The sequence below is a fragment of the Geotrypetes seraphini genome, chromosome 19 (assembly GCF_902459505.1).
Source record: "Geotrypetes seraphini chromosome 19, aGeoSer1.1, whole genome shotgun sequence".
NCBI lineage: Eukaryota > Metazoa > Chordata > Amphibia > Gymnophiona > Dermophiidae > Geotrypetes > Geotrypetes seraphini.
The window spans coordinates 28,973,136-29,077,064 of NC_047102.1; the positions used below are offsets into that span (position 1 = coordinate 28,973,136).

Below are 103,929 nucleotides of genomic sequence, written 5' to 3' on the forward strand. Positions count from 1 at the left end.
GTCACATACTAAGGGCTCCTTTTACAAAGGCGCGGTAGCGGTTTAACACGCGGAATACCATGCAATAAACCACCTGCCGCGCTAGTACCTAACGCCTCCATTGACGAGGCGTTAGGATTTTAGGCTGCCGCGGGGCTTAGCGCGTGATGAAATGTCCAACGCGCTAACCCCCGTAGCACGCCTTGACAAAAGGAGCGCTAGCGTTTTTAGCGCACGTGCAAGATTAGCGCGCTCTAGCCGAAAAACTACCGCCTGCTTAAAAGGAGGCGGTAGCGGCTAGCGCATGGGGCATTTTAACCGCTAGCGCACCTTTGTAAAAGGAGCCCCAAGTATTTTCCCGTAAAGGCAAAATGAGAAAAAAAAGCTAATTCACATATCCATTCTGCTGAGAGATTTCCTTTAATCAAGTTTCAAATGGATATAATTGAACCTGCCTTTTTAAATTTACATTTGATTAAAAACACATCTCTAAAAGAGGCCAAGTCAACCTCTCCTTTTTCCCTTCTTTTTATCTATTTAGTTTAACTAACCCCGACGGTCCCTTTTATCTGTGCTGAAATAGTTCTCTTTGTGTTCCAAAGCTTAAGTAGGTTTAATTTTGGATGTACTAAGGCACTGACACCCTTTCTCTTCCTCTTGGCTTTGGGGGACGTAGCGTTATAACCCAGAAAAGATCGTGTAAGACGGCAACGTGTGTGACCCATCGCCTAGCGGACTTTCTGAGTAGGTCAGGAGGGATTGGCAAGAACACCTTTGTGCCAACTGATGTGGGATCCACAGCCTTTGGCAGGCGAAGACGAAGCGTTCAGAATTAGGCTCTCAAATGGCCTTAGGAATATGGTAAACCAATATACCTAGATGCTAAATGTACATATTTTGATATTTGGTACACCCTTATAACAAAATGCTTTTTTTTAAAAAATGTATTGAAAGATTTGTTTGTAAGAAAAATGGAAGCTGAATTTCAGAAGACAAGTGTAGGAAAAGATTAGGACCTGTATTCCAAAACGGCCCTAAGGGAACTCTTAATGCATGGTTAATGCCTGGAAACAGACCACCACATAAGTGCCTTAAAAGATTTTGAGGTAGTTTGCCTGTTTCTATGCATTAAACAGCACATTACCAGATTTTTCTGTCAGGGGGTGTGGCACGGGTGGAAAGTAGGTGGGGAACCGTTAACCAATTAGCATATGATTCATACTGTATGCTAACTGGCTAACACACAGTTAATGTGGGAGGTGCCAAGTGCTCCTGCTCCCACACACTAATTGTCACCTTAATGTGGGACCGATATTGGAAAGTGCTGGTTCCACCCCCACTGAGTGCTGCATAAAATCTGCAGCTACTGTGGTAACTATGAATTTTACCATGAATTCTATGTTTGTGTTGTAAAGAAAACAGGCACTGAAGAATGTAACCATCACTTCTTGGGCAGGACGTTGCAGAGATGGGACCCAGTGGTTAAGAAGCCCCAGTTGTAGCACAGTCTGATTGCTGTCTCCCCCGAACAGATAGAAAATATGTTCTCTCAGGGTTTCCGCAGCTGACATCATGCTTGTTGCAGGTTTCCAGGTCTCGTTGCATCTTGTCAAATAGAACCGACATTTCAGCTATCACGCCGTGGCTTTCTTCAGAGTATGCCGTGAGGTCTGCTGCAGTTTCTCGTTATCTAGCAGGTCCTCAAATCTGATTGGTTGGGGGCTTGAGGTGACTGAGGTAGGAAAGTCCATTGGTCACCAATTTGAATTTTGGTAGGAAAATCAGTTGGGTTTCTTTTTCCCATAGGATGGAAAAGTCTCTGGTGAGTTTAAAGGATGCTCTCCCCGTGAAGCTGGGATATATGCGTCATCTGGAAATTCAGGGCTGCCATAATGGGGGGAGAGTGTGGCATAGTGGTTAAAGCTACAGCCTCAGCACCCTGAGGTGGTGGGTTCAAACCCACACGGCTCCCTCTGACCCTGGGCAAGTCACCTAATCCTCCCATTGCCCCAGGTACATTAGATAGATTGTGAGCCTACTGGGACAGAAACGAGAAATGCCTTTGTACCTGAATAAATTCATGTAAACTGTCCTGAGCTCCCCTGGGAAAACAGTATAGAAAATTGAATAAATAAATAACACTAAGAACATAAGAACTGCCATCTCCGGATCAGACCTTCAGTCCATCAAGTCCGGCGATCCGCACATGCAGAGGCCCTGCCAGGTGTACACCTATCGTAATTTATAGTCCACCATATCCTTATATGCCTCTCTTAAGGAGATATGCATCTAGTTTGCTCTTGAAGCCTAGGACGGTCGATTCCGCCATAATCTCCTCTGGGAGGGCATTCCAGGTGTCAACCACTCTCTGAGTGAAGCAGAACTTCCTGACATTAGTCCTGAACCTGTCCCCCCTTAGCTTCATTACATGTCCTCTAGTCCGTGTCAAATTGGACAATGTAAATAATCTTCTCTGCTCTATTTTGTCGATTCCTTTCAGTATTTTGAAGGTCTCGATCATATCCCCACGCAGTCTCCTTTTCTCAAGGGAGAACAATCCCAGTGTTTTAAGTCGATCCTCATATTCCAGTTTCTCTATACCCTTCACTAGTTTAGTTGCTCGTCTCTGCACCCTCTCCAGCAGTTTTATATCCTTCTTTAGGTAGGGAGACCAATGTTGGACGCAGTATTCCAAGTGTGGTCTGACCATTGCCCTATAAAGCGGCATTATAACTTTCTCCGATCTACTCGAGATTCCTTTCTTTATCATGCCCAACATTCTATTTGCCTTCTTTGCCGCTGCCGCGCATTGTGCCGACGGCTTCAGGGTCCTATCTATCAGTACACCCAGGTCCTTTTCTTGTTCACTCTTCCGATATTGGCCAACATTTATTTACTATGGCAGTCAAATTTTTAAACATGAAATTGTATAGCAAGCAAGTTCTTGACCTGGTTATATGAGGAAGGACTACTACATTTCACATTGTTGGAGCTGGTGATATAGGGTCCTCTTCCACCATGCATGGTATTTTTGAAGGCTAGACCAGGTAGTCCAACCTTGGTCCTTGAAAACAATTTGAAAACAATCCAGTCGGGTTGTCAGGACTTTGTATGCAAATACTGCATCTCATGCATATTCATTGTGGAAATCCTGAAAACTTGACCTGGTGAAGGATACAGGATTTTGTGAAGGCTGAGGTTGAACACCCCTAATCTAAGATGGCCCTGGAACCTGAGCAAACAGGTAGAGCATGGCTACTAGAATGTCGAGCATCCTCACATTACTATATCTTTCCTGGTAGTTCTACACTTCTTGAGATAGAGGATGTTTTTTCTTTAGGTCTATTCAATATTTTGTGTTTTTACTAATAACCCTCCTCTCTTTTATTACACCGCGATAGCGGTTATTAGCGCAGGGGCCACACTGAATGCTCCATGCTGCTCCCGATGCTTATAGAATTTCTAGGAGCATCGGGAGCAGTGCGAAGCATTCAGCGTGGTTCCCTGCGCTAATAACCGCTATCGCGGTTTAGTAAAGAAGGGGGGGGTGGGGAGTGAATTAAGGTGACAATATCTCTTGGGATTGGTTTTACACATACCATGACAGAAGTGAACCTTACTTATGAATCAAAATATGTTGATAATCTCAGTCCCTCGAATTTCTTAGCACTGCATTAATCCGAGTGCTCTTTCAATGGTGATTGCTCATTGCCACCTAAACTTAGGGGGAAAATGATCGACATAGGCTGTTGTTAAGCTGAGTTATTTCAGGTTTATTAAAACTTGATATATTGCCCTAGAGCAGGGATCTCAAAGTCCCTCCTTGAGGGCCGCAATCCAGTCGGGTTTTCAGGATTTCCCCAATGAAAGCAGTGCATGCACATAGATCTCATGCATATTCGTTGGGGAAATTTGAAAACCCGACTGGATTGCGGCCCTCAAGGAGGGACTTTGAGATCCCTGCCCTAGAGAGTTAACTTTCAGGGAATTTATGAGTGAAGTAATCCGACAGTGGTAGCCCAAATTGATAACTCCCCCTCACCCCAAAATATTAATTCCATATAAGACCCTTTTGTGGGCATCAGTTGGAGACGCTTTTTGAATACTCTGGTTTCAGCATTTTCCTGGTGCTTTGTCCGCTAAGGAATTTTCAATAAAATAGAACAAATCACTGGTTGAACAAAATCATTTCAAAAGAGTAGCCTTGGAATAGTCATGATGAAACCTTTCATTATGGTGAATGCTAGTTCAGGGGCTCCTTTTATGAAGGTGCGCTAGTGTTTTTAGTGCACGTATCGGATTAGCGTGCGGTAGCTGAAAAACTACCGCCTGCTCAAGAGGAGGCGATAGCGGTTAGTGCGTGCAGCATTTTAGCGTGCACTATTCCGCGTGTTAAGGCCCTGACGCGCCTTCGTAAAAGGATCCCTAGATCTTTTAAGAGCCTGATTCACTAGGCTTTTTCCTCCATGGATGCAGAATGGGGGGGAGGGGGGGAGAGACCTTAGAAAATCAGGCCTTTAATATTTATGTAATATCAATTAACCTTAATATCTGGAGGGTTTCTTACATTGGGGTCCTTTTATTAAGGTATGCTAACTGATTTAGTGCACGCTAACGATTAGAATATAATGGACGTCTTAGCATTTAGCTTTAATAAAAAGACCCCATTGTGAGTCCTCCTGAAAAATATATTTACAGAAAAAAACTAATTGATTCACATGAAAAAATATATTTAATGAATGTATGCAAGGAACATATTTAATGGCACTAATGGCTACATTTGGCTATTTTATTTCCTGTTTTCAGATTGCCATGAAAGTTAGATGTCAACAGCCTTCGATTTTCATTAACAGTGGACTTTCTTCTCAAAGAGCAAGGACTAAACCAAAGGCAAATTTGCATCCTTAACCCTAGTCGCAATTATTTTCTTTTGCTACAAAACCAAAACCAACAAGAAAAAAAAAAAAAAAAATTACAAAAGCGGAAAGAAATTCAAAGCAGTGCTTGCCACAAAAAAAGAAAAAAGCGTTAATATTATTCCAATTAAATCATGGTATATTCTTTTAATATGCAATTCTGTTTCAAATAAAATGTGACAGCATCTATTTATTTATCTTCTAGCTTATATGTGTAATGGGAACCATGCTAGTTACACCAAGGCAACACGGCTAAATCTCGGGGATTTCACTTAACCATTGCCTGTCAAGACTTCTCTGTAAAATATGGTGTGCTGTGCCTTTATGTAAGGACTCTTATGTAGCCACAAGCTTCCTCATCAGCTTCAATTTTATTTTGACATCATTTCTCTTTCTCTTTTTTTTTACTTTTTTACGTGTTCTCAATATAGTTTTAAAACATGCACTCATCTGGACTTATCTCATATCAGCTCACTAACAAAACCCTATGTCGACATGCATGTTTCACTATCTGCATCGGGGCTGGGTTTTTTTGTAACGAAAATAATACCAGATGCATTCCATTGTTCCAATAAATGTAAACTCTCAAAACCGACATCTTATATAACTGCAATAAAGCGCCTTCTTGGTTTTCACCATAACTTTTTACATGCTTCCGTTTAACAAAATGACGCTCTAACATTTAAACTCTCACCTGCTCTTTATTGATTTAGTAGTACATAAGAATATAAGAATTGCCGCTGCTGGGTCAGACCAATGGTCCATCCTGCCCAGCTCATGCGGCGGCCCCAAGGTCAAGACCAGTGCTCCAAATGAGTCCAGTCTCACCAGTTTAACATGAACTTGTCTAACTTTGTCTTGAATCCCTGGAGGGTGTTTCCCCTACGACAGACTCTAGAAGAGCGTTCCAGTTTTCCACCACTCTCTGGGTGAAGAAGAACTTCCTTACGTTTGTACGGAATCTATCCCCTTTTAACTTTAGAGAGTGCCCTCTTGTTCTCTCTACCTTGGAGAGGGTGAACAGTCTGTCTTTATCTACTTTGTCTTGAGTCCCTGGAGGGTGTTTTCCCCTATGACAGACTCCAGAAGAGCGTTCCAGTTTTCCACCACTCTCTGGGTGAAGAAGAACTTCCTTACGTTTGTACGGAATCTATCCCCTTTTAACTTTAGAGAGTGCCCTCTTGTTCTCTCTACCTTGGAGAGGGTGAACAGTCTGTCTTTATCTACTTTGTCTTGAGTCCCTGGAGGGTGTTTTCCCCTATGACAGACTCCAGAAGAGCATTCCAGTTTTCCACCACTCTCTGGGTGAAGAAGAACTTCCTTACGTTTGTACGGAATCTATCCCCTTTTAACTTTAGAGAGTGCCCTCTCGTTCTCTCTACCTTGGAGAGGGTGAACAACTTGTCTTTATCTACTAAGCCTTTTCCCTTCAGTATCTTGAATGTTTCTATCATGTCCCCTCGCAGTCTCCTCTTTTCAAGGGAGAAGAGGCCCAGTTTCTCCAGTCTCTCACTGTACGTAGTAGGGAGTTTAAACACTAGAGAGTCATTTTGTTAAACGGAAGCATGTAAAAAGTTATGGTGAAAACCAAGAAGGCGCTTTATTGCAGTTATATAAGATGTAGGGTTTGAGAGTTTATGTTTATTGGAACAATGGAATGCATATGGTATTATTCTTTTCGTTACAGAAAAACCCAGCCCCGACACAGATAGCGAAATGTGCCTTTACGTAAGACATTTGCCTAGCATGATTGTACATTACAAGATTTTAATATTGTATCAATTGTGAATTTACACAAAATTAAAAAAAAGTATTTTAGATACATTTGGGCTCAGACACTTTTCTTTTACATACGTTTTGGTTATAGTTTCGAATGTGCTTCAGGGCTACAGGTATGATGAAGTCCTGTCACATAACAGAAAGCAGACTGGCATAACCAGGTTATAAAAGTGCCACTCAAGGTGAAGGAAGGCTATTCGCTGAAGTGAGCATCAAAATCCCCTTTCCAGTTTCCTCTTTCTCCAGAGAAGAGTTGAAGAATTCTATATGTGCACTCTAATAATTTTATTTAGGAAGTTAGTAATTGTCAATATGTCTTTTGCTCAGCTAAAAGGGCTTCGTATTCAGGATAAAGCCAAATAAGCTGAACAAATTTGGACTTTTGCAGTGCAAAAAACAAAACAAACCCCCAAAACAAAACAAAAATCCCTACAAGCAGGAGACATACCAGAACAAAATGTTAAAGCTGGACATAGAGCCCAGGATTCTATACAGATTGTCCACATTGAGGATGGGTGTCACAGTGGTGTAGCGAGGGTGAGTGGCATCTAGGATGGAGACACTCCCTCCCTGCCGCATGTCCGCCCCAGACCCCCCATCCTTTATACCAGGGGTAGGGAACTCCGGTCCTCGAGAGCCGTATTCCAGTCGGATTTTCAGGATTTCCTCAATGAAATATGCATGAGATCTATTTGCATGCACTGCTTTCAATGCATAGTCATTGGGGAAATCCTGAAACCCAACTGGAATACGGCTCTCGAGGAACGGAGTTCCCTACCCTTGCTTTATACTCTGGGCTACTATCTTTTCTTATCTACTACTTCCCTATGGAGACATTTATATTTCCTTGTTAACCCTTAAACAGCCAGAACGATTAGCCTCCCCATCCCCTTTTACCACTTCAGCACGCGGTATGAGAATGAAATATTATTTTTTGGTTATATTATATTATGGTTTTTTTTTTTTTTTTAAGGGAATGAAAAGTGCAATTTTAAAATTTGATTGGTGTGTATAATGGGATTCATTTTATTAAAAAAAGGCACCATGAATGTAGGTAAATGACCAGAAAATTTCATAAATGTACATATGTGTGCAGGGCCAGCTCAGCCGATCGACCAGGTGAGGCCCTGGCCTAGGGCACTGATGAAAAGGGATGTCAAAATCCCAGACTACTACTGCTACTACTATTTATTATTTATAAAGCACTACCAGAGGCATACAGTGCTGTGTAGCAAACATGAAAGCGATGGTCCCTAGTCTAAAGAGCTTATAATCTAAGACAGACATAGGACAAAGGCTTATACATATTACTTACATGAGGAAATATAATGGCAACTGATAGGGGAGCTTTGCAAGTTGGGAAGCGACACTGAGGAGCTGCCAAATGAATACACTTGTAGGTCAGTAAAAAGAATTTGAACTCTATGTGGAGACAGACAAGGAGCCAGTGAAGCAAACTGAGGAGAGGAGTAATATGAGCATAACGACACTGGCATAATATGAGGTGCGCAGCAGAATTCTGAACAGATTGAAGGGGAGAGAGATGGCTTACTGCAGCGGTCTCAAACTCAAATCCTTTGCAGGGCCACATTTTGGATTTGTAGGTACTTGGAAGGCCTGAGAAAAAATAGTTAATGTCTTATTAAAGAAATAACAATTTTGCATGAGGTAAAACTCTTTATAGTTTATAAATCTTTCCTTTTGGCCATGTCTTAATAATGCTCTCATTTATAACTAAAGAGACATATGATCAAGAAACTGTTTTATTTTACTTTTATGATTGATAAACATAACGAGGACCTCAAAATAGGACCTGGCGGGCTACGAGTTTGAGACCACTGCTATAGGCTAAGGCTCTTTACACCTGCATTGTGATGTCATAGACTTTATGGTTATAGAAACATAATAGCATGATGGCAGATAAATGCCAAATGGCCCATCCGCAGCATCCGCTATCTCCTCCTCTCCCTATTGGCTAAGGCTTTTAAACATTTGCATCTCCTCTTCCTATAGGCCAGTGGTCTCAAACTGAAACCCTTTGCAGGTCCACATTTTGGATTTGTATGTATTTGGAGGGCCTCAGAAAAAATAGTTAATGTCTTATTAAAAAATGACAGTTTTGCATGAGTTTATAGTTTATAAATCTTTCCTTTTGGCCAAGTCTTAATAATAATATTGTAATTTATAGCTAAAGAGACATATGATCAAGAAACTGTTTGATTTTACTTTTGTAATTATGATAAATATACTGGGCCGTGAGTTTGAGACCACTGGCTTAGTGGAAGATCTGCGAGAAGCACGTTGCGGTAATCCTGGCGAGAGGTGAGTGTGTGCACGAGTGTTTTGGTAGTGTGCTCAGAAAGGAGAGGTCAGATTCAAGCAGCGTTGTAGAGAAAGAAACGACAAGTTTTGGCAGTCTGTTGCATATGTGAAGAGAAGGAAAGAAACAAAGTCAAGGATGACTCTGAGGTTTTGGGCCAATGAAACAAGATGGATGAGAGAGTTATCTACTCAGAAAGAGAATGGGGAAAAGGGAGAGGCAGGTTTAGGAGGAGAGATAAGGAGTTCAGTCTTGGCCATGTTTCTATGTTTCTATTGTGTCTGAATTCAAGAGGGCCTGGGATAGGCATGTGGGATCTCTCAGAGAGAGAAAGAGATAATGGTTACTGTGGATGGGCCATTTGGCCATTATCTGCCATCATGTTTCTATGAATGCCAGACAGGCAGGCTGATACTTGGGCCTGGATTTCCGTAGAAATCTCAGTGCATTGTAGAGATGGTACTGAAAGTCATGGAAGGAGATTAGGGCACCAAGGGAAGAAGTGTAGATGAAGAAAAGGAGAGGACCCATGACAGAGCCCTGATATATGCCAACCAATAGTGGAATGGCAGCGGAGGAGGATCCTCCAGAGTTAGCGCTAAAAGTATAGTGGGAAAGATAAGAGAAAAACCAAGAGATAGAATAGGCAGTATGATCTACAGTGTCAAAGGCTGCAAATAGATCAAGGAGGATGAGGATGGAGTAGAGCCATTTGGAATTGGCCAGGAGCAAGTCACTGGAGAGTTTAGCAAGGTCAGTTTCCATAGAACAAAGAGGGCAAAAACCCAATTGAAGCAGGTCAAGGATAGCTTGAGATGAAAGAAAGTCAAGACAGTGGTGGTGAACAGCACATTGAAGTAGCTTGGATAAGAAAAGGAGGAGGGAAATGAAGTGATAATTGGAGGGGTAGGTAGGGTCCAGTGATGCTTTGTTAAGAAGCAGCATAACTATGGCATGTTCAAAGTAGTTGGGCACAGTTGTAAAGGAAAGTGATAGGTTGAGGATATGGCAGATAGAGGCGATGATAGAAGGAGAGATAGGAATCAGTAGATGGGTGGGGCTGGAATTGGCATCTCTCCCTCTCTCTTCCCTCCCCTCTGAGGGTGGGGTAGGAGAGATGCTGATTTGAGATTCAGTATTTTAATGCCTTTTATCACTGGCGGGAGGGGGGGGGTAGACTTGAGATAGAGGGGGGAGTTATTAGATAATGGGCAGAGGTGGGGGGCACTGATGCAAAAGTTGGCTCAGGGTGCCATATTCCCTTGAGCCAGACCTGTATATGTGCACATAAATATGTATTATATATACTAATATTCTGTCTGCATGCTATTCTATACACTAACATGTAATAGCGATAGCATGTAGCTGAAGATGAGAGTACACATAGGCAGATAATGAGTGGGACATACAGATGTAAAGATGCAAATATTTACACCAGCTCTATGGAGGAGGAGGGGGGGGGGCTAGGAAGGAGGGAACTTGGGATGGGGCCATGAGATGATAGGAGAAGGATCATCCACCTGGGCAAACTGAAGCTGAGGATACAGAAATGGTAGCCGAGCTGAGAAGGGAATGCAAGAACCCAAACACCATAGTTATGGGAGATTTCAACTATCCTGGGATAGACTGGTGTCTTGGAAATTCAAAATGTGCAAGGGAAACAGAGTTCCTGGAAGCAGTCCAGGACTGCTTCATGGAACAACTTGTCGAGGCACCAACGAGAGGATCAGTGATTCTGGATCTGATCCTCAATGGACTGAAAGGACCCGCAAAGGATGTGGAGGTCATGGGACCACTAGGAACCAGTGAACACAACATGATTCAGTTCAAAGTGCAAGTAGGACTACCTATGGGAAAGAGAACCAAGGCAACAACATTTAACTTCAAGAAAGGGAACTATGATGCCATGAGACAAATGGTGAGAAAGAAGCTCAGAAACAGCTCCAAGGAAACTCAGACTGTGGAGCAAGCCTGGTCCCTATTCAAGGACACAGTAAAACAAGGCACAAAACCTATATATCCTAAGATTTAGGAAAGGTTCCAAGAAGAATCAGACGAAGGACCCTGCATGGATAACCAGTGAAGTAAAGAAAGTGATAGGAGACAAGAAAAAATCATTTCGGAAGTGGAAAAAAGACAAAACTGAAGGAAACTGGAGAGAGCACAGGAAGCATCAAAAAGAATGTCACTGAGTAGTCAGGAAAGCCAAGAAAGAGTATGAGGAGAGACTGGCCAAGGAAGCAAGAAATTTCAAACCATTTTTCCGATATGTGAAAGGGAAACAGCCAGCGAGGGAGGAGGTGGGGCCCCTGGATGAGGGTGACCGGAAGGGAGTGGTGAAAGAGGAAAAAGAGGTGGCTGGTAGGCTAAACAAGTTCTTCTCGTCAGTCTTTACAATAGAGGACACATCCAGTGTCCCAGAACCGGAAAAAATCTTCAGGGGAGATCAAGAGGGGAAATTATCATGCATGGAGGTAAGCCTCGAAAACGTTCTCAGGCAGATAGATAGATTAAGAACGGACAAATCTCCGGGCCCAGACGGGATCCACCCGAGAATACTGAAAGAGCTCAGACATGAAACAGCAGAGCTACTGCAGCATATTTGCAACCTGTCCTTGAGAACAGAGGTAATCCCGGAGGACTGGAAGATAGCGAATGTTACACTGATCTTCAAAAAAGGATCGAGAGGCGACCCGGGAAACTACAGACCGGTGAGCTTAACCTCTGTTCCGGGGAAGATGGCCGAATCACTGATCAGGGAAGGTATCAATGAGCATATAGAAAAAAATAATCTGATTAGATCGAGCCAGCATGGTTTCTGTAAAGGCAGATCATGCCAGACAAATCTACTGCATTTCTTTGAGGGGATAAGTAAGCAATTGGACCAAGGTGACCCAGTAGACATTATATATCTAGATTTCCAAAAAGCCTTCGACAAGGTGCCCCATGAACGCTTACTGAAGAAACTGTGGAGTCACAGGGTAGAAGGGGATGTGCACAGATGGATCAAAAATTGGCTGGCGGACAGGAAACAGAGGGTAGGAGTAAAGGGGCACTACTCTGACTGGATAGGGGTCACAAGTGGTGTTCCGCAAGGGTCAGTGCTGGGACCACTGCTGTTCAATATATTTATTAATGATCTAGAAACGGGGACAAAATGCGAAGTTATCAAGTTCGCGGATGACACAAAACTCTCCAGCAGGGTCAGAACTGTTGAGGAATGCAAAGAACTGCAGAGCGATCTGAACAAACTGAGTGAGTGGGCAAAAAAAATGGCAGATGAGCTTCAATGTGGAGAAATGTAAGGTCTTGCACATAGGGAAGGGGAACTCCATGTACAGCTATACGATGGGAGGGAGGGTACTCGGAGAAGGCAGTCAAGAAAAAGATCTGGGGGTATTGGTGGATAACACAATGAAGCCGGCGGCGCAATGTGCAGCGGCCACAAAAAAAGTGAACAGAATGTTGGGCATTATCAAAAAAGGTATCACTACCAGAACGAAGGAAGTTATCCTGCCACTGTATCGAGCAATGGTGTGCCCCACATCTGGAATACTGCATCCAATACTGGTCGCCATACCTCAGGAAGGACATGGCAATACTCGAGAGGGTCCAGAGGAGGGCAACGAGGATGATAAAAGGTATGGAAAACCTTTCATATGCCGAACGGTTAGACAGGCTGGGGCTCTTTACCCTGGAGAAGCGGAGACTGAGAGGGGACATGATAGAGACTTATAAAATCATGAAAGGCACAGAGAAGGTGGAGAGGGACAGATTCTTTAGACTAGCAGGGACAAATAAAACAAGAGGTCATTCAGAAAAACTGAGAGGAGACAGATTCATAACGAATGCAAGGAAGTTCTTCTTCACTCAGAGGGTGGTGGACGCCTGGAACGCGCTTCCCGGAGAGGTGATAAGACAGAGTACAATTCTGGGGTTCAAAAAGGGACTGGATGACTTCCTGGAAGCGTACAGATACAGCGAACAGGGTACAGCGAACAGGGTACAGATAGAGGTTTACCTTACAGGACATTGAGCGAATAGGGTATAGATATTTTAGGCTAGGTAGGGAACATTTTCAGGTCATGGACCTGGGGGGCCGCCGCGGGAGCGGACTGCCGGGCATGATGGACCCCTGGTCTGACCCGGCAGAGCAATGCTTATGTTCTTATGTTCTTATATCACTAGAAACTGGTACATGAGACCCATATCCTGATTATATGATCATACGTGTCAGTGCCTCAAATGTTGCGTCCTTGTAAAAGCTAGTTGGATGGGGTGCTTCTGCTTTAGAAGATGTAGAGATTTGTGAACCAAATAAAACATTGATGAGTACCTCCTCCACTCCCCAAGAAGGGATCCTGGGATGACCCTCTCCAAAATATTTACTTAGTGGCCTAGAATTTGAACTTACACCACTGGAATTGGACCAATCTGAAACAAAAATAGTTTGTGGATCACACAAATATCTAGGGAAGAAAACTGAATGGACTGTGAAGATGAGGAGGGATGATAGAAGGAGGCAAAGATAAGGAGGGACATTTCTGGCAGGACACTGGAGGCTGAACTTTCCTTGGTAGCAGATTTGACCCTGCTTAGTTTTCAAGATCTGTCTATAGAACAACCTTGGAAAAGTCACCGCTGTCAGATTGATATTTAATCTTAAGAGATTCGATCATGTCTCAGGTTACTATCAGAAACTTCATTGGTTGCAAATAGAATTGAGAATTATATTTAAATTTGGGTGTTATTGTTATAAAACTCTTCATGGTTTAATTCCAATTTACATCTCTGAGCATTTCCTCTTTGCAAATGGTAGACGCCTTGTTTGTGAAATTAGATTTTTTTGCTTTTCCGGTGGTTAGGGGTTGCCGATTTAAAAGATTTTTCAGCCGAAGTTTAGCTTACCAAGCTGTCCTTTGGGATAAGATCTTTGGAAAGTTGATCCCCAGTTCTCAATCTTACATTAACTTCAGGAAATTATTAAAAACTCATCTCTTTAAGAAGAAGTCTTAGAATCTCAACTGTTATATTTCCATTTTTTCTCCTTGAATTCTTTATATAGAATTGTCATTTCCCTGCGTATGCGCAATTCTCTTTTTTGTACACCGTGCTGAGCTGTGAGGTTGAAGCGGTATATAAGATTATTGTTATGTTATGTCATATAAACTTCAGTGACTTCTAATCACGGACCACTAGGGTGACCAGACAAAATGTTCTTGTAAGTAGACTGTTCTGTCAAAGTTCTTTTAGATCAAATTCACTGCAGTAGAAATTAGCAGGATTTTTATGAGTTTTATGTCCTTTATAACTATTTGGCTCTGTGAGCTAAGCTGAGCATGTTATAAATGAGAAACTTATTTTACGTCAATAAGCCTGTCTGATCATATTGAAAATAATGCACTTCTGATGAGTAATGGGTGTATTAGAGTTCCAAGGAGTTCTGTTGACGTCAGTCACCTGAAAAATGAAAGCCCACTCAACTTACCAATGACAGCAAAAACAAAGGAAATTTAGAGGTAGTCAGTTACACACAAGTGTGTATGTCTGTGTGAGAATCTGTTGTCTCTTGCAGTGGGTAGAACCTTCCCTCATCTTCTCAATGTAAACTTATGGCAGTACCAGTAATCAGGCCCTGTGATTTCTAATGGGAAAATTTTTCATGACTGCAACAATCATTCGGTATTGTAACCACTTAAATTTCACTTTTTGGTGGAATTCGACATGTCTCAGTTTTGTTGCCTCACTGGATTGGTTGCCTGGGTGATTGCTTATTTAGGTAGATATTACTAGGGGAGGAAGGTAAACAACATGGCCTTGGCTAACAAAGGATGAATATGTCCTTTCTTGAAATGCAATGACCTGTCTGGTCTCCAGACATTATATAGCAAATAACTGATAGCTCGACATTTGACAATGAAAACTTTTCTCAGACAGCGTTGTTGTGGAACAAAGAATGAATATTTTTCAATTGCAGCAGAATTCTAAGATGATGTAGTATTTTAGAGAACCAAATTCATTTCATTATCTGTATAAATGTAAAAAGACTAGCTAACTTCATGCTCCTTGATCTAGTCTTGTTCATAAATGACCTTTAACTATCAGGATTCGACATAAGTAGAATTTGTAGGCCTCAATTTTGCCCAGTGCTTCACTTTTGTGAGATTCTCAACATTATGTGCCAAAGAGTTCCTTGCAGCAGAAATAACACAGAAAAGCTGGATATGGGGAAGTCCCTGGACATCTTGTACCTGGACTTTAGTAAAGCTTTCGATAGCATCCCACACCGCAGGTTATTGAGCAAGATGAGCTTAATGGGATTAGGAGAAACATTAACTGTATGGGTCAAAGACTGGCTAAGCGGTAGACTTCAGAGGGTGGTGGTCAACGTCGAGAGTGATCAGTGGAGTGCCGCAGAGCTCGGTACTGGGCCCGATCCTATTTAACATATTCGTAAGAGACTTAACTCAGAGGCTTCAGGGTAAAATAACATTATTCGCCAATGACGCCAAACTATGCAACATAGTAGGCAAAAGCACATTGCCCGACAGTATGACGCAGGACCTACTCTTACTGGAACATTGGTCCTCAACTTGGCAACTAAGCTTCAATGCCAAAAAGTGCAAGGTCATGCATCTTGGCAGCAAAAATCCATGCAGAACTTACACCCTAAATGACGAGACCTTAGCTAGGACTGCAGCAGAACGAGACTTAGGAGTGATCATTAGCGAAGACATGAAAATGGCCAATCAAGTGGAGAAAGTTTCATCCAAGGCTAGACAAATAATGGGTTGTATCCGGAGAAGTTTCATCAGCCGGAAGCCCGAAGTCATAATGCCGTTCTACAGATCCATGGTGAGACCTCATCTGGAATATTGTGTACAATTCTGGAGGCCACATTACCAAAAAGATGTGCTGAGAGTTTAATCGGTTCAGTGAATGGCCACTAGGGCGGTCTCGGGACTCAAGGATCTCTTGTACGAGGAAAGGCTGAGTAAATTGCAGCTATACTCACTCGAGGAAGATAGAGAAAGAGGAGACATGATTGAGACGTTCAAATATATCACGGGCCGTATCGAGGTGGAAGATGATATCTTTTTCCTTAAAGGACCCACGGCCACAAGAGGGCATCCGCTGAAAATCAGGGGCGTGATATCTCATGGCGACACCAGGAAGTATTTCTTCACCGAAAGGGAGGTTGATCATTGGAATGAACTTCCACTGCAGGTGAATGAGGCCAGCAGTGTGCCAGATTTCAAGAGAAAATGCGATAGGCATGTGGGATCTCTTGGGGGAAGAAGTTGGGGGGTGGGTCATTAGAGTGGGCAGACTTAGTGGGCCGTGGCCCTTTTCTGCTGTCATTTTCTATGTTTCTATCCTGTCCTCCCCAAAGAGCTCAGAACGGGTTACATGTTAACATACATAATAGACAGTTAGGTTACAATTTGCCATAGTTAATAGAACAAGGTTTTTAATTCAAGTTTTTATCCTAACTCGACACATACTAGGGATCTAATAAAAGTGGAGGGGCATAATCAAAAGAAACGTCTAAGTCTGATTTGCACGTAGGGCGCTAGTTGCTCAAAGTCAGCAGCGGCAAAATATCCATTCTCGAAAAGTACGTCCAAAATGTTTTCAAAAATCGTCTACTTGTACGTCCAGGCGTTTAATCACCCAGACCACCACTATGTCTATCTTTATACCACGTTCTCGACCAAAACTTTGTCCAAGTCCCAAACGCCCAGAACAAGACCTTGTAGATGTGGGATGCCCAGATCCTCCTGCCGGAGCCGTCCCCCCCCCCCTGAATTTCCAAAGCAGTTGTGCCCAATTCCTCCCCAGCCCACCTGGATCCCATGGGAGTGGCCTAAGGGATCTGGCCAATTGGAGTCTTAGGCCACTCCCATCGCATCCCAAAATGCACTGGGAGAGAGGCCTAAGGATTCTGGTTGGCCCAGGCACCTAAAGAGGGACCCTAAGCACGTGGGTCAAAATAGCCAGTTTTACGTTGGGCACTAACTGGATATTTTCAGCGGTGCTAACTGCTTATATAGCACAGAACATGATCAGGTAGACCCTGAGCAGGCAGTTTAACTGCCCAGGAGCCATTTATGTCCAATAAAATCACTTTGAATATTGACCTGGCTGATGCCAAGTTACACTAGTTCTCTATAAGAGTAGTCACATGCATGTCTTTATAGAATAGACCCATTCCCTGCATAGCTATGACACTTAAATAGTGGCATAACATGACATGACATGCAGTGGCGTAGCAAGGGTGAGATGTGCCCAGGACAGTGGCGCCCCCATCCTTGCCCCCACACCGCGTGCACGCTCCCCTTCTCGTTCCCCGTACCTTTTTCACTTCTCTGACGTGAGCAGTGGTGCCTGCTCACCCTTTGACATCACTTTCTAGGCTTGGGACCCGGAAGTGACATCAGACAGAGCGCCGATGCCGACGCGGGCAGCAATGTTGCTCACGCTGGAGATGTAAAAAAGGTACGGGGAAGGCAAGGGGCACGTGCGGCAGGGTAGAAGCAAGGAGGCAGAGAGGATGAGGAGTGTTGGCGCCTCTAGCAAGATGGCGCCTGGGGCAGACCGCCCCCTCCCACTATGCCACTGAAAGCATGGAGCTGTAGCATGCAGCAGCCTGAGAACCTGGAGGAGCAGGGTTCAAGTCCTACCGCAGCTCCTTGTGACTCTAGGCAAATCACCTAACCCTCCATTGCCCCAGGCACAAAATAAGGACCTGTATATAACATAGTAGATGACGGCAGATAAAGACCCGAATGGTCCATCTAGTCTGCCCAACCCGATTCAATCTTCTTCTTAGTTATTTCTGAGCCAGAAACCCAAAGCTCTTCCCGGTACTATTCTTAGGTTCCAACTACTAAAATCTCCGTCAAAGCTCCCTCCAGCCCATCCACACCCTCCCAACCATTGAAGCCCTCCCCAGCCCATCCTCCCCAAAACGACCATTTGCAGACATAGACCGTGCAAGTCTGCCCAGTACTGGCCTTAGTTCTTCAATATTTACTATTATTTTCTGATTCTAGATCCTCTGTGTTCATACCACGCTTCTTTGAAAAATATAACATATAAGTAGCTTTGATTGTAACCACAGAAAGGCACTATATCAAATTCCATCCCCTTTTTTTGCATTTCCTGTGCTTTAACAGCAAAAATAATGTGCAGTAAGTGTGACATTTTTGGGGGAATGTGACCACCATGTCTCCTGCAGTTACCATACTGAAATGTTCTTTAATGTGCATTAAGGGAAGGGGGCGGGGACTTGTATATTGCCTTTTTGTGGCTTTGGCACTTCAAAGCAGTGAGCACTGGAGGATTGAGTGACTTGCCCAGGATCACAAAGAGCAGCACTGGGATTTGATCTCACGACCTTTGGGCACAGAGGCAGCAGCTCTACCAGTGAGCCCCACCTTCCCATTAAGGCTGTGTGTACTTACTACTGACTATATGATACCTATGCTAACCCCTGCTTGCAGTCCACACCCATGTTCTGCCCATAGACTATCCTGTTTCTGCTCCCTAACAGTTATCATGCTTGTGTGGTATCAGTGCATGATAACCGATGTGTTAGCTACTTAATGCTCTTTAGGAAAAGGGTCTCCTTCATGATCTGAATAACATATGAGTTGAAGTGGATTGGCAGAGAAACCACACTACTGTGCTCACAGAATGTCAGAAACTTTGCTGCAGAATTTTCCGGCTCTTTCTGCTGAATTTAGCCCCAAGTTGCCACAGGAAACTGGAAGCTGAGACTTAGATCCGCTCTTCCCACTTTGGTGTCTTGTTTTTTTCCGAGGAAGTTGGGGATGGGGAGGGGATGAAGTGTCTTAGGGAAGCCAACTTCTCACACCTCTTTTGAGCAATTTGTGAATCAACCTAGTGCATATTCTGGAAGATATTGGATCCAGTGAAGATGCACTGGACTGAGTTTGGTTCCTTGGACACAGTCAGGGCCAGCCCAATTTCTAGGCCGATTAGGCATATGGCTAAGATGGTACAATTTGGGGCACAGCCGTTGGCATGTCTGTTGACAACTCATGGTGACTAGCATTGGGTCAAAAAAGCATGTGCAGATGCTCAAGGTCCTGCACCAGCTGTAATGAGTCTTCTGTACACTCGTTGACCGCCATGCTGGTGCTTCCCCCAGAGGGGGTAAAGAAATGAAAGGGCAGTAGGTACACATCTTGGGGAAGGAGAAGGAAGATGCTGGACACCTCAGGGAAGGGAAAGAGAGATGCTAGACCTAGGGCTCCTTTTACAAAGGTGCGTTAGGGCCTTAACGTGCGGAATAGTGCACGCTAAAATGCTGCGCGCCTCCTTTTAAGCAGGCGGTAATTTTTCAGCTAGCACGCGCTAATCTTGTGCGTGCGCTAAAAACGCAAGCGCACCTTAGTAAAAGGAGCCCATAGTGTGGGGAGGGGAAGTCATTGAGCTACGCTTTGGCAGTGATGGGGGGGGGGGGAAACAGTGCTGAAAAAATCACCTTCAGCTGGTCCAGGATACAGTGACCTGAATATTGATTGCTTACTTATGGAGATGAGTGTTCCCTTAATTGAAACCATAAAGTGAGATTTTAAGATGCTGGCTTAGCCCTTTTCTCTAACTAATCTCTGATTTCCATCCAAGCAAGTCTGAAATTGCAAAAATTCTGGCAGAATGACTTCAGCCTTATGAAGTGGAGAAGTGGCATTACAGTGGCTGGCAAGGCGAGCCAGTCCCCATTCTGGAATTAAATATTCCTGGCCCAGGCACCACAAGTTGACGGGGGTGCTCTCAATTATTCATCGACAGAATATATATTTGGAATCCTTTTGAGTGATCTAATTTCCCATTTTTAGTAGGTTTCAAAAGCTCAGCCAGAGACATTCATCCGATTTCTCTTGGCTGGTTTGCCCAGTGACAGTAAATCACGCCGGGGCCTTATGTAAGCAGAGTGTCGGTGACAAAGCCATTTACATGAGGAAATCTCTCCGAGGAGCCTAGGAACTCTCGAAAGGTTAAATGGAGAAATATTTAGAGACCAAAGGCAAAAGCGGGAAAAGAATGCAGGGCTGTCCATGGCAGTAGGGCCGAATCTCAGAATGATCGTATCCATAACACATACATATTGTACAAAAATAGCAAACGCACTAAAGTTATCTTTAATTAATTCAATTAAACATGCCAGAGGATTTTTTTCATTAACCCCCTTCTTTACTAACGCATAGAGTGGGTTTTAGTGCCGGCAGCGGCGGTAACTGCTCCGACGCTCATATGAGCGTCGGAGCTGTTCCCCCCTCTGCCGGCACTAAAACCCGTAGTACACGTTAGTAAAGGTATTCTATTGAAGTAATGTGAATTACGGTACAACAAATAGATATCAACCATGCAATAGAGCAGCCACATCAAAATAATGATGGCCATACAGAACTGGGAATTGATATGATCAGAACACCCACTAGATTAGTACGTACAGTAAACTCCCGCGAATTCGCGGTTTGCGAATCGTGGACTAAGTAATTTGTGGTATTTTCTGACCGCCTCTTCCTGGTACTAAAGTCAGGATACATCAATCAGGAGCTGCTTTGACATGCTATCTGGCGTGTCAAAGCAGCTCCTGATTGGTGTGGCCTGACTATAGTAGCAAGAAGAAGCGGTCGTAAAATACTGAGAATGATTTTCAGCACCCGCCAACGCCCCAGCTGCCTTCTCCTGTCTCTCCTGCCTTCGATCAGCTCTTAAACCCCATACACAGTTTTTTGAAATTCACGGGTGTTCCTGGAATGGAATTGTCCAAACCTTTCTTAAAACCAGCTATACCATCTGCTCTCAAGCAGTTTGAAAAGTTGGTTCCTATGATCACCAGTGGCAAAAGAATGGTAATGAAACACAAAAGTAACTTGTAAAGGGCAGCAGTTTAAATTTACTTATTTTTAAAATTTCTATACCATCTAGCCCTAGGCGGTTTACATAAGATCAAACATAACATAATGCTTAAAACAATCGACAATCAGCTCAATAATGACAGGCCAGCATTGGGCTTGCATGAAGGCTTTAGGTCACCTGCATGGAGGGACCATAGGAATAGAAAAATAGTGACAAGTCATGGTGGAGTTTGTTTCATCTGCAAATTCCACATTAGCTGCTAAGCTTTACAGCTCCTTCTGTTTGTTCATAGATCCCTTGAAAGGTATTAACGTAGAACAAAATTATTTTCAGAGAAAGGAAAATGGTACAACCAGAAGGCATAATTTAAGGTTGAGGGGTTATAACCGTAGAAAGGTCTGTGCTGCAAAAGGGGCAGGACTGGAAATGCAACTTTCAGAAGCTAGAGGGAGCAGGAAGCACAGATGTCGTTTTGCTTTGGGAAGAATTTCAGTGTAGGGTCTGGTCATCAGATTATCAGCTTTTATTATACTGTGACTATTGTACTTGAATTTGATATTAATAAATTACACCATTTTAACTCTTGGAAGTCCAGGAATTGGTTCCACATTGGTTGTGGATGTTTGGATTTTCATGGTACCAAAGTCCATCGCCGTGTCAGGATCGTCCGTGTGGCGTTGACCATCCCACAGTGTCGTTTGTTTTCAAGGAAGCCCTTTTCTTTTTTTTTTTTTTTAAAGTCATGTTGGCTCCCCCGCCGACGGCCCCTGAACAAATATAAAAAAAATTACTTACAAAATTCTCCTATTGGTATTTAAGATTAAACTCGCTCACTCCCCATCATTCCTTGATAAATATCTCATTGCTTATGCCTCTCTTCGGGCACCGAGATCCGCTGATCAAAATCTATTGACTATTCCGTCCCTCAAAGAACTTTTCTACATTCAAAACTCTATCTTCTCCGACACAGCCCCTTCCCTCTGGAACGCAACGCCATCTCACCTTCGATCAGAAAACTTACTCGATAAATTCAAAACCAAACTAAAAAACTTTTATTTCAAGACGCCTACCAAAATTCTGAATAAGATCCTTTTTCTTCCATCTTTAATTGTTAACAACAACCGCTTTTAAGAAGCGACCCCCCTCCCCTATACGTTCTCTCACTTCCTCTTCTTACCTCCCTTTTATTTTTATTTTGGCTTCGATGTAATTTTGAATCTTCCCCTCCCCCAGTGCCTATTGTATCAATTTTGTCCGTATCTTTGTCTTTGTCTGGTTTTTACGTTAACCTATTTTACTTTTATTTTTATTATTACTCTTTCAAACTCTAATTTTAACATTGTAAACCGTCCAGATATTTGTTTGATGGTCGTTACATCAAACTTTAAATAAACTTGGAAACTTGGAACTGGTATAGGAAAGCCTAGTAGAGCTGCACAGAGATGTCTTAAATAGTCTGGGGGGTAGGCTAGTGAACCATAGAGAGGAGGACCCAGGCCCATAAGCCATTCTAACCATTACATTTATGGTAGAAAATGTGCGCCCACCAAAACCCCTCTAAATCCTACTCTACTGCCATATAGGTGCCACCTTCAGCCATAAGGGCTATTGGGTTTGTAGACAGGTGGGTATAATGGGTTTTGGGGGGCTCACCATAACCTATAAGGGAGTTCTGGTGAGATGTTTATCTGGCACCCTTTTTGTGACGTTCACAGCAGTGCCCTGTAAGGTGCCCCACTGCTCTGTTGCCATGTCCATTATAAGATTGGCCCCTCCCACGTCCAAATGGTCTTGTTCTGGCCATTTGGGACTTGGACAAAATTTTGGTCTGTAATGTGAGATAAAGATATATGTACTGGCAAGTCTCGATGTCCAGATAGATGTCCAGATAGATGATGTCTGGATGTCCAGATAGATGATTTTCGGAAAAAAATATTCTCGATGTACTTTTCAAAAATAGTCATTTTCCCACTGCTGAATTTGGGCGTCTGGCACCATACGCCCCAATTGGACTTAGTTGTATGTTTTGATATGCCCCTCCATGTGTCTGCCCTGTGCAGGTGCTTGCCATATCCCTCCATTTTCCACACTTACCCCACCTTTTTGCTCTTAAGCTGTGATAAGTGCCAGAACACCATACTGTAGTATATACCTGCTCCTTAATTATTCCACAGATAAAAAAAAAAAAAGAAATGTTTATTGTTCAGCTTACAAACTATTTGAGCCCAAGTTTCCCAGAAAAGCTCCGATATGTTTGTCATTCTGGAACTGTCCACCTAAAATATTCTTTTGAGTTATAATTTGCATACCTCAAAATTTCTCAGAATCAATATTTCAGGATCACCTTTAGTCAGCAACAGCAAGACACACGGATTGCCTGATTTTTATCTGAAGCTACTGTTTAATTAAGCTGTCCCTATCTGACAAAGCACAATTGTCTAACTCAGACTTCTCTCTGGGTTAGGTCTTATGTACAACACTTTTTACCATTACATACCATAAATAATACCCGAGTTTTGTTTAAAAATACTGTACAGTCAAACAAAGAAAGGCAAGGATAGTGTCTTTCCAACCGGTAAAAAAAATCCTTGATGGGATTTTTTAATTGTTTAATCAAAACGTTTTTACCAGTTGGAAAAACACTACCCTTGCTTTTCTTTGAGTTTCAAGTTCATAAAAAAATTTTTAAGCTTCATCAGGTTTCTAAGCGGTGTACAATATAAAATTAACATAAAAACAAATTAAAATTAGGGATACTAAACAATGCCAAAATAATTTAGTGAAACACATAAAACATATGGACTAACTTCCAACAATAGGAAAGAAAGGGAAGAACTACAATCGTGAAAGAAATAGCACAACAAAAAAGGGAAAACAATAGGTTAGGATAAAAAGAAATGACTGTTCTTTCTCAAAGGTGAGGTGTTCTTCTGTTTTGCCTGCTAGAAATAAGAACATAAGAAATGCCGCTGCTGGGTCAGACCAGTGGTCCATCCTACCCAGCAGTCTGCTCATGCGGCGGCCCTCAACTCAAACACTAGTGCTCTTAAATGAGTCCAGCCTCTCCTCCGTATGTTCCAGTTTAGCAGGAACTTGTCCAACTTTGTCTTGAATCCCTGGAGGGTGTTTTCCCCTATGACAGACTCCGGAAGAGCGTTCCAGTTTTCTACCACTCTCTGGGTGAAGAAGAACTTCCTTACGTTTGTACGGAATCTATCCCCTTTTAACTTTAGAGAGTGCCCTCTCGTTCTCCCTACCTTGGAACAACCTGTCCTTATCTACTAAGTCTATTCCCTTCAGTATCTTGAATGTTTCTATCATGTCCCCTCTCAGTCTCCTCTTTTCAAGGGAGAAGAGGCCCAGTTTCTCCAATCTCTCACTGTATGGCAACTCCTCCACACCCTTAACCATCTTAGTCGCTCTTCTCTGGACCCTTTCGAGTAGTACCGTGTCCGTCTTCAAGTACGGCAACCAGTGCTGGACTTAGTACTCCAGGTGAGGGCACACCATGGCCCAGTACAGCGGCATGATAACCTTCTCTGAACTGTTTGTGATCCCCTTCTTTATCATTCCTAGCATTCTGTTTGCCCTTTTCACCGCCACCGCGCATTGCGCAGATGGCTTCATCGACTTGTCGATCAAAACTCCCAAGTCTCTTTCCTGGGAGGTTTCTCTAAGTACCGCCCTGGACATCCTTTATTCGTACTTGAGATTTTTGTTACCGACATGCATCACTTTACACTTATCCAATTTGAACCTCATTTGCCTTGTCGTTGCCCATTTCTCGAGCTTGGTTATGTCACGTTGCAGATCTTCGCAATCCCCTCACGTACTCACTACTCTGAATAACTTCGTATCGTCCGCAAATTTAATCACCTCACTCATCGTACCGATGTCCAAGTCGTTTATAAAGATGTTGAAGAGCACGGGTCCAAGCACCGAGCCCTGTCCGTATATTGTCCATTTACCCCACTCTCTGTTTCCTATGCTCCAGCCAGCTTTTTAATCCACGTGAGTATTTCACCCTCAATTCCATGGCTCGCAATTTTCCGAAGTAGTCATTCATGTGGAACCTTGTCAAACGCCTTCTGAAAATCCACTTATACAATATGTGTCTGCCTGTTTACTCCCTCAAACAAGTACAGCAAATTCGTCAAACACAATCTGCCTTTGCTGAAACCGTGCTGAATGGTTTTCATCAGCCCTTGTCTGTCAACTATACAACATTCTGCATCTGTGTCAAAAAGATCTTTACTGATAGTTATAAGCATAGATTGGAGCAGTGGTCTCAAACTCGCAGCTCGGGACCATATGCGGCACGCTGGTTACTATTTTGAGGCCCTCGGTATGTTTATTAGAATCACAAAAGTTAAAAAAAAAAGTTTCTTGATCATATGTCTCTTTAGCTATAAATGACAATATTATTATTAAGACTTAGCCAAAAGAAAAGATTTATAAACTATAAAGAGTTTTACCTCATGCATAATTGTCATTTCTTTAATAAGACATTAACTATTTTTGCTGTGGCCCTCCAAGTACCTACAAATCCAAAATGTGGCCCTGCAAAGGGTTTCAGTTTGAGACCACTGGCCCATAGGAAGAGAGATGCAAATGTTAAAAGCCTTAGCCAATAGGAAGAGGAGGAGATAGTGGATGCTGTGGATGGCCATTGTGTTACTATATTTTTATAACCATAAAGTTCTATGACATCACAATGCAGGTATAAAGTGCCTTAGCCAATAGGGAGAGGAGGAGATAGTGGATGCTGTGGTTGGCCATTGTGTTACTATGTTTCTATAACCATAAAGTTCTATGACATCACAATGCAGGTGTAAAAAGCCTTAGCCTATAGCAGTGGTCTCAAACCCGCAGCTCGCCAGGTCCTATTTTGAGGCCCTCGGTATGTTTATCATAATCACAAAAGTAAAATAAAACCGTTTCTTGATCATATGTCTCTTTAGCTATAAATGACAATATTATTATTAAGACTTAGCCAAAAGAAAAGATTTATAAACTATAAAGAGTTTTACCTCATGCAAAATTGTCATTTCTTTAATAAGACATTAACTCTTTTTTTTTTTTTTTAGGTCGTACGAGTACCTACAAATCAAAAATGTGGCCCTGCAAAGGGATTGAGTTTGAGACCACTAGACGCCTCCCCAGATATTCTGGGTGGCAGTGCTGAACCATCTTCCACCCTCCAACATGACTTCCCTACCCTGGTTCCACCCAACTACGCAGAGAAACTACACCTATGTGACTAAGTCTGTATCTGGAATAATTGCCTAATGATAAAAAAAAATCTGCAAATGTGCTAACCTGTTAATAAACCGTCACTAATGTTAGCATACTCCAAGCCCAGAAAGCTTATTATGGTCTTTTTCAATTACATAATTTCACTGGGTGATTAAACCATTTCCCCCCTCTCTACAGTTGAGTCTTCCATTAGGTGAAAATAGCTCCTTTATTCCCATGAGATGATACAGGGGCAACACTACAATTTGCATTTCGAGATTAAAACCTTTGAAAGTAATATAATTCAGTACAATGTTTAAAAAAAAAAAAAACAACTCCAAAAACCCACCAGGAAGTTCTCGTCACCTGGTACTACATTTCGATTTGACTTCAAGAGCGAAAAGCAGCTCACATATTTTATTTATGTAGCAGGGAGATCACCAGACCATAGCCTGAAATCACCAGTGCTCGGTTAACAGCATTTCTGGTTATTTATTTATTTTAGTATGTATATACTGCCTATTAAAGTTATCTAAGCAGTTTACATTCAAGCATTTTTTCCCAATCTGTCCTGGTGGGCTCACAATCTATCTAACGGGTTTTACTTCCATTGAAAACATTGGAAGTAAGGAGGACAGATTAAGACATCTGGGTTTTGTTTCCATTGCTTCAATGGAAGGTAAACCTGGATATCCTTGAAGCAATGAAGGTAGAACCCAGATGTCTGAATCTGTCCTTCTTTTGCTGGAGCCATATGGTAACCCTAATCTAATGTACCGGGGGCAATGGAGGAATGAGTGACTTGCCCAGGTCACAAGGAGCAGTGTGGGATTTCAACCCACAACCTCAGAGTGCTGAGGCTCTAACCTCTAGGCCACTCCTTCCTCCAAATCCCAGTGGTTTCCTGTTGCAAAGGTCCAGTCCAGGAAATAGAACGCAGAAGCATCCAGAACAAAGCACTGAACAAAGTTAAGAGGAATCTTTGCAAATGGCAAGTGATAGGGTTGACGAGATCTGCTTTGTACAGAAGGTAATGATAAAGGAACCAGAGGTGTCAACATTTCAAAATGACTGTGAGTGCTTTCCGGATACAATGGATGATCAGTATTGGAGGTGCTCGGCATGCAATGGCATCCACAGAGTTGACTCTTATGAGAGGGGGAGACGGCTGTAGCTGTCTGTTTTCCTGCAGTATTTCCCTGTCTTTCCATCAATGGTAAAGAACCTTGGAAAAGGCTGGGGATACTCTATACACGATAAATTAAATTATGCTACTTTTTCCGAAGGAGGCTTCGCCCATGGCAAACCGATTTTAGAAACGTTTTAGGGTTGCAGGGAAAAGCAGCGAAATTAGTCACAGGCCAAAATTTCCAAAGATATTTTCTTCCGGAGGAGCTTGGAACAACACCACTAAAAGCCCTGCAGATTAAACACAGGTGGCTAGCCTTCTCTCCTTTTCCCTTCGGCGTCAGTGCTTAGAAAGTGAGCAGGAATTCATTTATAGCACTGCACACTGCTGTATATTTCTGAGAGGGGGAAAGGGTGGAGGGAGGCCGTTTTGTTTCCCTTATTCCTTTTCTGCACAATGGCACTCATTGTTTTCACGCTGCACAAAGACTAGAAGGGAAACTCTGTCCAAGCACGTATAGGAGGGGCCGCTGAAAAGTTCTCAGTCCAACCAACAAAGTCAGGGCAGTCTCCGTCGAGGGCTATAGACTTAGTCCAGTGATTTGCCACTTGTTTTCCTTTTTGACTGGCTGGTGGTCCTCCAGGATAGGGTTGGGAACCACTTCTCTAGGAATGACTATCGGAACATCGCAGAGCATTCAACGCGCTGGCCGGTGCTAAAAACCTCTAGCACGGTTTTGTAAAAGGGGGGCTATGTTTTTATCCTATCCATTTGTGTTTATTTCCTTGGAATTTTATTGTAATTTCAGGGATTTTTGTTTTGTTAATGTGTTGTTGTAACCTGTTTTTGCTCAGTGTTCTAAACTGGTTGTTGAAATCTAGGGTGAAAATAAAAATTTTGAGCACGAAGAATAAACTGTGGTTTAGTATAAATGAATTGGTTAATAGAATTATGCTAGCTAAGCATGCAACACAATTTTTCTACTGTCGTCATAAAGTTGCTGGATTAAACACCCAAAGATGGACCTGCGAAAGCAGGAAGTCTACGGTAAAGGTTGAGTAGAGAATGTATTATAGCTATTTTTTAAGTAACGGTGAGGTTTTCAAAATTTCACAATGAGCATGATTGAGAAGGAAGGGAAGGGCAATTTTCAAAAGCCTGGGTAAATGGGCCATCTGGAAGTTGCCAACCTTTTCCCATATTAAAATAGGGTTATGGCTCAACACTGATTTTACAAGGCTTCCTGGTGAACTTTTCATACTAGATTTATGGATGGGTCGATATTCTGTGCAGAGAATGATATGGGGACAAATTTGTCCCTATCCCCGCAGGAACTCAATTTCTCCGTCCCGTCCCCGTGAGTTATGTCGCTGTCCCTGTTCCTGCCCCATTCCTGAAAGCTCTGCTTTAACCGCACAGGCCTCAAACACTTATGATTTTCAAGTTGAATACAGAGCTTAGGCATTGGTGGAATGAGGCATTATGACATCACAATCTGAGCTCTAGAATGTTGCTACCTATGATTTTAAAGGGTTTGAGGCTGGTGCAGATGAGGACGGAGCTTGCAGGAATGGGGAGGAACAGGAAAAGAACTTGCGGAGATGGAACGGGAAAATGTTCACAGGAGCACTATGACCAACCAGATCTCTTTTGGTAAGAGTTGCACTGTTCTCCTGTAAGCTGAGTCCTGAACGGGAGTCCTCCACTTACAACCCTGCCAGTGGGGGATGCTGTTTCACTATCACATTTTCAGTTTCCTGGAATCCTGCAGGCCATGTCTGTCCCTCACTTTTGAAAATGTGTTAGTGAAACAGCACCCCCACTGGCAAGACAGTAAGTGGAGGACTCCGGCTCTGTTTAGAGGGAACAGAGGTTGTGAGCTTTTGAAAACATTTTAGTGCATTTTTTCTCCTTAAAAATATGAATGAAAAGAGTTATTAAATACATTTTGTTGATTATAACCCCTGGTTAAATTACAAAAGCAAAATGAGAAGAAATGCTCCTAGCAAGAGCAGTGCTTCATTTAAGTTTCAAACACAAACCCAAGGAAAAGGACCGGAGTTCCACAAACAAAATTGAGGTTCTGAAAGCACAAGGAAGAACACTAGTTTCTGGTAGTCCAGGAGGTTAAAAATGAAATGTTTATTTACAAAATTAAAATAATAAGATTGAAAACAAAAATCAAAATATATCAAGTACAAAATGTATGTGTCACTAATGTTTCAATGAAACCAAATACTGGATTTGCCGGCGTATAGGACGCACTTTTTCCCCCTCAAAATATGTTTAAAATATGGGGTGTGTCTTATGCACCGGTAATCAAAATTATGAGCTGAAATTTCAGTCTAAAAGTTCTGGTTTATATTAATACAGTACACCCCCATGACTTTGCGGTTTGCGAATCGCGGACTCAGTAATTTGAAGTATTTTCCGACTGCCTCTTCCTGGTACTAAAGTCAGTCTACACCAATCAGGAGCTGCTTTGACACGCTATCTGGCATGGTGGTCGGAAAATACCACAAATGATTTTCAGCACCCACTGGTGCCCTCTCTTGCCTCTCCTGCCTTCGATCAACTCCTACCCCACATTTGCGGTTTTTTAAAATTCACGGGTGTTCCTGGAACGGAACCCCCGCAAATTTTGTATACCATCACATTGTTTTGCTCTCTCTCGGATGCCTCGAGGTCTCACAAGTACGCACTGTACACGCGCGTCACGTTTTTTCTGCTCTCTCTTGGACGCTGCGAGGTCTGTATCAAGTTGTTTCTGGTTTTGAGGATGAAGATTAAAAGGTAAAAGTAAGAGTGTTCCCTAGTTATATTTTTTGTAGACATAAATAAAATTAGTAGTATAGAAAATCGTTATGGAAATTCATGAAAAAATGTAGAAAACTATTTTTTAAATTAAAAATGTATATAAAAAGGGAGTGCGTCCTATACGCTGACAAATACGGTATTTAATGCTCACAAAGTGAGGCTCGGATCCTAGACTTTGTGAGCACTGAAACATTAGTGACAGGTATCTGGATTTTGTAAATAAACATTTAATTTTTAACCTTCCGGACTACCAGAAACTAGTGTTCCTCATTGTAAGTTTCTACATGACATATCATGGCCTGGATTGCTCTGTAGTTTGCTAAAGATCAGTTGGAAATCTAAATTATAGCAGACAGATCCTGTCATAACCCTCGTCTGGAACAATATTAAAAGAATCAGACTCTAATTGTAATTCTGCACAAAAGGAAATGACTAGGTCTGAACCAAAAGGTAAATACCTACTTTTCAGTAGATTAAGGGTTTGTCGTGCATGCTCAGTAAACTCAGAAGAATACCAAATACCACTTGGTAATCACTGACTAAATATAACTTCGGCATACAGTTAAATATTTTTTTTTTTCTGAACCTTGGTTGCTTTTAAGGAATAACTTTAGGTGTGTTCAGATCTTAGTTCGTTTTGGGAAACATGAACCTTAATACATGTGCTATCGTTTAGTTCTTTGAAAGGCTGCAAGAATGCATCGGGGCTCTTTGAAACCCATCCCAGGGTCGAGAGAGAAGACTTTTATCTACAGGTGAGTATAGAATCTGGTGTTCATTTTATTCCTTCCTGTTCATATCATTCTATGAAAACCCCCTCCCCCCCAAAAAAAAAAAAACATGGACACACACAAACGGTTACCACATGGCTCAAGAAAAAGGCACCCAAATATATGTTCAGGATTAATTAATTGCCCCAAGTGCACTAAACTGCAAACAGATATAAACTAATGTGCACACAGGTGATTATAACACTTCTTAGTGCTCCGAGAACCGTTTTTAGCTTATGAGACCGCTGGGTAAGCAAAATTTTTAGCCCATGGCTGCTGTGAGCTCCCGTCGTAGTCTCGAGAGACTACGGGAACTCACGGCAGTCATTTCCTATTGGCGATCTGCATGGGGCAGGAGCGTAGGAAGATCGCTCCTGCCCCGAAAGCCTGCTAGACCACCAGGTAAGGCCAGGATGTTGGGGGAAGGAGGGAGGGAGGCGGGGGTGGGTCAGAGCCGGACGAGAAGTTATTCGGGGTTTTTCTCAATTCGCGGTCCTGCTCTGCCCCTATCCCCCGCGAATACCGAGGGAGAAGTGTAACATATTCTGTATTATATTAAATTCCGCTAAACAACAGCAATTTTCTTTAGCTCCAGAAATGATCTTAGCTGCTCCGGCTGAAAAAAAGATATACTTAACCTGAGCAAATTTTACTACGCACTTACAAGGGTATGCCAGTAAAAAGGTCGCCCCCAGGGCTTTGGGGATCCTTTTACGAAGCCGCATTAGCGGCTATATCGCACGCACCTTTTTAGCGCGCGCTAATCCCCACACTAGCCGAAAAACTACTGCCTGTTCAAGAGGAAGCAGCAGCGGCGGCTAGCGCGGCCGGCAAATTAGCGCACGTTATTATGTGCATTAAACCTCTAACGCGGCTTCATAAAAGGAGGCCTTGGTCTCCTGTCTCAAGGACAAAAATTGTTTCCTTTTTTCCTGGGTAACATTATTACATCCAGGAATCCCCATATCTTTTTACCATAAAACAGTTCTTTTGATAAGCGGAAATAAAGTTTCAGGATTTCCCCAATGAATATGCATGAGATCTATGTGCATGCACTGCTTTCAATGCATATTCATTGGGGAAATCCTGAAAACCCGACTGGATTCGGCCCTCAAGGAGGGACTTTGGGGACCCCTGCCCTAAACTGTACCACTAGTCTCTATTTTAAAAAAGTGTTTCCTTTAATTTACTTTTCACAGAAGTCAAACTTACCAGCTGTAATTCCTTACTTCTTCCTTACTTCCACTTTTGTGGAGAGGGATCACATCCTCCCTTCTCCAGTTCTCTGGTACCACTCCCGAATCTAGAAAAGCATTGAAAAAGTCAGCCAGTGGAGCCACCAGAACTTCCCTAAGTTCCTTTTGTACCCATCTGGCCCCATAGCTTTGCCCACCTTTAGTTTAGCTAGCTTCTCATGAACACAACCATCTGAAAATCGATTAGGTTCTACCACATAGAAACATGATGGCAGATAAAGGTCAAATGGCCCGTTCAGTCTGCCCATCCACAGTAACCATGATCTCTTCCTCTCACTAAGAGATCCCACATGCCTACCCTAGACTTTCTTGAATTCAGGCACAGTCTCTGTCTCCACCACCTCTTCTGGGAGACTGTTCCACACATCTACCACCCTTTCTGTAAAAAAGTATTTCCTTATATTACTCTGGAACCTATCACCTCTTAACTTCATCCTATGCCCTCTCATTCCAGAGCTTCCTTTCAAATGAAAGAAATTTGACTCATGCGCATTTACATCCCATATTTAAATCTCTCTGTCATATCTCCCCTCTCCCACTATTCCTCCAAAGTATACATATTGAGATCTTTAAGTCTGTCCCTATACACCTTATGACAAAGACCATGGTTTGTTTGCTCTGGATTGTTTTTTACTGCAGACAGTTGGACCTTTGGTCTTTCCTTTTGGTTTGGTTTGCTGTTCTACCATTAAAGACACATAAGAACATAAGAAGTTGCCTCCGCTGAGGCAGACCATAGGTCCATCCTGCTCAGCGGTCCGCTCCCGCGGCGGCCCATCAGGTCCATTGCCTGAGCAATGGTCTATACCTATCTGTACCCCCCAATCCCTTTTTCTTCTAGGAATCTATCCAAACCTTCTTTGAATCCATTTAGTGTTTTCTTGTCCACAACAGCCTCTGGAAGCCCGTTCCATGTATCTACCACCCTCTGAGTGAAAAAGTACTTCCTAGCGTTTGTTCTAAACCTGTCCCCTTTCAATTTCCCCCAATGCCCCCTTGTACTTGTGGCGCCCCTTAATTTGAAAAATCTGTCTCTGTCTACTTTTTCTATGCCCTTCAGGATCTTGAAGGTTTCTATCATGTCTCCTCTAAGTCTTCGCTTCTCCAGGGAGAAAAGTCCCAACTGCTTCAATCTGTCGGTATATGGGAGATTTTCCATTCCCTTTATCAGTTTGGTTGCTCTTCTTTGTACTCCCTCAAGTACCGCCATGTCCTTCTTGAGGTACGGCGACCAGTACTGGACACAGTACTCCAGATGCGGCCGTACCATTGCACGATACAGCGGCATGATAACTTCCTTCGTCCTGGTCGTAATACCCCTCTTAATGATACCCAGCATTCTGTTTGCTTTCCTAGAGGCTGTGGCGCATTGCGCCGATGCCTTCAGTGTTGCATCTACCATCACTCCCAGGTCTCTCTCCAGGTTACTAACCCCTAGTGGTGTTCCCCCCATTTTGTATGTGAACATCTGGTTCTTTTTCCCCACGTGCATGACCTTGCATTTTCCCACGTTGAAGCTCATCTGCCATTTTTCGGCCCACTTTTCCAGCTGCGTTAGATCTTTTTGGAGCTCCTCGCAGTCTTCCTTGGTTTGAGCCCTGCTGTATAGTTTGGTGTCATCTGCAAATTTAATGACTTCACACTTTGTTCCCGCCTCTAGGTCATTTATGTAGATATTGAACAAGAGCGGTCCCAGCACCGACCCCTGCGGAACTCCGCTCGTGACCCCTTTCCAGTCTGAGTAGTGACCCTTTACGCCAACCCTCTGTTTCCTGTTTGCCAGCCAGTTTTTGATCCATCGGTGGACCTCCCCTTGTACCCCGTGGTTCCATATCTTTTTAAGCAGTCTCTCGTGTGGCACCTTGTCGAAGGCTTTTTGGAAGTCAAGGTAAATGATGTCTATAGATTCCCCTTTATCCACCTGGCTGTTCACTCCCTCAAAGAAGTACAATAAGTTTGTGAGGCATGACCTACCCTTACAGAAGCCATGTTGACTTGGTTTTAGCTGCCCATTTTTTTCGATGTGCTCACAGATGCCGTCTTTAATCAGTGCCTCCATCATCTTTCCCGGAACTGAAGTCAGGCTCACCGGCCTGTAGTTTCCCGGGTCCCCCCTTGCGCCCTTCTTGAAGATGGGCGTGACATTTGCTATTTTCCAATCCTCCGGGATCTCTCCGGTTTTTAATGATAGGTTGCATATTTGTCGAAGTGGCTCCGCTATTTCGTCTTTTAGTTCCTTGAGTACCCTTGGGTGAATGCCATCCGGACCCGGCGATTTGTCGCTCTTTAGTCTGTCAATCTGCTTGAGTACATCCTCTTGGCTTACCTCTAAGTTGACCAGCTTATCGTCTTGGTCTCCTATTACAATCTCCTTGGGTTCCGGAATGTTGGTTATATTCTCCATCGTGAAGACTGACGTGAAGAACTCATTTAACCTGTCAGCTATCTCTTTCTCTTCTTTTACAACTCCCTTTCGGTCTCCATCGTCCAATGGTCCCACTTCTTCTCTCGCCGGTTTCTTCCCCTTGACGTATCTGAAGAACGACTTGAAGTTTGTTGCTTCCTTTGCTAGTCTCTCTTCGTATTCTCTTTTTGCTTTTCTAACCACACATGATTCTACTTTTAACCCCAGTTATTAGTAACTAGATCTCATTGCAAAAAGAACCTGTGCCAAAATAGGACATACATGTGGTAAAATAACACATCTTAATAGTGGCTCATATTGATAACTATGTCCCTAAAATTTAGATTTAAGCTAGCCTTTTGTGTAAACTCAGTTATGCATTCAGATTTAGCGGTCAGTGATGAAAATCCATGTTGATTACCTAAATGAAAAGCCTACCCCTAGAAAACCTTTGATAGGAGCCTTTTCTGATGGATTGAATTAGTGCATCTTGTAATCTGAGAAGCACATACTTGGATTGGGGCAAGTGTAATAAGAAGTATCTGTTGTAGAGAACATATAACTCCATTGTTGGTCAAGTTACAATGGCTTCCAGTGTCCTTGAGGATTCAGTTCAAGATCCTAGTGCTGTTGTTTAAGGCTGTTCAGCAATCATTGCCAAAAGCAATTTCTGATTTAATAGTACACAAATTGTAGATTTGGCAATAGACTTGAAGGAGGGAACTCCTAACAAACCTTGCGACTCAGCCCACAATGTACGAGAAGGTATAGACCAGAGGTAGGCAATTCCGGTCCTCGAGAGCCGGAGCCAGGTCAGGTTTTCAGGATATCCACAATAAATATGCATGGGATAGATCTGCATCTCAAGGAGGCAGTGCATGCAGATCCATCTCATACATATTCATTGTGGATATCCTGAAAACCTGACCTGGCTCCGGCTCTCAAGGACCGGAATTGCCTACCCCTGGTCTATACCTTCTCGTACATTGCGGTCTGAGTCGCAAGGTTTGTTAGGAGTTCCCTCCTTCAAGTCTATTGCCAAATCTACAATTTGTGCAAGGGTTTTTTAGTGTCGTAAGTCCATAAATGTGGAATGCACTACCTAAGCACAAAAGAACAGACTGTGGATGAGGCGTTTATTATGACAAGTCAGATAAAAGTGCAAATCCAAAATGAAATAATCTTCACTTCATGAATAACTGACGTGTAGTGTGATATGGACCCTGCAGGGTCCGTGTTTCAGCAAAAAGCCTTCTTCAGGGGTCCAGGTCAGTATTTGCTCAATGGTATAAAAGATAAAGAAATAAAACTTCTTCCGTGAAGACACTAAAATAAAATGAAGCACTTCTGCGAATGCGCTACCTAGCAATATCCGTCCAATTTCACTGTGTTTCTTTTTGGAAGCCCTTGAAGGCCTACGTTTTCAGGGAAGCTTTTGGAAATGTATGATGGGAAAACAATGTGTCAGTTGTTTTATAATATTGGTTCTGTTTTAAATTTGTATATAGTTTATTTTAATAGTTCTGTTTTGTTTGATGATTGATGTGTTGTGAGTTTATTAATTTATGTACAGTGGCGTAGTAAGGATGAGCAGTGGCGCCCCTTCCCTGCCCTCTTCCCCAACCCACCCCTGCTGCACACACGCACTCTTCCCTTTCCCCATACCTTTTTAACTTCTCTGGTGTGTGCAGCATGCCCATGTCAGTATCAGCTCACCCTCTGATATCACTTCTTAGGCGCGGGTCCTGGAAGTGATGTCAGAGCGAACACCGATGCCGATGTCAATGCGGACAGCAACCTCGCAACTGGGAAGTAAAAAAAAAAGTACCGGGGAAGGCAAAGGGTGCAGGTGCGCTGCAAGGAGGGGGGAGGGGGCAGATTGTCCCCCCACTTCCCCTTACTACACAACTGTTTAGGTATGTGTATTTTGTAAGCCACACAGATTTTGTGATCTGCGGGATGTAAATGCTTTAAATAAATGGGTAACTACCTGCGTTTTGGGGACAAATCTTTTGAAACTATTCTGGTACGTCCTACACACCCAGACCCTGTTGCTCCTTTCAGCGGTATTTCTATTTAAAAGAGATTTTGGGATACACAAAAAAGTTCAAGAAATTTCTGAATTTTTTTGACTGTTTATAACGAAAGTTGCTATTAGATAGACTCAGAATTGCTAACGGAAACACTGGGGTTAGAATCAAAACAGTAGCATTACAGACATAGTATGTTTCTACAATATAAATGTTTAAGTTTCGTACTTAAACGTGCAAGAAATGCTTAACGGCCATAGGAAACGGCTCCACACTCGCTCCAGAAATGCTTCTGAATCGCTGCACATGTTACTCTAGCTGGAAAAGTGTTTCACTAAAAGACACATCTGGACCTGAACCTTTCCTTAGTAATTTGTTTTCTTTCTGTTTCCACGTCAGACTCGGCGGTAGAGAGGCCTATTATAAATCTCAAACTTAAGCCTTATTACATTTCTCTTTTTTTGGGAATGAGGATAGTCTTAGCATGGCCTTTAATTACGGTTCCCACAATCTGACCACCATAGAATTCATGTTCTGACCACAGACATGTGAAAAAATTTCCACTGTGATGGCAGACAAAAATAGAATAACTCCAAGCTGTTTGGACCAGTGCCTAGCTGAAACTATGCAGCATTTTGACTGACAAGGGGATGTAGTCTTTACAGAAAGTGAATTTCGGAGGTTTCTTCCCAGTCCTTCAGTAACATTTGACCGAGCAGAAGGGAAGGAGCCCGGCTCATAGCAGTTTGGTTTACCGTCTGTCAGTTGCGGACTTTTCATCGTTCCCTGCAACTCACTTTTTGTTCTTAAAGGGATAAACATCTGTCTCCAGTCCACCGCTGCCACAAGCCTCGCAGAGTGGCTTATGAGCTGGTGAGTATTAAGCTAGTTCATGGGAATTTAAGAAACGAGATGGAGAGAGAATCCAGTTAGACAGGAGGAACACAGTGTATCTCCTCCAGATGTTTGCAAGCTGTATTTGATCAAAGACTAGGGACGCCTGCGGTGGGTGAGTTGTGAATGCTCCGGGACGTGGCTCTGTTTGGTGAGTTGCATTTGTGCACTTTGGAGGGGATGAAATGCTATTCGAGCAGTTCACACCCAGTTAAAACGCTGCCAACTACTCCCGTGTCTCCCAGCTCGGACGTTGAGAAGGACTGTAGTTCTCGGTATCTCTGCACGTCTCATCAGGTGCGTAGCTAGTGACAATTTGGCACTTTACTGAGGAAAGTATGAGCTATGCTTAAGGATTAAGGGCTAGATTCACAAAGCAAACCGATCGTGTACCGATCGGTTTGCGACTCCTTTGCGACCAGATTGCCCTCCTGCACTCTCCTGCGATCTGCTTCGAATCTGTGCATGCATATGAGGTGAAACGCATCAAAAGTAGGCAGGGACACGATTCACAACACAAATTTCACGATCCGACCGGGTTGGCCAATCAACTGAAGAAGCGACTATTGGGGACCAGTCGAAAACGTTTTTCCGACTCTGGAAGCCCTGCTCACCGCCCTGCTCTGCAATCTCTCCTGCCTGCTCTGCCCTGAATGCCGCCCTGCTCTGCCTCGATGACAAATACATATATCATCCCACCCTTTCTACATAGCCAATTGCACTCAACCATAATTAAATTAAAAGTATCTCCCCACCCACCCTGGACGCGTATGATCCTCCTTACAGAATTTTGTCAATGGCTCCCAAAACATCCTTAAATTTCCTATAATAGCACTGTTGTATGGCCATAATACATTCCATTTTAAAAGTGTGGCATAGAGATTCCCACTAGAGAGTTGCACGGGGACAGAAATCCCACCCATCCCCACCCGCCCCCGTCAGGATCCTCTCCATCCCCACCCATCCCCGCAAGGAATTCCCTCCATCCTCACCCGTCCCCATAAAAAGCAGCAATTACTTCTGATAGGATCATTAATTCCACAGTTTCTTTTGCTGTTTTCCTTGTGGAATCTCTTTGGTGGAACCCTTTTTTTGTTTTCTGTTCATGTAATTAACTTATAAACCCCCTCTTTTACTAAGGCTGACGTGTCCATTATATTATATGGACGAACCCTGCTTCCAAAGCCTTCCATCCCCGTGGGAGTCCCGTTGGCTAGAGAGGGGACCCCGTGGGAGTCCTGTGGGTTAGGGGGGATTCCCGTTGGACTCCCGCGGGACCCGTGGGATTCCCGCGATCCCCGTTCCCGTGCAGATCTCTAATTCCCACCAGAAACTATAATTTAATCGATCCCAGTTTTTCTGGTTCCGCAAAATAAGTTGGATGGCAACCCCTGTCATAATGACAAGAAGTTTATTATTATGTGAAGATATTTGGCTTTTAGCCCTCATTAATGTGCCAAAAAGCATAACTGAGATTTGATTTTGAGAGAGGAGCAAGAGATTGCTGTTTTGTGGGCATTTGATACCTGCATATTTCCCTTTTAAAAACGTTGGAGGGGACCGAATGAATTCCCTGCCTCTGCACCTGCCCCTTTCTGCTACAGGCAAGAGCATGAATGTCTGAAAGAGCGTTGCTCCCTATCTACCTGTGTTCATCCATTTCAGTGCATCGCGAACCGTGTGCCGCACAAAATTTCAGGTGTGCCGCGAGACTCGCGATGAGAGCCACATCCTGTAGGCAGTCAGCAGCTGCCAGCGCCTCTCCTCATCCCTGGCGTCTTTCCTTCTCCCCCACACACTGGCAGCTCAGGGCCCCATCTGGAGGGCATCCGCGCAGGCGCAGATGTCGACGCGATGACATCACACATGCAAGTGTCATTGCAGGGGACATCCATGCACTTCTGGGTGCTCTTGAGCTGCAACCGCCAGTTTAATGTGCCGCGGCTCGTAACGTTTGCGAGACACTGATCTATTGTTCTCAATTAGGGTAAGTTTGTACTAGGTCACATAGTGAGGCATAAAAAAATGTAACCCCGTATAGTTTTTGCAATTTTCTCAGCAACCGTTTTGAATTTCAGTGAGAAATTTTATGTCCTTATTTACGCTGGCTTTTACAAAGCTGCGGTAGAGGTTTCTACCGCGGGCCAGTGAGGTAAATGCTCTGACACTCATAGAATTCCTATAATAAATTTGTGTAAACCATTCTGAGCTCCCCTGGGAGAAAGGTATAGAATATTGAACAAATAAATAAACGTTGCCGCATTTACCTCGCCGGCCCGCAGTAGAAATCTCTGTGTGGCTTTCTAAAAGGAGCCCTTAGTCATCATACTTATGTATTACTATTAAACAGCTTTCATTCCTGACCTGGAGGTTACCTGATGATGGGAGCTACGCATGACCCAGCACTGAATACCTGGAGTTAGGTCAGCGCACGGCTGGAAGTGACTTACTAGCCACTCAGCACCCCCAATGTGCAAGACTCCACCCCATCGAGACTCCACTCCACATCTACATGTAGTCCACGTAAAAGTATAGAGCAGGGGTGTCCAACCTGCGGCCCAAGGCCCTGTGAAGTATTTTGTGTGGCCCCGGTCAAGGGCGATGCAGTGTTTTCCTCTGCAGCTCTCGCTTGTTTACTGTCTTGCCGGCTCCCTCCTCTGTCTTGCTGCAGTGTTTGCGCGGCACCAGAAACATTTTTTTCGGCCAATGCGGCCCAGGGCAGCCATAAGGTTGGACACCCCTGGTAAAGAGCTTCGTGGCGCTGCAAATATTTTTATGTGTGTAATTCTGGGGTCATTTTATAAAAGCCCTATTATGAGCACATAAAAGGTCTTTGCATGTGAGCAATCATTTACAAAATAAGGGAGGAATTTTGAAACCTGCTCACACTGGTGCAACGTTCCCACAGATTGATAGGTCAGTTACAACAATTTTGTAAAGTCCTAAAAACTTTATTCTTTACACAATACTTGAACAGTTTACCTAAAGATTCAATGAACTGATTGCTCTACAACACTTATTTTTTTCTTATGCTCTTGTTCGTTTTTTTTTTTGCTGGTCTTTAATTACTTGCAAACCGAGTCAAGCTCCGTTGGGAGATGACCCGGTATATAAATTGAAGCCTAGATTGGATTAGAAAAGTAGAAGTAGAAATTGTCTTGGGAAAAAGCACCTGCAGTCTTTTGTGCCTTGCTTTTTCTGCAGGTCATATTTTTTTTGGCCTAAATGGTATAAGTTTACTCGATCTGAGCAGAGGATTTCCTGGGGACGGCGCTGTGAAAAGGTTCAAAAATGATGCCAAAATGTTAGTGCTTAACAACTTCATCAAATGAACTTAGCACTAACTAGCTCCAGAAATCTTATCATGTCAATTCTACTATAAAGCTATATGATGTCCGTTCAAACTTCGCGGCTTCACATATAAAGATAAGAGGATACTTCTTCAGATGTAGATACAACTTTTGAATGGACCTTCAGAATGTAGCTGATCAATATGTTATAACCAGCTACCACACGTCTTATCAGTCCACTTTATTGTTTATTTCTACCAAATCTTTAAAATCAGCTCTTAGCTTCAAAAATTCCTCATAAATTTCATTCAAACTTCAATTATGTTTTCTTTCACTTCAATTTCAATTTTTCCATTTCAGTTCCATTTAAATTCATTTCATTTCATTGTCCATGTCATAAATTTGACCACAATTATTTAGCTACTTAGCTTTTGAGGTTGGCTTTTAGATTTCATCAATGCCACCTCTCCCGACATGCACGTTTCAAACAGAAATTGTCTTCAGGGTCAAGGGGAACTGGAAAAGGTAAACAATTCATAATTCAAAATCTCATATCAATCAGATGCTTCTTAACAAACACTTCAATATAAAAAACGCTGAAAATCACTCTGAATATTAAGACTGTCCCAGAAGAAGGTGAATCACAACGAAACAGTTGAAGGTGTATGAGCTTTTCATCATTAAAGAATTCATCCTATGCAGTTTACTGAAGCCCATATCATAATCAACACAGTCCAGCTTAGGAATAACAGTATTAAATTACATAAAACTTAATCTCTTACCCATCGAGGGAGCAGTGGACTGAAGGTCCATACAAAAATTTATATATATATATATATAAAAAAGTTGTATCTACATCTGAAGAAGTATCCTCTTATGCCGTGAAGTTTGAGCGGACATCATATAGCTCTGTAGTAGAAGGGAATAGACTTAGTAGATAAGGACAGGTTGTTCACCCTCTCCAAGGTAGGGAGAACGAGAGGGCACTCTCTAAAGTTGAAAGGGGATAGATTCCGTACAAACGTAAGGAAGTTCTTCTTCACCCAGAGAGTGGTAGAAAACTGGAACGCTCTTCTGGAGTCTGTCGTAGGGGAAAACACCCTTCAGGGATTCAAGACAAAGTTAGACAAGTTCCTACTGAACCGGAATATATGTAGGTAGGGATAGTCTCAGTCAGGGCGCTGGTCTTTGACCAAAGGGACGCCGCGTGAGCGGACTGCTGGCACGATGGACCACTGGTCTGACCTAACAGCGGCAATTCTTATGTTCTAGAATTGACATGATAAGATTTCTGGAGCTAATTAGTGCTAAATTCATTTGATTAAGCTGTGAAAAGGTTAACATTTACACAACGTAAGGGCAATTTTATAAACTGGACACCAGCACTGACACGCCCCTTTGTGCACTTAAAGGTACAACATATGAGCATTTACATGCATAAGTACTTGTGAACTTTAATGCGGTCGTTCAAATGGTTGCAGACCGATAAGTCTGCATGCCTTTTAGTGGTGGATTATCACAATGGCTTTGCGGTCTTTAGCGAGCCTTCTAGCAGTCTCCGACACTGCCATGCAAATGGGGTTTTGAATATTGAAATGATCACTCCTGTGGATTCTTAAAAATCACTGAATCATTCTCCATGAGCGGTGTTGGCTTTTGGTGACAAAAATCAGCGACTTGTCCGGGGGTGCCAGTCCATGAAAGCACTGTTATACGTGCATCTTGTGGCATGTGTTTTGACTGCGGCTAATGAAAAAACAAACAAACAAAAAATTGTCTATATATATTTTTTTAGTGGGAGTAGTAAAAGCATACTTCTTGAGTGCGTGTATTATAGCCCCTCTCAGCAGCGGGAGAGGTAGACATGAATTGCTTGTGTACTCTAACCCAAAAATACAAAGAAGAAAGGGCAATGAAGCTACTAAGTAGAAAATTTAAAACAAATTGGAGAAAATATTTGTTCAACTGTAATGAAACTCTGGAATTTGTTGCTAGAGAATTAGCTTGGCAGGGTTTAAAAAAAGATTTGGAACATTTTCTAAAAGATAAGCCCATAAGCCATTGTTGAGCAGGACTTGGGAAAATGCACTGCTTGTTTCTGTTTTATTCTTTTGGGATCTTGCCAGGGACTTGTGACCTGGAATGGCCACTGTTGAAACAGGAGACTGGGCTTAAAGGGCCTTTGGTCTGTCCCAATATGACAACTCTTATGTTCTTATGTAAGCCGATTTTATAAACACCCACTTAAGTATGTAAAATGCTGTTCTGTCTGTGAAATCACTTATTAAACAACTTCCGCAGTGAACACCATCATAGCAAACTGCCAGGTCCCAAGTACTTCTACAGCAGGAATTCATGGAAAGAATTTACTTAAATGTTATTCTAATGCCTCTAATCACATCTTGGGTAAAGTTTTGTCTAATACAGCAAGATCTAGTAAGGCAAAAATGCAAAATGTAGTGTTCAGCTCATCTGTGCCTTTATTTTTTCTGTAATTTTTCTGCAGGCCTGTTCAGTATTGTGAACCTGAATAGTAATGGAGATGGACTGGTTGTGTGATTTGCGGTTTGTTCTTAATTGCGGGGTTTTTTGTTGGGTTTTTTTTTTTCAACTGTACTTTTTGGTCACTTCTATTTCACCTTTTTTGTACACCTCTGTTTCAGCATGACTAAGGGGCCCTTTAACCAAATGGCCCAATCAGCATGCCCATTTGCAGCATCCACTATCTCCTCCTCTCCCTATAGGCTACGGCTCTTAGCACTTGCATTGTGAGGTCATAGAGCTTTATGGTTATAGAAGCAGAAACAATGACAGCAGATAAAAACCAAATGGCCCAATCAGCATGCCCATTTGCAGCCTCCACTATCTCCTCCTCTCCCTATAGGCTACGGCTCTTAGCACTTGCATTGTGAGGTCATAGAGCTTTATGGTTATAGAAGCAGAAACAATGACAGCAGATAAAAACCAAATGGCCCAATCAGCATGCCCATTTGCAGCATCCACTATCTCCTCCTCTCCCTATAGGCTACGGCTCTTTGCACTTGCATTGTGAGGTCATAGAGCTTTATGGTTATAGAAGCAGAAACAATGACAGCAGATAAAAACCAAATGGCCCAATCAGCATGCCCATTTGCAGCCTCCACTATCTCCTCCTGTCCCAAAGAGATCCCATGTGCCTGTCTCACGCTTTCTTGAATTCAGACACCGTCTTTGTCTCCAGCACCTCTACCGGGAGACTACTATTCTCTCTGTAAAGGAGTATTTCCTTAGATTACTCATGAGCCTATCACCTCTTAACTTCATTCTATGCCCACTCACTCTGGAGTTTCCTTTCAATTGAAAGAGACTTGCCTCTTGCATATTTATGCCACATAGGTATTTAAACATTTTTACCATATCTCCCCTCTCCCACCTTTTTTCCATATGCCTTATGCTATAGCTCACTGACCGTTTTAGTAGCTTTCCTCTGGACCGACTCCCTCCTGTTTATATCTTTTTGAAGGTGCTGTCTCCAGAATTGTACACAATATTCCAAATGAGGTCTCATCAGAGTTAGACGCGAGATCCTTGCCTAAGAGCTATATAAAAAAGTTAGGACAGATTTTTTTCTGGTGCCTAATTTGGAGTGCTATTTATGGAATCTGGCACTAATTAAAACACAGTTAATGTGGTAAGTGATCCTGTGTTAATGTCCCACAGAGCCCTCATGCCATTGGTTACATTAATGTATTATCTGCAATTAAAAAACAGAGGGAATACCCCCAAATGTTAAGTCTGGGCTTAGAGCATGGTAAAATCCTACTTTTTAATGAGTAAAGCCCGGGTTTCCGTGCATTTCAGTAAAAGGGTCCCTTGGCATCCATTCATTTTTTAAAATGGAACCTCACCAATTCCATCCCTCCTAACATGGTTCTTTTCCTTCCAACTTGCTTTGCATAAACAGACAATCTCAATGGTCCACAACCCAGAGTTTTAAAGAAACAGTTTGTGGAGAGATCCCTCATAAACTTTACTCCCACAGAGGACCAAATCCCCCTATTTGCTGCTTGGGAATCGCTAGAGTGGCTTTGTGACCGGACCCCAAAGTCAGCAAGTTTTATGCTGGAGCAGTATAGGGTAAGCCTGGCAGTATATGGCTGACATCATCAGAACAACAAAATAAGCCACAATATTTTCTGGTTTAAGTATGTGGTCTCTGGCTTAGAGTCTTCTCAGGAAAAGAAATGGACTGTAAAAATATACACATTCAGTGTTTGGCAGAAAACCTCTCATTTTCCTTCTGACTGTAAAACAACTTGGTCCAGTAAAAGGATACAAACTGGGTGGGAGGGAAAGCATTCAGTGGAAGGCATGCCTGTCCTTGGAGAAAAATGATCTTTTCTCTCTTTTAAAAGTGCAGATGTAGGCAGCTTGCAGAACTTCCTTGGAAGTAGCTCAGTAAAAACCCTGCAACCTATTATCAATGCCACACGATGGTAAGTAAAAACCAGAGAAAGTTATCCATTTTTTTTTCTCTCTTTAGCTACTAAGATCAATTTCCTAGTGCCCAGTGATGGACTACTTTAGATAAACCGAACTTGTGTGTGATTATGGAGCCATTCACTATGGCAGTGGTAGGGAACTCCGGTCCTTGAGAGCCGTATGCCAGTCGGGTTTTCAGGATTTCCCCAATGAATATGCATGAGATCTATTTGCATGCACTGCTTTCAATGCATATTCATTGGGGAAATCCTGAAAACCCGACTGGAATACGGCTCTCGAGGACCGGAGTTCCCTACCCCTGGTTTAGTAAAAGAGGGAGGGGGAAGTGTGTTGGCTTCTAGAGCAGGGGTAGGGAACTCCGGTCCTCGAGAGCCGTATTCCAGTCGGGTTTTCAGGATTTCTCCAATGAATATGCATTGAAAGCAGTGCATGCAAATAGATCTCGTGCATATTCATTGGGGAAATCCTGAAAACCCGACTGGAATACGGCTCTCGAGGACCGGAGTTCCCTACCCCTGCACTATGGGGTTCTTTTACTAAAGGCTCCTTTTGCTAAGCTGCGTTAGGGCATTAACACGCGAAATAGCATGCGCTGAATTGCTGCATGCGCTGGACCTTAACACCAGCATTGAGCTGGCTTATTTCTAGCCATGTAGCGCGCGGTAATATCCTGTGTGCGCTAAAAACGCTAGCGCACCTTAGTAAAAGGAGCCTTAAGCTGCGTTAAGAACTAATGTGCACTTACACGCTAATTCTACAGTACATATAGTGCTAAACATTGCATGCGCCAATTTGGGAGCGTGCCCAATTTGCATGCAATTTAATTGTCAAATGAGCCAATTAGCTCATGAAACAGTATGAAATTATGTTTGGAAGGTAATATGTTAATCTCCGAACAACAAACCAAACCACAAAGGAAAAACCTGAGGTCCAACTGTCTGCAGTAACCAACAATCCAGAACAAACAAACCAAAAAACTGCAGACTTGGTACACGATGCAGGCTGACTTTATTTATAACAAGTAAAACGTTGGTTAAAAACCTTTTACCAGGCAAGGGACCCAACAAGGTCCGTGCTTCGTATAATCTTCATCAGGGGTCCACTTTTGATAAAAGGAAAAGTTATCAAAAGGATAGCCTTGGACACATAGCAGTGAGGCACGCTGAGAAATCTAAAGCACTGGTAACACGCTGTGGACCCCTGATGAAGATTATACGAAACACGGACCGTGTTGGGTCCCTTGCCTGGTAAAAGGTTTTTAACCAATGTTTTACTTGTTATAAATAAAGTCAGCCTGCATCGTGTACCAAGTCTGCAGTTTTTAATATGTTAATCTCCCACATGAACATTGGGGCGACTATGTTATCTGTGGCGGGTGTCAAGCTGTGGAATACCCCGCCAGGAATTCTGCGTTTGTCTGCTGCTAGAACGAATTTTAACAAAATGTTAAAAAACTCAACTGTTTGGGAAGGCTTTTTTGAGTTGGAATTTTATATTCAAACTGGATTTGAAGATTTCTGATGTTTACCGACCTTTTTTTTTAACAACCGAATTAAGTATGTTTGTTTAACATTTTATGCTTGTTGCTATGGAAACCGTAAAGGTACTATACGGTACATACATTTTTAAATAAAATTATCAGCACTAATGGGCATGAATTTAAATTAGCAGTGTAAGGGCTCCTTTTATGAAGGTGCGTTAGCGGTCTAACACACGTAATAGCGCGCACTAAACCGCCGGCCGCGCTAGCCACTACAGCCTCCTCATGAGCAGGCGGTAGTTTTCTGGCTAGTGCGGGGGTTAGCATGTGATAGAAAGCCGCTACAGTGGCTTCGTAAAAGGAGTCCTAAGTGCTGAGCCATCCACAGGATTAGAATGGGCGGCTTGGCATTTAGCTCGTGCTGGCATCTGCATGTAAATTTTCGGTGTGGCTCCAAAAAGGGGGTGTGGCCATGGAAGGATCACGGACAGATCACGGGCTTTCCTGGAATCTGCACACAGTGTTACAGAATAAGGGAGATCTGTACCTAGTTTAGGCAAGAGAATTGAAGGGAGATAGGTTCAGAACAAATGCAAGGAAGTTTTTTTTCACACAAAGGGTCGTGGACACTTGGAATACGCTACCGGAGGAAGTGATCAGGCAGAGTACGGTACAGGGATTCAAACAGGGATTGGACGGATTTCTGAGGGATAAAGGGATCATGGGATACTGAGAGAGGTGCTGGGATGTAACACAAGTATAGAAAGCTAACCAGGTAATAAGTATAGAAACCAAATCAGGTCGTGCATGTGTAAGACCGGAGGGTTAGGACTCCGATGGGAAGATAGGACTTCAATGAGAAACCAAGGTGGCAAGGGAGCCCCTTCTGGTGATTCAGACAGGTCGTGACCTGTTTGGGCCGCCGCGGGAGCGGACTGCTGGGCAGGATGGACCTATGGTCTGACCCGGCGGAGGCACTGCTTATGTTCTTATGTTCTTAATTTGTACCAGGTTTCAGTTGACGTAAATCCTCTCACTCGAAAATTTTGTGCAGTTACTCACAGAGCTCGTCAGCGTCTCCAAAAACGAGCGACTAAATGAATAAGAATTGTTGGTGATTCTGGTTTCAACTCCACAGCACCTTTTCCTTTGATGCTTTGATTCGATTGACCACCGACGCAGGCGTTTGCACTGAAACACGCCTGTGACGGGTCAGTCAATACAGTGAAGTTCATTGTCCCATTTTGCAAGGCCTTTGGTGTTCTTCTTCTGTGGTGTGATGTACACTTTGGTTCCCTCTCTCCACTCCATTCCATGCCATGCACTTTGTACATGAATTAGCATGCAGTGACATAGTAAGGGGGAGGGGAGGCGGATTGCCCCAGGCGTCATCTTCGTGGAGGGTGGAGGTGCCTTTCCTCCTCTTCTCCCCCCACATACATCCTTAAGTCTTCCCTGGTTCAAGCAGCATCTTGCACCAGCCTCAGCTCCTTTCTGACATCACTTCCTTGTCACGGGACCAGGAAGTGATGTCAGAAGGTAGCCTTGGCTGGCACGAGCAATTCACATTTTAAGAGGCACATGGGTGGTGGGGACACTCAAGCAACGGAAAGAGTGGGGGGTGCTTAAGCAGCGGGAACAGTAGCGCTACCCTCCCTCACTATACCACTGTTGGCATGTACCAAGCTTCAAGCCACTGGTAATTGTTAGCATAGCTGTGTGTTAACAGCACACACTAATTCACGTAACAGGGTCCCTTGGTCTTCTGATCTAGTTACCTGTTCACACACTTCATCTAATACTCAAGTCCTCTGTTCTTATCTTTTACCCAATCATTCACCACTGTTCTACCACTGGCCTCTGTACCTGTCCCAAGTGTACTTTAATTATATTCATGGTACAGGCATCTGTCACTCTCTCAAAGTATTTCCTTATGTATAACTTGGAGGGAGCAGTAATGAAAAGTGTTTTTGTAATACAGACCTTGCAGGCTTTGCCCAAGCAAAAGTACACATAGTTTAGCTTTGACTAATGTCACATGAAATATTACTGTTTGTTCTGAGGGTGCTTTCCCAGAACCCCTGGTCTGCCCTGCCCCTGGGAATGCCTCTGCAAGTTTTTGGATAAACTTATGCATGTTGTTGAGAAATGTATGTAGGGCAGGGCAAAAAAAAAATGAAAAACCCCATTTTAATGAGTAAAACTGACTTTGATTATTGCTTTCAGAAAGCATAATGATGACAGTTTGCATCTCAGCAGTGCAGGGTTAAAATGTTAAACACCCTGCCATAATTCTCTTTAATGTGCATTTTCCCACTGGAAGAAAAAGTCTCTAGGGGCTTGTAATTGCCACAGTTCTTCCTAACCACTATTCTGTAAATAAGCACAACTTAAACACTGCGTGATTGTTGGAATTGTCCGGGTCTCGCCGCATCTGGGTAGGTAGAACTGACATTTCAGCCATCATTCTGTGGCTTTTTTCAGGGTGTGCTGTGAAGTCTGCAGTTTGTCTTTATATATAAGAACATAAGAATAGCCTTATTGGGTCCATCAATGGTCTCACGATGGCCAATGCAGGTCACTAGTACCTGGCCAAAACCCAAAGAGTAGCAATATTCCATGCTACCAATCCAGGGCAAGCAACGGCTTCCCCCGTGTCTTTCTCAATAACAGACTATGGACTTTTCTTCCAGAACCTTGTCCAAACCATTTTTAAAACCGGCTACACTATCTGCTCTTCCTCTGACAACGCGTTTCAGAGCTCAACTATTCTGAGTGAAAAAATTTTTTCCTCCTATTGGTGTTAAAAGTATTTCCGTGTAACTTCATCAAGTGTCCCCTAGGCTTTGTAATTTTTGACGGAGCGAAAAATCAATCCACTTGTACCCTGATTGGCTGAGGCTTGAGCAACAGAGTTTCCTACCTCGATCGCTTCAAGCCCCGGCCAATCAGATTTGAGGTCCCACTATAAAGATAAACTGCAGACCTCACAGCACACCCTGAAGAAAGCCACAGCGTGATGATGGAAACAGTGTTTCTGTAGTCTACTAGAGAGAGATGCGGGGACAAAGATTCATCCCTGCCCCTTCACTGTCCCCACATTTTCATCCATGTCCCCTCACCTTTCTCGCAGTTTCAAGTTTATTAGGTATTTACATACCACCTATCAAGGTTATCTAAGTGGTATTACAATCAGGTACTCAAGCATTTTCCCTATCTGTCCCGGTGGGCTCACAATCTATCTAACGTTTTCCAACCCCGTCCCCTCCCCATCCCCACAGTCTTAATTTTCTTCCTTGCATCTCTCTGCTCAAAGCAGAAAGATGATTTTATGCAATTTTACGGGCTTAAGGCATCACAAAATAAACATTTTAAAGCCTATAGCGGGCTTTTTTCCAACTTTTGTTGGGCTTAAAAGAACATCAATAAAAGTACAACTTGTGAGGCATGTCGGGTTCCGCTTTGCACACAGAAATCCAAATAGCTTAATACTAGTGATATTATAGTCCAGACAATACTTTTAGCTCTAATTTAGGCAATAAGAATAAGGAATACGAGTATACAATGTCAGGTGCAACTCTGGGGAAGAGTGAACAAGAAAAGGACCTGGGTGTACTGATAGATAGGACCCTGAAGCCGTCGGCACAATGCGCGGCAGCGGCAAAGAAGGCAAATAGAATGTTGGGCATGATAAAGAAAGGAATCTCGAGTAGATCGGAGAAAGTTATAATGCCGCTTTATAGGGCAATGGTCAGACCACACTTGGAATACTGCGTCCAACATTGGTCTCCCTACCTAAAGAAGGATATAAAACTGCTGGAGAGGGTGCAGAGACGAGCAACAAAACTGGTGAAGGGTATGGAGAAACTGGAATACGAGGATAGACTTATAACACTAGGATTGTTCTCCCTTGAGAAAAGGAGACTGCGTGGGGATATGATCGAGACCTTCAAAATACTGAAAGGAATCGACAAAATAGAGCAGAGAAGATTATTTACACTGTCCAATTTGACACGGACTAGAGGACATGTAATGAAGCTAAGGGGGGGCAAGTTCAGGACTAATATCAGGAAGTTCTGCTTCACTCAGAGAGTAGTTGACACCTGGAATGCCCTCCCAGAGGAGATTATTGCGGAATCGACCGTCCTAGGCTTCAAGAGCAAACTAGATGCATATCTCCTTAAGAGAGGCATATAAAGATATGGTGGACTATAAATTACGCCAGGTGTACACCTGGCAGGGCCTCCGCGTGTGCGGATCGCCGGACTTGATGGACCGAAGGTCTGATCCGGAGATGGCAGTTCTTATGTTCTTATGTTCTTATGTAATTATTCATGCGCAAAAACATGGAATTTTAATTCTTATTAATTCTAGTTTTTTTTTGTCAATAATGAAAATTTTAGCTTTTATTCAGTCCTATCCCAAAACTTGTAGCTCTTATTCATTTCACAATATCGCAACAAATAAAGCAAGAAGCGTTTTTGGTTTTTTTTGTGTGTGAGTATAACAGACAACTGCAAACGTATCAAGTTTCAAGTTTTATTTACCCCCCCCCCTCTTTTACAAAGGTGCGCTATGCTTTTTAGCGTGCGGTAAATATTAGCGCCCACTAATTACGCGCTAAACGCTAATGCGTGCATGTTATCTTATGGATGCATTAGCAGTTAGCGCACATGTTGATTTAGCACGTGCTAAATGTGCACTATAACGCTTAACGCACCTTTGTAAAAGAGGGCCAAAGTCTCGATATACTGCTTGATATTCCCTCAGCGGTTTACATAATACAATTTTCCAAAATTAAAGAAAATTAAAAAAGTGATTAGATGCACACGATTAAAATATTTTAAAAGGACAACTGCACGAGACATAAAAGGGAGAAGGGTAGGATACATTGCCTACAATAAAAAAATAATGGGGAGGATAAAACATAAGGACATACGGGTTAGGTATGATTAAGCTCTGGGTCTCCATCTCATACAGTCTTTAGAAAGGAAGGCTTTGAGGTTAGACTTGAATTTATCAGAGTTGGTTTCCTGCCTCAAATTTATTAGGAGAGAATTCCAAAGCGAAGGCGCTACCACTGAAAAATCGTTTTGCAGGTTGTGTCATAGAGAGACTTGAAAGAAGATATTGTTGTGAAGATCTAAGCGTTCTTGAGGTTATGCGTGGAATCAAAAGTTTGGTTTGTACTTTGAATGCGGGAAATAGGATTTTGAATGTAATTCTATGGGAAATGGGCAACGAATGGGCTTTTTTTTCAGAAGCGGTGTTACGTGGTCAACTATTTTTTTAGCATTGAAGATAATTTTTATAGCAGTATTTTGAATTATTTGAAGTCTCCTGATTTCTTTTTGTGTAATTCCCTGAAAGAGTGAATTACAGTAGTCTAAATTGGAAATGACTAATAAATGAACAAGAATAATAATGGATTTGGAATCTAAAAGTGATGTGAGAGAACAGATCATTTTAAGTTTAAAGTAACATTTTTGAACTACAGAACTGATGTGTACGTTAAAGGACAGTTTATTGTCCAAAACTACACATAAGGCCACTGGCTGGCTGGCTGGCATTCCACTGTCCCTCTCTACATGCTCTGCCATCTCTCTCTCTCTCTCTTATTCTCTCCCTCCACTGTGACATGATCCCTTCCTTCCTCACCCTCCATTCCATGACCCTGCCCTCCCTTCCCCCCTGTGCCATGATCCCTCCATGTGCCCTACCTTTGTAGACTGCTGCTGTGGGAATACCAGCTCTCCCACACTCTACCTTTAGATCTAGTGGTTTAGTGGCCTCTTTAGGGGTGAAAAAAAAACAACTCTTTCCTGCCCCTGCTACTGGTGCAGCTGCTTCCAGCGCACCAAGTCTTGGCAGCCATCTTGAATATCTTTCAGAGTAACTATGGAATTACGGTAGGAACAATTACCATGTCACTCGATACTACCTGTCAGTCCAAAGGAAACAGCAGAGGGGGGCCAGGTCTTCAAACGAACCACCCTTTAATAGCAATCAATACAGTCTATGCAAGAAATCATATAAGCAAACATAGGACTTGACACAGGCCTTGTTTTGGCGAGTAAGCCTGTATCAGGAGTCCAGGGTATTAATATGCAGTTAGTCAATGGCCATAAAGTACACTTCTCCCTCCATATTCGCGGGGGTTAGGGGCAGAGCTGGCCTGCGAATAATGAAAATTTGTGAATAACTTTTGGGCCAAATCTGACCCATCCCGCCTCCCAGACCTTACCTGGTGGTCTAGTGGTGACACAGAGCAGGAGCGAACTTCCTATATTCCTGCTTCATGCAGAGCCATCATCGAAAATGGCTGCTGTGAGTTCCCATTGTAGTCTTGTGAGACCATGGGAACTCACAGCAGTCATTTTTGATGACGGCTCTGCACGGGGAAGGAGTGTAGGAAGATCGCTTCTGCCCCGCATCACCTCTAGACCACCAGGTAAGGTCTGGGGAGGTCAGGGATGGGGAGATTCACAAGGGGGGGTCCTAGGCCCCAAAACCATGAATAATCAAATTTGCAAGTAATGAAACCGCGAATCCGAAGGGAGAGCTGTAATGCCAAATCACAAAATATACTAATTGTTGCTGCTATGTAGAAAGGTAACAAATGTGAAAAGCAAATCTTCTACCTACCAAAATGCAGTGAGACCCAAACAACTGCATCAATCATGATACCAGCCATGGAAACCTAAAAGAACACTTAAACGGTGCATATTTACAAAGGGGGTAGTCACATGGGCGAAGCATGACCAGGACTCGCCCTTAAACCAAAACCAGAGGTGCAGTCCAACAAAATGAACACAGAGGAATAAAAAAAGTTGGATAAAACACACAGTCCAGTGCAATGTGGTGAAAATCATTTTTGTTCAGACAACCCTGATGTGGCCACTTTGCAAATTTTGCCTGCATCAGGAACTTGCTGTAGCCTTATTCAATCTTCAAAGAGTACAATTGCATCTGATAGGTATATCCCGATAATAATCCATTTAAGCAGATTGTTCTCAAAACCATAGGCAAATGAAATTCCATGTCACTGAAGCTTAACAAGGGAAAGAAGGCACAGATGTTTCTTTATAAACTAGCTCCTACCAGGAGCTTTGTTATTGACTTGGTCTTCATATGTGGATGTTCTTTTGAATATTGACCAAAGTTCAGTCATAACGTTTAAATAATCAAGTCCCATGTTTCAACTGTGAATGTTTATTCTAGTAACTGCATGCAGTAACTTCATGCTCCGTATGCAACTTGAAACGTGTAAGATCTATTTTAATGATAAATTGAGACAGACGGAAGATGTGCGTCTCAATTCTTGTAATGGATCAAACATGTTGTACATCTTTTCCTTAGCAGTGCAGACATTCCGAAAGTGAAAGAAACCTAGGGGTCCTTTTATACAACTGTGGTAAGCATTAATGCGTGCTTACTGCAGGCTAAAATCCAATACTGCGGGGCGCATTCAGGTGTCTTGTGGTAGTATTGGCATCTGCGTCTGCTTTTCATGTTCTATAATTTTTCTTTTTTACTGCTTGGGGCATAGAGTAGGCATGCCTAGCGCTAATCTGTTAGTGCAGCTACATCCCTGCACGCTAACTGGTTAATATGTGGTTAGCAATTGAGTCCTTAGTACCTATACAATAGGTATAATTAAGGGGTCATATGCTAATGGCAACACACTAATGCAGTGTCTCTCAAACTTTTTTAGCTTGGGTCTTAGGCACATGGGCTGGGTTGGGCTCCCTCCTGCCGGTATTGTCGGGGTATGGGGGTGGGGGTGGATCGCGATCGCCCCCCCAAACTGCTGCGAACCGCAGCAGGAGAGATTAGGCATCTCTCCTGCCGCAGTTTGCGGCAGTTCAGGAGAAGGATTGCAATCACGGCAAGGGAGATGAAGCATCTCTCCTGCCATGATTGTTGTGGGGGGGGGGGGGAGGGGGAATTCTATAATCAGTGTCGTTTTTGACAAACACCGGTTACAGAATCCAGTTTTTAGACCAAGGACTGGCCCCTCCTTCGCCTAAAAGGTCTTGTTTTGGGCATTTGGGACATGGGCTATTTTTTGGTTGATAATGTGTTCTAAGGTTAGACATAGTGGTGGTCTGGGCGATTAAACTGCTGAATGTAGAGGTAGGCCATTCTCAAAATAATCCTCATTTTGGATGTTTTTCTGAGAATGGACATTTTCCCTGCTGCTACTTTCAGCATTTAGGGCCTTAGGTCAAAAGGGGACTTAGATGTATTTTTTGATTATGCCCCTCCACGGCTGCTAAGTCTGTACTTTCACTTAAGTTTTGTCCTGTATATACTGTGAATGTACTCTTGGAATCTGTTCTGGGCTCCTTTGGGAAGACGTATTAAATGAAAGAATAAACGTCATCTACTCTAGTGTATACTTAGGAAGGGAATTTTAAAAAAATAAAGTAAAATTCTGGAATCTCTCGTGGCCCATCCGGAATCTCTTCGGGGCACATCACTGTGCCCTGGCACATAATTTGAGAGACCCTCGTTAATGGGAAGATTAGCGTGAGGCCATTATCACACCAAGGGAAATTATGGCCATTTTACAGCTGTGCTAAAAGTGGTCTCAGCACGTGGGAAACCCACGTGCTAATCATAACACAGGCCACTTTTTAGTGTGTCGTTGTAAAAGGGCCTCTTAGTTTGCAATTAAATGCAGGGCGGCTATTTTCTGGACATAAGATTTCACTAACCAGACATTGAAGAGCTTTTTTGTCCGTTGTAATATTTTGCTCATGCTTCTTCCGATTGCCAGGAAAGCCATTTGCTACCTCATTTAATCCTGCCTAGAGTGTGGCCATTACCTGCGAGAACTGCTCTTTGGAATCTCCCAGGGAGGATCTGTAACACAGCTTAATACATAAGCTATCTCTTTACACCAGGCCGCAAATAAACAGATCTCAGGAAGTGCTGCTCATTTTCCAGTCACCGTGGTTCTCTTTTCATTGTCTCGTTATATCCTAACGGTTCATCCTTCTGCCTGGATTTCTAAAATGGATCTGAACAAATGGACTTCTGTGACTTCTGTGCATTCCTTTATTTTTGTGTAAACCTTTCCTTCTGTTTTATTATTTATCGGTAGAGTTGAAATGTGATCAGGTTGGCAGAGCACCGAGCCTGGTAAGAGAGCGAGTTCTTGTTTTTAATAGCTGGTTGTGGGATCAGGCTAAGTGCTTCGATAGTTAACTGAAAGATGTTTGTAAGCAGTAGATATTTGCTCCATAAAGAATTTGAGTATTCTATTTCATCTTCGTTGTTTCAGGATTCTCTCTTAAGGTTTGTGATTCTTATGCAATCCTGTTGATTTGCTTATCATACTTCACCTCATATTTGTGCTATATTTTGCTGTTTAGGATGCCATTATAGTGGAAATAAAGGCATGCTTAAAAAAAAACTTCCCTAATGGCATTTAAACCTACTCCAAGTGATGCATGTCATTTACTGGCTTGTCTAGATTTGAGGTCTCAACCAGTAAAACAGGGCTGCCATATTTCCCAATCAGAAAATCCAGACCCCCCCCCCAGACCCACCCTCAGGCCTGTCCAGTTTTGCCCAACCCCCTCTAAGCCCTCGGACTTCCTCCCTGCCCGATGCGATTTGAGGGAGCTTTTCAAAACCCAAACACAGTGCCGGATTTTGAAAAGCTGTCTGGACCACCGGACATGCCCTCAAAAGAAGGACATATCCAGGAAAACCTGGTAACCCTAAGTATAGAGGGTTTGCCCTAAATACCGGCGCCTAACTATGCCAACTTTTTGGTAGGCTCCTTGGAGTAGGCGCCTACCTGAAAGCGGTAGGCACTTATTAACCAACTAATTTCCATTTAAGCCAGTTATGAGATGCTGATTACTTGTTATCAGTGCTGATTAAGCTTTTTAAATAATTATTCCCCCACCCCTTTTTTACAAAACTGCAGCGTGGTTTTAGCGCCGACTGTGACGGTAACAGCTCCATTGCTAATAGAATTCCTATGAGCATCAGACCTGTTACCACTGCGGCCTGCATTAAAAACCACGCTACGTTTGTGTAAAAGGGGAGGGGGCAAGATCTGGGTGCCTAACTTTAGGCATTTAAAAAAAAAAAAATAGAATCTGGGCCTTAGTGCTTCAATATTGTGTTTTCAATTGCTAGAGACAGGCAGGTTCTCTGGAGTATTGCAGAGCTTGCCTGTCCCTCACTAGTGAAATAATAGTGAAACAGCGCCCCCTTCTGTCAGGGCTGTAGGTGGAGGACTCCCGCTCAGCTTAGAGCAGGGGTGTCAAAGTCCCTCCTCGAGGGCCGCAATCCAGTCAGGTTTTTAGGATTTCCCCAGTGAATATGCATGAACTCTATTAGCATACAATGCATGCATGCAAATGGATCTCATGCATATTCATTGGGGAAATCCTGAAAACCCGACTGGATTGCGGCCCTCGAGGAGGGACTTTGACACCCCTTGGTTAGAGGGAGCAGTGATTGCTAGTTTTGAACATGTGCTCACAGTTGATCCGACCAGATTAAAAAAAACAAAATGGCAGGGCCGACGCAATACCATCCAGCTGGCAAACCTATACTTTATACGTACCTAACTTTGTGGCTTCAGTTTCAAGCTATTTGCTTGCAGATCCATAGGCTGCCAATTCAAAATGGTCCAGACATGACAAATCTTGACATTTCTTCCTTGGGGAATCTTCCGAGTTAAATCAGTTTGCAGTTAATACTTCTGCATTTAATATAATTTAGATTGCGAGTCCACTGGGACAGAGAGGGTATTCATTTGGTCTGTAAAGTCTCCCTCATTGTATTAATATTATAAACCGCTTAATACTTATGTGCATACGGTATATTAAATATAATAAATCAAATCAGTATGGAGGGCAGCATAGTTCCTTTAAGGTTTCCCATATTCTTTTGGACCTAGAAGCTACAGTAGATTCTTTGGAGGCTGATACCAGACAAACAGCTGCCTTGCAAATGTCACATCCATGAATATGCCGCTTAGAAATCTGAAAAAGGCTTCTTCTAGATGCCTGGAGCTAGGAAATGTAACAATGTGTACTTGTTCCAGATTCAACATGCTACAATATACATTTTGGTTCTATAACTGCAGGCACAGTGCGTTGTATTGCGATGCTGGTTAACAAGGAAAATGCTTTTCAATGAATCATAAAATATTAAATGGTAGGATTTAGGGAGATTTGGATTTAGTACATAGTTGAGCACAGTTTCTTATTAATTGTTGAACATAAAAAAAAAAGGAAAAGAAAGCAGTGAGGGGTTGATCCAGTGGCTCATGTGAAAGCGCTGTGTAGGTCACTGGTTTTGTTCCTGTGCGGAGTTCTGGTTCTCTAGGGCAGTGATTCCCAACCCTGTCCTGGAGGAACACCAGGCCAATCGGGTTTTCAGGCTAGCCCTAATGAATATGCATGAGAGAGATTTGCATATGATGGAAGTGATAGGCATGCAAATTTTCTTCATGCATATTCATTAGGGCTAGCCTGAAAACCCAATTGGCCTGGTGTTCCTCCAGGACAGGGTTGGGAACCACTGCTCTAGGGAAGTATTTCTCAACCTTTTCAAGCCAAGCACCCCCTAGGCCTAACAATTACCAACCGAGTACCCCGCCTAAACTCCGCCCCTGACCCACACACACTCCGCCCCTGACTCGCATCTCCATAATAATAGTACTAATTATAATGCAATTTCTTCCATCCATTTTTCATATACACACAATATAATCTTATTAATACATAATGGTAACCACATAATTATAAAAACACAAAGCACACCAAAGAGGTCAAGGTAGATGACTTTAAAATATGCAATGTCACCTCAGTAACTATAGAAAAATAGACAAATATAGTACAAAATATAGACAGCAGATATAAATTCTCAAAACTGACACATTTTGATCGCTAAATTGAAAATAAAATCATTTTTCCTACCTTTGTTTGGTGATTTCATGAGTCTCTGGTTGCACTTCCTTCTGACTGTGCATCCAATATTTCTTTCTTTCTGCTTCCTGCATGCTTCCTCTCCTTCAGATATCATTCCATTCCCCAACCAACATCTCTCTCTGTCCCCTCCAGGAGTCCAATTTTTCTTCCTCTCTCATTCCCCAGATCATGTGTAGCATTTTTCACCTCTGCCCTTCAGCTTCATGCCCATTTATCCTATCACCCCTCTCCAACATCATGCCACATCTCTCCCTCCATCACAATGTCCCAACATTCATCCCCCTTACATCCCCTTCAATCTATCCCTCTGTTCCCTTTCCACCACCTTATCCAACATTTCTCCCTCTCATCCTTCTATTCCCCATGCATCTCTACCTCACTCCTCTCTCTCTCTCTATGTTCAATTTTCCTCTTCCTTTCCACATGTGCACCATCTCTTTCCCTCTCACTCACACACTCAGGCCCAATAATTGTCCCTTTCTATTCCCTCCCTCCTAAGTCTCAAGTTAGTGCCACCTTCCTCCCTCCCTTGTGTCCCAGGTTCATGCCCCCTCCCTTCCTTCTGTGTCCCAAGTTTGTTCCCCCTCCCCCTCACTGCCTTCCAGCCTTTGTCCCATCCCCTTCCTTCCTCCCCTGAAGCCAACCTGTGCTGAAGCCACTGACGATTCCTCCCTGCCACCCAACACACTACATCCACCCCTCGGTCCGCCACCGCTGCACCCACCACTGCCACCCAATACGCTCCAACCAATAAGTCCCCTGCCGCAACTCCAGGTGAGGAAGGGCCAGGCGGATGCAGTGAATGCACATCGCCAGCCCCCAACATCAATTCTGACGTTGGAGAGAAGGTTCTAGGCCAGCCAAAACCCAAAGAGTAGTAACATTCTATGCTACCAATCCAGGACAAGCAGAGGCTTCCCCCATGTCTTTCTCAATAACAGACTATGGACTTTTCCTCCAGGAACTTGTCCAAACCTTTCTTAAAATCAGCTACAATATCCGCTCTTACCACAACCTCTGCCAATGCGTTCCAGAGCTTAACTATTCTCTGAGTGAGAAAAAAAAAGTAAAAGCCAGATGTCTCAATCCATCCTCCTTTTTCTGGAGCCATAGAGTAACCCTACTCCCATCATTGATCTCCAACCTTTTTCATATAAAGGGCCACAGTGTTAGGGTAACCAGATGTCCGGATATACCTGGACATGTCCTCTTTTTAGAGAACATGTCCAGTTGTCCAGAAAGCTTTTCAAAACCCGATACTTCCAGCTCAGGACCGCATCGGGAGGGCATCTGCGCAATGCGGTGACATCACAAGTACATCGTGTGATGTCATTGTGTGATGTCATTGCATCACACCTGCCCATGCACAGATGCCCTCCCAACTTGACTCTGAGCAAGACAACAGGTTGAGGGGGACAGGGCTGGGGGCAAAGCTGGGGCGGAATGTGGCGTGACTTGAACAGAAAGGGGCTGGGCTGGGTAGAACTGGGTGGGCCTGGAGGTGGGGCCATGGGTCCGGATTTTACAGTAGTAAAATCTGGTAACCCTATGCAGTGCGAATAACCTTCAAAATTCATGCATCATTCACCGTATACTTTACGGAAACTCCGCGGCTCCTCTCATCCAGCTCTTCTCCAAGGCATGGTCTACTTCCCGCAGAACCTTCAACAGAATACTTCTAAATCTCCCTTCCACAAAAAAAAATCTGCAATACAAACGTGTTTTCCACTCCATGCTCACCTTTCTAGGCGTAAAAACTTGGAATGACCTTACTGAAATGACCAGGACGGAACCTAACCACATCAAATTCCGGAAGAAACTGAAAACTCATCTATTTGACACCTAATCACTTGTATCCTCTTCTCCTCCTGTATCTTCCTGCCCTCCATTGTCCTCCCTACCCTCTTCTAACCCCTTCTTCTGTAATGTCGCCAAGAGCTTGTATAGGTATGTGCGACGCACAAAAGGAAGAAATAAATAAATAGGAGAAAGCTCTGAGGGCCACCAAAAGATTTCAAGCTTACACATACTACGAATTTTGTAAACAGCCTTGACCTGTTTGTTCAGGCTGGACATCAAACATTAAAAATTAATACAAATATTGAGTCTACAATATATTTTTTAAAAAATCACTTTATTTTGAATTGTCAACAGTAGCAAATAGACACCCCCCTCCCCCCCCCTGCTTTTACGGTGCACCCGGAGTGCTAAATGCTCCAATACTCGCAGAATTACTATGAGCACTGGAGCAACATCAGAGCATTTAGAGATCTGGACCGTGGTAGAAACCTTTACCTCAGCTTAGTAAAAAGAGGGGGGGGGGGGGGGGAGGGGGGAGGGGGGAATTAATGAAACACCTGTGCAACACACTTAGGAGATTCTTTATAGTTATTATATCAAATGGTTCACCTCCTTGATCTATCTCCTTCAATTTATGGGTTTATGGATTAGGAAAATCGCTAGTAAATGCATTGTGGCACCTCCTTGCCAAATTTCTAATGCAGTGGACATGCCTTCCCTTCCCTCCCCCCCCCCCATATTTTGACCCTTGTTTAAAGTGGACTATTAGACTCAAGAGATATCTATTCATTCCTTAATTGTTATCTGTGGCAGAACAGAAGCTTTTGATTGAGGTTATGCAATAATCCTTTGCATTTCTTCCAAGTATGCATTTTGTCTGCAGATATGGAAACATGGAAAATAAAATATAATTAAAATAGCCACATATAAATATGACAAAGAAGAAATAGAAATCTGCAAATGACAAGAAATTCCAGTAATACTTCTTATGTCATTCTGTTGTTTCTAAGAGAAAAGACTCAAATACTTTTGATCAATTTGTTTCATTGTAGTGCATATTCTTTGCAGACAGAACTTCCTGAAACAAATGAATCACTGCCCCTCGCTGCCAATTTACCCTACCTCCCCAATTTCTATAAAAGACCCCAATGTAGGTGCCCCCAGTCCCATTTTCATCTTACTTAGAAACATTGAACCATGATGGCAGATAAAGGTCAAATGGCCCAGCCAGTCTGCCTATCCACAGCATCCTCTATCTCCTCCTCTCTCTAAGAGATCCCACGTGCCTATCTCACGCTTTCTTGAATTCAGACACAGTCTTTGTTTCCACCACCTCTACTGGGAGACTATTCCATGCATCTACCACCCTTTCTGTCAAAAAGTATTTCCTGAGATTACTCCTGAGCCTATCACCTCTTAACTTCATTCTATGCCCCCTCACATTCCAGAGCTTCCTTTCAAATGAAAGAGACTCTCCTTATGTGCATTTATGCCAAGCAGGTATTTAAACATCTCTATCATATCTCCTCTCTCCCATCTTTCTTCCAAAGTATACCTATTGAGATCCTTAAGTCTGTCCCCATGTGTCTTATGACCATCAACCATTTTAGTAGCTTTCCACTGTACCGACTCCATCGTGTTTATATCTTTTTGAAGGTGCAGTCTCCAAAATTGTACACAATATTCTAAATGAGGTCTCATCAGAGTCCTATACAGGGCATCAATGCTTCCTTTTTCTTACCAGCCATACCTCTCCCTATGCATCCTATGCCTAACATCTTTCTAGCTTTTGCCATCATCATCTTTTGACCCGTTTGGCCTTCTTAAGATCATCACATACTATCACACCCAAGTCCCACTCCTCTTTCACGCACAAAGGTTCTTCACCCCCTAACCTGTACCGTTCCCTCGGGTTTTTGCAGCTCAAATGCATGACCTTGCATTTCTTAGCATTAAATTTTAGCTGCCAAATTTTGGGCCATTCTTCAAGCTTCGCTAGGTCTTTCTTCGTGTTATTCACACCATCTAGATGTAGGACAACCCGAACAATTGTCCAAAAGCTATTCAGACTTAAGACATATCTAACATAGCTGGTTAGCACCAATATTAACTGGCTAAGTTGAGCAGCCAGAAAGACCCACATATATAGCAGATCAAGGGGTCCCTTTTACAAAGTCACAGTAGTGATTTTTCCGTGGCAAATGCACTGAAGCCCATGGGGGGGGGGGGGGAATTATTACTGTGGCTTTGTAAAAGGAGCCCTATATTTGGCTTGATATGTTGTCTTGATATGTCTGTTACACGTGACAATCGGAGGGAAACAAGATTCTATGTATGTCATTTGGAAACCGCACAGTTATATGCAGTATGTAAATTTTTAAATAAATAATAAACTTAGCTGGCCAGTCAATGAATATCAGCTTAATTTGCTATGTTTTTAGTGGCCAAAAACCCTCTGGCCCGGCATTGTATATCTGGATTTGCTGCCAACTGCGGCAGATAGCCAGGCCCTATTTCTCTACCTGAAGCAACGCGACATGCCCAAGGTCACAAGGTGTGTCGGTGGGAGAAGAGTGATTTGAACTCTAATTTTGCTGGTTCACAGCTTGCTGCTGCAACAACTAGGCCACTCAACTGCTTAAGGCTGTGCGAGCACTGTGTATCGGTGAAACAATCAAAATCAATAATCAAAGGCGACAAGTGGGGGGCGGGCCAAGATGGCGGCGATGTGAGGAGCCGTGAGAGATGCTTTGAAATCTTCTCCGAGCCTGCTTTTCGTAATTAAAAATAATACCTTTATTCGTGATGCCTCATACGAAGAGGAAAGGGGTGGACAGGGTCACTTCCTCGCCGGCCCTGGCGTCCACCCCGATACAGCAGACTATGGACCGTTTCTTTTCGGCTCTCCCTGCGGCTGTATGTTCCGGAGTGGAGAGCTCGGCGCTGGGCGGCGATTTGAGGGAGTCGCTTGCCCTTTCAGGCACTGAAATATCTTTGTCTCCTCTGGGTTCCCTCATGCATCCATGCCCGGCGACCGCCGAGACGCTGAGGCGAGAGACACGCGATCCTGGAAGTGGAGACGCAGGGTCTCCCAGCGAGGGCACAACATCTACGGCTGGACAGCTGATGGAAGCAAGCAAGAGAGGGGAGTCTCTATCCTCTCCGACGGAGGTTTCCATGCACATCATCTGGCATTTGCTTCAGCGGATGGAGGGGAAAATGGAAAAATCAACTGAAGAGGTAACTAAAATAATTGAGAAACTGGACTTACTAACTGGAACAGTTGAAGCTATGAGATTAGACTTTACAGTCCAAGCTAAGCAGATGCAGGAGGAAATACAGCATTTCCAACAGTTTAGGGTGGCTTCAATCAAAGATAGTTCCTCTATTCATATGAAATTAGAGCAATTTGAAAATTTTAATAGACATTTGAATAGACGTATCTTAAATTTCCCACAAATTCCGGGTGTGTTGCCTCTTGACTTATTGAAAAGATACTCGATTGAAAATTTAAAAGTTTCTCCAAATTGTATTCCTCCAATAAATAAAATTTATTATTTACCAAATAAGAAGATGCCTGGAAGAGAAGAAGGTGAAAATGAGATTGAAAGAGAGAAAAGAGGGGAAAAAAATGGGATAGATTTTGCAAATGTGACTGCTCTTCACGAACAAACAATAACAGCTGACCCTGATAGAGCAACGCTCTTAGTATCATTTGTATTTGAGCAAGATGTAAATATGATTATGAAATTGTTCTTTAAAAACTCTCAAAAACTATTTGGGGAACAGAAAATATGGATATATCCTGATGTCGCAAAGACCACTCAAGAACGGAGGAAAGAATTTCTCTCTATGTGTCAAGAGACTATTAATTTGGGAGCAACGTTTCTCTTAGCGTACCCCTGCAAATGCTTGGTTAGATATTTAGGAGTTAAATACACATTTTTTTCTCCAACTCATCTGAAGGAATTCTTGGATGTTAAGAAGATCATCAAGGATTGAGGGATAATGGAGGTAGAGGGCGCTTAGATACATTAAGCCTATTTGTTTAATTAAATGCCTCTTTAATTTTCTCTCATTATTTCTTACTGCTTGACCACCCCCCCTATTATGGGGATAAAGTATATAATTGTAAGAATGAAGTAGTATAACTTTTGGTTTGTTTTTCCTCCCTGTGTTTGATGGAACAAGATATATTCTTGTAAAATTTGATGTATAATTAGAAATAAATAAATAAAATAAAATAAAAAAAATAATCAAAGTCGCCCCGTGATACAAAACACACACTACACAAATAATATATATAGTGTAGCGATTATTTATAAAATTTTATTTTGGAAAATAAACCCTCCAAGACCTTAGGCCTCTTTTACTTAGGTGCGCTAACCGACTAGCGCACGCTAATGAAATTAGCGCATGCTAAACACTAATGCATGCATGTTAGTCTATGGACGGATTAGCGCATGCAAATCGGTTAACGCACCTTAGTAAAAGAGGGGGGTTAATGAAAATCCTGTATTTTGAAGAATTTCACTGTAGCAGGTCAAATCTAATCTAGTATTTTTGTGTCGCACAAACCTATACGGGCTGTAGGCGACTTGCAAAAGAAGAAAGGAAGCTTGGTCAGGAGGGGGCGGGGGAAGGAGAGCCTAGTCATAGTACGTAAGAGAACGTGTGCGCGGGTGGTCTTCTAGAGTTTGATCGTGAAAAAGTAGAGTTTTCAGTTTCTTCCAGAAAAGGGAGTGGTTGGATTCTGTTCAAACACAGGTTGAAAACAACAACAACAACAAAAAAAAAACCTCCAAAGAACTGCCTTTTTTCTTCATTGACTTCATACTCTATGTCGAAAAATACTTTTGCATCAACTGATTCAAACACATCCCCAGACGCCAAAGAGATGAAAACAGCACTTATCTTTTGCTTCCGATTTACTCCCTCGTCAGAGCTTTATCAAGGGTCAAGTGCTGTGGTGTTTATCCCAGTGATGTGTTAGGGCCATATCTAGTTAGGTTTGTGTGTGCGTTTCACCCTTCCCAGGGAATCGCATACACCCCACACAAAACTCTAAATCTATATAAAACAAGGCTACACTTCTAACAGCACAGCTGGCTACTATTCTGATACAGACGACTGTCTATTTTTAGGCTCTTCATATAGGCTAAACAATTATGGATTCCTGAATATTGGCATAACCTACCTACCTTGTTATAGACTTTTATTTTTGTCATGTTGGCCACTTTGCTATGTCACACAATGGAACATAAATACTGCACTTCCCTGGTTCTAAGAATAATTTACTGTAAAAAGCTATCATTTACTTTCAGAGCAGAAAGGGATCATTAGCCAAATGGATGAGAGCAAGTCGCGGCCTTAGAACGCTAAAGGGTCTGAAATGGAAATTTCTAAATGGGGCTATCAATACCACATACTGAATTAAGATTGCGGGCACTTAAAAACTTCAAGTAGTCTTATAAATCGCAGACTCCTTCAGCTGAAAGGGAAGCCGGAATTTACATAGCACATTTTCCATATCACAAAGTTTTTATCCCTACTGCACTTGAATTATACTTACCGTTAGTAAATATAGTTGATACATGTCTTTTGCTTCTTGTCATTTTAATCCCTGTTCTGGTCTTGGCAAAGAGAAATCAATTATTGCACTTTGCTAGTGGTTAATGTCTAGGGATCAGCTGCTGTTTGCGATGTCATGGGACGTGTTGTTGCAGGACGTTAAAACCTAAATTAAGAAGAAAAAAGATGAAAGTGTGGGGTCCTTTTACCAAACCAAAAAAAGAAGTGGGGAAGGGAAACAGTCAACTAACTTCAGGGACAATCAATTTATTGAAACTATATACTGTATTTCCCCCAACAATAGGCCACGGCTTATACATAGATTTTACAAACCTGTGTATTGGGTGCGGCTTGCTTAAATGGGATGGCCTATTTAAAGACATGAAAACTCATTTGCTAAAACTATAATTCAGTACAGAAAAAGACAGCATACCCAAATGATTCATCCACATCCCCCCTCCACTTTTTTTTAAAATCATCCCCCCGTACTTTTTTAGTTTCAAACAATTTTTTATTGATGCAATCCAAAAACACAGCCAAAAAGCAAGAACAGTCATCGATGAAAGCAAAGAAGAATGCAGCATAGACAAAATAACAGATACTGGCCAGAATCAAGATTTTTGCTGTTACCCCCGTCCCCCCCCCCCCCCAAAGTTAATGTAATAAAAAGTGGTAAAGCAGAACAATACAATAAAGAGAGACCAGTGCAAGAAATACAGCAGTTCTACAAGCGATCAAATAGCAAGAATGATCAACAACATAATAACACAAGAACCCCCCCCCCCGAAACCCCCCCCAAGGTACAAGGGAAGTTGAGCGGGAAAGATAAGATCCTCCTTAAATACCTCCCTCGCTGGACGGCTGCCGACTGCCTCCTTCAATCTCACGGCAAGGCAGGAGCGATCTTTTTGGCATCCAGCTTGGCCCCGCGCCGCTTCCCGAATGGCTGCTGTCAGTTTCTCATGAGTCCCGGGGCAGAGGAAAATCTGGCAACCCTAACCTAGTTTCCAGGATTTCCGTTCACTGCATGCGTCCACCACAGTTAAGTTAAGTTGAGGGCTATTCGGTTTGGTTATCTCTGCTCCTTTTTATTGTTCTAAAAAGAGTACTGCCACTCGGGTTTAGCATTTAAACTTCTAGGCTCTAAAGCAGGGGTGTCAAAGTCCCTCCTGGAGGGCCGCAATCCAGTCGGGTTTTCAGGATTTCCCCAATGAATATGCATGAGATCTATTAGCATACAATGAAAGCAGTGTATGCAAATAGATCTCATGCATATTCATTGGGGAAATCCTGAAAAACCCGACTGGGTTGCGGCCTTCGAGGAGGAACTTTGACACCCCTGCTCTAAAGTTTGTAAGTAAAATATTCATTTTTGCTTCAATTGCAATCATTTAAAGTCCACACAGTTGCTTATGTGCATTTCTACTTACAAAAACGCTTGTTGCACCCCACACAAGTAGAAAAATATTTTTTAAAAATTCACATGAGAATTTGAAAACCTTCATTTGAACCAAGTATTTTCTGGTTGTGCACAGTCCTACTGCTTACTACATGAGTAGATTTAATAGCATCTTGCATGAGGACTGGGTTAGGAATTAAGAATACTCTGCAAATAGATAGGTGACCACCTAACTCCATCACCCTAAACTGGATTTCATGGAGAGCCTCAGTCCCGTGGCCAAGTCTCTGCAGCAGACACATTGGCCTCCGAACAGGCCGACACCAAGAAAACCAGAGAGAGAGAGAGCAGCAGGCCTGCTGTCGCGACCACTGTCACATGTATAGGAACAGCGTTTGAACTCCAGAAGCCCTAGACCTCTATACGCCATGTCAGGGTTTATTGGATTCGTCTGCTGGGCCATTTTCATTAGACTCAGGTCCCTGAAAACAGCTCTTTTGTATTCAGCTGCATCACTTTGTTAGGAAAAGCTGTGTGACTTTTCACACCAATAGAATTTTGCTTCTCATTAACTTCTGAAGGTTTCGGCTCCCTTTTGTACCTCTTTCCCTCCTCCCCCCGCAGATTCTCAAAAGACTCCGAGTCTATTACAGAATATGAAAGTGCTCCTGGTTGTTTCTTCCTGGAAGCAATCAATCTTATTGTTTCCTGCCTTAGTATGTTCTCATGCCCTTTCCATATCGACAGGCCAGCGTTAATATGAAGCTGATTTCAAGTTTTATAACTAATGCTCCAAAAGGCAATAGAATGCTGTGCGTCTGTCTTTACGGAGGAGGATACTGCAAAAATACCAGAGGCAATGAAAGTGTTTAATGGAGTAATGGAAGACAGCCTCACCACAGTTGAAGTGGAGTTGGACCAGATATACTACCAGATCGACAAACTTAAAAGTGACAAATCCCCTGGACCGGATGGAATTCATCCGAGAGTATTAAAGGAATTGAAGGTTGAAATCGGAGAGCTATTGCAGAAACTTGCCAATCTGACAATCAGAACTGGACAGATACCAGAAGACTGGAAGATAGCGAATGTCACGCCAATTTTCAAAAAAGGATCGAGAGGGGAACCGGGCAACTACAGACCTGTGAGTCTTACGTCTGTCCCTGGAAAGATGGTTGAAGCACTGATCAAGGATAGCATAGTCCGGCACCTAGATACACACGACTTGATGAAACCCAGTCAACATGGGTTCAGGAAAGGGAAATCATGTTTAACGAATTTGCTTCAATTTTTTGAGACCGTGAACAAGCAAATTGATAGTGGAATGCCGGTGGACATAATTTATTTGGACTTCCAGAAAGCATTCGACAAAGTTCCGCATGAAAGACTTCTCAGGAAACTACAAAGCCATGGAATAGAGGGAGATATACAAAGGTGGATAGGCAAATGGCTGGAAAACAGGAAGCAGAGAGTGGGCATAAATGGGAAGTTCTCAGACTGGGAGAAAGTGACTAGTGGTGTGCCCCAGGGCTCGGTACTTGGGCCGATTCTATTTAATATATATATCAATGACCTGGAAGGCGGAATATCCAGTGAGATCATTAAGTTTGCAGACGACACAAAGCTATGCCGGGAAATCAGATCGCAGGAAGATAGCGAGGAACTCCAGAGCGACTTGTATCAGCTAGAGAAATGGGCAGAGCAATGGCAGATGAAGTTCAACGTGGAGAAATGCAAAGTAATGCATTTAGGTAGTAAGAATAAGGAACACGAGTATAGAATGTCAGGAGCAACTCTGGGTAAGAGCGAACAAGAAAAGGACCTGGGTGTACTGATAGATAGGACCCTGAAGCCGTCGGCACAATGTGCGGCAGCGGCAAAGAAAGCAAACAGAATGTTGGGCATGATAAAGAAAGGAATCACGAGTAGATCGGAGAAAGTCATAATGCCGCTTTATAGAGCAATGGTCAGACCACACTTGGAATACTGTGTACAACATTGGTCTCCCAACCTAAAGAAGGATATAAAACTGCTGGAGAGGGTGCAGAGACGAGCAACGAAACTAATAAGAGGTATGGAGAAATTGGAATACGAGGAACGACTCAAGAAACTGGGATTGTTCTCCCTTGAGAAGAGGAGGCTGCGAGGGGACATGATAGAGACGTTCAAAATACTGAAAGACATCGATAAAATAGAGCAGAAAAACAAATTATTTACATTGTCCAATGTGACACGGACAAGAGGACATGGTTTGAAGCTAAGGGGTGACAGGTCCAGGACAAATGTCAGGAAGTTCTGCTATACGCAGCGAGTGGTGGACGCATGGAATGCTCTTCCACAGGAGGTTATTAAGGAATCCACTGTGCTAGGATTCAAAGGCAAATTAGATGCACATCTCCTTATGAGAGGCATAGAGGGATATGGGTGATTAGAACAATCAGGTGTATACCTGACTGGGCCTCCGCGTGTGCGGATCGCCGGACTCGATGGACCATGGGTCTGATCCGGAGATGGCAATTCTTATGTTCTTATGTTATGTTCTTATGTACCCCTTAGAAACTAAAACCATTATCTTTCATCTCCAAGCTAGTTTTTTTTTATTTTTATTTATAAAGTTTTACATTATATTTCAAGCAGATCATATTGTACAGAAAGTGTAATCAAGGAAACATAATATTTAAATTTACTTTCAATCCTGAAAATAAATCAAACTTATAAAAGGAAACACAATTTAACTTAATCACACACTAGTCCTCAAACTTTGGATCCAAGACTTGAAGATAAGAGTAGTTTAAATTAAACATAACCAGCAAATGAAATCACTCAATCTACTGTTGAAAGAAAGCTAATTATTACTTAGGTAGAGGTGTTTCTTCATTCTCAAGGCGCTTCAGAGAAAGGAAACCAGTCAAGTGAGTCGGTTCTACAAACACATATTTTAAGGAACAGTATCTAATAACACATTTGCAAGGGTATCTAAGAAAGAAAAGACCCCCTATCTGAGTCACACCAGGTTTCAACATTAGAAATTCCCTTCTTCTCTTCTGAGTCTCTCTCGAGACATCAGGAAATATCTGAATATGGAAACCCATTCCCAAAGCTTCAGAAGCCATAAACGTGATGGAGCAATGGATGACAAACTTTAGGCTCAAACTTAATTCAGAAAAAACGACATTCTTCGTTGCTTCACCACATCCGCTTGACACCAAATCACCACTATGTATCAATAAACTTAGTTACCCTATCCAGCCCACCATAAAGATACTAGGTGTAACTCTGGATCAATGCCTAACCATGAAAGACCAGGTGGACTCCTTAATCAGAAAGGGATTCTTTACTCTCTGGAAACTCAGATCCATTAAAACTTATTTCGATACATCGGCATTCAGAACCCTGGTCCAATCCCTCGTGCTAAGTCTACTTGACTACTGTAACATCGCCTATTTGGCAATTTCCCAAAAGAATATGCAACGTTTACAATTGATGCAAAATGCAGCAGTCAGACTGATCTTTGGGCTAAAGAAATTTGACCACGTGACACCCTACTACCGGCAGTTGCATTGGCTGCCGATGGAGGCACGCGTAAAGTTTAAATTCGCCTGCTTCTGCTTTAAAGCACTACACGGACTTGTCCCTAAATACATACCTAACCTTTTCTCCTTCTCAGCCAACAGACACAAGAGTAGCTCACATCCCAACTTCGTTTCCCCCCCCCCAGTGAGAGGTTGCAAACTGAAAAAAACCCATAAACACCTTCTCTCACACCAGGCAGCATCGTGGGGTAAAACCTAGAACAATTGCTTTCGCCCACTACTTACGAGGAATTTAGGAAACGTCTAAAAACACACCTGTTCCTAAAGCATCTAGACAACCGATCCACTCATCTCTCTCTCCCCTCTATAGCGATTAACTTGTCCTATTGATCACTTTCTCCTCAACAATGGATTTCCAGTCCTATTAATTCTCTTTCCTCCACCCCTCTTAAAGTCAATCAATTTGTACCTTTGCTTAATCTTTTGTAAACCGCATAGAACTTCACGGTACTACGGTATATAAACTGTTATTATTATTATTATAAACTGAATAAAGTAAATATTGGGATGAAGGATACTGGATAGGGCTGAGCTCTGTTAGTACTTATAATTAATTTGATTTGGTCACATACTAGGGTATTCCTATTGTTTTGCTGTTTGATGAATGGTTCTGGTTTCTTATTGCACTCTGATATGTTGGTTGGTTGGCTAAGATATGCTTTTTGTTTCAGATTTTGACCTGCGGAAAAACATGAACGCTCGTTAAAATAAACATGGCTTTTCATGGTGGCAGCTGCTTCACTCCCAGTCCGTTGTCTTTCCAGCGGTAAGTGCTGTTACATTTAGGGTCCCTTTTATAGAGCCACAGTAGTGATTTCCATTGTGGCAGAAAGATGGAGAGGGAATTGGAAAATATATACTGAAATGAAGGAGGCAAGACAGAGGGGCAACCAAACCCGAGAATAAATAAGAACACTCAATTAGATATTCAGAACATTACTACAAGAAGACCAAAAGGGCTCCCAGACCGTCTGAAGCAGGAGGCCCTTGACAGAGTCCATATCAGTAATGTCCAGGCGTTCCATCTTTAATTGGTGAATCAGTATACGCCATACAGAAACGGTGGGGGAAGCAGAATCTAGCCAGTGGAGCAGCATTAGTTTCTTGGCAAGCAAGAGAGCACGCCGCATGAAACCCCGCAGGCCGGCAGGGATCGGACGCATCAATAAAGAGAGTGAGAAAAGAAGTCTGGGATGTGGAGTGCACTTAGTCTTCCAAAAACGCAGGGTCTTAGGGCAAGTGTAGGAAGGCTTTTTTTTAACAACCGGTTAAAGCGCTACTCTTTTTGAAACGAGGTCCCCTCTTTTGCAATAATAAATTAAGGCAGTGCCCGTTACTGTTCGATTCTTCATCTTTTTCACCTCTAATAACGCGAAGAGGGGATTTCTAGTTTTGCAATTAAATATTGAAAATCCAAATGCTAGCCTGCAGATATGACGTCATGTTTGGGGCTTTATGGGATTGGTAAGCCATTCGCTCCCCAGAGCGGCATGAAGCATTGTAACCTCTCCCTTTTGTGAAACAAGGCCTTTGGCCAAAGCCTCTTATCGAGACTGAGAAAAGAGGAATTCTTTTTTGATTGCTCTGATAAATCTGGGATTACAAACTTTGATTGATATTTCCTGTTACTCTTTGATGGTGAAGCAGCTGCGAGAAGATAAGCTAAGTCACAACTTTTTGACCTTGAAGTTATCTATATAGAGACATAAAGATCTGTTCCTCTCTTTCTAAGGGGACCTTGACTCTTTGTGCTTGATTTGTGACTTGTGGTCTGCTTTTGGAAATCTTTTTGGTAAGCGTTTTTTAACCCGAGAAGTGTTTTTCTCCGAAGTTGGAAGTTTTTTTTTCTTCCGCTACCGGGCCGATGAGAAAAATTTAAACTCATTAAAGGAGACTTTGTCCCTCACTGTAGAGCTTACGTTCCTTATGGAAGTTTGAGGGCCATTTTGTTAAGATAGCTGTGATTATTTATAGCCACGTTTCACAGATCTTTATGGACATAATTTATAGTTAAGCTCCACATTTGCTTTCTTACATCCCTTCTTCATGGCTGTTCTTAGGCACTTTTTAAGCCTGCAATTAGTGAAAGTATTTTAGAGTAGGAGGTTAGGTTAATAAGTAAATCACAATTTTACTTATTTTTCAAGGTCCATGTGTAAATCTCATGTCTTGTTTTGTATCATGAAATAATAATAATACTGAGCCAAGTTATTTACTATTCAGAGAGAAACTGAAAGCCTGATTTATGACCAAATAATTACAAACATTGTTTAAGATGGTTTTTCAGTCCTATTAGAGAGTATGTGGTGCAGTGGTTGGAGCTACAGCCTCAGCACTCTGGGGTTGTGGGTTCAAATCCCACGCTGCTCCTTGTGACCCTGGGCAAATCACTCAGTCCTCCACAGCCCCAGGTACGTTAAATAGATTGTGAGCCCACCGGGATGGATAGGGAAAATGCTAGAGTACCTGATTGTAAAACCGCTTAGATAACCTTGATAGATGGTATATAAAATCCTAATAAACTAAACTAAACTATTATGAGTTCTGCATCTTGGTATTCAATGGGGTGGGTCTGGAAACCATTAGTGTTTATATGTTTATGGTACGATTGAAGTTGAACCATTTTATCTTTAACTGGGTGTAATGCATTGTATATATTTCTACTAATTTACTGTTTGCTTGTCTGTGCCATGGTTTAGGAATTTTATGGGTTTGATGCGGTAATGTGTGTGTGAGAACCATGAACTAAGTTTCAGCACATAATATTCTAATGCACCCACTAAAATGTGTTTACTCCCAGTGCAGTAAACTAATGGCATGCAAATTACAGCTGCATCAAAAAAAAAAAAGTGTGCATTGACAGAAAACATGGCACATACTGCCATAGTAATCTGCAACTGTTTGCTACATTGGGAATAAAACCTTCCTGTCAGCGTGCGAGGGTTAGGTCATTCGCCGACAGGAAAGGAGACATTTAAAAACAAGCCAGGTAAGACTCCACCTGCAAAAAATACCGATGGCCTAGTGAACTAGTGGCCTAGTCCAGATCCTATAACTCCCTGGACATGTCTTTTTTCACTCAGAGAATGGTTAAGCTCTGGAATGCATTGCCAGAGGTTGTGGTAAGAGAAGATAGCGTAACTGGTTTTAAGAAAGGTCTAGACAAGTTCCTGGAGGAAAAGTCCATAGTCTGTTATTGAGAAAGACATGGAGGAAGCCACGGCTTGCCCTGGATCGGTAGCATGGAATATTGCTACTCCTTGGGTTATGGCCAGGTACTAGTGACCTGGATTGGACACTGTGAGAACGGGCTACTGAGCTTGATGGACCATTGGTCTGACCCAGTAAGGCTATTCTTATGCTTTTACATGAGCCAAGTATAGGACAATCAAGCCATTGTAACATCAGTGCTGAGGTTGGCTCTGAGGCACTGTGGAATGAGGCATTATGACATCACAATCTCAGCTCTGGAATGTTGCTCTCATTGAGGTTTCGGAATCGTGCTATTCTTTGAGATGCTGGAATGTTGCTACTCTTTGGGTTTTGGCCTGGTACTAGAGACCTGGATTGGCCACCGTGAGAATGGGCTACTGGGCTTGATAGACCATTGGGCTGACCCAGTAAGGCTATTCTTATATCCTTATGATCTGACATCCTAAGTAAGGATAACCTCTGGCTCAAGACCCTAGCACAGGGAGGCCTTTGACCAAAGAGCCTCCATGCTACTGGGCCCCTTGGTCTGAGGAGGCTTCCAGTGGTGTCTTTTCATCAATACTGGCCATCTTGAAAAATGAGGGTTCTCAGAGCTCATCAAGACAAAGCATTTGGGTCATCTTTCCTTATTGGTTACATCATATTAAAAACCATGTCTATTCACACTGCTCTTTGGATAATCAATGGTATTAAATATATGTAAATATCACTAACTATTGGATCTCTATGGATAACAACAACATTCAGTTGCCATCTTCTCATTCTATAAAATGGCATCTAAATTTAGGCACTGGCTTGCACACAACAAATTTATAGACTATTAGCACTTCTATGTTCATAAATTCTAGCTAAGTGCTTAGCATAGCTCTATATGATGAGCAAAACTTGCTTAGGAGGGAATTCAGGAAATGGCGCCAAATAGGCTAAAAATAGGTGCCAAATAGGCGCCTAAGTTAGGCATAAGAACAAAGGAATAGTCCAATAGTTCATCAAGCCCAATAGCCCGTCCTCACGGTGGCCAATCCAGGTCACTAGTACCTGTCAAAAACCCAAAGAGTAGCAACATTTTAGAATCTCAAAGAGTAGCAACATTCTAGAACCCCAAAAAGTAGCAACATTCCATGCAACATTCCATTCCAGGGCAAGCAGCGGCTTCCCCATGTCATAATTGAAAAATAATAATAATTATTTGAGTGATATGCGCAATTCTATATACGATAGGCGCCTTTAATCTTTAAAAGGACTTAGGGCTCCTTTTAATAAGCTGCGCTAGTGGTTTTTACAATGCCGCGCATGCTAGACACTAAGACTCCATTGAGCTGGCATTAGTTTTTCCGCGTAGCACGGGGGTTAGCGCGCGCTATAAACGCTACTGCAGCTTAGTAAAAGGAGCCCTAAGTCCTTTTAACGATTCAGCCCACAAGTACTTAAGAACAGAACCCCATAAATACCATTCTATTCTTTTTTTTCCTCTATCGGAGAATGCACCTTATTCAAGTGGATTCTGTGCAGCGCTGGATGGAGGACTTAAAATGGATGACCGAATGCGAATGCATGTGTATTCTGCAGTCCAAACCAATCAGCATTGAGGAAGACGCCCAGAGCGAACTCATCCTTTCATCCCAGCACGGCGCATGCGATAACCTGCAAATTTTGTTAAGGAGAGCATGGATTATAAGTATGGAGCTGACTAAGATTGTTCAGAAGGTAGAAAGGAGCAGGTGGCAGAAAGTTCACAGCATGGCCGTGAGAGCCAATTACAACGTCTGCTCAATGATCAATGAATACAATGCGTTCACCAGAAATCCATCGGAAGAGATGAACCAGGTAGATCTCAGCTCACCCTTGGTCACTTTTGTGCCTCTAACTTAAACATTGATTTCACAATGCAGAATGGGACCGATTAGCCCTGGATTGGTCTCCAACTTGGAAGGTATTACCAAGTTATCTTTTTAAAAAAAATTATTTATTGATTTTCCAACCATCAATAGTGCAAGACACAATATATATTACATTACATTACATTACATTAGGGACTTCTAGTCCGCCTATACCTTGCAGTTCAAGGCGGATTACAAAAGAGCTAACTGGACATTTCCAGTGAAGTTACAATAGTATTGGTTTTTTGTTTTATCGGTTACAAGGGAGGAGAGGTAGCTGGGTTAATTCCGGAAGAACTTGCAAATTGGATATTAAATTGACTGTACGTTACTGTGTGATATAACAAATAGATTACAGTTAGAGTACAAATAAGATTACGTTACATTTCAGGGATCTGAATACTTGGTTGGTGTTTTGGGGAGGAAGAGATTATTTAAGTGGAGGTTTTGGGGGAGAATTTATCTAGGAGGAGGGGGAAGGGTTGGGTTATGATATCTGGATAAATTTTTTGAAAAGTAGGGTTTTGATATATAACATATGTTATGTTAATAAAAGCACATTCAACTTACAAATGTACATAAGCAATCATCCCCCCCCCATACAATGCTTAATCAATAAAACACAGAAACATAGATTTTCCCAATAACCTTACCCTATTCAAATTAATGTCCTCCCACCTTCCACCCACCGAATACTTAAAGGTCAAAATTAGGATAGAAATAGCCCCCCCTTCCCTGAATGTGCATGAAAATTAACGAAAATCGACTCATAATCAAAGACCTACTCTATTGAAGTAATATAAGATGTCAAAGGCCCCCAAACTAATTTAAATTAGTTATTGTGCCCCAAACTATCGGCATTCAATTTTTCATACCTATAGCTGGAGCGCAGATTTGCCCACCAAAAAGGAAAATTTAAGCGGTCATAATTCTTCCAATTACGGGTAACCATCTGCATGGCTATCCCGGTCATGATTAGGAAAAGATGGCATTTATATCGATCCATAGGGAGCTTACGAAGTTATCCTTAACGGCCGAAGCCTGTACTGAATTTGTTTTTCCATTTTTCCCACTGAATTTTCCAAAGCCATTAATCTTGTGTCTTGTTCAGCAAGTTTAACCGAAGCACCTTCAGTAAACTCGCTGAAACTTTGTACATTTTCATGCAATGTTTTGTCCAAATTTTGGGACCGATTCCTATCTACACACAAACTAATTCGTGAATGAGCCATTAGCAATCAATAATTGATGTTAATTGGCACTCATTTGGGTTCACGCACGGATCTGCCCTCTGCCCTATTTATAAAACGCGCACCTAAATTTTACAGCATCAATGCTCAATAAACAACGGCTCTCTTATCAATAGTAATAATTGGACTTAAGAACATAAGAACAAAAGCAATGCCTCCGCTGGGTCAGACCTGAGGTCCATCTTGCCCAGCAGTCCGCTCACGCGGCGGCCCAACAGGTCCAGGACCTGAGCAGTAATCCTCTATTTATACCCTTCTATTCCCTTTTCCAGCAGGAAATTGTCCAATCCTTTCTTAAACCCTAGTACCGTACTCTGCCTTATTACGCTCTCTGGAAGTGCATTCCAGGTGTCCACCACACATTGGGTAAAGAAGAACTTCCTGGCATTTGTATTGAATCTGTCCCCTTTCAACTTTTCTGAATGCCCTCTTGTTCTTTTATTTTTCGAAAGTTTGAAGAATCTGTCCCTCTCCACTCTCTCTATGCCCTTCATGATCTTGTAAGTCTCTATCACATCCCCTCTAAGTCTCCTCTTCTCCAGGGAAAAGAGTCCAAGTTTCTCCAATCTCTCTCAGCATATGAAAGGTTTTCCATCCCTTTTATCAGACGTGTTGCTCTCCTCTGAACCCACTCGAGTAACGCCATGTATTTCTTAAGGTACGGCGACCAAAACTGGACGCAGTATTCCAGGTGTGGGCGCACCATCGCCCGATACAGCGGCAGGATAACTTCTTTCGTCCTGGTTGTCCCTTCTTGATTATACCTAGCATTCTATTCGCTCTCTTAGCAGCTGCTGCGCACTGTGCCGTCGGCTTCATTGTCCACCCTTACCCCCAAGTCCCTCTTCAATATATAGATGAACCACTCCAAAAGAACCTGTCCAATATATAGAAGTCTTTGGCAGCCCTTTTTAAATACGTTATCTCCTACAGAATGAAGTCATGTTTTGATTGATTGGTATTGATTTAAGTTTTTGTTTGGGTTTTTTTTGTAGCAGTCTTGGGAGAAGGGGAGGGAAGATGGTAAGATAAAGAAGGGAGGTTGGTTATATTTTGGTACTGTATTGTTACTAAAAGACTTATCATCGTTTAAAAAAAACCTTAAAAACTTACCTTTTCAATGATGCATTCGATCTTTTACTTTCCATTCAATAATCTTTTTTCTTTTTCATCTAATAATATATGAAGCCAATTTGGCACCAAATTTACCCTCCCTTTTGTTCATTCCATTAATGGTTTTCTTTCTTGCTCAATTAACATTGTAACTCTGCCCCTTTTTCCCTAACGACTCACGTTAGTTTTACCCCATACTGTCATTGTCACTTTGTACGTCAGTACCAGATATTTATTTGTATATTTCTTTTATTATATTGTACATCGCTTAGTATATTAAATAAGCGATTCATTAAATACGAATAAAACTTGAAACTATTCACAATGATTATATTGTTATAATATCTGTATTGTTACAATGTTTGTAGTTACATTTGAAAACTAATAAACAAGATGATTAAACGGTCTTTTAATTTATATAGGCCTCAATAGTGCAGCCCAGGAACCAACTTATCACTAGGTGTATAGGCACTCATTTCTTCATAGGTCTCTAAAATAGTTTGTTATTTTCTTATTTTATTCCACAATAATTAGGGTTACGAGACGTCCAGATTTCCCCGGACGGCTTTTCAAAATCCGGCCCTTTGTCCGGGTTTTGAAAAGCTTCTGGCAACGAGCGCCACTGGGACGGCATTCGTGCATGCGCGGCGATGTCACACGCCTGCGTGCGACATCATTGCATCACACCAGCGCAGGTGCGAATGCTGTCCGACGTCGCTCGTTGCTCGTGTAGGTCGAGGGGTGTGTGGGGGGCGGGGTGGGGCCACGGATCCGGTTTTTCCATTTGGAAAATCTGGTAACCCTACCAATAATGAAACTCTCTTCTATATTCTTTCAGGACATTTTTTTCACTCAAACATTTAGCTTAAATGCACTTAGCTTTATGCAGGTGGATTTTTGACTAGAGGAGTTACGTGGTCAAAGAGATGAGCGGGTTAACTAGGGGGACGATTCCTTGAGAAAGCCTGTTGGTGAAACATGTAAGAAGGTGTCCCCGCCAGCATAAAACTAAGGGGTCCTTTTACTAAGGCGTGCTAGCCATTTTAGCGTATCCCATTATATTCTATGTAGCGTTAGCATTTAGCGTACGCTACAACGGCTAGTGCACCTTACCCCCCCTCTTCTACGACACTGCGCTAGCAGTTTCTAGCGCGGGGAGCCACGTTGAATGGCCCGCGCTGCTCCCGACACTCATAGATTTCCTATGAGCGTCGGGAGCAGCGCGGGCCATTCAGCGCGGCTCTCTGCGCTAGAAACTGCTAGCGCAGTGTCGTAGAAGAGGGGGGGTTAGTAAAAGGACCCCTAAGTGCATTTAAGCTAAATGTTTGAGTGATGAAAATGTTATGAAAGTTTACAGAGGCGAGTTTCGTAATTGGGGAATAAAGTAAGAAAAGAACAAAATATTTTGGAGACCAGGGAAGAAGCGAGTGCTTATACACCCGGTGAGAAGTTGCTTCCTGGGCTGCACGACTGAGATCTATATAAATTAAAAGAGACTTTTATATATTGGACAAGTTCTTTTGGAGTGGTTCAATATGCAGCTCAAAAGGGGGGCGTGGCCGTGAGAGGGGGAAGTTATCAACATGAGCTACCCAGCTCTCCTCCTATCTCGAGAGATTCTCCATTCTTCATCCCTACCAACATGGCTTCAGACCCTGCTTTAGCACTGAATCCCTCCTACTTTCCCTAATTTCAAAGGTACAACAACTACACTCACGTAACAAATTCGCTGTCCTACTACAATTCGATCTTTCCGCTGCTTTTGATGTCGTCCATCACGACATACTACTTTACCAACTTTCCGAGATTGGAATCGACTCCACCGTCCTAATGTGGTTCTCAAACTTCTTACACTCCCGTTCCTACACCGTCAACACAAATGGTACCATGTCCACTCCTTGGACTCCATCTTGCGGTGTCCCTCAAGGATCACCCCTTTCCCCTATTCTCTTTAACATCTACATGTCCTCCCTGAAACTCTTTCAACTATCCCCCCTGGAAACAATCTACACTTATGCAGATGACATCCTTGTCCTCCTTGAGACTGACCAGAACCTCACCAACCTCCACGAAAACATTACAGCTTGCATAATGAGACTCCGTGCCTGGTCCTTCTCGGTACAGATGAAACTAAACGAATCTAAAACAAAACTACTCTGGCTCGGCCCAAAATTCGAACACCTGCCCACACTTTTCACACTACCCAAAGGCGATACACTACAGCTTGAGTTCTCATGCAAGGTCCTTGGTATCACTATCGATTCCTCTCTCTCCCTCAATGACCACCTCAACTCCTTGGCCAAATCATGCTTTTTCAGCCTTCACATTCTGAGGAAAGCTAGATCCTACTTCAGCCAACAACACTTTTCCATCCTTGTCCAATCCATCATCCTCTCCAAACTAGATTACTGCAACGCCATCTACTTAAATCTATAAAAAAAAAGTATTCTAAGATTCCAGCTAATCCAGAATACTGCAGCCAAACTGATCTTCTCAAAACGCAAGTCTGACCATGCCTCCCCACTCCTTGCCAAACTTCATTGGCTCCCAATAATCTTCAGAATCCATTTCAAATGTTCCTGCCTGGCTTTCAAGATCATTCACGGAATCTTGCCTCCTCTTATCCCACTGTCTTTCAACTCCTCCAGTCCCGACTCCTCCAGAACTGCCCAAAGGCTTAAACTAGCCTTCCCCTCTCCACGCGGTATCCACTATTCAGGCAAACTGGGAAAATCCCTTCTCTTCAAAATCACAGGTCTTTGGAACGACTTCACCACCCCGCTGCGGAACCTGAGCTCCCTTCAGTTATTCCGCAAACAACTGAAAGCCTGGCTTTTCAGCAAATTGTAGCTCTATCCTTCCCCCCTTTCTCTCCCCCCTTCTACACATAAGTTCATGTAATCCTTTTTCTTCTTCTCTACCCACTATTTTAAGTTCTTGTAAACCGTGTCGAGCTCCATTCTCATGGAGATGATGCGGTATATAAACTTAAGGTTTAGATTAGATTAGATTAGATTAGAGCTACTGTTACGTTGGATTATTTTACCACAAATGGTGCTATTTAGCACAGGGTTGTTCACCCTCTCCAAGGTGGAGAGAATGAGAGGGCACTCTCTAAATTTAAAAGGGGATAGATTCCGTACAAACGTAAGGAAGTTGTTCTTCACCCAGAGAATGGTGGAAAACTGGAACGCTCTTCCAGAGTCTGTCATAGGGGAAAACACCCTCCAGGGATTCAAGACAAAGTTAGACAAGTTCCTGCTGAACCAGAGCGTACGCAGGTAGGGCTAGTCTCAGTTAAGGTACTGGTCTTCGACTAGAGGGCCGACGCATGAGCAGACTGCTGGGCACGATGGACCACAGGTCTGACCCAGCAGCGGCAATTCTTATGTTCTTAGGGGCCTGTGTCATGTAATGAGAACCTAAGCTATAATAACCTGACTTGTGTTAAAATAACCCAACCTGTGGTATGTGTTTACTGCGCTTTAGCAAAATAAAAAAAAATTAACAAAGTCGCACAGTAACTAGCACGTGAAAATTCTTGCTCATTAAAATGTTTTAAGTCTTTACATGGCCTTTTACCTAGTTATTTTCTTGACCACTTTGAATTTGTTAATAGAAAACACCCTGCACGGGGCTCGCGGGTATTTGACTTTCCCTCTATTATGGGATGTGTTTACAAATGATTCTTTGGCAGAATTCTATCCTATCAGGCCGCTATATGAGATAAACACTTTGGGAATTTTAAATCACATTCCAACACCTATCTGGCATTTAGAAAATTGTTACAAACATACGGCCTCAAAAAATATGACCACGTTAGCCCCTATTACACTAAACTTCACTGGCTGCCAGTGGAGGCAAGAATCATCTTTAAATTCGCTTGCTTCTGCTTCAAAACCTTAGCAGGCTCTTCACCATTTACTTATCTGAGCACCTTGAAATTGCTGGCCCCTCTCGTACTCGAAATACCTACCTGTTTTCCTTTCCCTCCCTGAAGGGTTGCCTCTACAAGAAATTCCTCGATAGATCCCTAGCATTCCAAGCGGGCAAATGGAACAAATGCCTCTCAACTCTCATCTCCAATTCCCCCCCCCCTACCAAACATTCAGGAAGTTAATCAAACCCTACCTTTTTGACAAATTCCTCTGATCTATCCACCCTCTTCCCTGCCTCGTCCTCTGATCTTGACTCACCCCAGACTCTTCACCGCCGTATGTAACACTGCTATTTGTAACACCGCTGTATGTAACTCACAGCAAATGTAACCTAGCTGAAATAACAACTTCACCGTAAATTTATCGTCTAAAATGTAAATGTAACATCACTGAAAATGTAACTTCGCTGTAAATGTACAGTCTCTTCATTTGTTAACCGCATAGAACTTCCATGGTAATGCAGTATACAAGAATAAAGTTATTATTATTATTATTATTATTAATGGATCGTTAAGTCCCTGTGAATGTCCAGTATCTTTACTCTGTAAACTGCACAGAACTGAGAAGTAGCGGCAGTATGCAAGCATATAATAATAATAATAATAACAACAATTTATTTACATACCGCAAAGCCGTGAAGTTCTATGTGGTTTACATTTACAAATACATTGTTTAAAATACAAAAGAATTGATGAAAATTAGAAAGTTAAAACCAATAAGTAAAAAAACCCTAAAAGATCTGATTATTGCATAATAAAAATTTTACAAACTAACTACCTAAATATTTCAAAAACCGATGTGTTTTTAAATGTTTTCTAAATTCCCCATAAATTTCAGTAATCCTAAGCAGTTGATCTAATTCTTTGCCCCATGCTGCTGCCCGGTATGAAAGAAGATGCTGATGATGGTTTTAAAGTTTACATCAAAATTCAAACGTGAGCTTCTTTTATGTCTATTAGTTGTAAAAGACAAAAAAGCTCATTTAAGTATTTGGGAGTCAAACCAAATAAAGCCTTAAAGCAAAAGCAACCGAGTTTGAATTTCACACGCGCCTCCACTGGTAACCAATGCAACGCCCGGTAAAGGGATGTCACGTGGTCGTATATTATATTCACAGCTCATCTTGAGGGAGGACGAAGTAAGAACTTTTGCCGCTACTCAGTGGCCTAGCGAGGGTGAGAGATGTCCCTCCCCATGCCTCTTCTCTGCCCTCTGGTCCTTCTCCGCTGCTTACGCGTGCCCCTTCCCTTCCCCATACCTCTAACTTTCCCAGTGCGAGCAGCATCACCAACATGCTGCCCGTGTCGGCGCAGGCTCTCCTTCCGATGTCACGTCCGAGACGCAGGACCCGGAAATGACAGAGGGAGTGCAGCGTTCAGTCACTGTGCTCTTTAACTTTGCTTAAATATATGCACACGTTTACCCACATAATTTCCTCAGTTGTCAGACTCTGGATCCCGGTGAGTGGCGCCTCGGGAAGGATAGATCTCATGGCCACGCGGTTCAACATCAAGGCATAGCAGTTCTTCAGTTGATGCAGGGATTGTCAGGCAGAGGGGCTGGATGCTCTGATGCAGGATTGGCCAACAAACGGCCTGCTGTATGTCTTTCCTCTCTGGCCACTAGTGGGCAGAGTTCTTCTTCGCATTGCGCAACACACAGGCCATATGATCCTGGTGGCTCCGGATTGGTCTAGGCGCCCATCGTACATGATCTGGTTTGTCTGCTCGTGGCAGACTCCCTTGCCACTGCCCCTCTTGAGCGATCTGCTGACTCAGGGTCACATTTCCATGTTCGATTCTGGTTCCTTCTGTCTTATGGCTTGGCTCTTATTCAGATAAAGTGGTCTCTACCCTTTTGAGATCTCACCAGTTTTCGACATCTAGGGCTTATGTGCGCATTTGGCACCTCTTGGTGTTCTGTTCAGGCAGTCATTCCCCTGCATGCATCCCTGCTGCACACCTTGGCGTTTTTGCAGGACAGCCTGGAGCACGTCCTTGCCTGGTCCTCTCTGAGGGTTTAGGTGGCAGCACTGTCCTCCTTTAGAGATCTTTTGCGCGGTTGACGGCTGCACACAGATGCCTCGAATTTGAAAATGTTCGGTGTGAATTTTCAAGCACACACATATCTTTGTAGTTCGGAACTTTATCGGCAATGTGCCCTTTGTCCCGAAACTGATCTTTCTGTCAAGTAAAACAGGATAGTTATTACTTCTGTGTCTGAGTCTGTATCTAATTTTCCCATCACGTCTATCTACATACTCTCCATTGCTTTTACACAAAGACCAGCAATATCTTTCACGCTTGAAGTTTGAAAGGTCAGCTACATCATTTTCAGGCCCAGGCATTTAAACTGCTGTCTACTCCACTCACTGACACTTATCTTCATAATGGTTACTTCTGATGTAAGTAAATTATGAAACTGATAATGTTTTCTCTAGTTGCAAAACATAATATAGCTCCCAATTATATAGTGTGCTTGAGAAATGAACAAAATTATCTGCCAAAATTATCACCAAAGAGGTTTCATTTGCTTGTAATATTGAGTTGTCTTTCTTATTTATTTAAGTCTTAAATTTGATTAATATCTATACAATTAACAGCTCATGATGGAATACAATAAATAGTACCCATCCCTGCTCCATAAAACTTACCAATCACCAATCAACGTAGCAGTAAGACCCTGATTCTATAAACAGTGCCTAATTCATAGGTGTTGTTACATATGTTTGTCAATCATCCACTAGTGGCCATTTATAGAATTACACCTAGTGGTGCCTAAGTGGTCTTAGACACTAGTAGACATTGAATCCTACGCCTAAGTCAAAACACACACCAGATCAGCCCCAAATCTGTTCCCTAAGCAACCCTACTTGCTGGTAGGTGCCTCGTTTTAGACGCCTACTTCGAAGTGCTAATTAATTTTCTAAATGGATTTGTAATTGTTTTTTTAATGGTGCTTTCAATTATCAGCACCGATTAAGAAAATTAAGTTAGGCTCCTTGATTGACTAGATATACTGATCTAGTCACCTAGCTCGGCTAGGTAACCGGTATAAGTGCTAACTTTAGACATCTTATGTAGGATCAGGGCCTAAATGACCAAGATCAGCCCCCTTTGCTGAATTGCTTGGATTAAAAGCTAAGATTTAGCAAAGGAGAGGTAATTCGATTCAAGCCTAATATTCTGAGAGAAAGAATTCCAAAGTACTGATCCAAAGAACCTAAGAGCTTTCCATTTGGTACCCAATAACCTAGCTTCTAAAAGCTTGGGCATCTTTACTGATCAACTTTCACTGCAGGTTATTTAAATATTGGGGCCCTATTTGTTTTGATGACCTAAAACTAGGACTCCAGTTTTGAACACCTCTGTACGATTAACTATAAACCAGCGCATCCTTCAGAGTGGGTGCGATATGATCTTAAGCTTTGCTCCTCTTTGAATAATGTATTCTGATAAAACTGTGGTTTCTTCAAATGCTTCTGAGGAAGGCATTGACGGAGGGAATTGCAGTAGCTCCAGCTGCTTTACGATGGACAAGTAGATCAATGCAAAATCCTTTTGTTCCAAAACTGGACATAACTGTCCAGTAGGCAGAACCCTGTCAAAGACTGCTCTCCAGCAGCCAGCACCTGGAGCTTCATAGATAAGGTGGAGTTTAGCAACCAGCCAGACTCCAGATTCCCTCTTTCTGCAGCAGCTCCATCCTTGACATTTATGAGCTGATTCTCAGAGCTTCATTTTCCTACTAACCCAAAACACTTCACATTTTTGATAGGTTCAATTTGAATCAAAAAACTCAACCAAGAACTCAGTCACTCAAGGCAAGAATTCAAGTTATTCATAGCTTATGTCTGCTCTTTTCTGACCCGGCCTAGACGATGCTGAATATCATCAGCCAAAAAGATGGCAGTCCACCAAAATCCTGAATCATCTGAAAGAGATTCTTAAGACAATTCTCAGCTGACTGTAATTATTCACAGACATAGGAGCCAGCTCTGTGAGTGCTGTAGGTGCTTGAGCGCCCCCAATATTGAGAAAATGCCTTCATTTTATCCATGTATGGCAATGTGTGATGGGTTCAGCACCCTAATCATTATGAAAAAATGACTCCTATGTTCAGAGAAATATTATCTATTGGTTGCTTTAATATGTCTCTTTGGTGCAAGGCAATTGAGATATGTTTTCTCACAATACTGGGGTTCTTTCTACTTCGGGACAAACTCCACAGGTACTTCTTTACCCACAAAATTTGTACCAGATTTTAGAGAGAATGTAGGAATGACCTTAAGCGCCATTAGGCTCCTCGGTACACCTGATCCATGTCAAAAATAGGTGCCATTAATATAGATCTTCAAAACCCTGGTCTACATTACTGGCGCCTATGTTTAATGGTAGCTGCAATTCTGGTAACAAATCCAGCCCAAAAAGTCTATTCCTTGCTAATCACTCCCATAGATAAGCAGTAGCTTTCCAAGTCTAATGCGATGGACCATGAACCAGGTTCAATACCCAGTTCAGCTCCTTGTGACTTTGGTAAGGCACTTAACCTTCCATTACTCCAGGTATAAAAATTTAGATTGTGAGTCCAGTATGAACAGAAAAGGTACCTGTATATATGTATATGTAAAGTGCTTTGATCACTTACCACTGAAAGACGGTACATATATATATAATCCCTTCTTCTTTCCTCTACCTAGATAATTATGGATTGGATTTCTGCTTTTTGATATACCGTGGCAAATCTGAGCCTCCCATACATACAGTACATCAGCAATAAAACAAAATCACATTTAAAAAATCCCTAACACTATAAATCCCAGGAATTTGCTTCCCTAATGGCCTACAACTCCAGCCCCAACCACCTCACCTAGCTGCCAAGGGCAGCTATACTTAGAAAGTATTAAACGACCGGGAACTAGGGCCGATTAAAATTTTTCATTGCATGATTAATTGCATAAAATGCCCCCTCGCATTTCCTCCTGTACAGTGTAAAATATTCTGTAGATAGCAGATGTAAATCCTCAAATCTGACATATTTCAACTACTAAACTAGAATAATTTATCTTACCTTTGATTTTCTGCATTTATTCTCACCCCATGTTCACCATCCGTCTGCTTTCCTATTGGTCCTTTCAAGTATCTCTCCTCCATGTCTCTGTACCTGTCTTTTTCCCTCCCTCATTCCACATTCTGCATCTGCCTTCTCAGTGACCTTCCCTTCCCCTAAATTCAGCATTTCTGCTTCTCTGTGTCCCTTTCTTGACCTGTCCTTCTTTTTTGTCCCGAGTCCTTATCCCTTTTTCTTCCCTTATTTCTTCTCTGTTCAGTACTGCTCTTTTGTGTCCCTAAGCTCCCTCCATGCCCAGCATCTCTTCTCTGTCCCCCTGTTCCTCCGCTCTCTCTTCCGTTCCTCCCATAGCCCTTACCCTGGAGCCAATATCCCCCACCCACCTCCAGTCTACTACCTTTCCCTCTTGGATCCAATGTCCTTCACACTCTCTCCCTCCCGGATCCAGTGTCTTTACCTCTCTTCCTCTTGTCCTGTCTCAGTCTCTCTTTCTCCCTTCCTTCTACTCCACTCTCCCACTGATCCATCATCTCTCCCTCTTCCTCCAACTCCTGGGACCTCTTGAATCTCTCCATCCTTGAGTTCAGCAGTGCTCTTCCTCCCTCCTCCCCCCCCCTTTCCTGGTTCCAGCATCTATTTTATTTTCTTTCCCCTTCCCTTCCAGGTTCCATTGTTCATTCGGGTGGGACAGACGATAAGCTTAATAGCCGTGTCTATAATAATAATAATTAAAAAAACCTTTATTTTCTATACCGCCATACCATGAGTTCTAGGTGGTTTACATCAAGTAAAGCTGGGCAATCAGCGAATCACATTATACATCACATAAAAGATCTCACATACAATGTTAAAATAATTAAGATATAAATTTATCAAACAGGTAGGTTTTTAATGCTTTTCTAAAAAGAAGATAAGATTGAGCTTGAGGAATTAGGTGTTCATTTTACTAGCCTGGAATGCTAAAGATTGATCAAAAAATCTTGTGTAGCAACAAGCTTTAGGTGATAGAAATGCAAACCCAATAAGATTTGCGTGTATTCACGTTTGTTCTATGAAATTCAAAATGAGGGACAAGATAAGCTGGAGCTAGACCAAATAGTACTTTAAAGCAAGTACAGCTAAATTTAAATAAAACTCTTGCATCAAAGGGCAACCAGTGAAGTTGTCTATAATAAGAACTAACGTGGTCATATGTTTTCAGACCGAAGATCAAACGAACCGCTGAGTTTTGTATTATCCTTAATCTATTAAGGACTTTCTTGTGGGATCCTAAATAAATTATATTACAATAATCCAGGACAGACAGAATTGATGATTGAACCAAAAGTCTGAATGACGAAATATTTCTTAATCGTGCGCAGTTTCCAGAGGACAGTAAAGCATTTCTTTTATCATTAGATCTGTCTAAAGTAAGATGACGATCTAACACAACACTTAATAGTTTAATAGTATTAGAATCGGGAAATTGTGTCCATTAAGTTGAAGTACCTTTTCCTTGATATTATCATTTGGACAGTCTAGAAAAATTTTCATTTTTTTAGGGTTAAGTTTAAGTTTAAAATTAATGGTCCATTTCTCTATTTGTGCCAGAATTACTGAAATCTGATTTTTTTTTTATCTGCCTTTTGCTGGCCTACATTGTACATGTCTCCCACTGACCTAGGGCGGTGCATATGGCTGCCTAGGTCCTCCTAAGGCTACTTCTGGGGCAAACCATGCCCATGCCTAGTCTTGGGTGAGCTTAGGTGGGCTTGCGGGCCTCCCTAGGCTCCTGGAGGCACCGCCAGTGTAGGCGGCCTACTTTGGGAGCTTTTTTTTTTAAAAAAAACGTGCGTCCCGATTAGCTGGTTAGACAGCGGTAGGACGCCTAACGCTGCCTACAATCGGGACGCCGTTTACAAAAGCCAGCCATTAGTGCGCAAGTTTATTCATACACATATCTGTTTGAATCTAGAAAATGTGGAAATGACGCATGCCACAGGTTCAAAGTAAAAGCACAGTTCTTGCATTTTGTTTTTGAAATAAGAGCCCTCGCTCTGCAAGTCTGTTTGATATGATGCATTTCCTGATTTTTCTGCAGCTCGAGAAACTTCTAATGGAGAAATGTTCTGAGCTGACAGGGATTACTGAAAGGTAAGTTGAATCATAGCAGCCTTGCTTTGCAATTGCTTTCTTTTCATCATTTGCTGTGACAGTGGAGTTTTGACAAGCTTCTCTTTTATTCTGGAAGACAGAGGTCATCAAGAGGAATGGCTTTTAAAAATCAATCCTTAAACTTTGCAAGAATTTATCAAGATTGACAAATATGGCAGAGTTCTGATAACTGTATTGATTCTGGAGAATTTTCCTAAGATGATCTTATACATGGCGTTTTCAAGTCTGGCTAGCTTACTTTTAAACAATCTCTGGATAACTATTGGGTTCTTTTAACAAAACATAAGAATACTGGGTCAGACTGATGGTCCATCTAATCCAGGTCTCAAGTATCTGGCAGAACCCCAAAGAGTAGCAACATTCCATTCTACCAATCCAAGGGAAGCAGTGGCTTCCCCATGTCTGTCTCAATAGCAGACTATGGACCTTTCCTCCAGGAACTTGTCCAAACCTTTCTTAAAGAGAAGATTCACAAGATTTACTAAATTCACACTGGCCAGAGATCTGTCAAACCTGTGCCATGCGCAGATGCTCTCCCGACGTGGCTCTGAGCATAAGAAAAGGTTGGGGGGCAGGGCTGGTGCAGAACAGGGCGTGACTTGGGTTGAACAGGGCGGGGCCATGAGTCCAGTATCTCTATGGATATGCACCAGGCACACCCCTCTCCTTACTTTTGGTTTAATAGCATGACTTATCTGTGAATAAAATGTGAATTCCAATTGCTCTGAGCATTGGTTAGTTATTTTTCTGTGCTGCTGTTGCAGTAAGATTTTTGCATTGTGAGCTTTGGCTCCTGGGCTTTGAGTGTCAACCTCTATGTATGTAAGAGCCTGCACACTGTAGAAAATTTCTTCCCTTCTCATGTCTACTTTTAGCTGGTTAAAGGGTGAGCAGTTTCCAAACAGCATCTTTACCCAAGTACTTGGATTTTGAAATCGATATACAGGTTTAATTAATCTGATATACCGCTATGGGGCTCATTTTCAAACAAGATAGATGGCCATAAGACAGCATAGTCTTACAAAGGTCTCTCTCACGAGCTGTACCTGCATTGGAAGCCTCTCTGACGTCACGTCAGAAAGAAGGCTTCTGACGCAGGCGTGGATCATGAGAGAAGCCGCTGCGGCAGCTTTAAACTCAAAAATAACTTTGGCAAGGGAACTGTAAGGGAGCTGGCCAGAAACAAACTGAAATGCTGCTGCACAGGGAAGTGGAGAAGGAGGGAATTCTGCTGCACAGGGAAGTGGGGTGGAGGGAGGGAAATGCTGCTGCTGCTGCTGCACAGGGAAATGGAGGGGGGGGAAATGCTGCTGGTGAGAAAAAGTGGCTGGAAGCTGAAAGGGAAAAGATGAGAGAAGGGGGCTGGGAGAGGGTAAAAATAGGTTTGGAGCTGGGGCTGAAAATGGGGGACATGTGAGGGAAGGAGGCTTTACTAGCACCCGTTAATGTAACGGGCTTAAACACTAATACAATATAAGCAAGATATAGTGACATCTGTACCAGGGACTTTTAATGTGAAATTCACTACAGTACTTCTTAGATGAGCACCTCTGCTATGCTCAGCTGTCTGAACAGTTTGCTAAGAATGCAGGTTGCTAGCACATCTGAAAAACTGGCTTTTGGACTTTTTTCATATGGACATCTTTATATTTGAGAATGGCCAAAAATGATAGACGTACTAAGGACCAAAACGTCTACATAGGTCATTAAAAAAAAAAAAAGAGAAAGATGTCTGAGAATGGACATTTTCTCTACAGAATTTCTGGACATCTTTTCCAAAATGTCCAAACTCAGACTTGGAGGTTCTACCAAAAATGCCCTCTATATTACAATCATAATAAAAATCACATACTAGAAAAGAATGCCATGAAACTAGATAGTAAAGACCACACAAATCCCACCCAAACACACAAAACCCAAGATTCCTCCATTTAAAAAAAGAACACCTTTCTAAACATCCACTTTCAGAAGTGAGCCTGGAAAAGCTTTGCTGGAATAGATGTGCCTTAAGCTGTTTCCGAAAACAAGTTAAAGAACACTCCTCCCACAAATAGACAGGCGAAGCATTCCAAAGGATTGGAGTTTGATAAAAATATAGCCTTCGTTGGTCTCCTCATTTACACTAGAGAATGACATAGTGATAAATTTTTCCCAGTTCCGTCCCCGCAAATTTTGTCGCTGTCCCTGTCTCATTCCTGTAAGCTCTGCCTTAATCATAAGAACATAAGAATTGCTGCTGCTGGGTCCATCGTGTCCAGCAGTCCGCTCCCATGGTGGCCTCTAGGTCAAAGACCAGTGCCTTAACCGAGACTAGCTTTAAATGCGTATGTTTTGGTTTAGCAGGAACTTGTCTAACTTTGTCTTGAATCCCTGGAGGGTGTTTTCCCTTATAAAAGCCAGTTTTCCACCACTCTCTGGATGAAGAAGAACTTCCTTACGTTTGTACGGAGTCTATCCCCTTTTAACTTTAGAGAGTACCCTCTCGATGCATTTAGGCAGAAAAAATAAAGATCACAAGTATAGTATGTCAGGTGTAACTCTGGGAAAGACTGAACAGGAAAAGGACCTGGGTGTACTGATAGACAGGACCCTGAAACCGTCGGCGCTATGTGTGGCGGCGGCGGTGAAAGCAAATAGAATGCTAGGCATAATAAAGAAGGGAATTATGAGTAGATCAGAGAAAGTTATAATACCGCTCTACAGAGCCATGGTCAGACCGCACCTGGAATACCGCGTCCAGCATTGGTCTCCATACCTAAAGAAGGATATAAAACTGCTAGAGAGGGTGCAGAGACGAGTAACGAAGCTAGTGAAAGGTATGGAGAACCTGGACTATGAGGAACGACTTAGGAGACTGGGGTTGTTCTCCCTTGAGAAGAGGAGACTGCGAGGGGATCTGATCGAGACTTTCAAAATACTGAAAGGATTCGACAAAATGGAGCAGGGAAAGCAGTTATTTACAATGTCCAATGTGACACGGACAAGAGGACATAGACTGAAGCTGAGGGGGGACAGGTCCAGGACGAATATCAGGAAGTTCTGTTTCACGCAGCGAGTGGTGGACACCTGGAATGCTCTCCCAGAGGAAGTAATTGCAGAATCCACCGTTATAGGATTTAAGGGTAAAGTAGATGCACATCTCCTTAAGAGTGGCATAGAGTGATACGGGTATGGGTAAATTAGATGCATATCTCCCTTGAGAAGCATACAGTGATATGGGGACTAAAACTATGCCAGGGTACACCTGGCGGGGCCTCCGCTTGTGCGGATCGCCGGACTTGATGGACCCAGGGTCTGATTCGGAGATGGCAATTCTTATGTTCTTATGTTCTCTCTACCTTGGAAAGGGTGAACAACCTGTCTTTATCTACTAAGTCTATTCCCTTCAGTATTTTGAATGTTTCTATCATGTCAAGTTTCAAGTTTTATTATTTTAAATATACCAACCATCAGCATGTATCTGGCCGGTTTACAATGCTAAAAAAAATAAAATAACAGGGAAAATAATAATTAAATATTGGGGAGGTGTGAATATTAAAAAGACAATTGACAAGTACTTACATGGACTTGAGGGTAATAAGGGGGAAAGGAGGGTAAATAAGTACATTATTAAAAACAAAATTTAAAAGAAAAGGAAGGAGGGGGATATTACATCAGGAATGAGATCGCTTCGGAGAAGCGGTTGAGATGATTTTGCTAGCTGTAAAATAGAGGATATTTAGAAAATGTGGTATGCATCTTGAAATAAGAATGTCTTTAGTTTAGTCTTAAATTTGTCGAGAAAATTTTCATGATGGAGTTGAGGTGGCATGGAGCAACTACAGAGAAGTTAGTTTTCCTAGTGTAGTAGAATTCCTTGATGGAAGGGACGGCCAGCAAATTCTGATCTGCTGATCTTAGGGTCCGAGAAGGGCAGAGAGGGATGATAAGTTTGTCGAGAAAAGATGGAAGACACGAGAGTTTGATTTTGAAGACCAGCATTAAGGTTTTGTAAGTGATACGGTGCGTGATTGTTAACCAGTGGGCTTCTTTCAGAAGAGGAGTAACGTGTCCCCTCTCAGTCTCCTCTTTTCAAGGGAGAAGAGGCCTAATTTCTCTAATCTCTCACTGTATGGCAACTCCTCTAGCCCCTTAACCATTTTAGTCGCTCTCCTCTGGACCCTTGAACGCTTATGATTTTAAAGCATTTGAGGCTTGTGCAGATGAGGACAGAGCTTGCAGGAATGGGGCAGGGACAGGAAAAGAACTCACCGGGATGGGACGGGAAAATGAGTTCCCGCGGGGAAGGGGAAAAATTTGTCCCTGTGTCATTCTCTAATTTACACCTGTGTTGAAGAACTGCTGTGCAATGACTTGCTTTAGAAAAAGGCTTGTGTAAGTTGTATTATAACTATTTCGACATTACTTCTATCTTTTCTCTTGCTTGATATCACTTTTTTTTTTTTTTTTCATTTTCAGGTGTTTGTATCTTGAAGACGAACAGATATTATCATCAATGAAATCATGCATTAATGAAACGTTAAATTCTGTTGGACATTATTTTGGCGAGTTGATAGAAGCGGCTTTAACACATGAAATACAGGTGAATAAATACAGAATTCTAATATCGATTGTGTTCATCCAGGAAAATCAGATAAACAAAGCATCTGTGTTATAGTTTTCCAAATGCCAGGGTCGGATATTTTTTAAAAATCATTTCAGCTTTATAAGAGTGGTTCCGTGTCATTATAATTTTTGTAACCTTGTAAACTTTTAAATTAACAAATTGAAATAGTAGATGATTGCAGATAAGGACTAATTGACCCACTCAGTCTGCCCAGTCGTCATTGCCTACGTTCCACAAGTTAAAGATTTCTCAGAGCTGACTGACTCCTGGACATCATGTCCTCCACTGGTGTCCTTAACAATGAAGTCTGTTCAAAGAGCATACAATTTGTATTTAATGTAATTAAAAATGGAACAACTTCTAGCTTTTATTGGTGTTTCAAATCCTTCTTATCTCCAAATCTGAAAAGTACTAATTCATAAAACTGAAACCTTATATGCTATATGTTCACCACTTAACTTATAGCGGCCAAATATATAAGAGATTTTTGTAAGGACCTTCAGAGTGTAGCCAGGCATTCCATACTACTGGCTGCTAGAGTCTTCGTCGTTCCAAGCCTTTATTGAAACTTTTTCTCTAATAGCTTGTTAGCTTCAATTTTTCTCATTTATTTTGTATTTCTTAACTTGTTTTCTTACCCGTTTTATACACTGAATTACAGCTCCCTCAATTGTTCCCCTTGACCCTGAAGAAAGTTTCTTTTGAAACATGCATATTCGGAGAGGTGGCGTATATGAAATTTGAGAATCCTCTATAAGCTAAGTAGTTTACACTAATTTTATGGATAAAGTAAGAAAACAAGTTAAGAAATACAAAATAAATGAGAAAAATTGAAGTTAACAAGCTATTAGAGAAAAAGTTTCAATAAAGGCTTGGACTGACGAAGACTCTAGCAGCCAGTAGTATGGAATGCCTGGATACACTCTGAAGGTCCTTACAAAAATCTCTTATATATTTGGCCGCTATAAGTTAAGTGGTGAACATATAGCTCTATATAAAGTATGATAAGATTTCAGTTTTATAAATTAGTACTTTTCATATTTGGATTTACGGCTCAGTGCTAATTGAATGGCAAAAAAATGAGCATTTTCAAATCCTTCTTAGACATATGCATAGGGTAAATGTTCAGCTTAGCTGGGATCTACTTGATGAGGCAAAAAAAAAAAACAAAAAACCCAACAACAAACAAACAAACCCAAAACCCAAAGAGTTTTCTTGCTATTTTCTCAGCAATCGTTTGGAATTTCAAATTGAATTTTTACAGCTTTATTTGTTCTTGCTATCTACGTTTATGTACCAAGTGGCATGAGATTATCTTTAAACACAATCAAATTACAGACTTTATAGTGTGACTACTTGGCAATTTTTGCACATTCAAAAATATTTGCACTGTAATACTACCATTATTTGAAGAAGAAGAAAAAAAAAGGGGGGGTACCGGCTTACTGTTAATGGTGTCGGAAGATTTCATTTTTTTTTTTTTTTTAAATTTGTATTTGATAATAATTTACAGATAATTTCTTTAAAAACATTTCAGACCAGAACGGCACTAGAGCGCACTGTGGGTATAACCCCAAAACATCATCTGTATTCCCCAAAATTTATATTTTCCATTTCAAAGATGTTGAAGAATCAACGTCACTTATTCTCATATTAGTATCAACAAAATGTAATAAATAGATTCTCATCAAAAATATAAAAACCAGAAAAAAACTCACTGGAATAAGCGACATTGATTCTTAAATGTTTTACGTTTCCTACTACAAACAACACCTTTGAAATTGAAAATATAAATTTTGGGGAATACAGATGATGTTTTGGGGGCTCTAGGGTGCACATTCTCGCGGGATATAACAAGGGCTCCTTTTACAAAAGTGCGCTAGCGTTTTTAAACGCAGGCACCGGATTAGCGCGCACTAGCTGAAAAAAATCTAACGCCTGCTCAAAAGGAGGCGGTAGCGGCTATCGTGCGCTTTTCCGCGTGTTAAGGCTCTAGCGCGGCTTTGTAAAAGGAGCCCCTAATAATTGATTGCAAAGGTTGTTCCCCAAAAACTGATCATTCACCTCAAATTTAAAAAAAAAAACTTTAAAGTCTTTTAAATTGCTTAGGGTTCTGTGTGTGTTTCTGGAAAACAGGAGCAGGTCCCTTGTACGTTTTTAATCATACTTCCCCATGTACCATTTTAATCATACCCTCCCTTGTACCTTTTTAATCATACCCCCCCTTGTACCTTTTTATTCATACCCCCCTTGTACCTTTTTAATCATACCCCCCCCTTGTACCTTATTAATCATACCCCCCTTATACCTTTTTAATCATGCACCCCCTTCTACCTTTTTAATCATACCCTCCCTTGTACCATTTTAATCATACTCTCCCTTGTACCTTATTAATCATACCCTCCCTTGTACCTTTTTAATCATACTCCCCCATGTACCATTTTAATCATACCTTCCTTGTACCTTATTAATCATACCCTCCCTTGTACCTTTTTAATCATACTCCCCCATGTACCATTTTAATCATACCTTCCTTGTATCTTATTAATCATACCCCCTTTGTACCTTTTTAATCATACCCCCACTTGTACCATTTTAATCATACCCTCCCTTGTACCTTTTTAATCATACCCTCCTTGTACCTTATTATTCATGTACACCCTTGTATCTTTTTAATCATATCCTCCCTTGTAACTTTTTAATCATACCCCACTTGTACCTTTTTAATCATACTCCCCTTGTACCTTATTAATCATACCCTCCTTGTACCTATTTAATCATACTCCTCCTTGTACCTTTTTAATCATACCCTCCCTTATACCATTTTAATGATACCCTCCCTTGTACCTTATTAATCATACCCCACTTGTACCTTTTTAATCATACTCCCCTTGTACCTTATTAATCATACCCTCCTTGTACCTATTTAATCATACTCCCCCTTGTACCTTTTTAATCATACCCTCCCTTATACCATTTTAAAGATACCCCCCATTTTACCTTTTTAATCATACCCCCCCTTCTATCTTTTTAATCATACACCCTTGTACCTTTTTAATCATACTCTCACTTGTACCATTTTAATCATGCACACCTTTGTACCTTATTAATCTTACCCCCATTTGTACCTTTTTAATTATACCCTCCCTTGTACCTTATTAATCATACCCCCTTGTACCTTTTTAATCATGCACCCCCTTGTACCTTTTTAATCATACCCTCCCTTGTACCATTTTAATCATACCCTCCCTTGTACCTTTAGAGGACTTGAGCATTTTAGTTAATATATGATTTAATGTTATTGGAATGTTTCTTGCTTTATCTAGAATTGCTAATTTGCTTTCTGTACAAGGTATTCTTGATTATATGATTTGAAAATCAATAAATATATTTAAACATAATCAATCCCCCTTCTATCTTTTTAATCATACCCCCTTGTACCTTTTTAATTATGCACTCCCTTGTACCTTTTTAATCATGTTCTCCCTTGTAACTTTTTAATCATACCCCCTTGTACCTTTTTAATCATAACCTCCCTTGTACCTTATTAATCATACCCCCTTTGTACCTTTTTAATCATGCACCTCCTTGTACCTTATTAATCATACCCTCCCTTGTCCCTTTTTAATCATGCACCCCCTTGTACCTTTTTAATCATACCCCCCTTGTACCTTATTAATCATGCACCCCCTTGTATCTTTTTAATCATATTCTCCCTTGTACCTTTTTAATTATACCCCCCCTTGTACCTTTTTAATCATATTCCCCTTTGTACCTTTTTAATCATACCCCCCTTGTACCTTTTTAATCATGCACTCCCTTGTACCTTATTAATCATGCACTCCCTTGTACCTTTTTAATCATACCCCCTTGTACCTTTTTAAACGTACCTTCCCTTGTACCTTCTTAATCATACCCCCTTTCTACCTTTTTAATCATACCCTCCCTTGTACCTTTTTAATCATGTACCCCCTTGTACCTTTTTTAACATACATTCCCTTGTACCTTCTTAATCATACCCCCTTTCTACCTTTTTAATCATACCCCCTTGTACCTTTTTAATCATACTCTCCCTTGTACCTTTTTAATCATACCCCTTTCTACCTTTTTAATCATACCCCCCTTGTACCTTTTTAATCATACCCTCCCTTGTACCTTTTTAAACATACCTTCCCTTGTACCTTTTTAATCATACCCCCCTTGTACCTTTTTAATCATATCCTCCTTGTACCTTATTAATCATATCCCCCCTTGTACCTTTTTAATCATACCCTCCCTTTAACCTTTTTAATCATGCACCCCCTTGTACCTTTTTAATCATACCCCCCTTGTACATTATTAACCATGCACCCCCGTGTATCTTTTTAATCATATCCTCCCTTGTACCTTTTTAATCATACCCCCTTGTACCTTTTTAATCATACTCTCCCTTGAACCTTTTTAATCATACCCCCTTCTACCTTTTTAATAATACCCCCTTGTACATTTTTAATCATACACCCCTGGTACCTTTTTAATCATGCACCCCCTTGTACCTTTTTAATCTTACCCCCCCTTGTACCTTTTTAATCATGCTACCCCTTGTACCTTATTAATCATACCCCCTTTGTACCTTTTTAATCATACCCTCTTTTGTACCTTTTTAATCATAACCCCCTTGCACCTTATTAATCATGCACCCCCTTGTATCTTTTTAATCATATCCTCCCTTGTACCTTTTTAATCATACCCCCCCTTGTACCTTTTTAATCATACCTCCACTTGTACCTTTTTAATCAATCCCCCTTCTATCTTTTTAATCATACCCCCTTGTACCTTATTAATCATATCCCCCTTGTACCTTTTTAATCATACCCCCCCTTGTACCATTGTAATCATACCCCCTTGTACCTTTTTAATCATACCCCCCTTGTACCATTTTAATCATACACCACTTTGTACATTTTTAATCATGCAACCCCTTGTACCTTTTTAATCATACCTCCACTTGTACCTTTTTAATCAAATCCCCCTTCTACCTTTTTAATCATAGCCCCCTGTACCTTATTAATCATATCCCCCCTTGTACTTTTTTAATCATACTACCCCTTGTACCTCTTTAATCATACCCCTTTTAACCCTAACCACTTGTATCTTTTTAATCATGCACCCTCTTGTACCTTATTAATCATACCCTCCTTGTACCTTTTTAATCATACCCCCCTTGTACCTTATTAATCATGTACCCCCTTGTATCTTTTTAATCATATCCTCCCTTGTACCTTTTTAATCATACCCCCTTGTACCTTTTTAATCATACCCCCTTCTACCTTTTTAATAATACCCCCTTGTACATTTTTAATCATACCCCCTTGTACCTTTTTAATCATGCACCCCCTTGTACCTTATTAATCATACCCCCTTCTATCTTTTTAATCATACCCCTTCTGCCTTTTTAATCATACCCCTTTGTACCTTTTTAATCATACCCCCTTCTGCCTTTTTAATCATACCCCCGTTGTACCTTTTTAATCATACCCCCCTTGTACCTTTTAATCATACTCCCCCTTGTACCTTTTTAATCATACCCTCCCTTTTACCTTTATTAATCATGCTCCCCATGTACCTTATTAATCATACCCCCTTTGTACCTTTTTAATCATACCCTCTTTTGTACCTTTTTAATCATGCACCCCCTTGTACCTTTTTAATCATAACCCCCTTGCACCTTTTTAATCAATCCCCCTTCTATCTTTTTAATCATATTCTCCCTTGTACCTTTTTAATCATACCCCCCCTTGTATCTTTTTAATCATACCTCCACTTGTACCTTTTTAATCATTCCCCTTTCTATCTTTTTAATCATACCCCCTTGTACCTTATTAATCAAACCCCCTTTGTACCTTTTTAATCATACCCTCCCTTGTACCTTTTTAATCATGCACTCCCTTGTACCTTTTTAATCATACCCCTTTGTAACTTTTTAATCATATTCTCACTTGTAACTTTTTAATCATACCCCATTGTACCATTTTAATCATACCCCCCCCTTGTACCGTTTTAATCATACTCCACTTTGTACCTTTTTAATCATGCACCCCTTGTACCTTTTTAATCATACCCCCCCTTGTACCTTTTTAATCATACCTCCACTTGTACCTTTTTAATCAAATCCCCCTTCTACCTTTTTAATCTTAACCCCTTGTACCTTATTAATCATATCCCCCCTTGTACCTTTTTAATCATACTACCCCTTGTACCTTTTTAATCATACCTCTTTTAACCCTAACCACTTGTATCTTTTTAATCATACACCCCCTTCTTCCTTTTTAATCATACCCTCCCTTGAACCTTTTTAATCATGCACCCCCTTGTACCTTTTTAATCATACCCCCCTTGTACCTTATTAATCATGCACCCCCTTGTATCTTTTTAATCATATCCTCCCTTGTACCTTTTTAATCATACTCCCCTTGTACCTTTTTAATCATACCCCCTTGTACCTTTTTAATCATACTCTCCCTTGTACCTTTTTAATCATACCCCCTAGTACTTTTTTAATCATACCCCCTTGTACATTTTTAATCATACCCCCTATGTACCTTTTTAATCATACTCCCTTCTGCCTTTTTAATCATACCCCCTTGTACCTTTTTAATCATACCTCCACTTGTACCTTTTTAATCGATCCCCCTTCTATCTTTTTAATCATACCCCCTTGTACCTTTTTAATTATGCACTCCCTTGTACCTTTTTAATCATGTTCTCCCTTGTAACTTTTTAATCATACCCCCTTGTACCTTTTTAATCATAACCTCCCTTGTACCTTATTAATCATACCCCCTTTGTACCTTTTTAATCATGCACCTCCTTGTACCTTATTAATCATACCCTCCCTTGTCCCTTTTTAATCATGCACCCCCTTGTACCTTTTTAATCATACCCCCCTTGTACCTTATTAATCATGCACCCCCTTGTATCTTTTTAATCATATCCTCCCTTGTACCTTTTTAATCATACCTCCACTTGTACCTTTTCAATCAAATCCCCCTTCTACCTTTTTAATCATACCCTCCCCCTTTTACCTTTTTAATCATACCCCCACTTCTACCTTTTTAATCATACCCCCCTTGTACCTTATTAATCATACCCCCCCTTGTACCTTTTTAATCATACTCCCCCTTGTACCTTTTTAATCATGCACCCCCTTGTACCTTATTAATCATACCCTCCCTTGTACCTTATTAATCATGCACCCCCTTGTACCTTTTTAATCATACCCCCTTGTACCTTATTAATCATGCACCCCCTTGTATCTTTTTAATCATATCCTCCCTTGTACCTTTTTAATCATACCCCCCTTGTACCTTTTTAATCATACCCTCTTGTACCTTTTTAATCATACTCTCCCCTGTACCTTTTTAATCATATCCTCCTTGTACCTTATTAATCATACCCCCCCTTGTACTTTTTTAATCATACCCCCCTTGTACCTTTTTAATCATACCCTCCCTAGTACCTTTTTAATCATACCCCCTTTGTACCTTTTTAATCATACCCTCCCTTATACCTTTTTAATCATGCACTCCCTTGTACCTTTTTAATCATACTCCCTTGTACCTTTTTAATCATACTCTCCATTGTACCTTTTTAATCATACCCCCTTCTACCTTTTTAATCATGCACCCCCTTTTATCTTTTTAATCATATCCTCACTTGTACCTTTTTAATCATACCCCCCTTGTACCTTTTTATTCATACCCTCCCTTGTACCTTATTAATCATGCACAACCTTGAACCTTTTTAATCATAACCCCTTGTACCTTTTTAATCATACCCTCCCTAGTACCTTTTTAATCATACCCCCTTTGTACCTTTTTAATCATACACTCCCTTGTACCTTTTTAATCATGCACCCCCTTGTACCTTTTTAATCATACCTCCACTTGTTCCTTTTTAATCAAATCCCCCTTGTACCTTTTTAATCATAACCCCCTTGTACCTTTTTATTCATACCCCCCTTGTTCCTTTTTAATCATACCCTCCCTTGTACCATATTAATCATGCACCCCCTTGTACCTTTTTAATTATACCCTCCCTTGTACCTTTTTAATCATGCACCCCCTTGTACCTTTTTAATCATGCACCCCCTTGTATCTTTTTAATCATACCCTCCCTTGTACCTTTTTAATCATGCACCCCCTTGTACCTTTTTAATTATACCCCCCCTTGTACCTTTTTAATCATATTCCCCTTTGTACCTTTTTAATCATACCCCCCTTGTACCTTTTTAATCATGCACTCCCTTGTACCTTATTAATCATGCACTCCCTTGTACCTTTTTAATCATACCCCCTTGTACCTTTTTAAACGTACCTTCCCTTGTACCTTCTTAATCATACCCCCTTTCTACCTTTTTAATCATACCCTCCCTTGTACCTTTTTAATCATGTACCCCCTTGTACCTTTTTTAACATACATTCCCTTGTACCTTCTTAATCATACCCCCTTTCTACCTTTTTAATCATACCCCCTTGTACCTTTTTAATCATACTCTCCCTTGTACCTTTTTAATCATACCCCTTTCTACCTTTTTAATCATACCCCCCTTGTACCTTTTTAATCATACCCTCCCTTGTACCTTTTTAAACATACCTTCCCTTGTACCTTTTTAATCATACCCCCCTTGTACCTTTTTAATCATACCCTCCCTTTAACCTTTTTAATCATGCACCCCCTTCTACCTTTTTAATCATACCCCCCTTGTACATTATTAACCATGCACCCCCGTGTATCTTTTTAATCATATCCTCCCTTGTACCTTTTTAATCATACCCCCTTGTACCTTTTTAATCATACTCTCCCTTGAACCTTTTTAATCATACCCCCTTCTACCTTTTTAATAATACCCCCTTGTACATTTTTAATCATACACCCCTGGTACCTTTTTAATCATGCACCCCCTTGTACCTTTTTAATCTTACCCCCCCTTGTACCTTTTTAATCATAACCCCCTTGTACCTTATTAATCATGCTACCCCTTGTACCTTATTAATCATACCCCCTTTGTACCTTTTTAATCATACCCTCTTTTGTACCTTTTTAATCATAACCCCCTTGCACCTTATTAATCATGCACCCCCTTGTATCTTTTTAATCATATCCTCCCTTGTACCTTTTTAATCATACCCCCACTTGTACCTTTTTAATCATACCTCCACTTGTACCTTTTTAATCAATCCCCCTTCTATCTTTTTAATCATACCCCCTTGTACCTTATTAATCATACCCCCCTTGTACCTTTTTAATCATACCCCCCCTTGTACCATTTTAATCATACCCCCTTGTACCTTTTTAATCATACCCCCCTTGTACCATTTTAATCATACACCACTTTGTACATTTTTAATCATGCAACCCCTTGTACCTTTTTAATCATACCTCCACTTGTACCTTTTTAATCAAATCCCCCTTCTACCTTTTTAATCATAGCCCCCTGTACCTTATTAATCATATCCCCCCTTGTACTTTTTTATTCATACTACCCCTTGTACCTCTTTAATCATACCCCTTTTATCCCTAACCACTTGTATCTTTTTAATCATGCACCCTCTTGTACCTTATTAATCATACCCTCCTTGTACCTTTTTAATCATACCCCCCTTGTACCTTATTAATCATGTACCCCCTTGTATCTTTTTAATCATATCCTCCCTTGTACCTT

At 42.0% G+C, this 103,929-nt stretch overlaps 1 protein-coding gene across 2 annotated transcripts; it reads left to right on the plus strand.

The window, feature by feature from the left end:
- Positions 1 to 37,222: 37,222 nt before the first annotated feature.
- Positions 37,223 to 94,509, plus strand: LOC117351965 (protein inscuteable homolog). 2 transcript variants are annotated; one of them, XM_033927879.1, is made up of 5 exons: positions 37,223 to 37,403; positions 71,674 to 71,768; positions 75,697 to 76,042; positions 89,547 to 89,599; positions 94,079 to 94,509. In XM_033927879.1, exons 2-5 carry the CDS (start codon positions 71,716 to 71,718, stop codon positions 94,275 to 94,277), a joined length of 651 nt encoding a protein of 216 aa, XP_033783770.1. In that variant the 5' UTR covers positions 37,223 to 37,403; positions 71,674 to 71,715; the 3' UTR covers positions 94,278 to 94,509. The 2 variants fall into 2 exon arrangements, with proteins under 2 accessions (XP_033783770.1, XP_033783771.1); XM_033927880.1 differs by lacking the exon at positions 37,223 to 37,403 and adding an exon at positions 45,143 to 45,189.
- The last annotated feature ends 9,420 nt before the right edge of the window (positions 94,510 to 103,929 follow it).

What these genes read in the sequence shown, in the direction of transcription:
- LOC117351965 (XM_033927879.1), top strand. Translation starts at nt 71,716, where the DNA reads ATGGCTTTTCATGGTGGCAGCTGCTTCACTCCCAGTCCGTTGTCTTTC. An exon ending in AGTCCGTTGTCTTTCCAGCG is followed by an intron (nt 71,769 to 75,696) that starts GTAAGTGCTGTT and finishes CCTCTATCGGAG; the next exon opens with AATGCACCTTATTCAAGTGG. An exon ending in CTGACAGGGATTACTGAAAG is followed by an intron (nt 89,600 to 94,078) that starts GTAAGTTGAATC and finishes TTTCATTTTCAG; the next exon opens with GTGTTTGTATCTTGAAGACG.